The following is a 104986-nucleotide window of genomic DNA, read 5'->3' as shown; positions in this document are numbered from 1 at the left end:
CCCTTGAAAGGATGCTCTGCCCACGTATTTGAATCTGTCTTAATAGCAAGTAAACTTCCTCTGGCAAGGTGAGCTTCCTGGGCTGGTTGGACAGGCCTTTGTGAACCCATTCAGGATTCCCCACTCATACTCAAGGCAACTCCACTTTCTGTAAGGTCTATGCTGGCTGTGCTTCTGTTGACATCTAGAGCAGCAGTGACACAAACGGTGTGGCCTTTAAAGCCCATCCTACTCTCTGTGGCAGTTCCCACCTGAGTTCGATACCTGTGTGGTGTTCAGGCCTTGTCTGCAGGTGTCCCACCAAAAGCAACACAAGACCAGGCCTTTTCCATTAGTGCTTCTCTGAGCCACATATCCAAAGCAGGAAGATAATCCTTCTACATATATATTAAAGTCCTTGGAGTCTGAAGAAGACATGCCGTCAATCAATTCACCTGTGGATATGGAAGTGGCTCTGCAGTCCCGCTTAAACTCCAGGGTGTAGCACAGTGGGGCACTGGAAGTTCATTGTTTTAGCAACTGTAGGTGTTATTCTGTGATGCCACTATTAATTAGGGGAGGCTCCATAGCACAGGGCTTGCTATGGTTCGTCAGCAAGCTGGTTTCTACTTCCCGTTGCTTAATATGAGGCCTCTCCTTCAGTAGGAAAGTCCTGCATCCAGCCTGTTCAGCAAATAGCTCCCCCACCTTTGCAATCCCTCCAAAGTTCTACCCAAAACTTCATTCCAATCACAGAAGGAAAATAAAACACTGGACTTAGCAATGAATTGAGGATACCTGCCCTCCTCTTGCAGATGATTGATTTTGCTGACCAGGAAAGTATATGTACAGTATGTTCCACCTACTGTCATTATAAGAGAGAGCTGAGGTTGATTTGGGGGGGGGGGGGGGTTGGGTGGAAAGGAATATCTGTCTTATAGTATAGTGCAACTGTCCTTGAAAATTAACTTGAACCTTACTTGTTTGCCTCTTTCTCTTCTATTCATTTACCATTCCCTTGCTTTCTTTCCATTCATTCAGTTTTCTTCCTTCAGTTTTCTTCCCACATTTTCCCTTGCAGCATCTCCATCCTATTTCCTCCCTCTTTCTGGCTGTTTCTGCTAGAAAGAGTAAGTGTTGTGTGTATTTGTTTTCTATGTGTGAGAAAGAATGGGTGATATATGCAGATGGGAATATAGTAATTTAATAAAGGGAATGCCTTATTTTGCAGGTAATACACTTTGATCAGTGGGCTTGCATTCAATTAATAAAAACAATCAATTTATTTCTCCTTGCCCTGCCTATTATTAGGCTGTGGATTCTGCCACGTATAGTTACTTACCACATGAACATACAAGCCATTTATCGGAGCATACGAATATGCAGCATAAGTTTCATCTAAATATACTAAGATGTGTTTTAAAAAGGTGTCAGATTCCAAAGACAGTGTGTCACAACTATTGTGAAATGGATGTTCAGGCACTGCAGTGCTATAATGTGCTGAACTTTCAGATTTGATTGACCTTTCTTATCACCCTGGTAACTCAAATTCAAGAAGTTGCTCTAAATAATTGTTTATTTAATTGAAAATCTTAATAAATGATTTTGGAATTTTTAATACATTTATAATGATTTTACAATAATTTAACACGTTCTAATACATTTGTGGATTCCAAACTATAACTAGAGGGCAACATCACTTGCATTTAGGTTCAGAACATTAGCCACAGGAGAGACCGAAAGAGAACCAAGGACTCCTAGAACTAAGGAGAAATTTCCTAACAATGAGAAGAATTAACCAGTGGAATGACTTGCCTGCAGAAGTTGTAGGTGTTGGAGGGTTTTAAGAAGAGATTGGACAACCATTTGTCTGAAATGGTATAGGGTCCCCTGCTTGAGTAGGGGATTGAAGACCTCCAAGATTGCTGCTTCCACCTGCTATTCTAAGAGACAGTGAAGAATATAAATTTTAAGGGTTTTTAAATCCTAAATTTTGGGGAAATATTGAAAATTATTTTTAGATGAAATTCAAGAATCTTTAATTTAAAAAAAATTCTTACACATTTTTACATACATTTATTTTAAAAAAATTCTGAATATTTTAAATGTTTTACTATTTTTGAATTTTTGATTTAAATGTTAATTTTTTTGAATTATTTTTTACATTTTTGAACATTTTGAAAAGATTTTAATTTTTAAATGAACTAGTTGTGAAAAGAAACATAGTGTCTGCTGATGCTGTTGTGATTTGCAAAATCAGGACCTGAGCTTCAGATGTGCCAAATGTAAACTTCATGAATTTCTTGAAGTAAAACCTCCAACCACTCCAAGACTCAGCTTACAAAGCTGACCAACCAAAGCAAGACGACTTTACCCAAATTGAACATAAGAAGGAACAAACTACTACCAGAAAAAATGAACCTGTACATGAACCTTTACAGACAGACCGATGGCAACATGTCACTCATAGAGGGAAACAAAAACCTAGAGCAAATTCACTGCTGCCTAGTGTAGCTCAGTCCAGTAAAGCCCCACTGGAGCTGAGCAATCGATTTCATATCCTCCCCCTAGAAAAAAGCATGCAGACCCCTGGAGAAGGACCTCATCAGCTATTCTGTGATAAGCAGCCCAGACTTTCCCAAGAAAAAAAATGGTGAGTGTTGGTGATGAAGAGATTCACCTCTCAGGAGAACAGAATCCACAGACTGTAGACCGGACAATTAATCTAGGCAGGTATGTTGTCTCCTTGGAGCAAAAAATCAAGATGTTGCTGGGACCTTACTAAAATAATCAAGCCTACAGATTACTATCCCTTCTCTTTCATGTGGGAACAAATGACAATATCAAGAGACTATGAGCAGCTGGGCAAAAAAGTAAAGGAGTTAGGAACACAAGTGGTGTTTTCATCAATACTTCCAACCAAAGGTCAACATCCAACAAGGAAACAAAGGATTTTAGAAATAAACCTCTAGTTTAAGAGATGGTGCCACTAAGAGATCTTTGGATTCCTAGACCAGAGTCTGCATTACCTAGATGAAGGGCTTCTGGCAAGGGATGGGCTGCACTTCAAAAGAACCCAGAAAAATGTATTTGGACGATGACTGGCTCAGCTTATCCAAAGGGCTTTAAACTAAACCTGAAGGGGGGGGGACCAATCTCTAGGATTTTTAGTGCCTAATCCCAAGCTTAAACCCCAGGACAACCAACCAAATGAGGGAGAGAATGAAGAGGAAGGGGATAAGAAGCAAGAGATGTAGGTACCATACCCAGAGTGAGCCATAAAAAACTCATGCTTATACACTAACACTCAAGGTTTGGGGAAACATACAGGGTGAACTTAAAAGTACTCGTATATAAGGGCGGGTATTGATAGTTACCATTACTGAAACTTGATGGGATGAAACACATGACTTGAGTGTACTGCGGGAAGGATATAAACTGTTCAAAAGAAACAGACTTAACAAAACAGGAGGCGGAATTGCATTATATGTAAAAAATCATTACAACTTTACAGAATTATAAAACCAATATTATGAAAAATTACTTAGTTTTATTAGCAGGGAACATTTCAAGACTGCTAACAGATTTAAAAAGAACAACAAAAAAGCCACTTATAAAGCACATTGCCCTGTTTGGATCAATTCCAGTTTCACTTGAAAGCTCATTTATATTTTAGATTGCCAAATACATAAGGACTTAAGATAATTCCAGGTGATTTTTTAAAATAAATTATAGTGTACAATCAAAGCTTAGCATTCTTAACATAAGACAAAATGAAGAAATATGAAAAAACTTCTGCCTGTGAAAACTATGATCCCCAAGACTCCCCGTAGTGAAATGTTACTGTAACTGACTTCAATAGCATTTTCTTTTTGCATAAATAGAGAAATCAAACAGTATTTACTGATCATGTAAAGGCATGTCCTCTTTTACAGGAAGCCCAGCTCTGAGTCTCTTGAGATGCAGATGGCTGTCTCTTCCTTCGCTGATTCTTTCTCTGTAAATACAGATGTGTTGGGAATGGTATCACTCTATGACCATCTTCTCTACATTTGGGGAAGGAGATGCATCAGCAATAGTAGCCAAATAAATAAGATTTCTGTGCAATGTGTGCTGGTGCCTGTAGGAAGAAAAACAAAGCAGCAGCTGAATTTTCAGAACTGCTATTCTTGTTTCTCAACAGCTGTCAAAGACTTCTGAGGGCTTCTCATTAAAGCAAGCTCCATCCTGTATTCATAGGATTGCAGTTGATGCCTTACACTAAGCTGCTTATTTGTACATTGATTTCCCAATTCCAGGAAATGTAAGCCAGTCTAGGATTAATTACTAACCTCCATCTGAAATTAAATTCCAGTTTGATTATTCTCATCCAGTGGAATGGGACAACTTGCCACAGCCATCTTACTGTGGAACAACTAGACACAGGACAACTTAACAATTCAATTTAATTATTTAACAGTAACCTGTCCCTTTGAGCTTATCAACACTTTCATGCAAGAGTTTTCCATTGGCAGAAGCACACCTCAGGGGTGGCAGCAGATAATCTGGAGCACACAACATGGATACCACTCTTCCCCGGAAGGGTTAGGGTGGTCAACCTGCCACTAATGGATCCAGGCATGAAAAATGAGTGGGATTTAATCATGGGTCCTTCTGTCAGAATAAAAATCCTTACTGCAGACATTCTGTGGCTCTTCCTTTATTCTGATACTCCACAATGCAGCGGATCAGCTGATCGTTTTCTTCCAGCAGCTGAAAGTCACAAGAGGCACCGTTATATACAAATGCAGCTCCTGTAGAAAGTCAGCACACACACACACAGTTATAGAGAATGAAATATTTTTGGGAACGTTAAAAAGGCAGGATAGAATATTTCCCCTAAAGGAGAAATTGGGGGGGGGACGGGACTTGAGGGAGGAAAAAACCAGCCCTCTTCTCAAGCAGAACCGGCCAGCTTTTACAAATATAGAGTTGGTAATCCATTGAGAGACTGGGTCAGACAGAGGCTCCAGATAAACAGCACAATTAGGCAAGGGAAAGGTTGCCAAGATTAGCTCAGACACACCTAGGATTTGCATTTCCCCTTTGCCTCTAGAGCCAGCCATGACCCTTGCATGACCCCACTGGAATCCAGAAGGTATTAAAAAAAAAAACCCTCCAGTCTCAACCCCGTTTTGTCAGCTGTCCCGGAACTGCCGGTCTGGGTATGTGCTGGTCCCGCTCCTCACTTAACGGCTTTCTTAAGCAGCCTCCCTTTCACTCCCCGCTTGGACCTGGATTTTCCTTCACCGAGGTTTCCTAAACGCCCCCCGGGGCTCCCTCCAGCACGGCCTCCTCAGTCCGGGACCCTTCAATCCACCCCGTAGGTCGACTGCCGGGGCTGAAGCCGGAATCGCCACCGGCCCCTTCGCCGCCGAACAGTGGCCAGGCCGAGCCGCCGCCCCAGGCGGGACTCAGCCGCAGGAAGGAAGGGAGCGCGGCCCAGCCGGAGCCGCTGGCGGAGGGGAAGTCGCCGTTTCCTCCCACGCGGACTCCCCCCGCCGCTCACCCGTCGCAGCGTCTCTTGGTTAACCTCGGCTTTGCCGCGCAGGCGCTCGGGGACGAAGACCACCGACATGGCGCGACCGGAAAGTCCGCCTTCGCGCCGCAAGGCCTGCCGGGACTCCCCGCTACGCGACCATTGGCTGCTCTCTGCGGCCCCTGCTCCGGAGGCCCCTCCCCCACAGGCGCTAGAGACGAGCGATAATGTAGACGAGCTCACCCCGATTATCTGCTAGCTCCCGGGTAAATTGTTTCCCCACCCGCGCGGAGCGTTTGGGTGGCTTTACGTCATTCGAGTTGCCCGCGTCGGCTGGCGAGATGACGGACGGTCCGGAAACAGGTGTGAGCGCCCTCTGGCGCCCAGAACGGAGAGAGGCCTCGAGTGCGTCTTCTGGCGGCCCGCAACGCTCAGCCGAGGCGGCGGTTGAGGAGGGAGGCTGGGCCTCTGCAAAGCCCCGTGGAAAGATGGATGAGGGGAGACAGGACAGCAGGGCTGTTGGGGGCAACACGCGGACTCTTGAACCCACTTAGCGCTGACAGCCCTATGAAGCGGCCTATAAAGCGCCCTCGCTCTTCCTCATCCGAAAAGCCTCCAGTGGCCCCATCAGGAAGCTACTTCAGCTGGGACTGGATGATGGGGAATGGAAAGATTTAGCAGATGCCGGTAAAGAGAAACAACAAAGCAACCCAGAAAATCATATAATTGAAACTTATGATTTTACTTCGTTTATATTGCTTGCTGCAGATGAAAATGCAAGCATGTACATGCAAATGGCAATCACGGGGCCTTCGAATGCTGGCATGGTCTTAAATGCAAGATTGGTCGCAAAGTTTTAAGGGGCTTAAAATTCTTGAGACCAAAGGTCATCTAAACTTGACAAAAATTTGAAGTTGCGTTAACTTTGAACTGTTGCAGAAAATGACTTCTCAGAATACAGGAAAAGTTTATTTGGCAGCCAGGTTCAGAAAGCTAGCCCATGGCTAGCATTGCAAGTTCTGAACAACCTTCATTATCGAAGCACGCATTCTTATACATTCTCAAAAGCATTGCAATACGGAAATACTTAACACATTTCTTAGTGGTTACCTTGAGAAAACCTTATAAGGAGATGGGGTCTGTCTTCTCCTTTTGTTTATGGAGTACGTGTCATTAACGAACTTTAATTGAACCTTGGACTTTTGACATAGGCTTTTGACAGGGACATCTTGCTTCCTGTTCTTTTGCAAGCTGCAACTCTGCCTATGTGGCTTTAATATAGAAGTAAAGGGGCCACTATTTCCGTTCTCTCCTTAACATTTTGGATTTCCTGTTCATTTCTTGACAACGCTATTTGTATAGCCCCTATACGCTCCTCAATCTTTCCCATATTGTTTTTAACTTCACGCATTTCATTCTTTACTCCCTCCAGGCCTTTGGTGACGCTTTCACTCATCTTCAGTATTGCCTCCTGTAGAGAGTCCATTGTTACCTCCTGGCCTTGTGAAGTTGAGGCTGTCTTATCTCCCATCTGCCTGCCCTCAGGCGACTTTTCCCTCACCGGGGTAGATAAAGGAGTTTGCTTTTTGCTCCCTTTGGTTAAAGTTACTGTTCTTGTTGCCATTTAAGTTAATTCTGCTCTCCCCCTTTGAACTGTAAATCTAGTACCTTCTGGTTGCTGTTTGAGTAATTATACAGTACCCGAAGGACAAGCAAGGTAGTTAAACTAGAGCAGAGCTATACAGTATAGAATCAAATAGTTCTGTAATATTTGGGAGGCGTCCACTAGCTAGGGAGAAGTAGTTTCAGCGTGAAGAGTCAAGAGACGGGAGAGGCCAGAGCTTCTGAAAGTGTTTTAGAGCTCACCCATCAATCACTTCCTGTTGTCAGTATAGTGTCGCCCTTCTATTGTCTCTATCTGTAACTTGGCACCGCCTCATCAGAGTTTTAAAGTTGATTCAAACCCTCGCGACTCACAAGCCTTTTTCCCTTTTTTCCCGCGAAGAGGGCAGATCCAACCGACTGTCTTTCTCTTCTCCGTCTCGCCCACCGTTAATCCTCCAGATTTAGATATTCCAAAGACTCAGTCCTTCTCTATCCGCTCCGCCACTCGGCTCTCTTAGATCTTTCCTGTCCGTCTTTACTGGCCGCTTCAACTAAAAGCGCCCACACACGTATCCGTGCTCATAACAGTTAAGTTATTAATCTCTTCAAATTTAGGCTTTTAAGTCAAGGTCTTACGTTTACCGTCTTTCAATCCGCAACGTTCCCTGCAGCTGTCTTTCCCTTCCTTGTTGAGGGCTGGCAGTCATGTCTTCTGGTCGGCCATTAATCAGCCGACCTCTTTTGCACGCGATCTGAGGGAGCCTCTCGCTTCGTGGGGGGAGATCGCCTTTCTCTCTCCGCTGCTCCGATGCTTCCCCTCTCCTCGCCCCTCGAAGGGACCTTGCCTACTACGGCCACGCTCGTGCAAAGACCGGGCGAACCGAGCAGAGGATCTGTCGGCAGCTCGCTCCGGCGCGACGCCAAACCGGAAGTAAGAGTAGGAAAGAGGGGAGGAATCGGAAGAAGGGGGGAAGGTTAAAGGGGAGGAAGAGTAAGGAGAGAAGGGAAAGGAGAAGTGGAAAGAAGGAAGGAGAGAAGAAAGCGGGGTAGGAAGGAGGGAGGGAAGCAGGGAGGGAAGGAGGAAGGGAAGGAAGGAGAGAAGAAAGGAAGGAAGAAAGGGAAGAAAGGGCATCTAAGAGAAAAGAAAGAAGGAGGGAAGGAAGGAGGGAATGTATGAGAGAAGGAAGGGGGGAAGGAGAGAGGAAAGGGAGGGGGAAGGGAAGGAGAAAAGAAAGGAAGGAGAGAAGGAGGGAGGGAAGGAAGGGGAGTGGGAGAGAAGAAACGAGGGAAGGAAAGAGGGAGGGAAGGAAGAAGATGCCTAACTTTTGATGTCTATAACGATTATGTTATTATGGAAATGTCTCAAAACGTAGTCAAATATAAAGCAAAACAGTGGTGGATGTTGTATTGTCTTTTGCAATCTATTGGCTGTTGTATTTTTCTTTTACTAATAAAAAACAATTAAAAAAAAAGAAGTAAAGGGGCTCTAAGAGGCTGTCCAGCCTGACCCAGTAGGTTTCACCTTAATGTCCAAATCTCACTTTACGTCCTGCTTTAGAACGGTCACCAAAACAGTCAGTGAGCAGGACTATCTGGACATGTTCGTTTCTAGTTTCTTCTGCAACTCCAATTTATGCTGACTTTGTTCAGTGGGTCTCCAAAATGTTTTTTAAAGCCTCTCCTGTGATAATGGAATTAAGAGATGACAGTCTCCACCTAGAGTTTACTGCTGCAACTCAGTTAAATTGTTGGGCTTTATTTATGCATTTATCAAATTTATATGGACATGCACATGACACAAAGTGATTCTGGGTAGCATGCAATAAAATAAAAAATAAAAACATAAAACCAGTTAAAAACAAGCATTACCACCTTTTTGTTTTCCCATCTGCTGCCATTAACTGGAGTCTTGGCAACTCACAACAAACATACATTGTAAAAATAAAAATCATAAAATGTCAATTAAAAAAAAAACTTTATTTATTCAGTATAATCTCCAGCACTCCAGTTTTTTATCAGCTTTCAAAATCATTGCCTCAGTAAGATGGGAAGAGTAGAAGTCCAATAAATAACATTTGGGCCATTGGAGTATTTGCTGGAGATGGAGCCATCAGAAAAGGTTCCTGTGAATGTCAGCCTAATACCGAATCTCAGTATTAGGGAACCAGAAGCAGCTCCTCCGGAGGCACCCCTGGCTGGAGAGGGCAGCTCCAGAGGAGGAGCCTAGCGGTCCGGCTGCTTCCCACAGGATTTATTGGGCACCTCCTGTTAAAATCGTGACTCGTCAAAACCGCGGTCCACTAAAGTGCGCCCGATCGAAGCGCATACGTGACGTCATCAGCAGCGCGACAAATAAAATTAAAAATAAATTAAATTAAAATTAAATTAAAGCAAGCCGATTCACGTAAAGGTTAGGGTTAGGGTTAGGTTTAGGGTTACGTTAAGCGTTAGGGTTAGGTTAAGGGTTAGCGTTAGGTTAAGGGTTAGGTTTAGGGTTAGGTTTGGGGGGGTTAGGCTTAGATTTACGTGTTATTTTTAAATTTACCGCTCACAGCGTGCTGTTTTCGTCGCGCTGTGATGACATCACGTACGCGCTTTCGTCGAGCGCGCTTTAGTCTCCCGCCGTTTTATAGTGGAACCGTTAAAATTGGCCCCGAAGGATGAAGCGGGGGGCATCATCCCCAATTTCACCCTCTGCAAATGATTTTGATCACCATACTACAAAAAAGATGTTGAGACTTTGGAAAAAGTTCAGAGAAGAGCAGCTAAGATGATCAAAGGCCTGGAGACTAAAACATGAAGGATTTGGTTTTGGCTAGTCTAAAGGAAAAGAAGAATTAAGGACGACATGATAGCAATATTCCAGTATTTGAGGGGCTGCCACAAAGAGGAGGGGGTCAAATTATGCTCCAAAGAACCAGAAGACAGGACTTTACTCTGTCCCTCTACTCTCCCCAGGCTGCATCATGCCACGCCCCTTTCTTGGACCAGGACAAAACCACATATTCAAAAATGGTACTGTATGTTTTCTTTATATTTTTATAATGTTGGTAAACTATTCATAAAAAAAAATACATCATTGTGACTCATAATCCATGCACGCCGGGCAGCTGCTTTTCCGGTTTCTGGTGCTCCTGCGCATGCAAAGACCAGCTGAAGCCGGAAGAGCAACAGGCAATGGCTGGTGTGCTCAGAGAGATGGCTCTGCATCCCACTTCCGGCACACATGCCATAGGTTCTCCATCCCTGTTACAGGACATGAAGACCTGCCCTGTGAAGATAGGCTGAAGAAATTTGAGAGGTTCAGTTTGGAGAGAAAAAGACTGAAGAAGAGATGATCGTCCCATTCAAATCCATGAAAGGAAACTATAGAGAAGATGGCCGAGAATTATTTCCAATAGTCATAGAAGTTAGGACTGGAAATAATAGACCGAAGTGGCATCTACTTAAATTTCATTTCAATATAGGGAAAAGGTTCCTGATGATTAACAACACTGCAATGGTCTTCCGGTTGTGGTTGTGGTTGTCCTGCACTGGTGGTTCTTAAGGAGGGGCTAAACAGCAACATCTGGTTTTTTATTTCGTTTTCTGCACAATCCAGGGCTACAGGCGGCGGCAGCAGGAGCGGCGCCCGGCCGAGTGATCTGATCCGGCAGGGATCTTCCTCCCCTTCCGCGCCTCCTGAGCAGGGACGAGACACCGACCTCAGAGGCGGCTCACAGGTGTCCTCCAGGCTTCGTCTCTACGGGCCGCCCGCTGGCCTTCGGTCCCTCCGCCCCAGGGATCAGCGCACCCACCGTCCCTGTCCTAATAATGTTCCCCTTTATCCGTAGCCATTTCGTGTATTCAGAATCATGTTTATACGTATATGTGTTGCCTAATAAAGGGCTCTCCAACTTTGGCAACTTTAAGACTTGTGGACTTCAACTCCCAGAATTCCTCAGCCAGCAAAGCTCTGGACTCTAGAAGTTGAAGTCCACAAGACTTAAAGTTGCCAAGGTTGGAGACCACTCTTCCGGCGGCTCCGAGCGACGCAACGTCAGGAAACGACTGCTCTGTTCAGTCCCGTCCCCTCGAGCCGCTTCCGCCTACAGCCCCGCCCTTTCGCGCAAAGCCCCGTCCTCCGCAGAAGCCGCGACGCTGCGCCTGGGCGACTCATGCTTTTATTAAGTCTACGGGAAGCGCAGCCTTTCTCGCGCTCTTCAATCTCGTAGCGATTGGTCAATGTCTCCGGCAAAGGCGGCCCTCGCTTTGATTGGCAACCCGGCAAGCCAAAGAGAGAGCCAGATAGGCGTGCCCGGGAGGGGCCTCTTGGTGCGCGGTCTGTTGCCAGGGCGTCGGTTGTCCGGCAGCGGCCAATCGGGGCGCGGGATGGGCCGAGGGCGCCCGGAGCCCTTCCCCACAGAAGCACCGCCGCTGCGCCAGGTGGGTCTTCAAGTGGCTCGCGGGGCCCGGCCGGGTCGGAGGCGGTGGGGGGTTTCCCGGCCTCAGATGCCCAGGCGGCCCGAGCCGAGGAGGGAGGTCAGGCCGCAGCCACGGAGGGAAGGAGGGAGGCCCCCAGGGAAGGCCGCGTCTCTCCGAGGCTGAGCCGAGCTTCCCTTTCAGCCGGTCTCCTCCCGCCTGCAGAGCCGCCTCCGCGCGCCTGGACGGGACACGGAGGAGGCGCCGCCACGGAGGATTCCCCACTGACGAAGCCGCCGCCGCCCTCTCGGGAGTCGGAGCCGGGGACCTGGGGGGCTGAGCCCCCGCGCTGCCGGACGAGGCCCCGGTCAGGACAGGGAAGCGGCCATGGCGGCCGCCGTCGCCACCAAGACGGCCTGGAAGCTGCGTGAGTGGAGTCCCCGCTTCGCCCCATCTCGGCCTCCCCGGAAGATGGCTGGAAGGGAGCGGGAAGGGACGGGCAGGCAGGCCGGAGGGCTCGTCCCGGAGGTCGGAGTAGGGCGGTCAGCGGAGGCCACTGGCTGCGGCTGAGAGCGGCTCTTGCTTTGCCTGGAAGCCCCAGTTCCAGCTTCCCCCAGATTGGAGAAGCTCTTGATGCCGGAGCTGGGGGGCCCTTCTGACAGTCGAGAAAGGAGCCCCCTCCCAAGAAACGCCGCCCACTGGGGAGAGTCCACTAGCCGCAGCCCTGGAAAAAGCTAATGGCTTGCCCTGCTTTCCTTCCCCCCATAGAGGAGATCATGGCCCACAGCAGCAACGTCTCTTCCCTGGTTCTGGGCAAGAGTTCCGGCCGGCTCTTGGCCACAGGGGGCGATGACTGTCGAGTTAATATCTGGTCAGTTAACAAGCCCAACTGCATCATGGTAAGATTGGTGACCTTCTTTGTGATGATGGAAGAGATGATGCCTTTGTCCTCCCCCCCTCCATCCTATACTCTGTGTAGTCTATAAAGGAGAAAAGAAATGTACTTAGTAGACATACATAGATGGTGCTGTTGGAATATTATGCTGCCTAATTTTGGCCCAGTGGAATTCCCACAAATGCACACAAAGACTCTTCCTGGTACTGGTACTGCCATGCCATTCCTGAGACGCTTTTGACTGTTGGGGGGGCTGAGTGGTAGCCAGGTAGTCCTTGGAACAGGAAGTCCTGTGTCTTTTTTAAAGGGTGAGAGCATAGCATCCTCCCTGGTGGTCCCTTCCCCAACAGCCTGGGGGAGACCTTGACCTGAGTGATCCCTATGTCAAGGACTTCCCTGCCTTGGCCCATGTCCTGCAGAGATCTAAAGCCTGGGCAGAAGCCATGTATTTCTGCACCTGATCAGTCTCAGGTTCTCTTGGGAATCTTGGAATGTCACCTTCGGTGTGAGAGTTCTGTAGTGTAGTGGATCCAAGAGGGAGGTGCTGCCTTCTCTTGGCTGGAGCTTGAAGCCTCTCAACTACTGACCATCAGTTATTATTGTGTAGACTTTGTTTATTTTAGGAACGGATTTGCACACGATGATTCTGTGAAGCGCTCAGTGCATGAGTTGTGAAGTGAAGAAACAAACTTGACAAACCAAGGGCTACATTATTTGAGGGGAGAAAGTGACCCTACACAGGTTTTTGTCACTGCTTATTCTGCTGCCCCTTTTGGCTAACAATGTTAATGTTTTGTTTGTCTTGGCTGACTTACCATCTTTTCAACAATGGGCGTATTTTTCACACTATAAGATGCTCCGGACTATAAGATGCCCATTAGCTTTAGAGGAAGAAAACAAGAAAAAAAAATCTGCCTCTGCCTCCCAGCATCCATCCGGTATTCATTCACTAGCGTCCTTGCAACAAACAGCCTGCCTCATCCATGTCTGCTGCCTCTGCCGGGGAACACTGGAGACTTTGCTGCCAAGTAGCTGATTGACGGTTGGATCAAACTCCTGGAATACCGCCGATCAGATGTTCTGGGTAGCGGGGATCACTGCCGCCACCCGCTCTTTACCATGTTCACTGCTGATTGCCACCGCCAATTGCCGGTGATCGGCAGTGGCAGCAATAGTAGCTGATTGGTGATATTCTGGGAAGCCGAGACAACCGCTAATCAGCTGCTCGGTACCTATGGCTCAAGTGTTCCCCAGTGTTTGCCGCCACTGCAGCAACCCCCCTCTCCCCAGCGTAATATTCACTCTAAGACGCACAGACATTTCCACCCACTTTGGGAACTGGAGTGTGCCTCATAGTGTGAAAAATATGGTATATCGTAAAGAATTCTCGTGTAGATTACCATCCACGGCAATGTGTATTATCATCACGTTTTTCTACCAGTTTTCCTAATTGAAAATTCTTGGCCAAAATAATTATTAGCTGCTATTTGATTTGCACTAGATCCCCACAGCAGAATGGTTGAATCTGTAAGGTGAAAAGCTGGCAATCTCAACCCCCCACCCTTTTCCCAAAAGCCCTCAAGGAGTTCCAGCCCTTGCCCCAGGCCTCACTTGTTCAGTGGCATGGGAGCTCCTGCTTCCACCCACAATCTCCCCCCCCCCGCCCCCAAAATGCTGTGTGTGAAGGAAGTTGCTAACAACCTGTACTGCCTTTAATCACCAGAAAAGTTAAAATGGAGACAACAAACACATTACAATGCAACCTCCTGGCTATTAAAATGTGCTGGCCAGAGGATTCAGATGTTCTTTCCTTCTCCAGTGGGAGATGAGCCAATTTCATAAGAGGTAAACAAAGTTACATTTTACTAGGAAAAAAAGACACAAGGATTCCTCCCTTTTTATTTTAATACTTATTAAGAAAGAAGGTAACTTGCGGAGCTGCCCAATTTCACAGAAGTGTGTGTGTTTGTTTTCAAATTAGTCTTGACTCTTGGCAACTACAAAGTCCATGTAGTTTCCTAGGCAAGATTTCTGGCAGTAGCTTTGCAGTAGCTTTGCCTTCTTTCTAGTGCTAAGACAGTGATTGGTCCATGATATATCTAAAGCAAGACTAGAACTCACAGTCTCCTGGATTCTGGTTCAACACCTCTTTGCACTGATTTGGCTCTCTCATTCGTAGACACAAAACCTAGCAGAATTGAATTAAGTTCTTTATTGGCCAAGTGTAATTGGACACACAAGGAATTTGTCTGTGATGCAGATGCTCTCAGCATACATAAAAGAAAAGATACATTTGTCACAAATCATAAGGTTCAACACTTAATGAGAGTCACAGGGTACAAATAAGCAATCAGGAAACAATATCAATATAAATTGTAAGGATAAAAACAACAAAATTACAGTCCTGCAGTCATAAGTGGGAGGATGGGTGATAGGAACGATGAGAAGACTAAGAGTAATAGTAATGCAGCCTTAGTGAATAGTTTGACAGTGTTAAGGGATATTTGTTTAGCAGAGTGGTGGGATTTGGGGAAAAACTTCTTGTGTCTAGTTCTCTTGGTGTGCAGTGCTCTATAGTGTCGTTTTGAGGGTAGGAGTTGAAACAATTGATGTCCAGGATGCGATGGGTCTAGATATTTTCACAGGCCTCTTTTTGACTCATGCAGTATACAGGTCCTAAATGGAAGGCAGGTTAACAGTAATTGTTTTTTCTGCAGTTCTAATTATCCTCTGAAGTCTGTGTCTGCCTTGTTTGGTTGCAGAGCCAAACCAGACATTTATAGTGATGCAGATGACAGACTCAATCATTCCTCTGTAGAACTGAATCAGCAGATCCTTGGGCAATCTGAGCTTCCTGAGTTGGCGCAGAAAGAACAGTCTTTGTTGTGCTTTTTTGATGACATTTTTCGTGTTAGGTGTCCATTTTAGGTCTTCAGATATGATAGAACCTGGAAATGTGAAGGTCTCTACTGTTGATACTGTGTTGTCTAGTATTGTAAGAAGTGGTAGTGTGGCAGGGTTTCTCCTAAAGTCTACCACTATTTCTACAGTTTTGAATGTGTTCAGTTCCAGATTGTTCTGGTCGCACCATAAGGCTAGTTGTTCAACCTCCCATCTGTAGGTGGTTTCATCATTGTCTCGAATGAGACCAATCACTGTTGTGTCATCTGCAAACTTCAGTAGTTTTAACAGTTATATCGTTTGAGATGCACTCATTGATATAGAGAGAGAAGTGGAGAGAGCACCCAGGCCTAGGGGGCCTCCTGTGCTAATTGTGGAGGTATCTGCTGTGATTTTGCCTAACTTCACCTGCTGCTTCCTGTCTGTTAGGAAGCTTACGTTCCACTTACAAGTGTGTTCAGGTATGACCATTATTTGGTTTAAAACAGAAAAGGAAAAAATTCCCACAGACATATGTTACACTTCTGATAAACCACAAGATGGTGGTTTGTTTTACGGGCTGCTTCAACAGTCTTTTGGCAATTTGACCAAACACTTTGCTGGAAGAAGAGAGGGGCATCCACTAAGTTTTGCTGATTTAGCGTGCCTCTAAAGACAGCAGTCTCCAGCAGGATGTGAGTTGTGCTTTTCCATGGTCACACCCTAGCATTTTAGCCTTGTGGTTGGGCAAATTTCCTTAACCAGTCAGTAGGCAGCTCAACCTGCAGCACACTGAGTGTGATAAGGGAGTTTTCCCCAGTGTTTGGCCCAACTGACCCCCGATAGTGATGGGAAGGGAAGGCATGCACCACCCTAAGTTGCTTAAAGGAGAGGCTAGATAAAATGCCGTCTGCTTCTTGCTCGTAACAGCACTTGTTCCTTTAGGTGCTCTCAACAAACCTTGGCTTTTCCCAAGTTAACAATCCATCAGTGCAAACCGAGCAACGTGGTTCTTCTACACAAATGTTCGAAATTCATTTGGGTAGCAATGAATGCTGACAGAGTGTTTCTGGCTAATGGTATTTTGCAGTCCAGCGTTTACTTAAGGAAAATTATTATTTTTTTATTAAAAGTTTTTTTTTTTCAAAACAGACGCAAAAAATCCTCTTTCTTTACATACTGTAGAAAGTTGGTTACAAAAAAACTTTGTGTGTTTCTTTCACAATCACCCATGATTCATATTAATTCTAGAATTTTAAATTATTGACAGTTTTTAATTTTGACACTACAAAGGCTGTGATGACTATTACCCCAGCCACCATGGCTTCCTTAGCAAACCATTACTCTAAACACTGCAAATCCGGTTGATGTTTCATCCAAGGAAGTTATATTGCATCCCAAACAGAGGGACTCTGAAGTTGTTAAGCTGCAGCTTCTAGGCCTTCTCTACAGCTGGGAATCTGAACACAGTCAGTGCAGGGTGAGTCTGGATTGCTGACATTTCAGCTTCAGGTTGAACAAGGCTAGATTGGTGGGCTCCCAATCTCACTTTTACAGCACAAATCCCCAAGGCTTCTGGGCTGATCTGGAGGCCAGTGGAAAATCTCCCCAAAAGGCCCAGTAACTTTTGTCCTCTTAAGAGAAAAAATACATGGCTTCTCGAAGTTGACACTCTTTTCCGGAGCATCAATATCCAAGATCAAGAAATTAGGGTGACAAGGAAAAGACAACTGTAGGAATCATGTTGAGGGCAATCACAATTAAATCAGCCACCATTGTTAAAGTAGCATATTGTTTAGATATAAAGTCATATATAAATCTCTGTTTGTGAAAGTAACTGCTACTGTATTGTTCCGCATTACTCCTCAAATGGAGATGATCTAATTTCCAGACCAAACTTCACAACTCTGGTGATTGCACATTACCAGATAGTCATTCCCAAAGCTTTTCTTTTATTGAAAAATATTTACTGATTAATTTTAGCAACGAATACCCTAACTGTGTATTCCTTACACTGGATTTAAAAAGTCTACATACTGCTGTTAAAATGTCAGATTTTTGAGGTGTAAAATAATCAGAGCAACATGAATCATTTCAATTTTTTTCCACCTTTAGGATAACATAAGCTGTGCAATTCAATTGAAAATCAAACTGAAATCTTTTAGGGGGGGGAATAACAATTAAAAAACTGACAATAATGTGGTTGCATAAAGATGCACACCCTTAAACTAATACTTTGCTGAAGCAGCTTTTGATTTTATGACAGCATTCAGTTTTCTGGGGTACGAACCTATGAGCATGGCACACCTTCATTTGGGGATCTTTGCCTACTCTTCCTTACAAAAGCACCCCGAATCTGCAAAGGAGATGCCCTCCAAATTGTGAGGGCATGTCCCGCGCACAGCCCTCTTCAGATCATTCCACAGATTTTCAGTTGGATTCAGATCCAGGCTCTGGCTGGGCCATTCCAAAACCTTGTCTCCTCCTGGGAAGCCATTCTTTTGTTGATTTGGAGGGATGCTTTGGTTCATTGTTGTCCTGTTGAAAGATGGAATACCTCTGCATATTCTTCGGCGCTTTAGCAAATGATGAATAGACTTTCTACATCCACTCTATATGTCAGCACAGCGCCCAACCCCATATTTCCTTCTGGGTCAAAGAAATGGAACTACTTTCCATTGGTCGACCTTTGTCTCCTGGCTACCCCAGATGTCCCTGGAGCTGAACGTCCATAGATGCTCTTTTTAACAGGGCAGTCAGAGAGATTCTGCCTTTCCATGAAGATAATTCAGAAGCAGAAATAGCAGCTGGTCAAATAGGAAAAAAAACCAAAGTAATCTATTTTGCAGTCATCCTTTAAACTTTACCACACACAAAATCAGGAAGGTGCTTATTATTTACTGAGACTAGCAAATTGACATATTTGCATAATTTTGACCCGTCTTGCACCAAAAGACAAAAGGAAGCCTATCACAAAAAATCTTTATGTGCTGCTACTGCTCAGATCCTTATTTCATGAGCAACTTAATTGTGGCTAGCACCCCTCTCTTCTTCATTTGGCTGACTCTTGTTTCTTTCATCTTGATCAGAGCCTAACCGGTCACACAACGCCTGTGGAGAGCGTGAAGATTAATACAAACGAAGAGCTCATTGTGGCAGGATCTCAGTCAGGCTCCATTCGGATCTGGGACTTGGAAGCAGCCAAAAGTAGGTTTGAAAAACATTCTGGCACCTTCCCTCATCCCCCAGCTGGTCTCTAGAAAGGAAGCCAGAGAACTAAGTTTTGCCCTGAGGGTTTAGTCTCTTTCAGTTGAAAGCCTGTAATTGACCTTGGTCTGTTCTGGATAAGAACTGGGTCTCCCTGGATTCTCCCATGGGGGCCACAGAGAATGATAAGGAGTTTTGAGCCACAGAGTTCCTTTCTGGCCACACAGTAGCTTTGCCTTAAGAAATCCTAACAGGAAGAACAAAAACGCACATGGCCCTCAGGTTTTCCATTCCACGTAGATACTTATTGAAAAACTGATTGGTGGTCTTATTTAGAATTAAGTCTTAGTTAAAAGTGCTGTCATTAACATAACTGGTTCTCCTTCAAACAACAGAGAAAAGTTATACAGCACATAGATTGGGATCTCATTTGATAAATATGTATAGTACAGACACACAATTCAGCAATTATAGCATTTTAAATGCCTTGCCATGCACTTTTCAGAAAGCATGAAAATGCCTTGCTAGCATCAGTCCCTTAACGAGAGCCGGGCTTCATTAGAAAAACATGATTTTGTGGCCGCCTTAAAAGAGCAGGTGATATTTCAAAGAATGCAGAAAGGATTCTGGCCTGTGGGGTCGTTTCTTGGGACATTGGCTCTTTTCTGACTGTACGTTTCACCTATAAGCCATGGCTAAGTATAAAACTGTATATAAATGTGCAATCATACAGATATTGCAGCTATAACAAGAACTATTTGAAAAAGAATTAGAAAATGGAAAAAAATGATCTCATAAAACGTATTGATTAACACAAGAACCCAGAACTTCATTGTGTTTTGAAATAAAAAGATAACTCTGCTATGTTGGCCAATTGCATCCTAAAAGCAGCAGGCATCACCGGATCATCTACTCGCTCAGCCTGTGGAGGAAGCAGCCCTGGGGGGTGGGGGGTAGAAGCAAGCGCTGAAAAGGATGCTGTGGAGTCAGGAAGGTTTTTCCCACCAGCCTGGCTTCCCTCCAGTTTCTCTTCCACCCCCCTCCCCCAGTCTTTTTCTGGGCGCAGGCAAAGGCTGCCTAGGCAGAAGTTTTGCTCCTGTTGAGTGCAAAAGTTGGCATTGCTTACAAGCATCTGGAAAGTCAGTCACAGCCGCCAGCAGCTGAAGTGGCCTTGGTCTCCTTACGATTACCTCCACGCTGATGGGAGAGAGCAGACGCTGGAACCTTGCGGAGGAGAACGGCTTCTGCCACTGGCACAGTTTTCCCACCCCTGTAAAATCCTTTCAGTCCTTGACTGAGAAGTTGCAGCTGCATGTTTTTATCATTCATCTATTCTAAGAAGTAGAATGTGTTTGCCTGGCCTCCATTTTGCACACAATACGTGGTCTCCTGTGACGAGTTTATACAGGTTTCATATCCTTCTCTATTGGTTTCTTCTGCTATAGAAAAATGATCCTCATCTGACCTATTCACCTTTAAGAAGCCGCATTTAGACTCAACTTTATGATAAATGATTTCACAAAGAAAACTTAACTAAATAAAACACAAAATTATACCAGCCATGCTGTCGGGCATGCATTTTATCACTGGCAGAATAATGTTTTTTTAAATCATAATTCTTTCTCTGAATTTCTTCTTCAGTCCTCCGCACATTAATGGGCCATAAAGCAAATATTTGCAGCCTCGATTTCCATCCTTATGGAGGCTTTGTAGCTTCAGGCTCCATGGACACCAACATTAAGGTAAGGCCAATCCCTCTCCCTCCCTCTCATTCTCTCCCTCCCTCTGCCTTGTCTTGTGGAATGATGATGAATGTTGTGACGGGCAGAAGCAGATTAAATGAATTAATAGTCAGTGTAGTCGAATAGCTGCTTGGAGTTTTTGTTTTTTTGTTTTTGCCACTTCTGAATTCTGGTCCATGTCTTGGTCATCCTGTTGGAGTCTGCATTTCTTCATGAACTAAAGATGGGGAAGAGTTTTGCTGCTTTTCAAAAGCGCCCAGAGATCTGAAAGAGATGAACATTGTTCTGGGTAACCCTGAACAAAGATACTTTTCCTCCAACGTGGTGACAGCCAGATCTGTGCACCATTACAAAACTCAGGAGGAAGAGGAGGAGGAGAGGAATGCAGAAGAAGTTCCAAGAAAAACAGAGAGATACTTCTTACAATGCGCCAAATATCCCTTTCACATTTTACTAGCTCCGTGCTCTGAAACAATTGCTCAGTCCCAAGTCAGAAATAAGGACGTCTTAACGTTAAATCAAACTTGGATTGATTAGGACAATTAAATGTTTTCTTCTTTTAAAAAGAAACTCTTTTTTTTCGTTCATGCAGCTTTGGGATGTAAGAAAAAAAAGTTGCGTCTTCAGGTACAAGGTAAGAAGAAAAATGCCTCCTATTTCAGCTGAAACCCACTTGTGCAATGAGTAGCATTTACTGGGACAATTTGGAAAGCTTTATGAATCAGGAATGATCAATATACTTCTCATAAAGAGAAAACAAACTACATCCAGAGGCCAGGGGAGGGAGGGGGCAGAAGAGGCAAGAGAAGCCGTCCTTTCGCAGACATTGCCCTGGGATGTCCAGGGTATCTCGTGGGGTCTCCCCTCCTTCGCTCTCCTTTGCTGCCTTAGCTGACCATCACCACCACCACCTGGAATTTCTCTGGGTGTGTCATCCTAGGGGATGACTTTGGCCAAGACCTTCCTTCTCAGCCCAGCCTCCCTCATTGGCTGCCATTGTCTAAAGACGGGAGAAGCAGGTACTTTGAATGTTGCCTTGAAGGAAGGGCCGGATGCAAATCCCATTTCCCTCTGCAGGGCCACACAGGGGCCGTTCGCTGCCTCCGCTTCAGTCCGGATGGGAAATGGCTGGCCTCTTCCTCTGATGACCACACGGTGAAGGTAGGTGGGCCCTGCAGCTGCCTCCTCTCTCTCCCCTCCCTTTGATGGCAGCCTGGGTCATTGAGCAGCTCAGCTGATGGGTGTGAAATTTGCAAGCGCTCTGGCGAGAAAAACTCTTGTGGTTCTTTCCCTACCTAGTTGTGGGACCTGGCGGCTGGAAAGATCATGTTTGAGTTCACAGGACACATGGGACCAGTAAACGTCATTGAATTCCACCCCAATGAGTACCTTTTGGCCTCAGGGAGCTCCGACAGGTAAAGTCACCTCTGGCTGGGGCTGGAGATGTTGTTTTGAGGTGGGAGATTTGCCGAGGGCTTGTTAGAATATGTCACGAGGGCTCATGGTTGGCCTGCAGGCTTTGAATTTTTTTTTAAGAAGTTTTTTTTAATTTTAATTAAACAAAAACACAAAAAAAGAATCATCCTTCATTACATCTTGTAGAAAGCGTGTCGATTGGTTACAGATAACTTTCATGTATTTCTTCCACAGTCATTACTTATAGTTCATATTAGATTATACACTTTAAATCAAAAATCTTTGTATATCTTACTATCAATGTACCACCATTCTCATTTGACTACAATTATTTGAACGTGCTTTTACCTCAAATAATTCATACTTAAAGACACAACTACATAATGGCATTCAGTAGCTATTTCAAAAATCCTCCAATAACATTACACCTTTATGACATGTTCTAAGTAAAAGTCAATTAATAATGTTTCTAAACCTTTTTTCCTTTTTTTTTAACTCGCTGTTTAGAGTTTGTATCCAAGTTTCTTTTGCCAAAACCAGAGCATATATATATTATTAAATAATATCCATTGGATATTATTCAATGGATATTCTTGAATATTATTAATATTATTATTCATTGGATATTATTTAATCAAGGACATTTCCTTGTTGTTATTATAGTTGGCTAAAAATCATTTATTATTTATATCCAACCTCCTCTCGTCAGACCCAAAAACATTACACCTTTATGACAAGATCTGAATAAAAATTGGTTAATAAAATTTATAGGTCTTTTTCCCAGATCGCAATTTGCAACTTATATCCAAATTTCTTTTACTAGTTTGCCAGTACATGTATATATCATTAAGCTACATGTATATATCATTAAGCTACATGTATATATCATTAAGCTGTAGCCATTATAATTTAATTATTGTTATTATAATTAATTTTTGTTAACAAATAAACATTTAATAACAATCTAAAACAATCTAAAAATTACTAAATTCCTACTTATTGATCACCAAAATTAACTAATTTTTTATTATCAACTCTCATTGTCAACCTGTATCTTTCCAGTAACAAAGCAGTCTTATCTCTCTTGCCAATTGTGGTGTCAGTCTTCTTTTTATCTCCTTTATAAGGTTTTTATAGACTTCTCTCCGCACTTTGTTGCTTGAAGGATCTCTCAGGTAATCTTGTTGCCCTCCATCTGCTATTAAAATTAGCTTGTCTTTGGTTGTTAATCGTGCTTCTGAAAAAAATTCTGAAAAAATACCTCACCAGATGGACTTACTTTCTCTTTTCACTTCCTTCCGGAGTCGTCCCAACTTTGCCTGGGGCTGCCTATTTACCACCGGCTTGAAGAGCTTCCCTTGGGTCAATCAGGGACTATGCGGTGTCCCTGAGACCAGTCTTCCTGATCACCATCTCTGCGGGATGGTTTAGGTCGAAATGGACCATCCAGTGGCAAAAGTATCATGGGCGGTCTCGGAGTGATGAGACCATACATTGTATCATCGCGACGTTGGCTCCTTCAGGCTTCGAATTGTTGATGTTGTGCGTGGAAGATGTTCCTGCTTTTAGGGAACCCTTTTTACACCAGCCTGGAAGCTGGTGCTTCAGAAGAAAGTCAGGATTTGCCCCCTGAGGTCCCCGTAATGTTTTCCATAGTGTTGAAACCTCCATGAAGCTCCTGAGAGATGATGTACCTGCTCCTGGAGCTGGTCTCCTCTTTGTGCTCAAACCAAGCACTTCTGCATTTGCTGCCCTCCCTCGCTCTCTCCCGCGAAAATTTAGAATCCCTCAGGATTTTCTCAGCTCTCAGGATTCAATAACTCTGGCATAAACAGAGGCATTGATGTTACTTGCCTGTTAAGTTGTCTGTGTGTAAAATCTTTCCTGGTGGGTTGTGGTCCCCTAAAGCAGAGTTTCCTAACCTTTCCGGCTTTGCAGAACAGTGGGGTATGAGGGTTATGGTTCCTTGTGAGTGGAGGGCAAACGTGCACACACAGCTCCATTTCTTCAAACAGCGGGCACACAATGGAGTGCATGTGCTTGCACAAATGGAGCACCTGCCCAGAACATCTGTGCCCCAGTTCAGAACGGCCCAAGGCCTGGTAGTGGGCCACGGCCCGGGCATTGGGGACGCCTGCCCTAAAGGATTCAGCTGCCTGGCTACTTCTTGACTGAGACCCAACAAAGTGTCTTCTTCCTGCTGTAGAAGAGGTAGTGGTCCTTCCCCCCATTGGTCCCAATGCATGCCAAGCGATGGTTGTGAGAGCTGGCAGCAAAGCTTGTCTTCCCATGTTTTTTTAGCCTGCTGTGTTTCTCCAGGGTCTTGGGCAGAGGTTGTGTGCCCTAGAAGTCTCGTTTTCTGCCCTCTTTTGCCACTTACTGGCTTTCCTCCCGAGTTGTGTACCTTGGCTACAACTTCATTATTTTTGTTTCCTAGATTGGCCATTAAAACAGGATTAAATTATAGAAATGTACTTCTAAGTATTTAAGTCATTTTCTTTGGCTGATTCTACATTTTTCAAAGCATTTGTATCATGAAATCTTAGGCTTCGTTTCTTCGACAATAGCTGCTATCTTCTTTCTCTGACTCAAAACCAAAGGTTTCACTCCAGATACGTTTTCCTGATTTCCTAGCAGTATATTCGGACATACTATTTCATATTTCCTGATGGTCACATATACATAGATACATACATAGGGTAATGTTTTTTAAAAAGCCAGTGATCCTTATAATCTTCCTCAAAGATTCTTTCATTAGGAAATATTAGCCTGGATTAAAAAATGAAGCATACTCCTATGTTGATAGGAGAATGCAGAAGTTTACTAGGCAAGAGAGAAGGCGAAAGCTGTTTGAAACCCCCACCCAAAATGTTCATGCTCTTTCACAGTTCACACTGGAGCTTAGAGCCCGGCTGAGATCGTTCTTGCTCCTTTGGATGCCAGAAACCTGTTTAAGGGGAGATGGGTCAGCGTTCCTCACTTTAGGGATTTGAGCAAGTGGCCAGAAATATAAAAATGAGATGTAGAAGGAGCTGGAAGTCGGAGCTGGGCAGTTGGTTGTGACTAGAAGCAAAGAAGGTGGGATTAGAGGGAGCTTTCACTTGCATTATCTTGGCTTTTTTGTTTCCTTGTAGGACAGTCAGATTCTGGGACTTGGAGAAGTTCCAGACAGTGAGCTGCATTGAGGAAGAGGCCACACCCGTCAGGTAAGAGGCAACAGGTGTTTGTCAGCAGGAATGGCAGTGAGTTGTTAGTCCAGGGGTTTCTACCCATCCGGGGCTTCAGCTGGCCAATTTCAGGCTTTCCTTCGAATTTGGGGGCCGTGTCAGGTGGAATGGCACTCTTCTTGTTGCCTTTCTCTCTCCCCACCCCCCTTGCAGGTGCGTGCTTTTCAACCCCGATGGCTGCTGCTTATACGCTGGAAGCCAGGATGCCCTGCGGGTGTACGGCTGGGAGCCCGAGCGCTGCTTTGAGGTGGTCTTGGTGAATTGGGGCAAAGTGGCCGATTTGTCTATCTGTAACAATCAGTTGGTGAGTGAAGGAATGTCAGAGTCGGATTTCCTGGCTGATTCTGGCACCTGTTGTTGTGCTGCTCTCCAGGGCTTCAAGGGGGCCGGGGCAGGAATGGTGGGGCTCTCCCCCTCTCCCCACTTGTTGCTTGCCAGGCAGCTTTCCTCCCTTCTTGTGGCAAGCCTGGCAAACTCATAGCCCTAGCCCTACCCTCCAGGTAGCTTTGAGGAAGGGCAGCACACATGATGCAGCCCAGAATCTTTTTCTAGAAGGTGCTTGCAAACACCTAAAATTCTAAGAATGTGGATTCTTTCCATTAGATTGGCGTTTCTTTTACCCAAAGCACCGTCTCCTCCTATGTTGTGGACCTCAGCAGAATCACAAAATGTGGGTCTGGGCTCCATGGGCTGATCAGAGATGACAAACCCCTGAGTCCTCCGCCATCTCTGGGCGCCTCTCTACGGCGAATCTATGAAAGGCCAACCACCACCTGCAGCAAGCCCCAGAGGTGAGGGGGGCAGGCTTTTCAGGAGGGCGGGTGAGCAGTGGGTTCCTGGTTGGGGGAGGCTCAGTTTCCTGATCCCTGTCGCTGCCTCTCATCCCTCAGAATGAAACACAACTCAGAGAGCGAGAGGCGCAGTCCGAGCAGTGAGGATGACAAGGAAGAAAGGGAATCCACTGCAGAGATCCAGAACTTGGAGGATTACAAAGAGATATTCCAGCCAAAGAACGCCATCAGTGAGTTGGACTTCACATTATTGGATTGCTTTGACTTGGTGTTGGGGAAAATCTTTCTGGCATGTGCAGCCTCAGCTTCATGAAGAATGCCTGTTCCAGGAAACCGTAGCTGCTTTGCTAAGCTCTCCCCCACAGAAGCTTCCAAGGGGCATCTTGTGTCTCCAGGTTGCTACAAAAGAGCTGACCCAGCATTTTTTCAGGTGGCTGGAGAGATCACCCCATCTGAGTTCCCAGGTGGATCTTTAGCAAGGCTTTGACCTCCCCTGAATGCCCTGTTGTGGGGTATAACCAGGAATGGGTTGGAGCTTGTGTTGCTAAGGAGCCTTTCTGGCGACCTGAAGGTGGGAAGAGCTACTAGAGAGCACAGGGCCATCGCCTTGGAGTCCAGCTGCAGAAATCTAGAATAACGCTGTTTCTTTTGTAACCTTACAAAAAAGAACAAAAGTTTCAGTTGAAGTGGGGCTTTTATCTGTCTTTATAGTACGAACTCCCCCCAGCAAGAGCGAGCCCTTTCCTGCCCCTCCAGAAGACGGTGAGTTCCGAGCGTCCAGAGGGGCTTTGCTGATGCCTCTTTGGGTCTTTGTAAGCGGTCAAGGGGGGGGCTCTGGGTGGGGCCGTGGTTTAACCTGTGATATTCCTTGCAGTCAATGAAGAATAGGGGCAGCATTCGGAATAGTGGACAGTTTGGTCCTTGGCTCCCAAGATGGCCAAAGGGGAGTCAGCTCAGGGCAAAGGGGAGCAGAGGCTTCCCTTGGTAGCTCGGCCTTCAGAGGTGCCTGGGAGCAGCGGGGGTCTCAGGGAAGCCTACTACCCAGATGCTTCTGCCCAGGGGTGTGTGTGTGTGTTATCTGGCCTCCCCAGCTGCAGCCCTAAATGGCCACCTCTTCTCTGGGATTTTGCTCCAGGAGTCAGTTTTATCTCCCTTGGAAGCTACTCACCCCCAGGGACCATGGTTCTCTCTTGTGGGACTGAACTCCACAAGGCCCCTGTGCTCTGTGAGGAAATACCCAAGAATTGGGCCGAATGAAAAGGCCCCACCGGCTGTTATCAGGCAGTTTATGCACTTTCATCAGGCGACTTTTTATGCACCACCTTTGTAAGCGTCAGGACATCCCGAAGGTTTCTCCAGGGCTCTCATGCCCACCGCCTGCTCAGCAGCATTGCTTTGGTTGGGGTTTTTTTTGCCCTCTCCCAAGAGACCCTTCCCCCTCTCCCTCTCTCCAGAGACGGCACCTGCGAAAGAAGCCTCGCGGGCTGGTCAAGCAGCAGACGCCGCGTCCCCGTTGCCAGGCCAGGAGAGGGTAAGTGCCTTTCCACCAGCTTCTCCGGATCAGGGCTCCTCCGTCCACCTCCTGCATGTGGGGGAGAGCAAAGGAGGGGCTCCTTTCAGGCTTTGAGCTGGCCTGTCCCGAGTGGGATGAAAGGCGGGAGAGAAAGCGTGTGCCTGCAGCCCTCTTTGGCTAAGGGCCTGATTAGGCTCTCAAGCAACGAGGAGCATGAGGGCAGCATCTCTCCCTCCCTTCCCTTCCCCTTCTCCCCCCCCTTCTCTCTTTGTCCTGGAAGCATGTGTGACTGTCCTGTCCTTCCCTACCGCAGGCAGACCCTCTTCAGAGGCAGCCTGTAGCTACCTCAACCCCAATAACGCGGGTGGAGCCCTCGGTGATTCCAGCTGCCAGGAATGAGCCTATTGGGCTGAAGGCCTCGGACTTCCTGCCGGTATGTTTCTTGCTTGTCCAAAAAGGGAAGCAATAGTCGCTCAGCTGCTAAGTGAGGAAGCAGTTTTGATTTGACCAAAGGCCAAACAGTCTTTAGGATATAAACAGTAAACTATTAGCAGTAAAATAAGTGTAAAATATTAATATTTAGAAAGCAATGGGTGGAAACTAGAGATCCAACCTAAAAAAAAGGAATTTCCTGGTAGTGAGGATGATTAATCGGGAATAGTTTCCCCTCCAGAAGTTCTCTTCATCCCTGGAAGTTTTCAAGAAGAGATTGTACAACCGTTTGTTTGCCTGAAAAGGTGTAGGTTCTCCTGCCTGAGCAGAGGGTTGACCTAGAAGACCTCTAAGGTCCCTTCCAAACTCTGTTCTTGTGTTACTCTGTTGTTCTGAAAGTGGGTGAGGGATGGATAGAAAAGGAAGGAGGAGGAGGAAGAGGAAGAAGGAGGAGGAGGCAACTTTGTGATCCAGAACAGCCTCCGTTCATAGGGATGTCTTTTAAAACAGTGTATAGTTTCTTGGTAGTGTTTTTATTTATGTTGACCACCAGGAGGCAGCACATGACCAATTTGTCCTATTTGCAACACACACACAGACACACACACAAACACACACACCCCTCCCTTCCAGGTAACAGAACAGGAGGGGTTTTTTCCTGTGTCAGTTTGCACAGTCCTCCCTGATTGCTTTGTTCCACAGCTCCAAAGGCAACAGGGGAGCCCAGCTGGGATGCATCTTTCGGTCACGACTGTTGGGGTGGAAAGTCCTTTGCAGGCCTCCCCCGCCTTGTTGTATTCCCCTTTGGCCTCTGTCCTTGCAGGCCGTGAAGAACCAGGGCCTGATGGACATTGTGGATGAGGAGGCCGTGTCCCAGATCCGGAAGGGTCATGAGACCATGTGTGTGGTGCTGACCAGTCGCCATAAGAATTTGGACACTGTGAGAGCCGTGTGGAGCACGGGGGACATCAAGGTAAGTCCGGAGGATGGGTGTGAGGAAGGGGGGTTTGGGCTTTTCTGACCTAGCTCCTACGGAGGAAACAAATATTGCCTTTGGTCTGGGGGTCCATATGAATTTGGGAAACGGCTTGTGGGAGTGATTCAGCTGGGCCTTCCTGCCTCAGTCGCAGGCCCGGGTGAGTCCATTCTGCCAAAAAGAGCAGAATATTGTCCTGCAAGTGACTAACTTTCCTTTTCAACCAAAGAGTCTCATAGCTCAAGGTTGAACTGTGGGGTCCTTGGTGTTTTCTGAACTTGGTTGTTTTCTTGCAGATGTTTCATTACCAAATTAGGCAACAGCTAGAAGAGAGTGGGGTTTGTTCTCATTTTATATGTATTTATTTAAGCCAAGAGCAAATCCCATTCTCTCTCGGCGCTGATGTTACCTGGTTTGATAATGAAATCTTTCCAAGAAAACAGCCAAGCTCAGAGAGTAGCAAGGACCCCACAGCTTCACCATCTATTTGACTAAATAGATGCTGTTCATCTCTAGAAGCAAATCCATTAGAGGGCGAGGGATGCTGGGACTTGTAGTTCAACCTCTGGAGTCCAACCACTGCTCTCCCTTCCCACCTGCCCCCAACCTCCCAAGGCTCCTTGCCATAATCCTATTCTGCCACTGTGGTTTCTCCTCAGACTTCGGTGGACTCTGCGGTGGCCATCAATGACCTCTCGGTGGTGGTTGACCTTCTCAACATCGTGAACCAGAAGGCGTAAGTCTCTGCCTGCGTTTCCTCTGCAGGGAGAGTCTCGGTTGGGCTGCTTGGGTGCCGATGCCTGGATCGGAGCTCTTTTCATCCACCGCCTGCCAACCCTGGAGGTGCAGTGAGACATGTGATGGCTCCCTTGGCATATAATAGGCTCTGGATCCCACAGGCTCTTCTGGCAACCCCAAGATTCATCCTGTCTGGAGGGACACAGGGTCCCCTCAGTGGTGGGTTCTGGGCGGTATGGCCCAGTACGGCCGTGCCTGTAGTAGCCGGGAGAAGTAGCCACCGTATCGGTATGGTGGCTCGTTTGGCCCACCTGCCTGTCCGCCTTCCATGGCTGTTTAGTAACGCAACCAGCCCATTACACACGTGTGCATAGCGTGCGGGGCCTGCGTGACCTCTGCCAGCCAGCTGGATGTCGCAGGGCAGTGGCGCGTGCATGCGTGTGCAGCGCGCATGCCCATCTAGGACAGCCGGCCCCATGGACAGTATACTGGCTGCATTGGGGTCCGGAACCCCCACTGGGTCCCCTGGATGGTTCAGGGCACAGAATGTTATTCTGGAAGCCCCTGCAGGCCTTCATTCGTGGTGGGAAGGCCGTCTGCAGGCCGAACGGTTGGCGCAGCCAAGACTTTGCCTGAGGACTCTGGAAGGGACGGGTGCAGCATAATCTCTCTCCTTTTCCCAGGTCTCTGTGGAAACTGGACCTCTGCACGGTGGTCTTGCCACAAATAGAAAAGCTGCTGCAAAGCAAATATGAAAGGTAACTTTTTCTTCGGGCTTTGTAAAAGCTCCTCCTTACGGTTGCTAAAGTGTCAGGGCTGCCTCAGGCCAAGCCAGGCTCCCGGGGATGTGCCTTCACCCACCTCGCTTGCCTGAGGCAACGGTGGGAAGGCCGGCTGGCTGCTTGGGGGCCAAGGGGAGAGGCAGCCTTGAGCACAGTGAAGCCTTACATCATCCCTGTAAATAAAACGAGGTGGTTTCACTTCACCCTGAAAGGGTGGCCAGTCCCTCTCCCTGCAACAGGAGCAGCTGCCTAATCCTTTAATTGCCTCTTTTCTGCCCCACAACTTTCCTCTCCCCCAGATCAGGAGGCTTTGCCCTAGTCTCCCCCACAGGCCTTGGCAAATCTCCCCCCTTCAGACGCTCTCCATTTCCGTTGGGGAGGTCTTTGCTGCCCACCCGCGTGGCTACTTCGGCCTTTTGCCTCGTGCCAGATAATTCCCAGGGATGTTGAATTGGCTTTGTTTGGGTTTATTAGTTGGAGGCTGCAGTCTGCAAAGGAGGCTAATTAATGCCAGCGGTCACGGAAGGCCCTGATTGCTTACCAGTCCCTCTGAGGCGTGTTTAACTGGCCTTATTTTTTCCCCTGTAACCTTCGATTAAAGTTTTTGTTAAAAGCTTTCTGAAAATCTGCCAGATAATTTTTAAGGCAGTTTTTGCAGCTGCTCAGCCAGAACAAGGAGCCCTTTTTCCGGATTGATGCTGGATGCAAATGTGCAGGTTACTTCATAACTACAAAGTTTTGGCTGGGAAACTGTTAAGATCTTAGACCAAGCTAAGTCCAAAAACATGGGAAGTGTAGCATTCAGACCAACCAATCATCAGAGACAAACCAGACTTCCCTTCCTTCAACAGATGCAATTAAAAATGCTAAGAAGGAAACAAAATAGCAGTAGCACTCAGACTTACATCCCGCTTCACAGTGCTTTCCAGCCCTCTCTAAGCGGTTGGCAGAGTGAGCCTCTTGCCCCCAAAATTCTGGGTCCTCACTTTACCCACCTCGGAAGGCTGAGCCAACATTGAGCTGGTCAGGTTTGAACTTCTGGCAGTGAGCTGAATTAGCCTGCAATACTGCATTCTAATCCTCACACCACCACAGTTCAGTGAACAGCAGAAAGACCAGAATCTTCTCTAGCAGCCAACAGCCAGAGAAGCAAAGATTTATACCAATCTGCTAAGGGGAAAGCCACACACACTCCCATGCTGGCAGAGTACTGGCAAGCTATTGTATATAATCAGGGAGCAAACTCCCCACTCACTCACACTGATGTTACCTAGTTGGGTAGTGTAACATCTGCCTACAGACAACCCAGCTCAGGGAGCACCAAGGACTCCAGTTATCCCTATTTGTTAAAAACTTTCAAGGAAGCTCCATCTCGTTTGTTCTCTTGATGTCAAAAGCTCCGTGTCCTCTCTCTGGACAGCAGCGGGGTCTCCTGTTTGCAGTCCAGATGCTGAGCATGCAGTCCCTGGACAATCCTTGAGGGAAGAACTGGGCAATACTCTGGAGTCGCTGAAAGGAAACTTTCTTTTGAACCTTTCTTCTCCCCAATTCTCTCTCTTGTGCTAGTTACGTTCAGACCGGCTGTGCGTCCCTGAAGCTAATTCTGCAAAGGTTTCTGCCCCTGATTACGGACATCCTTGCTGCACCCCCATCGGTGGGCGTGGACATCTCCCGAGAAGAGAGGTAACGGACCTTCCTTTCTCTCCTACCAGGCTTGGGATGCTATGAACCTTCAGGAATCCTGCACCACATAGCGAATTCCACAGATTTAGGCTAGAAATGCACAGGCGTGTTCCGCTTTTACCTAATGGGGTCCAAAGCTGTTATACCTAGGTTGATTAGAGGCTTCTGATGGTGTCAAGTTCTTATTTGCTCCCTGCCCCCACCCGACCCCCAACTCAAAAAACCAGACACTCCCAGAGCTTCTTTCCCAAGACAGGCCTGGAGAGAGGAGGAGGTGAGTTTCTAAAGCCCCGGATTGTTTTGCCCCTGGAGACTCTAACTTATCTCCCAGGTTCAACGGAGGAGGTGTTTCTTCCTGACAGTCCTGGTGGGAAGTGGGTGCCTGTTCTCTTCACTCAGAAAAGAGGAATGTCCAGACAGTTGGATATGAAGTGCTATCAAGCTTGACCAGCCGTTCCAAATGGCTTAATTGCTCCCCTTTCGCCTTTGGGGAATCCTTGCTCCCTCGTTACCTGTTCAAGCACTATTGAGGGGGCAGAGCACCATGAAGGCTGCCTTCCTGTGGGCAGGCACTCCTCCTCACCTTCAGCCTTCTGTTTGCCAATTGACCGGAGGGTTTAGCCAGAGCAGGGCCTTTGGGGTGAGGGGGCGTTGGCTTCAGGACCTGTAAGATCAACTGACGTTGCTGCCCCCACACACACACAGAGACCCACACCCTTTTCCTGATGAAGGTGCCGTTGCTTCTTTCTTTCTCTGCTCTGAGGGGGCATCATACAAATAAGTAAAATAACATGGGAGGCCTCCCGAGTGGGGCAGCCCTTTTTTGCTAGCTGCTTTTCTTCTTGGCCCAGGCTCCAGAAGTGCCACATGTGCTACAAACAACTGAAAAGCATCGGCGCTTTCGTCAAGAACCGGTCCGGCCTCAGTGGCCGCCATGGCAGTGCCTTCCGGGAGCTGCACCTCCTGATGGCCGTCCTCGAGTGATCGCTGTGGCCAGGCTGCCCCTGCCTGCTGCTTTGCCCTCCAGCTCTGGAGATGCTGCCAGGGAACTGTCTTATCGCGGCCTTCCGGCAGGCAGCTCTTCTGCACCGCACCCAGCCCAGTGCCTTACAGGAGCCCTTTCAAAGCAGGTTTCCCTGCTATGGCACCACCAATCTTCCTGCACTTGTGCAGCTGCTGCCTTCGGGGAGGTTGCGGAGGACATGTGGCTCAAACTTCTCCTGGCTGAAAGGCTCCCATTGCCTCCCACCCTTTTCCCACCTGCCAGAAATGGTGGTCAACGCCTGACTCACGTCCAGCTCTCCAGCCATCTTGAATTGTGGAGGACCAGTATAGGGTCACTGGTATCCTCCATGACGCGGCTGTACCAGGGCCTTTCCGCTTGCCTTTCGACCTGCAGGGCCTGAGTCAGATTTTTCTGATAACAGAGTCGTGGCTGGTTCCTCTCCCTCTTCCCACCCCCCACCCCCGGGAGGAAAGTCTCTCGGGACTATGGAAGAGAAGACTTTCCCTACATTGCTGGAGCCAGCCGATCATACAATTGTAACTTATGATTTGATTAAATGTTTGTAACTGGAACTGTGTGTGAGGTACATTCTGCAATTCAGAATAAACCATCGTCCTTTATAACTCAGGCTGGCTAGAGGCTCTCGCTGAAACGGAGGGTTTAGCTCAAGGTCAAAGAGCAGTGCCATTTTTTTAGCTGCAGAGCTTGAAATCCCTCCATGGAAAAGCCTCACGTTGACCTTATTTTTGGTTTGTTTGCTGCAGGAAAAGTAAACATTTTAGAGGAAATTTAAATGGGACTCATTTATGAGAGTTTAATTTCCTTTAAAATGTGTGTGTGTGTGTATAGTCCTATCTAAATTGCCTCTAAAATGTTTATTTTTTCCTCCAGCAAAAATATAAACATTTGAAGCCCTGTGAAAATCTGATGAGATTTTATATATGTATATAATTACACACACACAAGCTATCTCAACCTGTATTTGTAGATTTAGTATTTATTTGTAAATATATTTTAAAAATCATGCTGAGGACCCCTTTCTGTCTTTCAAGAAGGGAGGAGGAGGAGGCGGCTACCAATTTGAACATCTCTAAGGAAATGTTGGAAAGTGCCCAGTATTTGCCTTTTGCTTTGTTCCTCTGGATTGTTTCATTGCTGCGCATTGGTTTGTTTTGCTGAATGTCTCAACACTGACTTGCCTCACTCTGGCCGTCCGTGCCAAAAAAGTGTAAATGATCTAAAATCACTTTTAATTTTATACATAAAATTAATGTAAGTCTCGATTTTGGTTTGTTACATTTTCAAAACTGAGGTGCAGCAGCTAAAAGTACCCCAGCCTGTCTTATCATGTGCAAGAGGATTTCGCGATACCAGTTTAGTCAAGAGTAATAAGATTACCATCTTTAGCTATCAGCTATTTATATATCTCGACCAAAATAATCCCCCGATGGATGGGGGCCTAAATTAAATTCATTGCTTTGTTCTTCCCCCCCCCCCCCCCCCCCCAAGTTTGAGGAGATGGCCTCGTGCTCTCCAGCTATTCATTGATGTAACCTTGGAGACATTCTTACTCTCAAGAAAATTTAGAATGTAAAAAATGAAGGCAAAGCTAATCTCTATTCTGTAGATTAAATGCAAACTATTTGTTAAACTTATTTGCCACCTATCTCGTTGTGGGGTTACTCTAGGTGGCTTACAACAATAAAAAGGAAGAAATGAAGAGAGTATAAATAGAAGTAAAATAAAACCCAACACAATTACATCAATTTGATAACCAAAACGATCAAAGGGTAGAGAGTAAATTTTTTTGGGGGGGGGTGGAATTTGCCATCAGCCCAGCAACCTGTCCAACACTTAACTCTATGAAGGATTTTTTAAAAGTCTGGAAAGAGAAATACAGGGAGTCTTCGAGTTACGAATGTAACGGAGTCTGCCCACTCCATTCGTAACTCAAGGATTTGTGGTAGTGAATCTCGTACCTTGAACATGATCACTCTCTCCTTTCAGCCACACATTTGCTAATCGAATGTGAGGCTCGTTAAGTGCACACAAGGAATTTCAGAGTGGGGAAGGCCGGGGGTGGGTGGGTAGGGGCTACCAATGGTACAGGTCACCTGCCTAAAACCACTCAAGGCCTCCCCACCCACTGAAATACCTCATGCTGGCCCAGATTGCTCCCCCCTCCCCCAACCTACCACGCCGGGTCACTTACCTTGTAAAGATTTAGAAAGCAATCTCCTTTCCAGCCTCACCTGCTCCGTTCGGCCCTCCACGAGCCTCCCCTGGACTTTTGCAGACAGAAATGGAGCTTCTGGATATCAGAAGCTCCATTTCAGCCAGCAACATGCAGGACAAATGTTGGAGAACTTCTGCGGTCGTAAGAGCGAACCACTGCCATGGTGCTGCAAGAATAGTAGTTTTGGGCCTTGTTTGGAAAAGCACTGATCGCGTAACTTCGAATGTTCGTTAAGGGAACCCTCGGGGATTAACTGTATTTTTAGGCCCTGCCAAGAGTTAATCCTGAGATGAAGGATAACTCAGAACTCCTCCGGCTCTGCCTGACTGCATTTCAATCATAGTTTTCATATTGCCCTTCGGTACCATGTAAGATTGAGATGACAGACATAGAATAATAAAATAAAATACTAGCAATAAGTTTCTGGATTTCCAAGAATTCTGACTGGGCGCAACATTTTTATTCAAATAAAAATGAAAGGGAACGGGTACATAAAAGCAAAGTTTGTGTTCACCGCCTCTGCTCTCTTTCAAAAGAAATGTGTTAAAACTCTGTCAATCAGGAAGGGATCCTCTCCTGAAGTCTGTATAGTTCCAAGCCCCCGGCTCCACTGCCAGCAGTGGACAGGGCTGGTCAGCCCAAAGCCCTGGGCATCTGTGCTGTAGTCCCAGTCCAGGTGCATTTTTAGAAAAGCCAGTGTGGTTCCCCAAAGTCCTCTTTGAAAAGAGCCTTTCCTGGCAACAACCAGCTTTCATAGAGGAACTGGCCTCGGTTTCCCTAAAACAAACAGAGAGAAATGAAACCTGGCAGAGGATCCCACTGAACAGACATTGAGGAACTGCTGCTTGCCAACACGCCAAGCGTTTTGCTGCAGGCACCCGCGCTAGGCAGCTCCTGCAGGCGGCACCCAAAACTTTCCCTGTGCAGAACTTCCGTAGAACGAACAGTCCCCCTCAATGATGTTCTCTTTAGACTTGGGAGTTCCATGCAGGCTTCTTTAATTATAATTATTCTTCATGGGCTATGCCCATGAAGGCCAATGGATGAAGCAGTTCTATTTGTTTTGTCTCCTCTGAGCAAATTCAAATCTGCACTTTATTTCTTATTCCTCTGGATATTTGAAAACTGCCAAGCACTACGTTCCAAAACCCACTAGAATTAAAGTCAGTTTGGTTCATTCAGTACAAATCGTCCCTTCAATATCACATCTGTTATTGCTGCACAGGAAGCATTTCAGACAACGAAGCTGTTTTTGCATCTGCAGCTGAGAGCCTCCAAGGGGCAAGAGAGGCTGTGATCAGGGGAGGGGGGAGCAGGCAGCACTTCCACGACCCAACAAAGGACAAATCTGAAGAAAGCCACTTGGTGAGCCAGGTGCAAAAGCATTTCAGCACAAGGGAGCAAAGCAGGACAAATTAGCCCATTTTTTACTTTTGTAAAAAGCAAAAATGCATTTGTTTGTATCTAGTCTATTTCAATCTGCAAAGGACATCAGTTTCCAGCCCCCTCCATTTATTTTTGCTGCCATTGTCTTCTGTAGCCTTTTCCTTTGTTGGGAAACAAGAAGAGGGACTGCAGAATTAGATCAGACTGAGAGGCAAGAAGCCAGGCACCACAAGGTGGCCGAGGGAACATGACCAGGAGAGGCTTCCAAGAGAATACTGCAAAAATTGCCCACACCTAATAGTTGGCCCTGTTCCAGTCTGGTTTTGGATTGTAAGCAGGCAGACAGAGCTCCAGCCTGCATTACGCAATTACTTCCAATCTTCAATTGGGTTGCAAGGGATGGGTTTCAAATTTTTTTAGAATCTCTTCTGTAGGTGTGGCCTGCTTTGTGGGAGTGGCTTTCCAGCCATGTGACTGGGTGGGCGTGGCCAACTTGTAAAATGTGAAATTCACTTAATGCTCTTGCTTAGCAACCAAAATGTTGGCTCATAAACTCTAGCATTGAAGTGTGCAAGTCTTAAAGCTGTCAAGTTACAAGATCCTCACATCCCTAACCCTTTAGAAAAAAAAAACTCATGGGTGTTCAAACTTGACAACTTTAAGATTTGTGGACTTCAATTCCCAGAATTCCTCCTCTCGCTTTTCATCTTGATGATGTGCGGATGGGTGGGGTTGGGGGTTGGGGAGGGAGCTGGAACCGGTTCTAAATGGCACTGTAGATTTGTGGAACCTCTTCTATAGAAGAGGTTGGAACTGGCAGGAACCCACCCCTGGTTACAAGGAATAAAAAACAACACTCAAGAGGAAGGTGAAATTTCACGCTTGTCCCCGGCTCAGTCTGATGTTAATTCTAGAGACTAGGAACAAGATACCCAAAGGCAGCCTCCATCCTGCTTTCCTCCTCGTTTTGGCCACAGCAGAACTTAACATCGAGTTAATCTGAGTAAGATCTTGTGATCCGGGCGTGTATCTAACTCACCTGGAGGCAAACGGATCATCTCTTAATTCCAGGCTGAAATCAAACGGAATGACTGAAGTTTGTCTCACAAAGCAGCAAATGGATGCCAAAACTGCTTTGATTAACCTATTGTGTGGGTGATTGTTAAAGTTCCCTGAAGTTCCTGGCTGACAACATAACCAGATGAACATTTGACCAGTTGACTCCTCTTCCTACTGAAGCTTGTGAAGAAGATGCACACATGACCCCACGGATGATATGTGGCAATGAATGTGACCCCAGGAGAGGCTTCCTTGCTGTCTGCTGTTCCGTTCCACCTGCCAGGGCCTTCGCTTTGTGTGTGGAACTACACAACATGGCTATGACCATCAACTCCTTTCAAGCATCCTCAAAACATTCCCCAAACCCAGCTCCCCTTTGGCTGAATCGGGCCCTCTGCTGCTCTTCCCTTTCTTGGGACAGATGGGGGGGCTCCAGCCGCTTCCAAACCTCCTGGACCCAATGCCCCCCGCCCCGGGCATACGCCCCTCATCTCTTGCCCCCTTCTGCCTTGAGCGTCTGATGTCTTCTAGGCTCAAACAACTCTGACAGGAGGGGGGGAACCTACAACCTCTGCCCCCCAAAAGCCTTGGGCTGTTCTGCCAAGGGGGTGTTGGGAAAGAGGCGGGGCGGCCCCCCATCCTCAACACAGTTGGGCAGTGTTGGGTGATTTGCATCCCAACTAGGCACACATGGATGCAAACAATAAAAAGAAGAAAATCCCTGTGCCCACCTGGTGTCCGGACTCTTGGCACCTTTGGTGGCATCTAGAGGACCCTGCTGGGCACTCCTGCCAGATGCCCAGGTGGCTTCAGAGAAGCAGACCGAGCTCCCTCCCCACGGCCCAGCCTGACTCTTGGGGGAGATTCCCTCTTTGGAGGAGCCCAAGCAGCTCTGCCAACGGAAGGACTCTTACCTGTACTCTGGGGCTTTGCCCGAAGGGAGCTCGATCGCCCCGTTCGAGGGGACGGCTGGGTTCGAATGCAGGGCTGGAGGGCGGCAGCGGGCTCCACCTGGAGACAAGCAGCCACAGGAAAACAGAGCTGTGGCTGTTACCAGGAAGGTTCCTTCAGAAGGTGTGACCAGGCAACCAAGATCCCCTCTCCTTCCCCCCAACACCGACCCACCCTCCATTGCCCACCAGATTCAGACTCCACTTGGTGAGAGATGCCCTCCCTCCATCCCTCCCTGGGTGGTGAATCATGGCTGGGACTGGGAGGGGCCACAAAGGGAGCCTCCAAGCCGGGAAGACACAGAAACCGCAGCCTGGATGAGACCCTGAGCCAACTGGGCTCCCCCAAACACGGCAGGCAGAGTGGGAGCTCTCTGGGCCAAGTGCTCCATGCTCCTTCCCTCTCTTCCTCGGGACAGATGCCCCCAGGGACATAGGAGAACACCTGAGTGACCTAGAACTGAGGAAGCTTTGGAGATTGGGAAAATGGCAGTGGGCAACTTTTCCAGGCCTTCTCCAGCTGGCTGCACAGAACCTTCTGGAGCCCTGAGCAAAGCTGGCCTTTTTTTTTTTTTTTTGGCTGTACCTTTGGGAAGTCTTAAGAGGAGCCTTTCAATTGTAAACGTTTTGCACTTCTGTTTCCAATCTTATTTTACAGTCTTTGTCCAAAAAAATGTGCTCCTAAAGTTCAACCTCTTTGCTCCTGGAAGTTTGGGTATTCAGGGCCAAAGAGAGATTCCTGTGGCCCAACTGGCCAAGGGACTGCTGTAAGGCCAGGCGAAAGTGCTCTCCATTCAGGGCTCTGTTTCGCCCCCCCCCCTCCCCAGGCCACTCTAGCCGAGAGCCATAAGATCCCCAACAGATGGGACTTGAGCTGTGGCCACCTTGAGGAGGATTCATCACCCAGCTGCACCTTTAGACTTAGCACGTTTCGCCATCTCTCTAGGAGGTGCATCACCCAAAACCTTCAAAACTGCCCTGGTCAGTCCTAGAGCTGAAGGGGAGGGGGGAGTCAGAAGCTCGCATCCCCACCTTGAATAGGGCTTCAAGTTTTGCAAGGGTCCAATGGCAGAAGCAGGCAGGCTGCAGTTTCCCTGGAGTGTCTCCCAGGGGAGGAGTGAGGTTGGGGCCCTCGTCCACCTGCCACCAGGACCCCAGGCGCACGGAGGCTGCCTCCGAAAACCCATCCTGGCTGTTACGTTTGCCCTGTGAGGGTCCTGGTGCAATGAGGACATGGCGACCCCTCACCATCCTGGGAAAGGCTAAAGGGGCAACCCAGGATGGCTGGACCCAAGCGCCCATCTGCGGGACCCCCAAGCTCCAGGAACTCTGAGGGCAATGGGGGGTTAGAGTTGGGGACAGCATCTTCCAAGGAAGGAATCTGCCATATGGGGGGGGGACGACCCAGCAGGCAGGAAATTCCAGTACCTCTAAGTGCTCTTGGCTGGTCCAGGAGCCCATTTCTGCCTTCCGAGTGCCAGGGCCCAGTTCCACGGAGCGAACTCTCTCAGCAAACTTGAGGGAGCAGAGTGTCTCACTCGTATTCTTCTCCACCGGAGAAACCTGTGGAAAGAGAGGAGGAATGGGCACCCACAGCCCAGAACCCCCAAGTGGCCCCTACAGAAGAGAAGGCTGCCTCTGTGCCCCCCCCCCCCAAAGTGCCCCCAAAGAGCCGGGCAGAGGAGATCTTGTGGCCAGGCAGCTGGCCTTCCTGCGGTCTTGGCTCAGTCTCCAGGCCAAGAGGGGCTGCTGGAGGGACTCCAATTCAGGAGCTGCTCGGGAAGCACCAGGTGAGAGAAGGAAACCAAACCCCAACAGAATCTGGAAGGGAATTGCCAACCCATGAAGATCACGTTAATTGCTAAAAGGCCTAAACTACAGTTGAGATTTGAAGTGGAAGAAGAACAAGTTAAAGAATGTGTGATAAAGTAGGCTGGGAATTTTGGATACAATTACAGGTGCATCTGTGGGGAGGCAGGAAGTTTAGAGGACTTGAATGGGCGTCGTCTTACAATTCAAGAGAAATGTAAAATGATGTCCTGTTGTTACTAGAAACGTAGAAAGTTGTGATCACAATTTGTGGTCTTCCTTCTTTGCTTCCCACAAGCAAAGTCAATGGGGAAACCAGCAGGGAAGCTGCAGAAACTGCTGGGAACCGTCTCCCTCGTCCTCCCAAGCCTCACTGCACTCACCCTGGGCCCACCTCAGGTGCTGCAGGCACCCCACCATTCACACACCAGCTAAAACCACCTCATTGCCCCCACTCCCCCCCCCCCATGATCCCACTGTGCGTCCCTGTCACCCACACCCCCTTGTCAAGCCTCACACCCTTCCCCTCTCCAACCAGGCAACGGCCTCCCTCCCCAGTCCTGCGACATAGCTGCTGCTGCTGTGCCTCTCTGCTCCCTGTGCACCCCTCCCTCCCTCCCTCCCTCACCTGCTGGCTGGCCTGGACCACACAATCTCCTGCCAGCTTCCTGACCAACTTTGGTTGTTGAAAGTCAGCAGGAAGTTGCAAAGAAATTCTAACATAAAAACCTGCCATTTTCACTTAGCAACAGCAATGAGGGATTGCTGTCACTAAGCGACATGGCCACATGACACCACACATTAAGACATCATTCAGCCACAGAAATCCCGATCCTCTTTCCCGGTTTAACCCAAGGACTCCCAGCATCGCCTTGAAGACAAGATGGGTGACCTCTAAATAGAAATAAATTGTAATTGCAGTGAGGCTACACTACGCAGGAAGATGGACAACTACAGAAATACTCACAAGAGAGGAATGGATTGTGAAGAGGGAAGAACTCTCTGAAACGGCCAGATCACTTGTCTGATTAGGGAAGGACACATTCACTCCTCCTCCCCCGTGGGGCTTGGCCTGGGTCTTCCCCACCCTCCAGTCTCCACCAAAGACCCTTCTGGGGCAACGTCTGGACAGAGTTCCAATCCCACTTTTGGGATCCATTAGAGCCACCGCCAGCTTGGATCTGTCGGTGTGGTAAACCACAACCAGCCCTGAGCATTTTCCAAACCTGTAACCAGGCACCCTCAGCCCCCCTCTGAGTTCCCTTTGGGCCCCCCTGAGCAAACCAGAGCGGGGCATCCAGTAGCCACTGCAAGAGCGTGCAAGAGAAGAGCTTGGTGTGGGACTCACCCATCCAGGAGCAAGATTTTATTCTCCACTAATTATCCTGGGGGTGGGAGGGGGTGGGCCTCCTTTAGTCGTTACTTTTAAAGCCCTACATGGTATCGGACCTGGGTACTTGAGAGACCGCCTCCTGCCAATTACCTCCCTACGACCAATTAGATCCCACAGATTAGGCCTCCTCCGGATTCCATCAGCTAGCCAGTATCAACTGTCGACCCCCCGGGGGAGGGCCTTCTCTGTGGCTGCTCCGGCCCTCTGGAACGATCTCCCCATGGAGATTTGGACCCTCACCACCCTTCAGGCTTTCCGCAAAGCCATTAAGACCTGGCTGTTTCGGCAGGCCTGGGACTGATGAGTTCCCAGCCCCACTCAAATTGTTGCGGCTGTTGAGGAGTTTTAATCTGTTTTTGTAATTGTTTTGTCTTGTTTGTTTTCGTTGTATTACCCCCTTCCCTATGAGTTTGTTAGTCACCCTGAGTCCCTCTGGGAATAGGGCGGCATACAAGTTTAATAAACCATAAATCATAAACTTTCTTCTGAGATATTTTTTGGAGACTTGGGAGTTACTGTGAGCTTTTACTTATTTATTATATTTATATGCTTCCCATCTCACTTTGGGAGCAACTTTTGGAATGCCGCTTTGGATAAATGAAGATCCAAGTTCAGAAAACCAGTTTTGGTGTTCCTGTAGTCCTGCCCCCCTTTTGTGCTTTGTGGCCCACACCCACCCAATGCACACAATGGAACACGGGCTCTGAACTCTGGGAGGGGGCTTCAGTTGCCTTTTTCAAAGGAGGGCTGGGTGATTGCCAAGAGCAGGGCAGGCAGGCACGGGGGCGGGGGGGAAACCACCCGATATAAAAGCAAAGGAGCCACATCAACCACTGATGTACAGGACTCCGACACATCGTCTGACATAACCATCAAAGCAGGCGCGTGGGATGCAAAATCAGGAGCCTGCATTTTGTGCCTAGGTCACCTGAAAAATGAAAAACCCAAGTCCCCCTTTCTCTAAAGAAGCTCACCTGGACCATCATGAGGGTCTTGCTTTCACCACTGAGGGAATCCTGGAGGAGATAGGTCAGCTTGGAGTTGCGAAACGGAACATGGGACTGGCGGGAACGCAGTGCATAGATCACATCTCCCAAAGCCGAAAGCGACTTGTTGATGTATTGAGCCTCACGCAACCTGCTCCCTTCTGCACCGGATCTTCCCACACGCTCAGATCCTGCCAGGTCTACTAAATTCAGCTTCCCTGCGGAGGAGAAGGCAGACACTGAAGCCGTTGCCCAAAGCTTCTTTCTTTTCACTATGGCCTCCATGGGAGACCAAGCTAGCAAAGGCTGGAAACCTGGCCGTACTCTTTTGGGCAGGGGAGGGGACAGACCAAGTGACAAGCAGGGAGGTGACGGCTGTGGCAAAGCCCTGGTTCATCCTTCTGCCCTCCCCCCCCTTCCATCTCCGTGGAATAGGCATCAGAGACGTGAACTGATCCTTTTGAAATGGACCTTTCAGAACAGGCTGGGTGGCCCCAGGACTTTGCTCTGGCTGCAGATGCCCACTAACTCACCAAATGGACCCACCGAAATCAATCTTAACAATATCACACAACAGCAACAGCACTTTACGGCCTTCTTTGAGCAGTTTACAGAGTCAGCCTGTTGCCTCCAAGAATCTGGGTCCTCGTTTTACCAACTTCAGAAGGACGGAAGGCTGAGTCAACCTTAAGCCAGCGAGAATAGAACTCCTGGCAGTGAGCAATGAGCTAACCTGCATTTTAACCACTGCACATCATGGCACACAAGATGGATCAATGTTCTTACTTGATAAACTCTCTCCACTGCCACCCAGACACACAAATTCAGTTGCATGTACATGGGAAACAATCTTAATTTGAACATCTAAAGAAGTAATGCAAGTTCTAGAATGCAATTATTCTATCCCTCTGCATTTTGGGGAATTTTGTAATGTGGTTCCTCAACTATCCCTCCCAAGCATACAACATGGAAATATTTTAAAAATGCCACCGGTTTCATGCGGAGCCATTTCTGAGGGCAAGCAAGCCATTGCCCTGTCAGCTCCAGGGTGCATGTGTGCGCTGGCCAGCTGATTTTGGGGCATTTTTCACCCTCCGGAGGCTTTCCTTAAGTTTCTGGAGGGCAAAAAAAACACCCAAGGCGCAAACCAGAAGTTCAGGAACTGACTTCTGGTTTGTCATTGGGCTGTTTTTCACCCTCTGGAGGCTTCAGTGAAGCCTCCGGAGGGAGAAAAATGACCCAACGGGCAACCCGGAAGTCCATTCCCAAACTTCCAGTTTGTGTGTTGGGACCTTTCCAGAGGCTTTCCAGGAGCCTGGAGAGGGCGAAAAACGAACTGACTGGGTCCACCAGAAGTCGGAAAACAGGGGGGTGGGGGAGGCCGTTTTCGCCCTCCCCAGGCTCCAAGAAAGCCGTGTGCATGCGTTCAGGGCGGGGGTGTGTGTCATGCACACATGTGCAGGGGGCACAGTGGGGCATTAAATTATGGGGTGGGCTCTTAAGTGCATGCGATAGCGCTCACGCACGTACTTTTGCCACCCAAGGCGAAAAAGGTTCGCCATGACTATTCCATTTCAGACCATTGGCTGCCCAGTCTCTCCTGAAAAACCTTCAGTGGCAAAGTTAGTTTTACCAAAAATGAAAGAGATGCAATTGTCCATTGCTCTGTGACTGCAAAAGGACAGGCACCCAGGAGTGTGAATGCCATCTGTTTTTCAGCATACAGCCGGCTACTGCAGGAGCCCCAACCAGGATCTGCCCATCCCCCGACCGTCCCCCGTCCGTCCCCCTGGCTAATGGTCTGATATTCATTCTGGAATCAGAGGAGGAATCCATACCAACCTGTAGTTTTTATTCCTGTGCTGCATTCAGTCCCCCGCACTGTGATCATGACGAGGGCATGAGATCTGGAGCTGTGTTCGTTCAGGTAGGTGCACTCCGTTGCTCGGTTGATGTGACCAAACTCAAAGACCTGGAGAAAAGTGGAGGAACTGCAATGGAATTCCCTGAGCCTGGAAACATTTGCAAAAGAAAGACCCTGGCAAAATCCTGCATAGCCATTTCTTCCCTCCATCAAGGGGTGTTAGTAAGAGGATCAGAGGCATGAAGGAGGCTGCTGTGGCTTGTCGGCTGCCAGCCCTTCCAGCAGCTGAATCAGAGGAGGAGGAGGAGGAGGCGTGGGCGTCAGGAGTCGGCATCAGGGCAACCTCAGAGCTCCAAGGAGGAAGAGGGAGTGGAGCTGGCAGAGGGAGCAAGAGGTGGAGCCTGGGCCGTCCATCAGCCCTCAAATGGAGAGTCAACAGCCCCCAGGTCTGGAGGTGGCTGATGAGGAAGAGGAGGAACAGCTGAGTCTAGTGCCTGACATGCGGATGCACAGAAGGCAGAGGAGAGGAGAGCAGTGGATATCTATGGACTGGTCCTTGGAATGGAAGAGCCACCACTACTAGTAAAGTCCCACCCTAGCTTTGGGGATAAAGGCAGGAGGCGGAGATGAATAGATGTGGCAGACAACTTTTCATTTCCCTGCCAGACAGACTTGTTAGCCTGTGTTGAGGGAGAAACATTTTGCTGGGGCTGCTGGCGCTCCTAATAAAGGAATCTTTTGAGTCCACTTCAGAGGGTCTGTCATATTTGGGGAGCTGGGTCAGAAGAGGCCCTGCCCTAACAGGTAGAGCTAAAGAGCATCTATGCAGTATCCAAGATTCTGTCACACCTTTTCCCTGCAACGGATCTGACTGACGGAATTAATGGTCTGAGAATTTCGTTTTCTTGGTTGGGAGCAGCTTTGGGAGGAAGAGAGAATAAGCTGGATCTGCCATGTTCAGCTTCGGATCCTCCTGCTCTCATCCCAGTCTGGTAGAAGGGCTGAGCTCCCTGGAGGTCTCTGCCTCTTTTTAGCTGTTCTTACCCGAGCTCCACTCCATGGGGGAGCCCCCCACTCAAGGGCTAAACACAGAATTGGCGGCTGTTAAAATCCCAAGCAAACTGGCTGAGGCATTCTGGAAGCGCCGGCAGCTCAGAGTGGGGAAACCTCATCTTCGGCCCTCTGACTTGCCCAAACTCCAGCTAACACTCCATCTCAGGAAGTGCTTCAGGAAGAGAACGGACGTCCCCTCACAGAGCACACCAGGAAGCCCCTCCTGCCCCGCTAACCTGGTTGATGTCTTCCACGCTGTGGACAGGGAACTCGGTCAAGCCTGGAACATAAAGCTGCCCGCTGCCATCTGGGCAGAGTCTGATCTCCAGCTTCTCCTGCGGCTCCTTTCCAAGCAGGTCTCTGAAAGGGAGACAGTCATGCAGGAGGCCTCCGTCCCAGGAGAAAGGGAAGAGGGGCCAAAGGGCCAAAGTGCAAAGACGGAAGCAACTTCCTGTCGTTAAGGTGCAAAAGGAAAGAGAAGAACCGGCCTCCTTTTTTAAAGTGTGCAGCCTCAAACCCCATTCAGCGCTTCGGGGAAGCTGCCATTTCGCTGGAAAACCCAGAATTAAGGCTCTCAGTTCAGGCCAAAAACTTTACTTTCTAACCCAAATAAAGTCAGACAAACCACAATCAAGTGTGGCTGCTCTGGCCTGAGGCAGCTTTGGGCACCGTTCCCTTCGTCCAGAGAGAGACAGACAGAGACAGAGAGAGAGACAGAGAGAGAGAGAGAGAGAGAGAGACAGACAGAGACAGAGAGAGAGAGAGAGAGAGAGAGAGAGGAGAGAGAGGAGAGAGAGAGAGAGAGAGAGAGAGGAGAGAGAGAGGAGAGAGAGAGAGAGAGAGAGAGCTAGGTGATTGTAGGTGGGTTGCTTTGGAAGATAACCAAGCGCAACTCCGAAGCGCCCTCACACCCTGCAAAAAGTGACTGTGGCTCCAACCAATGCAGGCAGGGGCTACCCTCCACCCACCGAAGCCCCTCTTCCCAGCCCTGTCCAAGAACCCTCCACCTGCTGGAGAGGCTGGTTCCCTGCCCTTACCTGAGCGCCTCATTATAGATTTCAGCCACGCTGACAGTGATGCTGTAATTCCAGTCGGGGGCTTTGGACTGCACCTCGGAGAAGAGAAGCTGCAGGGCCCGCTGGTTGATCCCGGGGTTTTCCGGGCTTCCCTGATGAGAAAGGCAGAGACGCCTCGTGTTGGTGTTAAAAGTGAAGGAATTCCAAGAGAGAAGAAAATGGAAGGGGCCATTCTAGAGATACCCCCAAGGGGCAGCCTGAGGGGGGCCCTGAAAAAAAAGGACCTTGGCATTCTTGTGGCCTGCCATCTCCATCCCTGCTCTCTTTTCCAAGTCCTAGAGGGGAAAGCACCCCAGAAAGAAACTCGTGACTCGCCCAAGGTCAAAGGTCTGGTGGAGGTCAAGCCCCCATCCTTTCATTTGTTAAAAAATATGTTTATTGAAGAAAAAAATAAAAGCAATTAAAAGTACAAACTGAGAAGAAAAAGACAAGAATCTTATATTTAATGCTCATCTCTAGTCACCAATGGTTCACCAATGAATTTGCTATTGTAAGATGAACAATGAAAAAAAACCATTGCAAGATATCCCAGAATCTCTGCCATAGCAACACACATTGTTCCATTCTTTGATTAGTAGGAAATATTGCCTTTCCCAAAACACAGAGCTCACACATTGCAAGAACCATTCCTTCCTGACATCTGGAATAATTCCAATTTCTTAATACAATTCTTTTTGCCACCACCCTTCCTGGAAATTGGTTTGAGTGCTTTTGAACTTGGAACAGTTCAAAAAAGGCCAAGTCAATTATTTTACAATTTCCATAAATGTGTGGTTAATCTTGGTTTAACAGATCTCAGGTTACTTTAGACAAGCTTCTCAAAATAATGGATAAAATTTACTGAAACCAAAGTAATGTAAATGCTTTGTGGAAATTATTCGTTTCATTCTTCCTCACATCCCGAGCAAGTGCTCCGTTACACTGAGGGTTTAAGACTCTCCTTCTTTGTGGTAGGAGTGAATGCGCTTGCCAGCTCAGGGATGCTAAGACAACCACAAAGGCTATGGCGCTGCTCGTTCTCCTCCGGCTGGTGTTCAAACTTAACTGCTGCCTCCGAGGTACCGTAGCTTTCCAGCCAGGACCTGAAGGGCTGACCTGGCCATCTGGCCCAGGATCAGAAAGTGGTGGAGAGCCCCTCCAATGGCTGTGCTGTGCTTGAATGATTGTGCTCTCCCAGTGACTGCATTGTGTGGTTTTTAACTGTTTTAACGTTTTGTATTGTGTATTGTTCTTTTATTTTGGGGGTCTTTGGTACTGCTTATGTTTTGATTGCAAGCCAAGTCATGAAAGTGAAATAAGCAGTGCCAGGCCCTGTCCAAGAATGATGTAACACAATCCAAAATTAAGTCTTTATTTACTCACACCAATAGACAGACTCTGGCCAGAATTAACCCTTATTACTCTCACCCCAACAGAGATACCCTGAGAGATTCCAGGGAGTGGCTGTCCTAAATTTCTTCCCCTAATTGCAGCCCCAGCTGCCTCTTGTCTAGTCTAGTCCTTGGAATGTGCTCCCTCCTTCCTGGGCATCTGCCACTTTATTCTAGTAGTCCTTCATAGGAGTCTATATAAAATGAATGAATGAATGAATGAATCAATCAATCAATCAATCAATCAATCGTTCTGCCCCATTGCCACTGGAATGGGGAAATATGTCTGGAAACTAACTACTAAGGTCTCCCAGGCCTTAAATGTACTTGTCATCAGAGCACTGATGGTGTTACCTAGTTTGGGCAATGAAACATCTGCAAGAATGCAATGGAGCTCAGCCCCAGGGACCTCTCATTCTTCTACTTCTCTCTCAACACTAAAACCACCGTTAGCTTTTCTGGGCATGATTGTCCCCTTAGTTTTACATACTTTTGTGATGTTGATTTTTGCCTTCATCAATGTTATCATTTGTTTCCTAACAAGATTGACTGTAGATAAGCAACACGCCTAGAAGGCTCACTGGTGGGTTCATGGTGGACATTTGGGGTTTCAGTGGCGCCCTGGACACAGAGCCCCCGGCCATCAGATTGACAAGCCAGCAAACTCTGGGCTAGACCACTTGGCAATTACATGGATACAGAGTGATTGGAAGCCTGCACTCAAGTAGAGCTGTTCAATGGCTTGGAAGGAGGGACAAGTGGATGACACAATACAAGAAGACAAATTTCTCTACTCTCCATTTTTCATTCATGACTTGGGTGAAGTCAAGGAGAGCCAATTTACTGAATTTGCAGGCAACACTGGATGGGACAGCTAACCTTCTAGAAGACAGAAAACCAATTGAAGTCTCTCTTGATACACTAGAGAAAATGGGACTGAACTATAAGACACAACAATGCAAAATCCTTCGCTTACGGTCCCAAAAATTAAATGGAGAGGTACAGAAGGGGGATACGTGGCTTAACAGTTTAGAAACTGAGGATGGGTCAACGGGGTATTGTGACTGCAAAAAATTTTTTTTTTTGCAAAATATGCAATTTTAGCTTGCATCAACAGAAAAGGATTTTCCAAATTGTATGCAGTAAAGTTCCATCTTATGCAGCACTGGTGTAATTCCATCAATGGTAACATCTCCAATTCTGGATACATTTTTAAAAATAGGATTCAGTTGAACTAGAATGAGTTCAGAATGCGTTTTTCCTGGCTCTCTGAAACCGGCCCGGCTGGTCTGCAGCAGGCCTGGCAGAAGATCAAGGTGTTGTGGTTCTCCGGCAGCCTGCGGAGCTGGCAGCAGAGTCGGACAGTGAGGAAGTTGGGGAGGAACATGGGCAGTCCTGGAGTCTGGGGAAGGCTCGGACGTGGGCTCTGTGTCGGAGGCAGAGAGAGGGCCAGGGCCATCTGGGAGTTATGTTCTACCACCAGAGCCTCCAGAGTCAGACATGAGTGAGGCAGAGGAACAGGATCCCCTTGTTCCCAGTGCGCGCATGCGCAGAGCTGCCAGGAGACAAAACAGTTAAGACCAAAGGGATGACTCAGGAGTAAGGCTTGGAGGTGATTGGCCCCTCCCATAGGACATAAAGGGGGAGCAAAGGCACATCAGGCTTTGCAGGAAGCAACTTGGTTCATGCTGGTCAGTTTACCTTCTGAAACTCCGTTTGGACTCTTTGTTCTGTGTAGCCTTGCAAGCTAATTGCCCATTAAGTCTTTGGCAGCGTTTTCAAAGAAGATAAAGGTGGGTGCTTATCAGCCTTATCCCGAAGGACTTTTGGCAACCTACTGTAGGACTCTTTACTACTATTTGGGACTCATTAGCAGTTGTGAATGAATATAATTCACAGCCTTTGAAATAAAAAGAGGGTTTTTGGAACTAATTGTGTGCTTTTTTACTATATCAGGAAGTCTAAGTCAGAACACAAGGAAAGGAAAGCGGCTCACCTCCATGGTGTACGTCTTGCCAGCCCCAGTTTGTCCATAGGCAAAAATACAAACGTTGTAACCGTCAATGCACGATGTGATCAGCGCCTGAACGTCTCGGAACACCTTTGGGGAACAAGACAGAAAGGTTCAGAAATGCTCCGGAGATCCATTCGCATGAACTGTCCTTTTAACTCAGAGCTTCTTGATGCAGACAAAAGAGATATGCAGCAGTGTTTCTCAACCTTGGTCACCTGAAGATGTGTGGACTTCAACTCCCAGAATCCCCAGCCAGCAGAGCTGGCTGGGGAATTCTGGGACTTGAAGTCCACGCATCTTCAGGTGGGCCAAGGTTGAGAAGCATTGTATTACAGGAATGGTCTGTCAGAAAACAGGAGCACAGAAACCCCAGTTATTTGTATTTACTAGATTTCTTTATTTCTTTTATAAATGACTCAAGGTGGCAAAGATACCTAATACTCCTTCCTTCTCCCATTTTCCCCTCAACAAGAACCCCGTCAGCTGGGTTGAGCTGAAGGAGAATAACTTGCCCAAAATCACTGACCTGGCTTTTCTGCCCAAGGCCAGAATTGACCATCTCTTCATTTCTAGTCTTAGTGCTTTAACCACTAGACCAACTGGCTCTTACAGTTAAGGAACCCCCCACCCCTTCCTGATTCTCTAAGACAGAAGATCCTCACTTACGTCTTCTTGTGTTGCTTCTGGACGGAAAACTTTGTCCAGTTCAAAAGATACCAGCTTCCCTTTGTGCATCAGATGTAGGATGGCATCATCTTCAGGGTCAAAGGTCACTGCACCCACAGCTTCTGGCCCTTCACCATCCTCTGCTTGTATTGGCCTAACACGGCCAAACACACGGATGTTGCCTTTAACAGGAAATGAGACTGTTTAACAGTAACAGAGACAATCCAACACTGTCCCCAAATTAGGCTGCTGCAGTGAACAAAACCGAAAGTTCACAGAACTATAAAATTGGAAGGGGCCTTGGAGGTGTTCTAGTCCAACCCGCTTGCCCATGGCAGGATATCTTGTACCATTCTGGACAAATGACTGTCCAGCCAATTTTTGAAAACCTCCAGTGGTGGAGCACTCAGAAACTTCTGAGGCAAGCCATTCCACTGATTAATTGTTCTCATTGTCAGGAAATTTCTCCCTATTCCTAGGTTGGATCTCTCTTTAATAATCTTTCGCCCATTAGTTCTAGTTCTGCCTTGTGGTGCTTTGGAGAATAAGTTGACTCCCTCTTCTTGTGACAGCCTCTCAGATATTGGAAGATATCTGCTATCATGTCACCTCTTGTCCTTTACTTCAGTGGTCTCCAACTGTGGCAACTCCAGAGGGAGTTGAAGTCCACAGGTCTTAAAAGTTGCCAAGGTTGGAAAACCACTGCTTTACTTCATTAAACCAGCCATACCCAGAGTCCTCGGTTGTTCATCCTATGGTTTAGCCCCCTCATCTTTGTGGTTCCTCTTTGGGACTCTTTCTAGTGTCTAACATATTTTGGTATCGTGGTGACCAGAACTGGATGTAGTATCCCATGTATGGTCTTATTGGCACTGTATAAAGTGGTACCATCACTTCATATGATCTTGAAACTATCCCTTTGTGGATGTAACCTAGGGCTGCATTAGACCTTTGGACAGTAGCAGCACACTGATGGCTCATACTTAACTGGTTGTCTACTAGGATACCAAGATCTCTCTCCTAATAGCTACTGTTGATCAGGTGCCACCTTTTCTGCTGTATACCTGTGCATTTGCCTTTTCTTGCCTGTGAAGGAGGTTACTTTTCTTGTAATTGAACTGCATTTTGTTGGGATAGGGCCCAATGCGCAAATCTACCAAGGTTCTGAATCCTGAGCGTATCATCTAAAGCAGGGGTGTCAAACTCGGGGCCTACAGGCCGGATGCATCATGCGCTGGCCACGCCCACACCTGGTTTAGCAAAGGGGGAAAGTTTGTGATACGTCATGTGACGACACGAGTTTGACACCCCTGCTTCTAAAGTGTTATCTCTTCATCCCCAACTTGATGTTGTATACAAATCTGATGTATTCCCCTTCTGTCCCGTCATCTAGATTATTATGAAGATGTTGAAGAATACTGGCCTAAGACAGAACCTTGAGGTACCCTACTGAATACTTCCCTCCATGTTCCATTGAGGACTACATGTTGAGTATGGTTGGTCAGCCAGCTATGAATCCATTTGGTAGTGATGGAATCTATCCCACATTTTTCTCTTACTAAAAAGTAGGTTTTGTCAAATGTCTAGGTAAACTTTGTCGCAGCATTTTTCTTCTCCACTAATTTAGTTTATCGAACATAAGTTTTCTCTGGCCTGATCTGTTTTTGATAAACCCATGATGGCTTTTATGTCTTTTTCATTGGCGAAGAGACACAAAGTGATCCTTGATTATTTTTCCCAAGATCTTCCCAATGTTGATGTCAAGCTGATTGGTCTCTAGTTTCCTCTGTCCACTTTCCCCCCTTTTATAGATTGGAACACCTCAGCCCTTTTCCCATCCTCTGTTAGGTCCCCGATGCTCTAGAATCTTTGAAAAATTATGTTCAATGGTTCCGAGATCATGTCTGCCAGTTTCTTCAAAACCCTGGGATGTCCTGCATCAAGTCCTGGTGATCTGAACTCATCTAGGGTGGACAATCCCTAAGATGCTTTTCTAAGCACCTTTCTTGGCTTTTGTTTGAAAACGTTTCGCTTCACATCCAAGCAGCTTCTGCAGTTCTAACCCAGATGTTCTCTCCTTGGATGAGAAGCGAAACATTTTCAAGGGGGAAAAAAGAAAGTCCAGTTGTCTTTGGAAAGCACCTTTGGCACCACCATTACCTGGATGGTTGAGAACCTCCATAGACACCTAGAGTGGACAGGTGTTGCCTTACCATTTTCTTGCCCATTTTGACTTGCACTCCTATTCTGTCTCCCACAGAAGAGTTCTGGGCTTTTAGTAGGATAGACTATTTTTGTTTCTTTTGCATAAAGAGAAATGAAAAGGATAAATCAAGTAGTTCTGCTTTCTCCCTGCTACAAGGTCAAAGGTTCACTGTAAACTTCCTCCAATTCTGGACTCAAAACAGAATGAAACTAGTGGAAAAGAGGTTTCCTGGCTCCCATTCTCAACCCAAGAGATCTGCCTGAGGAATTCCCAGGAGGATCTTTCTTAATGGCTGCTTCCCTCAGTCAAGTGAGAGGCTTCTCAACTCTGGAAATCCCTCAGGCAGCCCCTTCACCAGGTGCAAGTCAAGTCCTTGGGGCCCAAAATGTGCCTGCACTATGTCAGTCAAGCCCGCCACCCCACTTCAGAAACTTTGGCCAACAACTCAAGACCCATCACCAACACCCCTCCTGGGCCCCCTTCGCACCCAACGCATGCAAGGGAGGAGGAGGAGCAGCAGCAAACCTTTCAATCGCACCAGCTCGTTGTGACATTTCTTCCGGAGTTGCAGCTCCTTTCGGTATTTTCTCAGCAGCTCCAGGTTGGTGCTGCTCACTTCTTCAATGGCTTGCCCAATCTTGGGAGAAAGAGAAGCTGCATCAGCAGGGGCTTCTTTGTGGCCCAGCCTTTCCCAGGCCCCTTTGGCTTTCTAGGAAGATGAGCTGCTCTCGCCAAGGTGTGAAAGTGGAGGAGGAGGAGGAGGAGGAGGAGGAGGAGGAGGAGGAGGAGGAGGAGGAGGAGGAGGAGGGAGGGCGAGCTCACCTCAGCCCTGGCGCTCTGCATAGCCTCTTGTAGCAGGACAGGGAACTCTTTGACCTGGCGCTTCAAGCTGTTGTAGTCACTAGTGAGAGTACGAAGTGCCGGCTGGAGCGTGAGCAGATTGGCCCGCACACCTGCAAAAGGAAGGATTTCAAAGCTGGCCCGGGAAAACGCTCCCTTTCACTGGCCGTCTCCCTTCTTCATTGACGCCCCAGTCAGGCAACTTGGGAGGCACTGAAGGAGCCTCTCAGCCGCCGCTTGGAAAGCCCATCAGAGCCGGCAAAGGACGGGCCTCCAGGTCCAAGCTACGCACCTGCCAGATTTTCATGAACTGCTTTCATTTCTAGTTGTGCTTGAGCAAAAGCTTCCTCGATGGCTCGGTTCTTGTCCTCCTCCATGTTCTGCATCTCCTCCAGCATCTGCTCCCGGGACTGTTCCAGCTCGGATTCGTACATCGTCACCTGGAGGAAGATGGGCCCTTGAAGTTCTCCCCTTGAGCAGGACTTGGGGAGCCCCTTTTGCCACTTAGGGGAAGGGAGGAGCGGCATCTCCAGGTAGGGCTTTTATTGGGCGATTGCTCTGCCTCACCAGGCTGTAGGGAGGGAGGGCAGAGGAGGCAACCCCTCCTGGGTTCTCCCTCCACTTTCTTCTCCTCTCGGCCAATGAAGATCGCCTGATCATCTCTGTGGAGGAGCAACGCAATGAACTAAGCAGTGATATTTCATCTGCAGCATTAGATGGCTGCCGCCCAGGGATAAAATGGTCCCTGCAGGAAGTCCACAACTTACGATGCAAATTGGCACTAATGTTCTTTAGTAAGTGTGATACCACATGACTTAACCATGCAGTCCTGGTCGATTGTTCCTGGGAAGCTGAGAAGAAGGTACAAGTCACAGACCAGCAGATGGATAAGTGGCTGCAGCCAGGTAGGGGAGGGAGCGAGGGGGTTTGCAGTGAGAGTCCTGGAGGATGTGCAAGAGGTTGGTGAAAATCAAGGGGGGGGAGCGTGGAAGTGTGCAAAGGGTTGGTGTGGCACAAGTGCAGTGGAAATGCAGAGGAGTGGAAAGGAAGCACAGGTGGGGAGTGACTTGTGACTGCTGGCTTCCCCACTAACATTTTGGGGAAACCAGCAGGGAAGATTGCAAATGGCAACCACGTGATCACAGAGTGCTGCAAACAGTTATAATTTTGAGCTGGTTGCAAAGTACCCAATTCACGATGTGGCAGCCAGGGGATGGTGGGAATTCTGAGGACTGGTCATCACCACCATTCGTTCAACACAACTTTGAACAGACACTGAAGGAATATTTGTAGGTCAAGGACCGTCTGCACTTTGGGGCACACCAGATTTAGGCTTGAGAACGGAAAGACCCAGGGGGGGTGGGGGGGCTGAGTCCAGTTGCAGCAACAAAGGGGAAATGGAGCCACACCATTTGGAACCCAGAGTGGGGGACCTTCCCTGAGGCCAAAGAGAAAGAAGCACCACGGGTGACATCCATCCTCCGAGGAAGAGTCCCCCTGGAAGTCCTGGCCTCCTTCTTCCCCTCTGCCTCCAACCTTCTTTCTGCTCCTGGTGTTCAGGAGGGCTCACCTGAGCCCTGAGCTGAGCCGCCGCCTTCTGGGAGCTCTGTAGCTGCTGTTCCATCTCCTTCAGCACCTGCCTCTGCATCCCAACCTGGTCCTGCAGGTACTGGTTCCGCGACTGGGCTTCGCTGAGGGCCTGCTTGGTCTTGGAGGATTCAACTTCCATCGTTTTGATGACATACTAAAGGAAGCGGAAGAGCCCAGACTGAGTCCTCCCCAGAGCTGGGAAGAGGGGCAGAACTGGCCACGGACCGTGCAGTCTGCCGTCCCCTGGGCGCTGCATAAGGCCACCCTCACCTTGACCTGATGAGGCTGGGCCTTGAGGCCAGCTATCACTTCCTGGCTGTCCCGCAGTCTCCGGCTCAGCCGCTCCTCCTCCTCGGCCCTCTCTGCCAAGGAGTCCTTCAGCCGCAGCTCTACTTCCGCCAGGCGGTTGGTCTTCTGCTCCACCTCCAGGTCCAACTCCGAAAGGCGTCCCTTCAAGTCTTCTGCTTCCTGCTTCACTTGGGCCAGCTTCTCCTGCAACTTTACGTTCTCCTGCGGGAGGAAGGGGAAAGGTCCCTAAGGAACAGGCCCACTCACAGGGGGGCCAACGGGAGGAGCAGAGCCTCACCTGGCTGTGTGTACAGTTGGTGCACCTGGCCGAATGCTTCCTCAGCTCCTGCAGCTGGGCCTCACACAGCTTTAACTCCTGCTTTAAGTGCATGTTTTCTGCCAGCAAGAGGTCTCTGTGCTTCTCCAGGTCCGTCCCACCCTGAAGAGGAAGGAAAAGGACAGAGGTCAGGTTTTCTCTTTCAATGCTTTCAATAAAAGCAAATATTTGTAGCTCAGGGCTGACATGAGGGATCCTTGGTGCTCTTGCAGACGTTTCATTATCCAAACTAGGTGACTTCATCAGCGCTAGTGATGACGTCTCAGAGAACAAGGAGCCCTCACTCTTTCGATGGCCAGGCTACCTCCTGGAGAAAAGGCCAGGCAGTAAGGGAAGAGGTCCTTTACAAAATATTGAAAATAGGGGGAAGAGCCGACATCACAGTGAAACGGTCGGGCGATCCTGGGGCTCCAGGATCGCTACCAATATCCAGGTCGCTGGACAGTCCATCCAGACCTAAACTGTCCTGTAGAGACGGTGACAGGAAAGGGCTCATCCTGTTGATCCCAGAGACATTGCAAAGTCTCTGGTGATCCAGGGAAAGCCTCTTTTACTGGCAACCGTGAGGCAACCATTAATGGCTGCTGAAACTGTTGACAGCTCCGGAAGGCAAGGGCTGGAGAAAAGTGTGTCGGCTTGGTGAGAATTTTTTTTTCTTTTTTTATTTGAGAAAACACCTAAAAGAGGAAAATATAATTAAAAGTGAAGACTGAAGAGAATAAGCGGCAAATTCATGCTAATGTGAAACTGAGAGGGTTTTTTTTTTTCCTTTTTATTATTGGAATTTAACTGGACCTTTATAAATGTAGTTGATTTTTTAAAACCGGACTTTTTTCTTTTTCTTTTTGGATATATTGACTAATTTCATTTTATGGACTAAGACTTTTTTTCTTCCATTCTTCTTTAATGTTTTATTGTATCTTTTCTCTTTTGAATTTTTTTTCTTAAAGAAAAATATTGGAAATAGGAAGAACATATTTCATCTCATCAGGGGTTCCAAGTCCAAGACATAGTACCATCCCTTATCTAACTGAATTTAATTATAAATACTGGGCATGGATGAAGATTTAGACCAGTCCAGAGTCCTTCTGCTTATTTGAATGCAGCATTCATTTCTAATGCATTTACGGGGGGCAAAACATTCAATCTGAAACTATAGAAAGCTGCATTAAATGATTCCTATCACCTAAACGCACAACTTCTCTTTGTGTGCACGCAGATAGCGCAAATCATGGCAGGGGGAGGCCAGCACAGCCTGCTAAACAGAGAGGAGGACCAGGGGACAAGAGAGCCATTCTGAGACAATCTTTGGAAGACATCAGGAGGACTCAGCAAAGGCCTGCGGAGGGAGGAGGAAAGGCTCCGATGAGTCACAGTCAAACCGAAGATGGACTCGCTATAAACAAGCCCAGCAAATTAGGTGGAGCACTGTAGCGTCAGACTGCACAACGCAACACCTGTTGGTATCATCCTTTGGGCAGAGAGCCTACCCAAATGAAGGCAGCAATGTAAACAAACCCCAATTGATCTAGCAATGAGAAGTATGTGTGTGTGTGTGGGGGGGGTTAATTATTGTTTTTCCTTCAGAGCAACACCCTCATAATTTGTACAAATGAACTGTTGCATTGTATACCACATTGCTTTTATTATCAGGTATTAACATACATGCGGCAGGGAGAGACTTTGGTTTCCTGTACTTATTTTCTCAAGCTCAGAGAAGGCAGACCAGTGTCCTCCAGGCGAAGGACTTGCCCACAGGAGGCTCAAAGCAAAGCTGGCACTGACCTCTCCCCTCCTGGCAACTCCTCCGCTCCAGCCGTGCCCTTCTTTTTAAAATAACAATAAAACCCTGACAAAAAATGTTTTCTCTGACCAGCACCAGTTCGTAGCTTCCTCCAACTGGCCCACAATTCCCATCCCTCCCAGCCAACAAAGTCCTGTCAGTTGTAGATGATAGAATCGTAGTCCAAAGACTCAAGAAGGGAAAGCCCCTGTCAAGAAGGGCTTGTGAAGGATCTGGGGGCCAGTAAGGCACGGGGGGAAGAGGGCTTATCTGCCATGGAGCAATGCCAACGGCAGGCCTGAGCAGAGCTCTCCCTCGGAAGACCAGCGCAGGAACAGAAGGCTGGCACTGATGCAGAACGTCTGCCTAAATCTGAGTAGGATGTGGCTGTTTCAAACCAGACTTTGTGAGTTTCAGAATAACGCAAGGATAGCAATTCAGTGTGCTGCACTTCCCATAAGACACATCGCTCTTTGGAAGCTTTGGCACACAGATGCAATGGTCAGTTGGCTAACGACAATTGTTGGGGTTGTCAAACTATTGCCAAAGTCCAACCCTGCAGCGAGTTTCAGAAAACTACTGGACACTTGACCATCTGGAACTCCTTCCCTAATTTAAGGCTGCATCGTGCCCATAAGTGGATTTAATTGATGCTGCAAGACCTTGGCAGTCCTGCCTGGAACCAAGCAAGAGGCTCCCCAACTCACCAGTGTAGAATGAAGCCTATTCATCTCATGAGCCGGCTTTGGGAGTCTGTCCTTCAGGTCTTCTGTCTGCCAAAACAAAGAGGGACTGAAATACAGCATTCATTTATTACACAAGGAGCGTGAAGTGGTAAGTTAAATTCCACCGTCAACTTCTGCTTTACAAGTTGCTCAGTTGTTTGAAGTTTGGTTCTGGTCTCTACTCCAGTTCTCTACTTCTGCACTTCATAGTCAACACAGCTCAGTTTTTAGTTTCTAAATTTTTCATTCCGACTGGCGTATCCCAAACATCAGATTCATGAACTGAATTCTGTCAGCCAGCCTCTTGGAAAAGTCATCTTAAGCTTCAGCTGCCAGTTCCTTGGTGAGCCAAGAGGAAACACGGATGGAAGCATGGAAATGCCCGTCTTGCACCCCCAGCCTGCCCTATGAGGTCAGCCGTGAGAGCAACTCTTCCAGTGTTTATTACAAGAACAGGAAGCACAAGACACAACTGGGTTTCACCAGAAACTGAGTAAGGGGAATCTTTCCACCTCTTTCCATCTACAGCAGAGTCATAAGATCCTGCGCAATAAGGAACAAGCCAAGCCCACAAATACTATTAAAGTGCTGAGAAAGTTTCATGCAAACAGTCAGGCCCAGAGCAGGAGATGACAGAACTTCTTCACCTGGCCTGGGAAAGGCAGGGCGGGAAGCCGAAAGGAGGCAGGGAAGGCAGACTCACACCTTCTGGCCTTTTCTAAGATCATTTCCGGCAACCAAGCCCAGCTGCAGAACCAAAGGGCCATTTCTCTTCAAGCCATGGCTGGAAATGAACTAACTCAAGTCCCCTTTTCTGGGCCGGAAAGCGGAAGGATTCAACGTATGTCCAGAGGTTCCTATCTGCTGCAGATTAACCAAAAGGGACCCAATTATGTGCTGATTAAGCATTTAGGCTGGCAAGCTGGAATTGTTTTGGAGAATGGGGGAGGGAGGGAGAGAGAGGGAGGGAGGGAGAAGGAAAGAGAGGGAGACACAGAGACTGACTTAGCACTCCCTGAATCAGGAAGGCACAGGTAGAACCATGGAGTAGAGGTTCCAGGGTGTTTTAAAAGCTCTATGCAAATTTTCACTACACATTTTGGGTGTGACTTTCTTTTAGTGTCTGTCGTCCCCCCCCCCCCCATTTCTTAGTTGCATTTATTTATTTATGCACACTGTTTTCAGTGTGGTTTTAGATAGTATGCCAGGGCACATAGACACATTGGCCCATGTTAAAGTGAAACGAGCTCAACGTATTACACAAGTGCAGGTGTTTTGCCTTTGGACACGGTGATTAAGCGTATTGTACAAACACAGCCTTTGGGCCTTGGCATTCGACAACCCTCAAGAGTGACGTTGAGCCACAGAGAAGGCGAAGAGGGCGCAGGAGATAGTAGGATGATGCTAGGACGGGGGCAGAAGGGTGGGAGGCAGACTCCTCTGGTCCTCTCCAGCCACAGGGGATGCATATGGGGCAGAGTGGGGAGAAAGGAGGGCTGGTCAGGGATGCCAGCAAAGGGCACCAAAGTCCTCTGGATTTTCCTCTGAAAGAGAAGTACCTTGTTCTGCAGCTGAGCAGCCTGGGGGCTGGGGCCACTCTCTCGCACAGCCAGTTTCTCCTGCAGCAGCCGTAACTGTTGCTGCAGCTGCAGCTTCTCCTCCTGCAGTTGAGCGCGGGGACTCCACCAGCTTCTGCACCACCGGGAGACGATGGGGGCCGCCCGGGAAGCTGCTCCGCTTCCCCCCAAGACTCTTCCTCCTGCCACAAAAGAGGGAATTGAGCAGAGCAGCAGCCAGCCTGGTCAGCAGCCTCAGAGCCAGCAATGAAATCAGGAAGGGCAGCAGGCAGAAAGTGGCCTTCAGTGCTGCAAGGGCCCCAGCAGAAGGTCAAGCAACGACAGCCCCCCCCCCCCCCCAGGACAAGAGGGATTTGCTTGCTGCTGCCTGGAACAAATGGAGGGAACTGAAAATAAGATTACATTTACGTATTTGTTTTGAGATGCTGTCAGTGGCCAATTCCAGCTTTTCTGACATTTTACATTCTCAAAATCAAACTGGGCTTTTCACCTCCCTTCCACCCCAGGAGCTTTCAGAGGAGGCAGTTTCCACCTGGCAGGAGCAGATGGTGATGGGCAGGGAGTCCTGGCCCATACCTTCCAGGAGGAGACGGACTTTCCGTGGGAAGAAGCCAGAAGGAACCTTTGGCCAAAAGGTTTCCCATCAAAGACAGTCAAGTGGTACTTTTGGAGAACGTTCCCTTCCCTGAAATTCCTTTCTTGTCTTCATCAGATCAATCCGTTTTTTTTTTTTAATTAAATCTCGAATTCAAAGTAGAACTTTGAATCTTATCCTCGGCCATAATTTAGCAATTCTGGATCAACATTCCTGTTTGTCTTTCACCTCACAATCAACGTAGCTACTCCAATTTGTAAACACGAGTGTGTGGAGAGAAACGTGAATAGTTCAATCTGTTATCAAACCACAATTCATTTGAACAAGGACACGGGACCTCTGATTAATCAAGAGTACAAAAATACAACTTTCCAAACGCTAGCACCGTAATCTGAGAGGGACGTAAATAATGCAGAAGACCGAGAAAGGCAGCGTCAGAAAGGCTTCCTCAAACTCCCCAACGGAATCCCTGCAGGGGGATGCACACAACAAGCACACAAGTGGAGGTAAGCCTTTGCATCTGCCCTCCTAGCCCCAGCACTGTCCCCAAAAGTGTGTTGTGTGTGAGATAGAGATAGAGAGAGAGAGAAACACTAAAGCCAGAATTCTGGACTTAAGGCACAAAAGGCCCTAGAGTATCTTAGTGGGAATTTGAGATAAATGAGAACAGCCCACAAATATGAAAACCTCTCTGACCAACAGCCAAATGGGGAGCAAACCAGAAATCTTCTCCCAGGAGAGGGTCCCAAGAGCTAAAACCAGTTGGCAGAGCAGGAAAGGCCACGATTCCTCCTTGCAACCCCAGGATTTAGCCTGGCCGTGCAGCCCAACCCTTTTTCTGTGGCTCACAATCAGTTTCAGGGACTCCCTTGAAATGAGGGGGGGGGTGTCACCGTTTTCCTCAGCCTCTCAAACTGCAGGAAAGGGGGCTTAAAGGGACCCTTCAAACAGCTCCAACCTCTCCCTGGCTCTCTGAAGCGCCAGAGGCAGGATAAGGCCCCTGCCCCCGCGCTCTCTGCACTGCAAAAGGACTGGGCCCCTGGGCCTTGCAGGAGGACTGGGAGGGTGCGGGGAGGAACAGGGTCTCTTTCTGCAGGAAGATGCTGTGGTGACTTTGAGCACCAAAGGGGCCTCTTGGCAAGACTTCCCTCTAAAGGTCCCAACCCGTCAAAATGCCCCATCCGTCCGTTCCCTCCCCCCCCCCGCCTTCTGTGCAGCCAGCAGGAAAGACAACTGGAACGACCTTAACATTTTGCTGTGCAGAAGGGTGGAAGGGACGCTGCCTCTTCCAACAAAGTCCTCCCTTGCAAGTTGGGAGCGAAGAGCCCAGGAAAAGGTTCTGGGAAGTCATGATGGTCTGTCAAGCTTCCCACTGCAAGCCAGGTCAGTCCAGAGGAGGAGGAGGAGGAGGAGGGCGGGGTGCCTGGGAGTAGCCATCATTTTTGTCACTCTCCCCCAAATGCATTTGTTTAAGGTAGGTTTGAAATGTTAATGTATTTTAGATATTTACAATTATAGAATCAACATTACTTTATGCTAAACACAATTCAATTTACCTTTAGCCTTCAACTGAGGCTAACAACCACCGTCTTCCAAAGTCTACAGCTTGTGATACAATCACAGCCATATAAGCAGAAAACTGATAAGCAGCAAATTCATGTGGTCATTCATTGCTTCCCTACTACACGCTCCATGCAGCCGATGGACAGCAGAGCCCCAGCCCTCTTCCTGGCTCCCAACGCAGCTGCAGCATCCAAAGAGAACTAGAAACCTCCTGAGCAGTTCACCAGATCAGGGATGGTGGAACTCCTTCTGCTATCCAAGCAACGTGTAGACCCAAATGGCATTCTGGATTCTACTCTTCCAATTCCTGGTCTAAAATAGCAATCAATGGCTCGCTGCTGACTAAAACTAACTCTTCAGAAGCAAGTCTCACTGCCGCGTTAAGAATGCAGAGAATGTAAATCCTGTCCTTCCCCATTCCTCACCAATTACTTGTGCACCTTGCTTCCAATTATCCATGTCCTCCTTATAAATGTCACACCCAGATTGATTTTACTAGAAGGAAAAGAGCAGGGTGCTCACAACCGCACAGTGTGGCACATGTCAAGCAGCAGGTGTCACCTGCTTGCTGAAAATCCAACTCCCACCCCCTCAGGCTTCCCTCCCCCCCCCACCCTATTGTTGAGAAGAACCATCCGCGTATTTCCCACAAACCTTAATGCTGGGGAGGCTTTCAATTTCTCCTCTGCACTTCACTGCCTGGGGCAGCTGACCGGGGGGGGGAGAGGGGGGCCAAAATGAGCCCTCTGACAGCAGAACGGCAGGCGCATCTGCCACAGGCCCACAGCAAGCCCCCTGCACAGCAAGCCACGGAACTGCACAGAATCCCACATGTGAGGTTTGCATCACAGGGAGCTTTAAAGTGCTGGAGGAAGACTGGCAGCCACCCTGGTTTTTGCTGCACGAGGACACCCCCCCCCCCCCCCATGAATACTCAGATGAGGCAGAGGCTTCCAGCCTGGCCTTCCTCCTTTAAACCTCCTCCACCTGCCTCCTGGCAACCTCTCCAGCCAAGGAAAAATCACGCCAGGCCCAGCTGATTGGAGCGGCTACGGCACTCACAGATCTCCGTTCCTGTTGCCAGAAGAACCGGGCTCTCTACGTCTCCCCGGCCCTCTGCTCACTGGCGCTGCTTCCTGCAGTGCTTCCCCATCCTTTCCAGAGCCTCCCATTCCCAGCCTGCTTTCAGAAGACGTCTCTGCACATCGAGGGCTTCCTTCAGTGGCTCACCTGGCTGCGAAGCCCCAGAGTGGGGGAAGAGAGGCTTGTTGCAGCCTGCAAACCAGAACCAACTCGGGGCTGCCGCCTCCTCCCCCGATAGGCCTCAACAAGCTCAAGCCGGCTCCGAAGAGCAGAGCAAGAAGCAACCTGCAGACCTCCCTACCTGGCTTCTCCCTGAGAAAAAAGCAAGTGAGCAGGAAGACCCCATCGATGCTGCCCTGACAGCCGAGACAGAGGAAACCAGGGCTGGGAGCAGCAGGGATCCTGCCAGAGGTGTGGGCAGGAATGTGGGGGGAAGGACCCTCTGGCTGGCATCTCTAGTTAGGAGCCAGAATGGTTGGCACTGCTTCCCAGGGAACCCAGGGGAGGAGGATGGTGGGAAGCCAAGATGATGCCTGCCTGCGGAGGATCCCCCTGCCACCCATCCAAAGGCTGCTTGCCTGCCTTCCGGCTGCCCTTCCAGCCCATCTTTTTGGGCTCCACAGACTCCGGCGGGAGCTTAAGAAAACCATACTACACAACTGAACGCAGCCCTTTCTTCTAGGTTGCCTACTTCGGGTAACAACATGTTTGCAAGGAGAAAAGCAAACCCAATTTATGTCCTTTTATTTACCAAACTCAGCAGGGCATGGCTGGCAAAGGCGGCTCTCCTCCAGCAGGGATCTCAAGAATCTCCCCGGGGCCACCCAGTTGTGCCAAGGCAGCTGGAAGGCCACATTCAGGGAGGGTAATGGAGACTAACACCTGGAGCTACAGGAGATCAGGAGACCTGCAGAATCTGGTGAAAAACAGTCAAGACGGCCACCATAAAGCCGTGTCACATGGACAAAAAACAAGCATTGGTCACACATCCACCAATCCAGTGGACAACCCACACCCGGTTTGCTCTAGATCTGTGATGGTGAACCTACAGCACACTGTGCCAGAGGGGGCACGCAGCACCCTCCTCTCTGTGGGCACACGCACCATGGCCAGGTGCTCTTCTGGTTTTCCGGTGCGCACACGCACAGCTGGTCTTTGTGGGCGCCAGAAAATGGCTGGAAAAAGCCCCCAAAAAACCAAAGAACAGGCCATTTTTCAGGCCATTTTCTGGGTGTTTTTCAGGCCATTTTCAGGCCATTTGTGGCTTGGAAACTGCCCCCAAACCACCCAAAACAGGCACGCGTTGGCCAGCTGGTCTACGGGTTTCCAGTGCATGCAAAGACCAGCTGGCTGGCACACATGCATGCGCCAGAAACCCAAGGCCAGATGGTCTTTGGGTTTCCAGCACTGCGGCACATGCACTTGCACGCACATGCATGGATGTTCCAGTTTGGGCACTCGGTGCCCAAAAGGTTCACCATCACCGCTGTAGGTGGGACAGTGGGAGACGGGAGAGCAAAGGAGGTTTTCAATACATTCTGGGAAAGCAGAAAACAAGCAAGAAGAAGCAAGAAACCGGAGGGCTGGGAAATCATTGGATCTCAGCAACGTCCTCCTTTGAAGGATGTTTCCAACGCATGAAACTCAGGGCAACAAGGTATTCCCCGCATCCAGAACCTCTCTGCGCCCAAAGCGAGCCCAGTCCTGAGTGGCTCCAAAGGACTCCAACAGACAAATTAGTCTTAGCCCTCTGGAGATGCTACAAAGGAGGGTTCCGTTTCTCCCCCCGGAGCCTCCAGCAGCGTGAAAGGTTGGGAAGGTCCGTTAGTCACACCTCAGTACCTGTATTCTCCATCTTCCTCTTCTCTCCCGCTTTCCGCTCTGGGACGCTGCAGCTACCGGTCCACGGTTTACTGTGGCCGCCAAGGGTGGCGCTCAGTCTTCGTCCGTCAGCTGATTTTGTGCACCTTTGTGGAGCTGCTGGCAAAAGAGAAATCCTCAGCTGAAGGTGGAACCTCTTCTGACTCACCCTTTTGTCACAGCCAAGAGAACACTTTGGAAATGAAGCGCTTTTTCCCCTTGGAGCCTTAAGCCAGTCAGGAAGAAGTAGTTCCTGATTCCGGAGAGCAATTCAAGCGCTTCAATTCACAGACTTTGCAATGGCTCCCAAGTCTCTTCCCAGCCAGCTGCTCAACACGCAGGCCTTGGGAGTTCTGGGCAGAGGGCTTCCCTTGGCTGCAGGCACCCTGGAGGAGTCTGCCAGGCCCAAGTTTAAGAACAGAATGCTTGAAATACGCCCACCCACACCAGGCTTTCTGAAAACCCCTGCAGCAGCCCCCCTGGCATCCCAGCCAGGAGGAAGGAGAGATCTGAGAGAAGGGCACATCCAGCCTGTCACCACTGGCCATTCCCTCTGCCAACGCCAAGGAGTAGCACCAAGAGGCATTCGCTGTCCAGCTGGTTATTTAAGGCCATTTGCTAATATCTACGGATGTCCAACAGCTCTGACAAACCAAGGCAGACTTTATAGCAATAGGAAACTGTAGATCCCAGGAGAGGGGAGGTGGGGGGAGGCGAAGGCCAGTTCAGCTGCACCGCAGGCTTTCTTTGTGGAAGGAAGTCATTCTGGGCTACAGTATAAAGCATCCAATGCGGTAAATACTCATACACCAAGAAAATCCATCCAATATTCACCTATCGAGAGGTCCTCGGCCACATCTCACACAGCCTTCTCCCTTCTTAGAGGCTCTGCCCTGTTAAGCAACCGACCTCAGGACCTCCCCAGATGCCCTCACAAGGCTCAAAGTTGTGCAGCCCCTGAAGTCATTTGGTTCTTTGGCAAAATTCATGGAGCCTTTACCCTTTTTCCTGGCTGCTGGTGGGCCCAGCTGGCTGATGGAGGGAGCCTCTCTAGCTGACAAGAGCAGCTCAGGTGGCCCCAAGTGCCTGGCATCCATAAAATGGGCTGCTCGGTGATCCCAGGACCAGCTTCAGCAGGACCCAATTCCTGAAAGACCCTGAGACCTGACGGACACACACACACACACAATGCCTGTTTGGACAGGTTCACTTTTCTGAAAGTGCTTTTTAAAGAACAAGGCTAGGTGGAGTTCAATGAAGTTCATTTTTTTTTTCCAGCTTAAATAGCTCCTTGTTAATTAGTGGAAAATACCATCACCTCAATTCAGGGTTTTTTTCCCCTCCCAATCAGTTCCAAGAGATGTTTGTCAATTTGGGATCCCTTCAACTGCATCTTGAGGAGCCAATTCTTGCAGGTGCAAGAGATTAAGTAAAGCCGCAAGAACTGGGGCTCGTACAGCGCTTCCCGGGATGTAAGAAAGGGCCAGCCTGACCCAGGAGGAGGTCAGCAGGGCCTTCTAGCAGGGCCAGGAAAAGCTGAGCAGGAAGGGGCTTTCCGGAAGTGGAAAGACAGAGGCCAAACCACCAGGACAAGTGTGCAGTGCTTGGGGGACGCCCAGAAAGGAAGAGCCGGGGGGCCTGGTGCAAGGAGGATCGTAGAGGGCAAAAAGATCCAGGGGAACAGTTCCGAACTGCAGAATTCTTTTAAATCTGCTTGAAGCAGAGAAGCAGCTGAAATGAGGAGGAGCAAAGAGGCCTTTGAGGCAGAGAAACTGAAGGCACCGGCCTTTCCTGGGGGGACACAAGCAGTTAGGTGGCCTGCAGTGACTTCCTGGGAGACATAAAGCAGGCAGAGGCAACTCTGGGGCATCTTGAGAGGCCACAACACACAAACCATTCACCAGTCCTGAGGGTTTCCACCTGAGCCTTTGCAAAGGATTCCAGAGTGGGATTTTCATTGATCTATTTATTTCCATTTCTACAGCCTCCCAACTCATAGCAAAATGGGTCACCTGTTCCTACAATTGGCCTCATTCCAGAGGATGAGAAGACAGACAATGCAACACCAGTTTTTCCAGAGGGGCCAGGGGAAAAGCTTGGCAATCTTTGCACAAGTAGCGTGCCAATACCTTCTTCCTCGGGCTGAGAGAAAGGGACTGGCACCCAGCCAACTTCCCGGCCTAAGAGAGGGACAGAACTCTGCTTTTCCCACTGCTAGCCTTAAATGTCAGGCGTAAACAAACAAAATGTTCAAACCTGAGTATTCCTCCAACCTTGCATTGAACTAATGAAACAGCTACTTTAAAGCAGGTTCCTGCAGGGTATTGTGAATACCGGACTGCAACTGTGTTCTGGAAAGCTTTCATCCACTGCCTCTCGCTCACAGAATGTCAACTGGCCAGATCCCCACCCACCCTCCCAAAAAATGACAAGGCCGAGGCTGCATTTCTGGAACGCTCCCTAAGCATCACTGGGAGCAAAGGTCAGATTTCCAGGCCAGACAGGAAATGCCACCAGGTGAGCTAATTGATGCTTTATTATAAGGCTACATTAGCAGAATCTTGCCAGCCTTAAATGTGAGATGTGGATGTAAAAGTACAATTCTCCCACCGTCCCCTTTGCAGCCGCAGAACTTAGGGAGCCTCCCTCTGGAGCCTCTTGCCTGCCCATTGTCCAGCTGCAGGCTCAGCTGCCTCTTATCTTCCCCTTCTTCCATGGCCCAGCTTCTCAAGGTCTTTCTCACCGCGCCTTACAGAAAATGAACAAGCAACCACAGAACTGCAATTTCAGAAGAGACTCTTCAAGTCATGCACAAGCAAAGCCTAGTTTAAAATAAACAACACTCAGTTACTCTGATTAAATCTCATCAAAGATAAATGCTCTCTAACCCAGCGTAACCATATACATTACCATATTAATATTTAAAAGTGGCTTACAGGCTCTTCCGCTTTGGGATTTCCCACAGTCCTGAATCCCTAACCCTTCAGCCTAAAATAGTCAGAGAGAGATGACAAGACAAAATCTGGCAACAGACTGAACCTGAGAGGGGGAAAAAGGACTTTAAAAGTCAACACCACACCTGAGCAGCAAAGTGTGTGATTGATGGGTAAGGAGAATGAAAGATGTATCTGTGGGGACTCATTTAACATTCAATGCAAGACTCCAGTCTGTTCATGATGGCAATACAATGAATAAAGATGGCATTTAGTACAAATGATATTACTGAGCAATTCCCAGCACCAACAGTTCTACCCAAAATTGGTCCCCTGCAAAAGACACAGAGCTGGAGCCCTCCTTGCCTCAGGAGGTGGGCTGTTCTAAAGGAGGGGAGCCCCTGAGGGGTCCTGGAAATAAAGGGTGGCTTTCAACAGGAGCAGACAGAGCCCACCTAGGAAAGTTGACCTGCTGGATCCCACCCAAGGCTTCTGGCACCTTGTTGTGTATTCAGAATATGTCACTAGACAATACAGCCCCCCCCCCAACACAAATACATCTCAATACAGCCCTGGGTGGTGGCCGATCTGTGCCAGCCTGACACATGCACGTTTGACTGCCTGGCTGACAGAAGACCCAGCTGTGGGTCCAGCCAGTTATCCCAGCACGGCTTTCCTCAAAGTGAGCCCCCAAATGCTTTGATTGAAACTGATCCAGGGCTTCAGAGTTGTAGTAAACAATTCACAACCGTTTCCTATTGACAAATCTCATTCTGTAAAAGCAGAGGCCTCCGTGAGCTGTAGCCCTCTTCATCCCAGCTCTGTTACCATTCCACAAACTCTGCCCATGAGGATTAGAGATGCTGCCAGGCTTCGTGGCTGCTGCAGAGGCTCAGGGCCCTCAGCTGCAGTTCTCTTTCCATGGCTGGTGGGATCGGCTGAGGAGCGCAGAAACTCTGGCTCAAAGGGAAAGGGAGGGAAACCCAACTCAAATGGATTCAGGCTGGCTTCCCTAGAAAGCAGGTGAAGTGCCCTGGGAAGACAGCGGGGGAAGGCGGTTTTCCCTGCTGCTACCCCACAATGAGTCTGGTGGTTTTTAAAAAGAACTGCAGCAAATGAACAGGAACCTTGACACGGGGAACACTTGGTGACAGCTTAAAAATAGACTCCAGCAACTGCAGCCTGTAACAACAGCCCTCTCTGTTGCCCAAAAGCCCCTGGCCCTCCGGCCCCTCCTCCTACTCCTTAAAGAGCCTGGGGAAGAAGTGAGGACCACCAAGGGCCAAACCCAAATGGGACAGAGGGAAGGTAACAGCCAGAACACCTGCTAGGAGCTGTGCCAGGAAACCCTGGGCCAGAGCCTCTGGTGTAAGGTCATCAGAGGAGGGGTCTGGCAGAGGGGAGGGTCCTTTCAGAACTTGGGAAGTTCCTGGAGAAAGTGGTTGGACTCTGGAGGAGAAAAGCTGCCTGAAGAGGGCAAGAGTTAGACCTTGAAAGGGAGGGAGGGAGGGAAAGGAAGGAGTTGCGGATGGATGGATGGATGGATGGATGGATGGAAGGAAGGAAAATGGGAAAAGGGAGAGGAAGGAAGGAGTCCGTTAACAGAGGACTGAAGAGCTACTAGAAGATAAAATCCGGAGTCTCAATATACAGGCAATCTACCTGGGCACACAGGTTCTTTACAGGCTAAAAACAAACCTGGCATTCCTCAGATAGTGGGGGAGGGAAGGGTTTGAGAGCCGCTCTCCTGGAAGAGAGCTGAATTGTCAGGCAGCCTGATCCACCCACCCACCTATACAAAGCCGAGACTCACAGGAGACACTGACTTTGGCATTGTCTGAAGTGATTGTTGATCCTTTGCCAAAAACTATTTCTGCTATTACTTGGATTCTGTGCTTTCGGGTATAAAATGTTTGTAACAAATAGATGCATAATTAGGAATAAAAATATGTTTTTTTCCTCAGGGTAGCACAACTACTTTCATCCAGTCTCATTCTCTAAATGCCAACTTGATTTGTGCTACCTGGCAAATACATCCTGGTAACCAAATGTCTGTATTTTGAACTGGGAGGAGCTCCTAAACGTCCAGCTCTTCAAGGCAACCCCCAGGTACCCCCTGCCATGAGGTATGTTTGACCACAAAAGCCTCTTTCATCACCGAGTGGCCTCTTGTTTTCCTCCCCCTGCCAAATTCTGCCCTGCCAGAGTCTCAGCAGCTACCAGGGCCCTTTGCGCCTCCTCTCCACAGTGCCTGCCCAGAGGCCATGGCAGTGTCTGTGGAAGACCGGAGAGCTTATTCACATTTACTGGCAGTCTCAGCAAAAGCAGCTGCCTAAGTAAATGAAGAGATTTTTGCTGCATATATTTTATCAGCAAAGAAAGCCTGAATGTTCCAAATAATACTCTAATGGACTCCAAGAACCTGGTCGGAAAAAACATTTTCCTTATTCTCCACTGGGCAGAAGCCAAGAATTCTGCAAGAGAATGAAGACCATTAGCAGCAACCAAAGAGAAATCAGCCTGGCAGCTGTGCAAGATTTCTGCCATCTGAAAGCAGCATAACCATCAATGGAGTGGGGCGAATCACATGTCTTTGGTTCCTGACTCAGACAAATGGGGCCCAAGACTGGCAAAGGTCTGGCCAGATCCCCTACAACAGGGGTCTCCAGCCTTGGCAACTTTAAGAGGTGTGGACTTCAACTCCCAGAATTCCTCAACCAGCAAGAATTCTGGGAGTTGAAGTCCAAAGTTTTAAAGTTGCGGAGGTTGGAGACCTCTGCCCTACAAGGCCAGGCCATTGAGCAAGGTCAGTGAACTCAAGAGACAAAGAAGAGCCAACCTCCTGCATTCAAGAGCCAACGTGGCCTTGACACTGGAATATGTACACACACACAGCAATGGCCACAAGATTGTTTCATTTGTTGTTCTACTCTTGCAAATTTTTACGTGCTCGTCTTGTCTCCCAGCACAGCTGAACAAACTTGGAGAACAGCTGCAAGGGATGTGAAGGTCTTCTAATCCAACCCTCTCATCAAACAGGAAACCCTCTACCTTTTCAGACAAATGGGTGTCCAGTGATGGAGCACCCACAACTTCCAAAGGCAAGCAATTCCACTGGTTAATGGTTCTCACTGTCAGGAAAGTTCTAGGTTGGTTCTAGATTGGTTTTCTTCTTGATTAGTTTCCATCTATTGCTTCTTGTTCTGCCTTCTGGTAAATAAGCTGACCCCTCTTCCTTGTGGCAGCCCCTCAAATATTGGAACATTGCTATCATGTCCCCCCTAGTCCTTCTTTCTATTAAACTAGACATACCCAATTCCTGCAATTGTTCTTCATTATGTTTTAGCCTCCAGTCCCTTAATCATCTTTCTTGCTCTTCTCTGCACTCTTTTTAGAGTCTCAACATCTTTTTTACATCGTGGCGAACAAAACTAGATACCATATTCCAAGTGTGGCCTTACCAAGGCATTATAAAGTGGTGTTGAGACATCACGTGTTCCTGTGCCTGGAATGGTCTAGGCCAGGGTCTCCTGTTTGAGCAGGGGGTTGGACTAGAAGACCTCCAAGGTCCTTTCCAGCTGTGTTATTCAACCGCAGATCAGAGATCTACAAGGATGTGAGTCCCACCAAGGAATGGGAAGGCAGTCCTTCGCTCACTGAGGATCCCACCACCGCCAGAGAAGGGGCTTGCTTTCCCCTCCCAGCCTTTCCTTCTAGCCAAAAGGCTCCAAAGTTCTCTCTTCGCCCTTCGGGGCCAATTCTCTCACCGGAGAACAACGAGGGACCCTCCAGCTTTCCTTATTGGGCCCAACGGTAATTCGGGCCCTGAAAGGGGAATGACGGCGCGACTGGCTGCACCCGCTGCCGCGGAGAGGAAAGAAACGGTCCCTGCAGGTCCACCAGGCTCCCCGGCCCCTCTCAGCCGCCCAGCCGCCGCAACCACCCGGACAACCGCCAGAGGGCGGCTAAGACGCCGAAAGCGGCGACGGGGGAACCGGCCCAGACCCGCCACGACCCGCCCGGCTCCCTCCCTCCCTCCCGTCCCCCGTGGAGACGCAGGCGGGGCGGCCCTGGTTCCTCACCGCCCCGCCTGCACCCGCAGCCTCCCCCGCCTCGCTCCTCGCTCGGGCAGCCGGAGAGACGCCGAGGCTGCCCACCCAGCGCCGGCCCGGCCTGCCGGGAAGCCGCGCGCGAGGGCCGAGCGGCCGCCGCTCCCCTGCAGCCCATCCCGGCCACTCACCGGCAGCAGCGGAGGGCCAGCAGCTGCCAAGGACGCGCCGCGCCACGTGCCTCCCCGCGACGCCCCCGCCGAGGCCCTGACAGCCGCCCCGGAAAGCTGCGGCCTCCGGCTCGGACGCCACAACACGCTCTGCCCGGGCCAAGAGGCTGCGCGGCCGCCCGGCTGGCCCGAAACCGCCGCTCATGCCGGGCGGCCCGCCTGGAACGCCAGCAATGCCGCCGGGGCCGGTTGCAGAGCGGGGGCGGGGCGCAGCAGGAGGCGGCGGCGGTGTCCCCCAGGCCGCTCCTCCCGGGACGGGGCTCCTCCGGAGGGGCGGCAAGGGAAGCCCCTCACTCCGGCTGGCCGAGGCCGCGAGGGGCGGCGCGGCGGGGCGGCTCCAGGGACGGAGCAACGCCGCCAGTCCGGCTCACCTGGCCGCGCCCGCCTGCCACCCTCCCGCACCGCCAGGCCAGGCGGAGAGCCTGCCCGAGAGGCTCCTGGGGCCGCCTGGGCTTCTCTCCGAGGGGGAGTAGCCGGAGTCACGCGCCACCCCCCCGCCCCAACCCGTGGCCGTGGCCGAACTGCGCCTCCGTCCCGAGTGGGCTGGGAAGGAGGCGGTCGGGGTCTTCGGGAAGGCCGCGGCGTCCCCCCCCCCCCCTCGGCTGCCTTTGACGCTGGAGCCCGGGAAGGCCTGGCCGTCCCTTCGGGGACCCCCCTGCCATCTGCACAAACCTCCTTTGCAGGGCAAGGCTCGTGCCCCACCGCCGATGCAGCCCCCGCCTCCCGAACAGCTCGTCCCCCGCTTGAGACCCCGAATCCGGGGCAGGGATCGGGCGTCCTGGTGCCTGGAGCATGTGCAGAGTGAAACTGAACATCAGGCAGCACCAAAGCCTGTGAATAACTCGGTCATGATTCAGTCTGTGACCTGGTTCAGACCACACCCTGAACCCCAAAGGACTCCTCCGCTTGGATATCGTTGACTGGGCAACCAGTCCATTTGAGTGTGCGAAGGACACACACACACACCTAACAAACATGGAGCAGCTACAGAAACAGGGGTCCTGTCCTTCTGAGCACAAGGGCTGGGGGGGAGTGCTATAGCTCACAAAAAGGAGTTAGGTGGAAAAGGTGTTTGTCCAACTCTGATTGGCCCTCGGGAGCTCCAGGCTGCCCCCAGCTGGTCTTCCCAAAATCTTCTGCCTCCTACCTTTCCTTCTAGGTGGTCCCCTTCCCAAACACTCAAGAGGAGGATGAAGACCTTTTGTCCAGCCCCACCTGAAGCCCATCACTCTGGCTAGATCCTGCCCTACCTGTCATTCTTGGCGCAGTTTGGGTTGCTCAGAATATGGCCAGAAGGGCTCTGGAAGGTTCTTTGAAGTTCTAAAGAACATGCCTTAAATAAGGAGGTCAGAGGGCTCCATCTTTCCAGCTGGTAGAGAAATGAGCCACACCAGGCATCATTCATGTCGTTGCTCTCAAGAACATTCCTTGCTAACTAGGAGCTTCCTTTGTTGTTTAAGGTATTCAAAGTATGTGCAGGAGAAAAGCAATGCCAAATATTTGACTGGGTTTTGTGGGTTGGAGCCTTAGATGTGACACTTCTGGTTTATCAACTGGCCGGTGAAGTAATTCCTTAGCTGCTGCTGGCCATCAAAGAGAGTTTCACAGTCACATTTGACAACAAAGCAAGCCCTTTCCTGGTTCCCATGAAGCACAGATCCGAAACTGACAAGCTTCACACCTATATGCTCAGTCACAGGAAATCATGACAATGTTGAAAGTCTCCTGGCCAAGCACTTTGTGTGACTGCAGGCTCCAGACTTGCCAAGTGTGAATCCAGCTACTGAGTAGACTACAGAATAAGAGAGTTAGAAGTGACCTTGGAAGTCTAGTCCACCCCGCTGCTCAAGCAGGAGCCCCTATATGATTCCAGACAAATGGCTGTCTAATCTCTTAAAAACCTCAAATGACAAATTCAGGAGGCCAGTCTGATTAAATTATATCACTAATAGGAAATTAGTCTCCTTTATTCTGGTTGGATCACTCCTTGTAAATTTCTGTCCATTACTCCTTGTCCTGCTCTCGGGTGCTTTGGAGAATAGGCTGACCCCTCTTCTTTGTGGCAGCACCTCAAATATTGCCAAAACTATGGTGTTACCCCTAGTCTTTTTCACTAGACTAGACGTACCCAATTCTTGCAACTGTTCTTTGTATGTCTTCGTCTGTTTTAGCCTCCAGCTCAATGCTATTGAGCCAGGTTTCATCTAATCTGTACCTATACATTTGGTGTTTCTGGCCTCAGTGTAAAACGTTACTTTTCTCACCATTGAATTTCATTTTGCTGGATAGGGCTCAGTGTTCAAGTCTGTCATGATCCATCTGGATGTTGAGCCTATCAGAGGTGGTATTCAGCAGCAAGTTCTGACCAGTTCTGGGGAACCGGTAGTAGAAATTTTGAGTAGTTCAGAGAACCAGCAAATACCACCTCTGACTGGCTCCACCCCCATTCTATTCTCCGCCTCCCAAGTCTTAGCTGATCGGGAAGAAATGAGGATTTTGCAGTATCCTTCCCCTGCCATGCCCGCCAAGCCACATCCACCAAGACATGTCATGCTCACCAAGCCACGCCCACAGAACTGGTAGTTAAAAAATGAATCCCACCACTGGAGCCTGTCTTCTGGGGCTTTGGCTATTCCTGCCAGTTTACCCTCATCTGCTAATTTGATAAGTTTCCCTCCTATTTCCTCATCTAATTGTTACGAAATTGAAGACTCCGGGCCTAAGACAGAACTTTGTGGTATCCCACTACTTACTTCCCTCCATGTAGGTGTAGTTCCATTAATGACTTACACATTGAGTGTGGTTTGTCAATCAGTGACAAATCCATCTGGTAGTGATGCTGTTTATTCCATATTTTTCTAGCTTGCCAACAAGTAGGTTGTGGTCTACTTTGTCAAATCCCTTACTGAAATCCAAGTACACTACAGCCACCACATTTCACTGGCCCACTACTTTAGTCGCTTTGTCAAAGAATTCAATAAATTTGTTTGGCATAATGTTGTTTGACAAGGGTTTGTAGTACTCTTAAGTGTGGTCCTAGTAGCACATTATAACAAGTGGGAAAAGTGCAGTGTGTGTGTGTGTGTGTGTGTGTGTGTGTGTGTAAATTAGTTGCAATCATATTGCAATTTTGCTGTAAAGGAACTGCTGAATGATCTTCGTAGGGGGGGAAGTGAGGGAGCTCAGGTGGATCTTTATCCTTCCCTTTCAGGGCAGGTGCATTAGGAAAGGAAGGTGCAACTTGGTCAGGTAATGGAGAAGAACAATCAGTACAGAAGCTGTGCCCAGTTGAAGTGAAATAGTTCTCTCACTTTTATCTTTCATTTCCCACTTCTGTCTTTTAATGTTACGTGCTAGTAGAAATCAGAGAATTTTCACATTCAGTTATTTCAGTCTTTTACTCTTACGATGTGATGAAACCTAGTAAAGAGGTGGATTCCCAGGAGGGAGGGATGCATTTCCGAGGAATAAGAGTAACTCAGTATGACTGTTACATGTGACGGAAAGAGGTTGAAGTCAGTCCCTCCCTAATTTTGGTCTATGGGTATGAATGAATAATTCAGCTTGGAAGAATCACTATATATCATTCTTGGTTTTGGACCTGAAATATTCCCATCTAGCAATAGTAGAAGGTCTCCTCTACCAGCTAGAATCAATTGCTCTGTCTTCTCTCTGCATTCCAGGATTCCCTGCTGCCTCTGTTATTATGTTGCTGCTGCCTCTTGCCATAATCTGAGAAATTCCTTTGCTGGTCTGGCTGCCCTACTCAGCTGGGGATCCACAAAAGTCCCACCGATTCTATATGTCCCAGTCAATGTTGAGCTTGCTACAAAGACACATTGATTGTATTCATCCCAATGACAGCTGGCCATGCCCCCTCAGACCCTGAGAACATCACTTATTGAAATCCCTGTAAGAACTTGTATCATGTTTCTATATTTTTGTTTCTGAAGAAGGTGGTGGTTTTAAAGTTCAGGAAAGCCAGTTTAATAATGTCATGCTTGAAGACTCCAAGTTCAAGGTCTTAATTTTTCCAGCCCAGAAACACAGCTTCTGAGTGTTTGGCTTATTTTCTGTGGAAAATAGAGCATGGAAAACCCAAGTCACAGTTTGCTATTAGGATTGTGAAGAAGGTTGAGGAAAGCTAAGTAAATTCTGCCTCTTCATTCCTTTCATTCTTGGCCTCGGAAGACAGACGCGCTTTTCTCCATCAACTGGGAGCGTCTGTGTCCCAGTGTCTCAGGCAGGTCTCTTTCCCTGCCAATCTGCAGGGCTGCCCACCCACTCAGGTTGCCCAGGCTAGAAGAAGGAGAGGCAAGGAGGAGCTCCTCCATAACGCAGAACCCAGAGCACTTGCCCCAAAGGATACCTTGGAGGAAACTCTGCTGAAGCAGCAGTTACTGTCCCAGCCTGACTCAAATCCAAGAGGCATAAGTGGCTGGATCCTTCATCTCAGAGCAGCCATCTCTGGATCCAGGGCAAGCCTCAAAGCCCTCAGAATGTGGGGGATGAGCCACAGCCGGTGCTACTCGGCTCATTCAAGGACATCCAGATCAGAGTCGCAATAGGATTTACACCTGCATAGCTGAAGCCTTTTATGCAGTAAATCCCATGGCCATCCGGGCAGTTCCTCTACCCCAGCAGAACCATTATGCTATCTTGCAGGGCCACCTCCTTCCAGTCAACATGTTTGTGGACACGTCCCTGCTTGTATTTTCTTGGAAATAAGGCAGAAGTGCTTTGCCTTTGCCTTCCGGCATGAGGGGTTGGGTTTTTTGATCTTTGTTTGGCTTCGTAGCCTAACTCTAATCTCAGGGTTTTATCCTATCCAGCCAACAGGCCTGAGGCTGCTGACTTTTTCCAGATCAGCAAAGGAGGCCAACCTTGTGTTGCCATCTAGCTGGGCATCTTGTGTAGGCAAAAAGGCAGTGGGTATTAAAGGAAGAGGTTTGCTGAGTAAACACAGCATAGACTAACAGGGTCAGAAGGGGCTCTTTCTCCATGCAGCTGTGAGGAGGTCATTTCCCCCTGGTGGGCATCGCCTATCTCCACAGACCTTCCGCCACAGTGGCATCACTCAGAAATGGTACTTGCCATTCTTTTATGTACCAGCTGATGAATGGTGCCAAGATGGCTTTTTTTCCCATTGTGTCAACATCCACAAATTTACAAACAAGCTCCAGCTGGGGCCAATTTTTGCATTTTCCTGTTGTGAGCTATTGGGACTCTGGTGGTGCTTTCAGCCGTTCAAGAGCCAAGGTGGCAAGGAGGGCTGTAGCCAACTTAAAGCTACTCTGAGGGGCCTCGGATGCAGACATTTGAAGCTACGACTTCCCAGGTTCACATTTGCAAATAGCTGCAGGTATCATCAGGGTTTATCCAAGGAGGAGATATGAGGAATAATTATTCTGCTTAGAAGCACTTTTGAGACAGAGGCCTCTCATTACTGCCATAACCAAAATACATCTAGAGCAGTGGTTCCCAACTTTCTTGGCACCAGGGACTGGTTTCGTGAAAGACAATTTTTTATGGACCTTGGGAGGAGGATATAGTTTCAGTTTCACTCACTTTGCCCACCGCTCACCTCCAGCTGTGCAGCCTGGGGGTTGGGGGCTCCTGATTCAGTGCCTGGGACTAGGCTAGGCTAGTCTGGGCTGGGCTGGGCTGGCTGGGCCTGGGCTGGGCTGGGCTGTGGCTGGGCTGCCCAGACATGCCATCCCCCTCTGGGACCCAGTGGTGGGGAACATTTCCTTTGCTGAAAGATGCACCATGTGCAAGAACTTTTCTGTTCCCCTTTGGATTACTTTAAGGTTTATTTTCATTATTGCTTTAAGTTCTATTTTAATGGGTTTGGATGGTTAATTTTGATGTACCTCATTGCTAATTGGACTGTTCCAAATTAGTGCCTGTGAATTCACTACACATCCATGGAGTAAAAAGGTGGATTAAAAGCATTCTTATACAAGTAATTTAATGACTGATTCCTGAATAAAACATAGTTGCCTGGGGCTTCTGTCTGTGAGAATGAGAAAATGTGTGTTGCAATGCAAAACCCACGACTGACGTGTTTGTGTCTGGTAGTGTCACCTTTCTGACCTTCATTGCAGAGACCCTACACAAGACTCACACCCCTCCCCCTCCCTCTTCAAAAGCTTTCTGCTCATCCCAATCTGTTTGCCCATCTGTCCATCCTGCTAAACATAGAGATAGAACAATAGGGTTGGAAGGGACCCTGCTCAAGCAGGAGACCCTACCCCATTCTGGACAATGGCTGGCCCGGCAGGCCCTGCCTGAGGAAGGACTGCATTCCTGGTCCTTCTTTGTCCCCTAAAGGTCTCTACCGCAGGTGAGGAAGTCAGACAATTCAGTGAAAAGAAAAGTACCTTCCTTGCCAAGTGTTTGCTTGGAACCTGCTGACTAGATCCCTTTGATCCTTTGGCCCCTCTTGACTCAGACTGACTGGTTTGACTGACCTGACTGGCTGTGATGCGGATTCCCTGTCCTAACTGAGTTTTGCCTTCCTTGCCACATCATCACCTCCCCCAAATCTTAAGTGCTGACAGGTGGGGGAGAACGAGACTAGAAACAAAGGCCCAGGCATCTTCACACAAAAAGAAAATGCAAACCAGCTTACCAAAAACAGATCTGCAAATGACAGGTTAGGAATGCAAATTAAAATAAGCAAAAATAAGGTAAGAGAACACCTGTTAGCTCTAGACCAATTCAAACCACTGGGTCCTGACAGATTACTTCCCAGAGTTCTGAAGGAACTGGCAGGTGTGATCTCAGAATCTTTGAATCACGTCTTTCAAAGTTCTTGGAGCACCAGGAAACTACCTGAGGACTGGAAAAAAGCTGATGTGGTTCCCATCTTGAAACAAAGGAAGGGGAGAAATCAGATCCAGGAAATTACAGACCAATCAGCCTGACATCAATACTTGGGAAGATCTTGGAAAAGATAATCAGTCAACAAATTTGCAAACACCTTGAAGCAAACAAAGTTATAACCAGTAGCCAACATGAATTCATCCAAAACACATTATGCCAAAGAAATCTTATTTTATTCTTTAACAAAGTGATTCAATTAGTGGTTCAATGAAATGCTGTGGACATAGTATACTTAGATTTTAGTAAAGCAGTGGTTCCCAAACTTAGCAACTTTAAGACTTGTGGACTTCAATTCAGCTCTGCTGGCTGGAGAATTCTGGGAGTTGAAGTCCACAAGTCTTAAAGTTGCCAAGTTTGGGAACCACTGTAGTAAAGCATTTGATAAAGGGACCACAACCTACTACTTGGCAAGCTAGAAAACCGCATCACCACCAGATGGGTTTGTAATTGACTAACAAATCAAACTCAACAAATAGTTCTTAATGATACTATATCTACATGGAGGGACATAAACAGTCGGATACCACAAGGTTCATCTTAGGCACAAGATAGTAGCTTCATAAATGATCTAGATGAGGGATATAAGGGGAACTCATCAAATCTGCAGATGACACTAAGCTGGCAGGAATCGCCAACATCCCAAAAGACAAGCTCAAGATCCAAAAGGTTCTTGGCAGGCTTGAACACAGAGCCCTATCAAAATAAAATTCAACATAGAGAAAAGTGAATTTCTGTATTACAGGCAAGAAAGACCGACTGTATGGGTGCAGGCTAAGTAAAGTTTGGTTCAATGCCAGTAACTGTGTGAGAAGAATCTTGGAGTCCTAGTGGACAATTGCTTAAATATGAGCCAACATGTGCAGCAGCGCCAAAAAAGCAGCAATCTGCCTTAATAGAGGGATAGAGTCAAGATCACATGAAGTTCTACTACCTCTTACAAGCCTTAATAAGACCACACTTGGAATACTCATCCAGTTCTGGTCACCACAATATTTAAAAAAAGATGTTGAAAGTCTGGGAAGAGTGTAGAGAAGAGCAACAAGAATGATTGGGGCCTGGCAGCTAAAACCTATGAAGAATGGTCACAGGATAGGGTTATGACTAGTCTAATAAAAAGAAGGACTGGGGAGACATGATAGCAATGGTCAAATATTTGAGGGGCTCCTACAAAGACAAGCAGGGGTGTCAAACTATTTTTCAAAGCGCCAAAAGGCAGGACAAGAAACAATGGATGGAAATTAAACCAGGAGAGAAGCAACCTTGAACTAAGGAGAAAATTCCTAATGGTGAGAACAATTAAACAGTGGAACGGCTTGACTCCAGAAGTTGTGGCAGGTTAGAGGGGGTGGGGTGGGGGTGGGGGGTGCTGAAGCTCTATCCTGCCCATGATCTGTTGGCTCTCCACTGTTTTACTCTCTCGTTCATCGCTGTCGCTTGAAGGGCTGGGCTGACAGATGTTTTGAAGAACTTAATGTCCCTTAAAGTTTAAGGCATCCAACTTCATCCAGATGCAGGTTTAGCAACCAGCTTTAAAATAAAAGTTCTTTATTTTTCCAGATTCAGCCATCTGGTTTCTGCTTTGGGTTTTCCTACACGGCTTCCTCCAGGAGCCGTATGGTTATATTTATTTCAGGTACAAAAGGTCCCTGGTTCGAAATTGGGCAGAAACCAATTTATTTTCCTGAAACGTTTACTTCTTCCAAAATCAGCTTCCCAAATCTGTTTAAGAGGAGCTGGTCCTGGGAATTCCCCCCCCCTTTTTTTTAAATAAAATTTTATTTATTAAACAAACAACACACACACACACACACACACAAAAACCCATCATCACATACAGCATGTTGTTTGGTTACAAGTGTTTTTGCATCCATATTCTCGAATAGCATTTACCATCACAGATTTTTCATCTAGTATAACTAAATACCTCATTTTCATTGTACAATATATGTTCAATTATAATTAGTATTATTATTATTTTCCAATAAACCTAATTCCCTTACATTCTTGATTGTCTATTTGATAACAGTATACCTTTATATAATCACAAATCCCAATATAAAAAAAAATTACAAACCATTTATATTTGTATGTCATTATTTTCAATTATGCATAATTCCACCAATCAACTATCGGGTATACTTATGTTCATTATTATCCTTGTACATCATACATTCAAACAGAAATATTATTCCTTCATTTTTCAACAAAGTATTCTAAATAGTCACTACATATATATACCAATTTTTAATTATTCCCTTATTAAAATTATTTATCAACAGCAAGTTATCTTTGTAATATATTCTTAGGGTTATACATTATATCACAGATCCTCTATCAAGTATACATAAAATCATTGTTATATTTATCCATTTTAAAACAAAAAGTTCTATTCAATTCATATATATATGTTTTTCATTGTATCGTTGTTAATCTATTTCACAGCATAATTGTGTTATCATTTAACTCCTTCAGTTAAAACATGAGTAAAACATTTTTCATTTCCAAGTTTTTTCCCCCCAACCACTGATAAAACAAATCCCATATCTTATAAAATTGCTCATCTTCTTTTTCTCTAATTTCAAATGTCAATTTACTCATTTCAGCACAATCCATTATTTTTCGAATAACTTCTTCCTGTTTTGGTATTGTTTCATTTTTCCAGTTTTTTGCAAATATGATTCTGGCTGCTGTTAACACGTTTACAATCAAATATTTTAAGTCTTTGTTATATTCCCAATAAAAAGACCTCTGGTTTAAAGTCTATGTGTTTGTGTATCATTTTCTCCAACCGCGCGGGTCCTGGGTGCTCTGTCCTCACTGCACTCCGAGGGCGCCAGGAAGGGACCCCGGCCACGCTGCGCTCTCTCCCGCCCAGCCCGGCTCGGCGAGCAGAGAGCGGAGGGGTGGCCCACCACGCGCTCCCTGCCCTAAAGAGCCGCTGCCGGCTTTAGGAGTGGTGCCAAGCCGAGCCGCCCTGGGAGAAGCGGCAATGAACCGGTGCTGCGCTCTTGGCCTCTGAATGGGGCACGTCAGGGCTCTCCGTGGGGAAACCCACAGCCACAGGCGGGGAGGTTTCAGCAGCCAGAGATTGAATGAAGAAATCTGGAGGTGCTGATAAAGTAAAGAATTTGGGGCTTGAGATTCTTTCAAATCAATCTTTCTACAGCTGCAATCCTGCATTTCATCTCCATGTCAGTCAGCAAATGCTCCAAAGAGTCACTGAAGGGAAAACAGGTCAACATTATGAACCTTTTCCTTCTACTCTGTGGGAGCTGGTGGTGGAAAGGATTTGATAGCCTCTCATCCCTCTTTTGCATGGCCTGCATCTACTACTGTGTGTAGATGTCCTTATCAATGCTGTTTTCTAGACTCTTTTCTAACAGTTTTTTTTTTGCATTTTTGTGCTGTGCAAATACATTAAAAGGCCACACAACAGAAGGTGTTTTGAACAAATATATTTACTGTACATTTGGAACCTGCATAAAGCCAACATTGCTTAATAGAGATTTCACTTGCTCTAATTTCTCTTGGATTTTTGCTGAAATTCTTCTAAAGATGCAGTTAAATAGCTCGTTGTGTAAAGTTTTTTTTCCCCTTCGTTCAGTCGCGTCCCAATTCTCATGGACTATCTGGACAAGTCCATGCAGTTTTCTTGGCAAGGTTTTTCAGGAGTTGTTTACCATTACCTAAGGGAGACTAGAACTCAGAGTCCCCTGGTTTCTAGCCTGATGCCTCAGCCATGACGCCAAACTTGTTCTCTAAATAAAGTGTAAAAAAGCATAGGGGGTCTCCCTCTCAGCTGACTTAATAGCACAACATTAGAGCTTATTTTGAATGGCTGCCCAATCCGTGCAAATGCAACTAGCAAGGACTTGCACAGATAGGGAGGCTCATCTGGTTCTTCTACTTAGGTTCCCCTTTTTCTAAGACTTCCACCAAGAGAACCTCTTCATCCCCAGCAGGGGTGGGACTCATGGAAACCCGAACAGGATGATTGGGACTCCTGGAGGTCTTCGTCTCTGTTCCACAGTTGTTGGGCTTGGGGGAACCAGCTGGTGAATCATGGCTAGCTGCTGACTTGGGGACAACTGGTGTGGAAGTGGCAGCCTGAAAGAGAAGTCAATCAGATTGGGAATCATATAAGGGGCCTTGATAGGGAAACGGTGCTTGCCTTAAAACTGGGAGAAGCAACATCTTAATCCAGTGGTTCCCAAACTTGGCAACTTTAAGACTTGTGGACTTCAACTCCCAGAATTCTGCTGGCTGGAGAATTCTGGGAGTTGAAGTCCACAAGTCTTAAAGTTGCCAAGTTTGGGAACCACTGTCTTAGTCCAATCTTCTAGATATACAGTAGATCACCCACTTGGTCCCCTGCTCAGCTGACTTTTGAGTTTGGGTTACTTTAATTAAAATGAGATTGACACGGGAACAGGAATGCTCCAGAGCAAAATGTCCATTGAGCAGCAGAAGTATTCCTAGAAGATAAAGTTAACCTCAGCCAGCCCCACAAAAGATTTGCTCCCCAAAACAATTGAGAGGAACAAATGTGGTGGAATCTACCTTAATGGCTGCTGGGGGTAAAGTGAAGAATCATCAGCATCAATGGTTCTTTGGAACTGGCCATGCTCAGCCATTTTGTGAAAAGCACCTGATGTGCACTCCCAATATATGTACCCACCAGCTCCAAATGATGGGAACTTCCTTCTCATCTCACGAAACTCCCCATTCAAGGTTCAGCTAGGATTTCCTCCAGAGTGCCGTGAGCCATTTTACCCATCTTGGTGTCTCCCAGGGGTTTACTGTACAAGCTGCAATTTTCATGACATGCTTGAGCCACGGTTTATAAATGTTTGGCTTGCTGAGCCACAACCATGATTTAAAAGTTGTAGCAGTTAGATCCCTTAATGCAGGGGTCTCCAACCTTGGGAACTTTAAGACTTGTGGACTTCAACCCCCAGAGTTCCTCACCAGCTTTGCTGGCTGAGGAACTCTGAGGGTTGAAGTCCACAAGTCTTTGGAGACCCCTGCCTTAGTGGACCAAGCCAAAGGTGAAGAAGGCTACATGGCTCCAGCCCAGCCCACCCCGGCCTTCCCAGGTAGATTCCCATAATGCTCTCCTCTCGCCAGGCGGCTCAGAGGGGTTCAAGCACACCTGGATTGCCTTCAGCTCCTTCAGTTTCCAGCGGAGGTGAGCCAGTCTGCCTTTGCCCCCCATTCTGCCTGCAGCCACCAGGGCGGCTTGGAAGAGTTTGGGGGTCCCAACCCTGGGAGGGATGATGAGGACCTTCTCTTCTTTGGGCCTGGTGTTGTTCCTCAGCATTCGCCTAGAAGAGAGCAAAAGCACAGAATTGGAAATCGGCCAGATCTGTAAGAATAAGCTGCATGTGTGAATGCAACAGAATGACTGAATATCATGGCCCTTCTCCGATCTTCCTTCAGAGGCTCTTCTTCTAAAAGTCGTGTTTCTGCTTCTTTAAAAGAGTTTTCTTTTAAAGTGGCAAATGGGGGGCTCGGTGTGAGTCCTCAGAATCACTTTAGATAGTGAGATGTGTGGCACATTTAATTAATTCTTTAATTAATGAAAAGCATTGTGCAGTGTCTGCAGTGAGAAAAAAATAGGAAGATTGCAAACAGAAGAAACATCTTGTTTCCCACTTAAAATTCTCAGGCCAGAGAGCCATACAGTCAAACCTCCTATGAAAGCTGTGGTTGTCCACAGAATTGTGCCAATCGAGAGCAGCCTTGTCATTTCCATAGAATTGGGGAAATCATCCAAGATATCAAAACATGGATAATTGAAGAAAGTAATTTAAGCACCATCTGAAGTGAATCGTAGCCTCTCACAGTGCTGTCAAACTCTTAAATATGACTCATTCACTACCATTCATATATTGAATCCCTTCCCTGCCATAGTCTGTTAGTCCTTTCTCTGACCAAGAGAGAACCCCCTCCCCAAATTTGTCTTGTTTCATGGCAGGCAGGGGGAACAGAATAAAACCCGAAGGGCTGGATGCCCGTTATCTGAACTGTGTTAGGCAGAGCCATGTATTCTTGGGCAAGGAAGTTATTGCGGGGGGGGGGGGGATAAGGGGTCCTCATGGCAGATTTCTGGGGAAAAACTCAACCCAACCTCTGGAGGAGAGGGGAAGAGAGGAGGGGAAGGCTGGAGGGAAGGGAAAGGTTGAGGAGGGGAGAGGAGACCAGACCACACAAAGCCAGACCAGATTAGGCCCGGCAAGAGAGGGCATATTTCACCACCAACTGATCCTCACCATCACACATCAGCTAGCAAGAGCCTCTCGGAATTGGGCTGCCATAGAAGGGAGAGAAAACTGATTAATCAATTAAAGTAACCCTTTGATCGTCCTGCATCTCACCTAGCTTTCTTCCGCAGCAGCTTTTGGGACTCTGGATAGTGCACCAGAATTTCATTCAAATCCTTCTTATCCAGAATGAAAAGGTTAGTAAATCCATGTGCCACAACATTAGCGGTACGACGATTTCCACCTCCCACAGCTAGTAAACTAATAGAAAAAGCAAAAATACAAACTCAGCAGCCGATTTCTCATCTCCTATTCCACAGAAAGGAACTTCATTCTACCTGCCTCCCCCATATCTTCCAAGACTATCATTCAGTAACAACTAAACAAATGTAAGATTCAGTAATCCCATAGTACGAAACCATTGTGCCAGGCCATAATGCCCATGGCAGCCTCAAGATAACCTGAGCAGGAGGTGGGAAAAGACCATCTTAGATTTGTGTGGAGAAATGGGACTCAGAAGCTTAACCCAGATCTTAAGAGTCTTTGCTGCCGGAGGTGTTCTCAGCCAGGGCTAACCCTTTGCCTCTTGGAAGTCACTCAGGTAGCAAGCTAATAAAGGCTATTTCACCTATTTCATTTCCCTCCGTTTCTCCCTATTTATTCTAGTTACCAAGACTGGTTACCTCCCGGCAAGATTGTTTGAGAGTCGCAGCTTCATTCAAGTATTTATTTTATTAGGTTTATCACCTGCCTTTCTCTACTTGTATAAATGCAGCTTGTAAGTTTAAAAAGCAAACATTAAAATGAACTATTAAAGGTTAAGGGAAAGGACGTGTCTTTGTATTTTTTTGATACTGGAGATATGGGATTAAGTGCACTTTCCTGGGGAGAGCACCTCTTGCACCCCAGGAGGTGAGCCTGTCTACAGAAGGGCTCCTCTGGGAATGGATAGACGCTTCCTCCCACAGCTGATCAAGCTGCTACAATCTCTCATTTTGCCTGGAAAGCCATGGGGAGCATCATCATCATCACGGGTTCCTGGTTATTGCCCCTGTCAAGGGTTGCTCGAGATGAGACCCCTAAAGAACAGTCTGGGGACTTAGATGCTGGGATTGGAAGGGGAGAGTCGGAGGATGGCTGCCCCCTTGCCCACGCTGGACCTGCCACCTCACAGGCTTGTTGCTGTGAAATGCCATTGGGGAAGAAGCTCCACTGGGCCTCAGAGAAAAGGCGGAAGAGAAATGCAGCAGAGGAGAGAAAAGGAACGACCTTATTTCTCCAAACACAGAGCCGGCTTTCAGGGTCACAAGAATAGTTTTCCCATCCGGTCCCCCAAGTACTTGGACTTGTCCAACCTGAATGATGTACATCTCCCGGCCGATCTCTCCCTAAGGAAAGATGAAGGGAAAAAAGAGAAGAATAATTGGGACAACTTTTTCTTTTGAAAATTTTGCACAAATTATTATTATTGTTCATCACAGTCAGCCAGATGTTCAGACTGGATTTGGCATTTTTAACCCCCTAGCAAGTCCTTCCCGAAGACCTGGGATAGACAGATGTGGACGTTTGATGGTGTTACGGATACCGTCGCAGGATGTAAGCCCTTCCGTGTAAAGCTGCCTTTTGCAATTGATGGAAAGTTTGTCAATCCTAATGTTGTTCAAGTGGTGCTCCAGTTGTTTTGGGATTGCGCCCAAGGCACCTATGACTATAGGTGCTACCTTTGCTTTCCTTTGCCACCATCTCGTGATTCAAGGTGACTTTGAGCAGAGTTGCCTTGAAATTACAACTTGTACATCCAAGAAAGTTGCGCTTGCAAAGTGGAACTGCAGTATTGCTGTGGGTTGGGGTAGAGGTTTTAATAAGGGAGGTGTTATCGGAGCAACTTAAGGCTTAAAAAGGCTTAAAGAGACAGGGCAGTCTTAAAGGGAAAGGGCTGAGCTCCCATCCTTCCCAATGGAGGCCCTGGAGAGGTTACCCTATCTATGCCCAGAGGAAAATGTCTGGGTTGAATATTGCCTGACACCAAGACTCCCACTTAGACAGGAAAGGCACTAATTTGCCATCTCTTCATTCTTGTGAATTTAGGGTCAGCAACTAAATATCAAATAATGACCAGCCTATCAGGAAAATGAATAAATGCCCCATATGTGTATATTTGCAGATAATCCTTTATCTGATGTATTTTGTCCTATTTTCATTTGTGACTTCTGATTTTCAGAGGAAAAGGAAGAAATGAATGAGCTCTGCTACTTCTGTTTTGCCATTATTTTAGTTACTGGCTCGAATGCTGCTTTCCTTGACATCTAATAACTAGGAATTGTCTAATGGCTGTGATGATGGCCAACTAGTTTTGGCTACTACAACCCAGCATCTAGTTCCACTGACATTCCCACATTTAAAAGCAAACACCCCGGGAAGAAGGCGGGGCTTAGCAGTGAGAAGATGGAGTTTCAGGCTACTCCTGAAATTCCTCTATACCGAAGGATTTTTGGACGGGTTCTTTGAACTCTAGCTGTCCCGGAGACGACAGTGAAGGTGAGGAGAGACCCAGGACCTCAGAGACACCCGCAAGTCTCTGGGGGGTGGGGTATTAACTCCTCGTGCCAATTCCTTTCTGGATTAGCTGCGTGCTAACTGAAACTGCAGGTTGCCCCTAAGAATGGTAGAAGTGATGTCATCTGGTAAGCTGATTTTATTATCCAAGAGAGACTGTTCGCGTTAAAAACTTAAGCTAACTGAAACCAAAGAATAGGAAAATTTAGCGGCGAATTGGCTTTTTTTAATGGATTTATGGCTGGTGGTTACTTTACTTCTTAAATGCTTCAAGAAACTCCTCGACATCCTCCCCCCTCTGACTCTCCCTAAGTGGATCGTAAAATTTATTTTCTACTAATTAGCCCGTCACGATTCGACATTTTTATTACTTTATTACTTGGCTCTGTTTACAATCAGATAAGATTGCACAGCCTGCAAGAGACTAAGAAAAGTGCTTCGAAGTCTGTGGAAAAAAAAAAAGAGCTTGCAATTTTTAACTGCGACACATCATGGCGTCTCAAAATACCTCTAAGATTTCATTTCAGATTCTTTTTTCCGCATGTAGAGGGCTTTTTGACTCTTATCAAAGGCTGGAAAGAAAATTGGATCATCTGATTTTAAAATATGAAGTAAAAACTGAGATCGTTGAATGTTTAAATGTTCCTGAAATACAAATGGAAAATGTGAGAAATGGTGTCTGGTCTATCTCAGAGGAAGAAAGGAGGGGGGGAGCTATAAAGAAGACTCATTTAAAGAGACAGAGTGCAGGAGGAATGGAAAATCCACCCTTGAGAATTAAAGTTAATTTGGAAAATTTTACAAGCCCAGGACAACATTATTATTTCATCACTGACATTCAGAGTCCAAAGGTGCGAAAATATCTTTGTTTGGATTTGCTTATGAAAACATTTGGTAAATTTATCCAATGCGTGGCAATTGGTTTGAGAAGATTTTGCTATTGGAGAGACACTGGCTGACAGATGGAAGAACGTAATTTAAAATTAGCTAAATCTGATTACCTTAATGTGTAATAGATATAGCTGAATAATGACTGATATGGATAGTAATATATATAATTTGGAACTGGCTGATAGATTGAAGAATACAATTGAAAACTAGCTAAACCTAATTGCTTTTTTTTGTAACAGATATAGTTGAATAATAATTGATATTGATAGTAATGTATATAATGTGGAGTTGATATGATAACTAACAATTGGATATGAGAAAACATCTTTAGATTATACATAAAGAGTATTAACTACAATAATTATCACTATTAAAAAAACTAAATAAAATACATACAATCAAATGTTAATCAATACTGGGAAAATGTTATGATATATGATATAATTAAATATTATGGATGTCCAGCTAAAATAGGACATGAGGATTTGATGATAATAGAGGATTCTACAAATAAGTAAATGATGTTATGGACTAATTCTTTAGCATAGCTAAGGATGAAGGATGTTTAAATAACCATAGGTAATTAAAACTGGAGGTATAATGATGTTGATATGGTAAATATTCGAGTTAAGATATTTGAATTAATATGAGTTAATGGAAGAGAAGCACCAAAGCATGTTGTAACCAGTTGATATACTTCTTTTTTTTTTTTCATAATAGACACCTGTGTTTTGTTTTGTGTTCCTGCCTTGTCTCTTGTCGTTTTTGTCTTTTTTTGTATTATTTTTATTTTTTATTTTTTAATTTAGTTTTTATTTTTTATTTGCCCTTTTTTTTTAATTTTTTCTTTTCCCACCGGTGTGGGCAGGTATTGTTCAAGATTATTACTTTTATTAATATTTCTAAATAATAATTACAGTTAAATGAAAATGGATATATAATAATGCTTGAGTTAATATGAGTTATGTTGGTTGACTGTGGAGGAGATGTACCAAAACTTATCTGTAATTGATTGATACATTTTCTACAGATGTAAAGAAAGAGGCTGTACCTGTTTTAAATTAAAATTAAAAAACATTTAATAAAAAAAAAAAAAAGCAAACACCCCGGAGAACCCTCTTTGTGTCGCCTTCAGTGGCATTATCCCAGAAAAGCCAAACGTGGGGAGCCTGGGATGAAGGGCATCCTCCCCGTGCCTGGAACCTCCCTTACCAGCCTGACTGAGTTGTGCTGCAGGATTGCTCCCTGGTTACCTTTTTGCACACGTAGTCGTTAGGTAAGTACACCACGGATCGCAGCCTCTTCAGCATGTCAAAAATCATTTGCCGATCACAGCCCTGCCCCAAAGGAAGGAAAGAAGGCTTGGACTCTGCTCTTTTGGCCAGCTGAGAAGGAGGAGCCTTGAGTCAGCTGGCAGTACCTGGAAGAGCGGCACTTTGCTCACAATGCTGTAGTTCACGTCGATGGCGATGTCCAGCTTCATCTTTTCGGGCAGCTGAAAGAGCAGCTCGGATTCGTCTGCAAGTGAGGGAGGAGAGAACCGCTTGTCTTCTGGCCTCGGGGTCCAATGGAAGAGAAGGAGCCCTGAGCCTAAAGCCTTCATGTGCCAATAACAAAGACGAAGGCCGGGCTGTTTGTCTCAGTGGCACAATTTAGAAAATGGACTAGAATTTTGCATTGTTGGAGCTTCTGTGCCATTATCGAGGGTGGCATCCCATTACAGGAATCCTGCTACGGATTTCAAAAATCACTGCAGCGAAAACACCCCCCTCCCCCCAGCTGGAAAAGATGATCGACCACTTTTCTAAGCCAGGAAGCTTCCTCAGGATCCTGTGTCACCTGAGGATAAGAAGACATCTTCAAACAGTGGTTCTAACCATACAGAGGAAGAACTGTCTCCAGAACAGGAAAGGGAATGTGTTTTTTAAAAACCAGGGCAGGGGAGTGACTAAAACATACGACGAACGGTTACAGGAACCGGGCAGGGCTAGTCTAGGGAAGAGAAGGACCAGGGGAGATATGAGAGCAGTCTTCCAATATTTGAGGGACTGCCACAGAGAGGAGGGGGTTAAGCTATTCTCCAAAGCACCCAAAGGCCAGACAAGGAAAAATGAACAAGGAGAGATTCAACCTGGAAATAAGAAGGAATTTTACAACAGTGAGAAAAATCAACCAATGGAACAGAAGTTGCCTTCAGAAGTTGTCGGAGCTTCATCATTGGAGGCTTTCAAGAAGAGACTGGACTGCCATCTGTCAGAAATTGTGCAGGGTACCCCTGCTTGGGGGTTGGACTAAATGACCTACAAGGTCCCTTCCAACTCTGCTAATCTGGTTCTCAGGACAAGAACCACTCCTGGACCCCAGGCAGGGATTTCCTGCCTTAGTTGACAATCAGAGCAGCTGGGAAGCCCGTTGGGCAAGACTGGGGAGGAAGGAGAAGACTGCTTTCCCCTCCAGTTCCTGCTCTCAGGGTTTGCTTAAATGCACAGATTTGAGGTTCAAATGCATTTCATGCTATATCTAATCTGCCGCACAGAGTGTTTTCCAGGAAGGATCAAAAAGGCAAGATGGCAGCAACATTACGATGCAAAGAAAAAATGGACAGGACTTACGGTTGCCATGACAGCCACTATCTTGACTTTATATCTCCACTTGTAACCACCAATAATCATAATTACACAACAGAGAAAGACAAAAGAAATCATTTTGACCCTGAAAGTAAGGTACTTACCCAGCATGCCTTGGGAATGCCAAGTATATTCATACCAAGTTTTGATTCTGTTCTGAACCGAACGGGGAATTCTGTACAAAGCCATATATTTTATGGTATTATCCATGCAGCTCCGATAGTACGATTGTCCTGCTGTGGCAGCACCAACAACATCCCTCATCTGTATAGGATTGAAAGAAAAGTGTAAATGGAAGGACATTGTTCCATGTTGCCAACAGTCATGACTCATCTGATGGAATCAAATCCCAAAGGCCTTCAGGGCTGAGATGGAACCATTAGACACACCTGAAAAGCTAAACCTGACAGGCTGAGAATCTGGCTTCTTTTTCTTAGGCTGGGGCACAATATCTGAAGGGCCACTCTTCGTTTAATGATAGTTCAAAGTTATAATGGTCTCAAAAAAGTGATTTATGACCAACACTTAAGACTGTTTCATTCCCCCCCCCCCCCCACAGCAGGTGATCGCAATTGAGGTGCCTGGCAATCACCCTACATTTACGACTGAGGGTCCTGCAGATATGTGATTGCAATTTGCAACCATTTTTGCCAATTTCTGGCCAAAAAAAAAAACCCAATGGAAAAACCTGGATTTGCTCAGTAATTATGCTGATTTGCTTAATATCTGCCATACAAATTGTAAAAAAATCAGGTCCAACTCAACTTATGCCGCCTATGGCTTACAATGAAAATTGGCACTTCCATAGAAACAGTGGTGTGCAGCAAATGAGAAAAGAAGGCAGCAATTTTTGTAACCCAGAGAAGGTGTGAAGTGAGAGCTCACCTGGCCGATCATCACTGAGAAAGCAAAGACACCTGTGAAGTAATTGAGAAGCTGAAAAACGATCTCAAAGATGTTGTGGGGGTCCGGCAGCCCCCCGATGGTGATGAGCGTCTTGACAGCCCAGTAATAACAACGGATGTAACTGTCAAAGACGAAGCACAAGAGATACGCAAAGGTTGCACACGTCTTCCTCCTTGCCCCTTCTCCAGAGACGGCTGCCCGGCTGCCCAAGATGCCTACCTGTTTCCTCTGCCGTCGTAGACCCAGGCAGTGGAGCCAATCCCCTGGAAGGAGGAGGCCCAGTAGTACAAGCAGGAGTTCAGGTGCAGGCTGAAGAGCAGGTAGGCCGTAATCCTTACGACTCTGCCAAAATAATAGCCCTGCTAAGGAGGGGCTGCTAAAGTCCCTGCAGGACCTGAGATTGCCCATGCTCTGCTCCTCTGCTGCTGCTTCCCCATCCCCCCTCTCCCCTCCCCCTGCCCAAGAGGGCACTGGTTGCCCCAGAGAGAATGCAAGAAGCAGGAACCTCAGAAGGTGCCCTTGGGAATCAGGTATGGCTGGAGGGGAGCATCTGCAGAGCCAGGTGCAGCCCGGCTCTTCTCAGCCAGCCAGGAGAGTGAGGTTGCCAGCAAAGGGCAGGCAAAGGGCCAAGATGCCCCACCACCACCACCCCAACTATGCACTCAAAGCTGTGCCTGGCTGCTATGTAAATTGTGCCACACACCCACACACACCCACACACACCCCACAGGCACTGCTTCGATTGCACGTCACAGCTTCCATTTTGACTTTCTGCACTTTGCTCTGCAGACAAATGGGGGGGAGAGTGTGTTTTGAGTCTGGAAGTTGCTCCTGAGAGTTCAGTGCCTTTTCCCTCTTCCTGGGCTTAGGGGGGTCCACCTCCCCTCCCCCTGGTCAGAATGGCAGATCATGACCCTTTCCTTCCAGAGTTACTGTGCGTGCAGTCGCATGATGTTATTGGGGGCGGGGGAGGGTGGTAATGCTCAGAAAGGGATGCAAGAAAACCAGCGACCTCCTTCTCTCGTTTCCCTTTGCACAGTCCTTCCAGTCAGTGCATCCCACCCCACAGCAAGGCCTCCAAGGCAGAGGCCAGGTAGGCTCAGGTACGTGTATAAATATTCAGGCTTTAAAACTGCTCTGGAGTTTATACTCAGGCAGGTCACAGACTGTGCAATCATTTATGCTTCAGCCTATCCATCTCCCAGCAGCTCCTCCAGCCTCCAGGTCAGCCGAGCGTCCCAAGCTATTTCTAGAGGTGGCCCTGCGCAAACTGCCTCATTTATTCTGTCCGAGAAGTCCTGCTTTGAGTTCAGTTCACCTCAGTACACCATGATATTAGTAAGAATGCTGGCCTTTACAGTAGAAACCTCTGCTCTTGGGCTGCCATGTGGCTTGCAACATTGGAAATAAAGCAGACATACAGTTTGAATCCACCATTGTGTGGATTTCGTTGTTGTTGCCATTTCCTTTGGAAAGAGAAGGGCCTGCAGAAGCTGCTGAACTGCACCCTGCCCAGAAGGACAGAATCTCACCTGTAAACATAGGCCTTGCTCAAAATAGCTTCCAGGCGGTTGTTAAACTCAAAGAAGGCCAGGTACTGTGAAAAAGAAATAAAGGTCCCGGTGAGCTCCGGAGGAGATTCTGCCCACAGTTCACCAAGGAAAGGAAAAACCTTCCCCAAGGAAGCAATGGGCGAAGCCTTCGGGGGCAGCATGGCGAGGGACCGATCCCTTGGGAGCTGCTGCTCTGGGTTGATCTCCAGGGTTAAGCCCGCTCCTCCTTTTCCAGCCCTTCCCTAAAGATGCTAATCAGGATGGAGAAGGACTCACCTTTAGGCAGCGAGGCAAGCGCAGGAGAGGATGCACGCCAACCTTGAAGTAGAAGAAATCCAGGGGGAGAAGGCAGAGGGCATCCATCTGAAAGAGAAAGGAGGCCGGAAGCACGGGGCTCTCTGGAATCATCCCACGGACAGAGGCATTCCACCCGGGGGATTCATTTGCAAAGGTTAAACAAAATTGCAAACAAAAATGTATATAGCTGAGGAAATATGCATAATAACATAAATTTTTTTGATCAAAGTTTTTTAAAAATGATCAAGTGCAGTTTTACAAACAAATCAGAAACTGATTTTGAAAAAGATACACTCAGTATCATTCAAAAGGTATCAGGGACCTGATATTCCCAAATTATATATGTATAGTATATACACTTTTACTGCATATACTGTAATGAGAATTCCATTGGTAAACTTTCTATGCCGTTGTTACAAGAGCCACCCAAGCAGATGATATCACTGCTATGACAAAGAATTCAGCGTTCGGAATATTATTTAAAGATCATATGACAGAGAACGCTGTTTCACTCTGGTGGTCATTTTAATTAGGAGTAAATTAAACAAAACACTACACACCTTAAAACGATGGGACTTCAGGTAATTCTTCCTCATGGCTCTCTTATCAGTCTAGAAGAAGAAAGAAAATGCAAAAGAGTTCCACCCGAAACTCGGAAGGGAAACTGAGGCACAGCCAGCAGAATCTCTGTGTCTTGGCATGGAATTTATCTACCTGGCAGTATCAAAGTCTGCTGCTCTCCTGAAGCGTCTTAAGTCTGCAGATTGTTTACACTTGGGGAGGTTACCTCCCCTTTACAGATAGATAGATACCTTATTTTATAAACCTAAAATAAATATCCTGGCTGCATCTTGGGAAAGGCTTAGCGGTCATTGAGATTTTTACAGCCCGGATCTGTTTATTTATGGATGAAGGGCATAAGGGTTCGGGTATCAAGCTCTCAAATCGAGAGTCAGAAGTCAGAAGCCATGGCTTGGCTTGCCGTCTGCCACTTACAATAATATCTCCTTGATGGACAAACTGCAGGCGGACCTGAAAGACGGCGATGTCCAGGAAGTAGATGAAATCACAGAAGTAGTCAATAGCCATCCAGTAATAGACATTCTCAGGTGATTGATATGGGAAAGCCCAGCGGACCGGAATCAGCCAGCAGTTCCAGTTCCACGCCAGGACCACAAGTAAGAGCCACAACACGTACATCAGATCTAGAAGAGGAGGGAAGCCCAGGAGATACTCAGGACCCTCATGCAGCATCCCTCAAATTCCCCTTTCAAACTCCTCAGTGGGAGAGCCACCCTTGCACTCTGCTTGCCCAAGGAGCAAGAGGGAAGAACAACTTTCGGATCAGAGATCAGACAACAGTTGTCACACAGTGCGCCACACAGCCTGTGAAGCAAGTGGGCTAAGAGGTGGAACTAGTCCCCTCAAAGTCAGTTCAGCGTGAATGGGCTGGCAGCTTCAGAAAATGATACAGATGGAGATGATCATCTTGGCCTCCCCATCAAATATGGAACCCAAGATAGAATCAGAAGATTGGAAGGAACCTCAGAGGTCTTCTACTCCAAGCCTCTGCTCAAGGCAGGAGACTTTATGCCATCTCAATCTAACAGTTGTCTCGTCTCTTCTTGAAAACCTCCAGTGATGGAATACCCACAACTGTGGGAGGCAAGCCATTCCATTGGTTAATTGTTCTCACTGTCAGAAAAATTCTCCTTACTTCTAGGTTGGATCTCTTTAACAAGCTTCCATTCAATATTTCTTGTCCTGCCCTCTGATGCTTTAGAGAATAAGTCAACCCACTCCTATCTGTGACTGCCCCTTAAGAATGAAGACAGTTACCATACCTCCCACCAATCCCTCTCTTTGATAGGCTAGAGATCCTAGTTCCCCCAACCGTGAGTATATGATTTGACCTCCAAATCCCTTATCACTGTGTTGGTCTCCTCGGCAACCACTTTCTAGCGTTTCAGGATCATTTTTCTATCACTGGGACCAGATACATTTTATGCAGTATCACAGTATCCCTAGTTATACTGCACTCACTAGTACAAGCGGTACAATTACTTCTCGGCTGGCTTGACGTTTCCCTTTTGCACTGCAAAAGAACTGCCTTGGTTTTTTTGGCAGCTGCAACACATTTCTGGCTCATACTTCAAAGGTGATCTACTGGGACTCCTAAATCTCTCTCATAGTTACTACTTTTGAGCTAGGTATTGCCTATGCATTTGGTATACCCTGCCTAAGTGCAGGACTGACTTTTCTCACTAATGAATTGCATTTTTTGGGATAGGGTCCAGTGTTGAAGTCTGTCAAGATCCTTCTGAATCTTGACTCTATTATTTAAAATGTTAGCTATTCCCAGCTTACACTTGATATCACTTGCAAATTTGATGAGTTCTCCTTCCACCCCCTCATCTAGATAATTTATGAAGACGTTGAAGAGGACTGGGCCCAAGACAAAATCTTGGAGTACCCTTGCATGCTTTCTTCCATGTAGATGCAGTTCCATTAAGAACTACACAAGTGCATTTTTATTTATTTGTTCACTTTCTATGGCCACCCATCTCAGTCAATAATTTTGGGTGGCTTACAATTCAATTAGTTAGCCAACTGTGAATCCATCTGGTGGTGATACTCTCTATCCCAAATTTGTCTATCTTTGGTCTATTTTGTCAAACACCATACTGAGATGTGGAGCTCTCAAGAGAAGCCCTCAACAATCTCTACCATTTGCTTCCAACTTCCTTCAGGGAAGTGTGTTTGGAGCTTAAGAATGGTTAATGGAGCTTACGGATGGTTGTCCACAGTCAGTTTGCAGTTTAATTTATTTAACCTACATTGTAAGAATACCATTGTGGTGGGTTATGAGTATCTCCAATTTTGGGACTATATTTGCAATAAATAAAAATATCACTTGTGAAAGACCCGAAGTGCCTTGCTGTATTTTAAAGGTCCATACAAATTATTTGGCATTTCATAGGATAAGAATTAGCTTGAGTAGACCATCAAGATTCCTGGGGATTTCCAACAGGTCTGCATTCTTCACAGGCACGAAAGGCCCTGAATTTCCCAATTAAACTGATGTATTGCTCATGCCTATGCACAGGAATCTCCTCAGCTAGTGATTTGGTACTAGAAACGGGTTGATGGGATTCAAGGAGAGTTGGTCTTAGTCTATTTGTGGCTATGTAGAGATTCTAGACTGATTCCTCTTTTGACTCTGCCCCCACGTTCTGCACTCTTTCTCCCACCATTCCCTTCACAAAGTCCCTCCTGCTCATTCTCCCCTTCTCTCTCGGAGTTCAGTTGCCTTTTCAGTCCAAAGCCCTCCCTGCTACTTACTGGAGGAAGGGTCAATACTGCTGGGGAACTGGACTTTCCTCATGTGGCAGAGGAAGGGGTGATACTTAAACCTGCAGCAAAGAATTTCGTGGAAACGCCCCTCTCCATCTTCCTCGGCTTTTTTGTCTTTCTCCTCTGAGATTTTCTCTTTGGAAGGAGCTGAGAGAATAAATCAAATTAGTGAAATTGAAACAAAATGTTTTGCCCATTATTTGGAGCCAAATCAATGGTGGGTTTCCATTTTTTTTACTACTGGTTCACTCGTACGCGCGTGTGCTCATGTGCGTGCACGAAGCCTCCCGCCACCACCACTACTGGTTCACCTGATCCGGGCCAAACCGGGAACAACCCACCTCTGAGCCAAATGGAGAGAAAGTTCAGAAACACCCCCTCTAGTAAGAATGGACAATTCATATTGCACAGCTTGCACCTGGCCCTAAATCCTAATTGGCAGCCCCCCCTCCCCCCAATCAACCAGGATTTCTTTTTTCCGGTTAGGGCTGGAATATCTTGTGCCTAAGAGTCCAGGGGGGGTGGAATCTCAAGAATGCTGGAGCTCTTCTGAAACCCGTTTGCTTCATTAGTAAAATAATCTTATCTCTCCTTAAAAACAACAACAACAGAAGGAAGGTTCCGAGGCAGAAGGTGTGGGAGGGCAGGAGACACTGGGCTCACGCACCCCATATCCCAGCATAAAATAAGGGCCTAGTATGCCAACATGCCAACATGCTGCGTTCCCCCTGTGAGCTGAACGTCCCCCCTGCAAACCTCAGGTGGGAGGCCGAGGCTCTCTCGCGGGGCCCTTGGGACACCAGAGTCCCCGCCCTTGCCTCCCGGACTCACTCACAGGCTGCAGGGGTCTCATCCTCGGAGGAGGCGTCGGGGTCCGTCAGCTTCTCTTTGACTTTCTCAGTTCGGGTCCTTGAAGAGCCGCACCCACTCCTGCAGCCGATCGTTTGATGATGGCGCTACTCTGGCTGGCGCTGAGCTGCCCCGTCTGGTGAGCTGTGGAGCAACCGGAAGGGAATCGCGGGGTCCTGGCCTTCGCGAGGGACTCTGAAGGCCTTCAGCTCCCCAGTCCTCTGCTCTCGAGATTTATTCAATGGCTCAGGAAAGCAGCTGGTCCCTCTTTGACCCACACGTGCTCTGGACAGGTTAAAAGGCTGCTAGAAAAGTAACCAAAATAAGGTTTTGGTTGCCTGCATTGTGAGACCTTTCCCGGGATTGGCTGGTAGAAGAAATGGGGCAAGGAGGTGAGTTCTCTGGCAAGACACTGTGCCCTCTCACACCTGGGGGGGCTGGCAGAGGGGGATAAGCAATTTTACAGATGACCTTGCCTTTGGATCGGCTTCTGAGCCTGCTCTGCAAGGCTGGGAGGTTCTACCCAGTTAAAGCTATATCTGATATCTCTCTCTCTCTCTCTCTCTCTCTCTCTCTCTCTCTCTCTCTCTGTTTTACCTGGTGCACTGCCGTCTTTTGAGGCACACCATGTCATTCATCAGCTCCCCCTCAAAGCTGCCCCATAGATGCCTTTGACTGAGGACCAGTGAGAGAAGGCGCCACTTACCAAGGCAAGAGGTGAGAAAAATAAAAATGGGCCAGACTACACCCAGTCTCCCCACCCTCTGGTCATCCCTGGATGGACCCCCAAATATTGACCTCTGACACCTGTCAGTTTTGCTCAGGTTGAGCTTTCTGCAACACTTTATGTAAGGAAGGAAAGGCTGAGTAGTAGTTATGCCTTGTGCAGATTGCCTCCACCTGAGAGACGGGGCCAGTTAGGGGCCCCACAAAAACACAGATTTACCCTGGCTAGTCCATGCAATTGTCTGCAAGCTGGGTTCTCCCTCATGTGAACTATCTAGGCCAGTGGTTCCCAAACTTGGCAACTTTAAGACTTGTGGACTTCAACTCCCAGAATTCTCCAGCCAGCAGAGCTGCAGGAACCACTGATCTAGGCCAATATATTGTTGGCCATTTTGCACCCAGGAGGGATTCCATGCAATGTACCAAGAGGTTGACTCTCTACAGCAGCCTTTAGTTTTCTGTGTCCATCATGGCATAGCAACATCCCTGTCTATGATGGAGGGTTTGAGGCCTTCAAGGAGATAATTTTCTGAAATTTCTGCATATTTTTCCCATAGGCATGTAGAGTACAAAAGTATGGTTTGTGCCCTACCAGAGTGTACCATGGTATTCTAGACTTTCTTGTTTCCAAAACATTATTTTTCTCCATAATTAAATAGACTTCAGTTTTTCTGTATCCTCTGTCAGGCCACTACTGGGCAACTGCAGCATCCCTAGCTATGCCATCCTTACAAGGGCAGTGTGGGATGCTGTCCTGGCAAACCGTCTCACCCAACTACCAGCCCAATCCTGGGTGGGTAAATGATGGGCCATTCACGCGGTCACAGATCCTGGGAGAAGTCCGCGATGTGCTTCAGGAGGATACTTTGGGATGATGATACCTGCTGGGTTCTTCCTGTGGACTGGACTGGTCTGGCCAGGCATTGACTGGGGACAGTCTCAGCTCCTCCACATTTACTTCTTGGGAAGAGGATTTCCTCCTAAGGTGGGGAAAGAATTTGGAAAAACAAAGCACAGCACAGTAATTGCTATACAGTTTCTGAGTACTCAAAGGAATAAGATTAAGATACTGCCCAATAAATGATCCTTTGATAGACCAACTGGAGAAAGAGACTCTTCATTACTCTTTCAAACTGCTCTTCCTATCCATTCATTGCATTAACCAACTAGCATTGACATTTAATGAAGTAATAAAAAAATAGATCAACAAGGCAACTCATGCAGAAAGAAGAAAGGAAACTTTGAAGGATGTACCATAGCTGATTTTAGAGACTAGTTGCAGGACCAAAAATCTGAGTCGGTCGCCCGGACCAGAGGTTGATTCTTGCAAGCATTCAGACTCCTGCTGGAGCCCATCCTCAGGGAGCTTCTCTCTCTCTCTAGGAGAAGATGATGGCTGGTAGTACAGTAAGTCTTTGATTGTTGTTTCTTTGTGCTGCTAGGCCTTCGACTGCTAAGTCCTTGGTCAGTTAGGGATAAATCAGCTCGTTGATAGTCCACAGGAGGGCTGATTTACCACCAGCTTACCAAGGATTTAGGAACCGAGGGTGCACAGCAGTGGTGGGATTCAAAACGTTTTACTACCAGTTCTGTAGGTGTGGCATGGCTTGGTGGGTGTGGCTTGGTAGGAGTGGCAGGGGAAGGTTACTGCAAAGTCCCCGTTTCCTCCCGATGAGCTGGGACTCGAGAGGCAGAGAATAGATTGGGGCGGGGACAGTCAGAGGCGGTATTTGCCGGTTCTCCAAACTACTCAAAATTTCCGCTACTGGTTCTCCAGAACTGGTCAGAACCTGCTGAATGCCACCTCTGGTGCACAGTACAAGGAAACCACAATCAACAATTTGATAAGCGTCCATCAATATCCCAATCAACAACTAAAAGCCACACACAACCAGGCACCACCTAAATGCCACAAATAGAACAGCCCAGTGCACACATCCTGGATATCAAGAGGTTCCCTGTGGATGGGCTCCAGCAGGCATCCAAAAGTTCTGGCCCTGCTGACCAACTCAGATTATCCAGGGACACGTATATTTGCCTTCAGTCACTAGAGACTAGTGGACAAATCCAGGGCTGTGAATAGGAAGGGGAACTAAGAGTAATTTTGCAAAAGGCATCGAAGTACAATTATTATCTTTGCCAGGACAGACAGAATGGTTGTGTGGCAGCTCCATGGCTAAGAAGCACAAGGCAAAAGGACTGCTTATACCAAGGGAAAGGCAGGAAAAAGAAGCAGGGTAATGAAACCAGTCTGGGTACAAGGAGAATCACTCTGTGATGACTGAGGACAAGCAACTTGTTCTATGAGACAGAGGAGATTTCTATCTGTAAAGGCTGAGCCTGCCTGCCAAGGTCAGAAGGCTTGGAGGCCTGTAGGCTAGGGAGAGAGGAAGTGAAATGAAATATGTTCAGAAAAGAGGTATTAGCTGACCATGACCATAAGTTGGAAGAAGCAAAGAGTCTAAACCTCTAGATGTGTCTCTGGTGCCTTTGCAATGCAGTGGGCAATCAGGTTGAGTATAAGACTGCATTCTGGTGTGTAGTCATGTCTGAAACTTTTCTACTAGTCTCATCTACAACAGAATTAAGGGTTAATTATTTGGAGACTCCTGTTTGCTAAGTCCCAATTGGAAGCCTGACGTTATCTAGCTTTACTATGGCAAGGATCCAGGTAGTTTTGCCTAGTTCTAAGGAAATGGTCCTAGAATTTGCTGAATTAGTTCCAGAAACTCCTGACAGGAAGACATATATAATCTAGTAAGGATCTGGTGGGATGGTAGAGGTAGGTAGTTACAGAAGTGTAATTCAGGCCGAGGTCCAGGTTCTCACAGAATACCAAACTCTGTGTAGACACAGGCTTCATACCTCTTGGGAGCCTTTGGCGTAGGTGGCACAGCGAGGGTGTGCAAGCTCTTTGGGGCAGATGGTCGAGCTTGGGAGGCCGGTATTGGCAGCCTGGAAGAGCCAGAATCCACCTTTGGAAACTTCACCGTGGGGTATTTGCCTGTTGGTTGTCCTTGGGCAGGAAAGAAAAGTGAGTTACTGACAATATGGGTTCTTGACCTCAAGCAAATTCCAAAATGCTCAGAAACATGGCTGTAGGTCACAATAAAAAATCTATGGCAGCTTCCTCTGCTTTGCTCAGTTATCCCCTTGTTTCTAGATTGTTTTGTGAAGAAAATTCAAGTCATCTTTTGAAGGCCTCAGAATTTTTATAAAATGTCTGTATAACTCAACATCTAAGGTGGCCAGAAAATGGAAAGAGTTGTGTTAAGAAGTGAAATCAGAAGCTGCTATTATTTTCAGAAGCAAGATATCCCATACGCCATTAGAAGATGCTTCTCTAGAATCTTTTGCCATATATTTACGATTCAGTATTGGTTAACTTATTATTGTTGTTGCTTTTGTCATCCTAGTATCACAAATTCTTATTGAAGTTCTTTCTTAGTTGTCTCAGCCACAATTTTTAGAACTTTTGACCACACTTTGCAAACCCCCATGGTGGCCTGAAAATGTTTTATTTCCAGAGAATGCTAAAGTGACTATTAAATGCAAATTATTAATATAAATAATATTAATGCAATATCAGGGGGTTTCAATTCAATTGTACAAAATGTTTTATTTTTATAGTTATGTACACTGAAGGTGTCATTTAATTTCATTGTTCAAGGTGCTATAAAGTAAACTAAAAACTAAATAACATCTGAATCTTCACATAGATTTAATCTAGGGTTGGAGTGCCTTTCTGAAATTGATCCGTTGGTTTATTTTATTTATTCTTGACATTATTGTAAACAGCTTTCTCACCAGCCTTTCCTTAACTTCTGTCTCAAAGCTACAAACCTTCTGGCTGACAAGGCCCATTGCCCATTCTCAATTTTCAGGAGACCCAAGGGATGGATTCATTCCTGTCCTGCTTTTAATGAATGCCTGCCCCCCAAATTGTGCACATTTCTTCTACATTTTGGAGGCAAAGTACACTGCTCCCTCTGGAAATAACGCCCTATTTGGAACTGAACCCTAAAGATGCAGACACCCCAAAGTGCAGGAAGGTCAGCCAGGAAAGCCGCAAGCACTAAAACTTTGGCAGGTGCTACGTTACCCCCGATGGCCAAGCAGGAAGCTTCTTCCTTCCGAAAACCGGGGTTGCTCAGGCCAGCCTTCGCTTTCCTAGGGACGAGGACAGGGATGTGGGAGGGAGGAGCAGAGCTGTGGTAGCTGGGGACATTGGGCAACTCTTCCACGACGGCTGAGCAGGAAAGGGAGGCATGCAGATGACAGCGCAGCTTCTTGGGCACCAGGCGAACCAGCTCGACAGCGCGGGTTGGCCTGGACATGGCGGCACTAGGGAGCCAGGTGCTTCAGGGCGAGGCTGTGGGGCTGGGAACTGCAAGAAGAAACACACAACCGCCCAGTGAGGAGGGGCGGCACTCCACCCTCAGTGGGGCCCTTCCCTGGCCAAGAGGGGAAGGCGGCCTCCCCTGGGAGCCAAAGAAGGCCCAGCCGGTGGGAACCCAAGAGAATGGTGCCTGGAGCCCCACACCTATTTCTGGTCTGAGGCACCGAGGAGCCCAAATTCAGCACCAAGACAGCCGTTTTCAGAACAGTCTCTGCCGTTAATACTAGCACATGACTCTTTACATGCATCCTTAACTTCCCTCCCAACCACCACCAACCCGCAGGGCAAAATAAAACAAGAAGAAAGGCAGAGGCTGAACTTTGGCCAGTGGAATTTCTGAGGGTGTCACTGGTTTATGACACCCCCTGCAGTCCTCCGAGACCAAATCGTGGGGTTGGGGGATATGAATGGGTTGAAAACATCGCCATGGAAGAGCCTTCATTTTGGTAAGCAAATCTGAAGTATCTGGAGTACCATTCATTTTTATAGTTGTTTAACCCTGGTTTCTAGGCCTCTCCATAAGCTGTGATCAAGAAAGTCAGATGGCAGCTGCTTTGGGGTGATCAGTCTGCCCCCTGGCTTATTATGTGCCAATTGCATTGGCAGAGGGAATGGCTTTTTGAACCAGCCCTGCGGCTTCTGTGCACCAAATGCTGCCCCTTGCCCTCCCTGGGAGAGAACCCAGTGGCCCCCTGCAGCAATTGTGGGTCTGCGGGGCTGCCCTGTACAGAGAGCAGGCAGACCGTCCTGGGTGAGAGGCACAGAACCTGCAAGTGCCACCCCCTCCTTTTCTCTGAAACAAACAACAAACAACATTATTCTAGAGAACATCAACATGGAAAAGCATCCCATCTCCCCAACATAGCAGGGGGTGCTGATTGTTTAACATATGCTATAAAGATTTGGAATAAACTTTTATTCCATGAATTATTTACATAATCGATGATTACTATGCTGTCAATTCGCCCATCAATCACCAAATATGTGCATCCACTACTGGATCTCTACACAGCTTTAGTAAACAATAGTAGAATTCTTAACAACATTTAATTGGCTAAATTCTCACATTACACTAAACCAGTATGTGGTTTGTCTAGCTCAGTGGTAGTTCAACCTGGTCCCTACCGCCACTAGTTGGCGGTTCCAGGCTTTCATGGTGGGCGATAGGAGTTTGCTGTAACTCTGCTTTATAAATTTATAAAAGTTACTTCCCTACTTTATAAATCACCATTACTGTGGAACCGTGGGGCGGTTAGAAATTTTAATACTACCAGAGATACAAAAGTTGGGCGACGTAGGGTATAAAAAGGTTGACTACCCCCTGGTCTAGCTTAACCTTAGCATCTTTTGCAACTTGTCTCTCTT

At 47.5% G+C, this 104986-nt stretch overlaps 5 protein-coding genes across 14 annotated transcripts; 1 reads left to right on the top strand and 4 right to left on the bottom strand.

Annotated features, from left to right (window-relative positions):
* Nucleotides 1–3495: 3495 nt before the first annotated feature.
* SS18L2 (SS18 like 2) lies at nt 3496–5723 on the bottom strand. Its single transcript, XM_032231286.1, has 3 exons — nt 5528–5723; nt 4655–4731; nt 3496–4099 (listed from the first exon to the last, which is right to left on the bottom strand). Exons 1-3 carry the CDS (start codon nt 5594–5596, stop codon nt 4006–4008), a joined length of 240 nt encoding a protein of 79 aa, XP_032087177.1. The 5' UTR covers nt 5597–5723; the 3' UTR covers nt 3496–4005.
* A 5658-nt stretch (nt 5724–11381) lies between these two features.
* Nucleotides 11382–34074, top strand: KATNB1 (katanin regulatory subunit B1). 6 transcript variants are annotated; one of them, XM_032230677.1, is made up of 20 exons: nt 11382–11527; nt 11729–11930; nt 12272–12402; nt 18368–18485; nt 20127–20227; nt 20820–20861; nt 21305–21388; nt 21527–21642; nt 24778–24849; nt 25024–25174; nt 25474–25661; nt 25761–25891; nt 26373–26423; nt 27116–27192; nt 27488–27607; nt 28430–28579; nt 29242–29318; nt 30004–30078; nt 31669–31785; nt 32637–34074. In XM_032230677.1, the coding sequence occupies exons 2-20, from the start codon at nt 11891–11893 to the stop codon at nt 32767–32769; spliced, it is 1974 nt and encodes a 657-aa protein (XP_032086568.1). In that variant the 5' UTR covers nt 11382–11527; nt 11729–11890; the 3' UTR covers nt 32770–34074. The 6 variants fall into 6 exon arrangements, with proteins under 6 accessions (XP_032086568.1, XP_032086567.1, XP_032086571.1 ...); XM_032230676.1 differs by having other exon boundaries at nt 11708–11930; XM_032230680.1 differs by lacking the exon at nt 11382–11527 and adding an exon at nt 11532–11623.
* Nucleotides 34075–35465: 1391 nt separating this feature from the next.
* Nucleotides 35466–58518, bottom strand: LOC116517618 (kinesin-like protein KIFC3). Of its 3 annotated transcripts, XM_032230674.1 has the most exons (17): nt 58405–58518; nt 55876–56016; nt 55560–55799; nt 55270–55443; nt 53992–54139; nt 53682–53812; nt 53385–53496; nt 50654–50835; nt 49970–50074; nt 46565–46695; nt 45764–45887; nt 44453–44582; nt 42599–42828; nt 39851–39985; nt 38387–38519; nt 37453–37485; nt 35466–35804 (listed from the first exon to the last, which is right to left on the bottom strand). In XM_032230674.1, exons 1-16 carry the CDS (start codon nt 58501–58503, stop codon nt 37475–37477), a joined length of 2226 nt encoding a protein of 741 aa, XP_032086565.1. In that variant the 5' UTR covers nt 58504–58518; the 3' UTR covers nt 35466–35804; nt 37453–37474. The 3 variants fall into 3 exon arrangements, with proteins under 3 accessions (XP_032086565.1, XP_032086564.1, XP_032086566.1); XM_032230673.1 differs by lacking the exon at nt 37453–37485; XM_032230675.1 differs by lacking the exon at nt 37453–37485 and having other exon boundaries at nt 38387–38483.
* A 1145-nt stretch (nt 58519–59663) lies between these two features.
* Nucleotides 59664–72781, bottom strand: LOC116517621. Of its 3 annotated transcripts, none has more exons than XM_032230682.1 (3): nt 72274–72677; nt 65083–65220; nt 59664–60181 (listed from the first exon to the last, which is right to left on the bottom strand). In XM_032230682.1, the coding sequence occupies exons 1-3, from the start codon at nt 72455–72457 to the stop codon at nt 59679–59681; spliced, it is 825 nt and encodes a 274-aa protein (XP_032086573.1). In that variant the 5' UTR covers nt 72458–72677; the 3' UTR covers nt 59664–59678. The 3 variants fall into 3 exon arrangements, 2 of the variants coding, with proteins under 2 accessions (XP_032086573.1, XP_032086574.1); XM_032230683.1 differs by having other exon boundaries at nt 65083–65217; XR_004256479.1 differs by lacking the exon at nt 72274–72677 and adding an exon at nt 72684–72781 and having other exon boundaries at nt 60001–60181; nt 65083–65217.
* Nucleotides 72782–82598: 9817 nt separating this feature from the next.
* CNGB1 (cyclic nucleotide gated channel subunit beta 1) lies at nt 82599–103559 on the bottom strand. Its single transcript, XM_032230230.1, is given in 20 exon segments — nt 82599–83307; nt 84353–84524; nt 85578–85724; nt 86733–86851; nt 90164–90247; nt 90331–90428; nt 91642–91801; nt 92423–92564; nt 92663–92785; nt 93976–94040; nt 94273–94359; nt 94854–94904; nt 95290–95498; nt 97636–97794; nt 98483–98552; nt 98554–98632; nt 98925–98933; nt 100104–100202; nt 102088–102238; nt 103325–103559. Coding segments are annotated over 20 exon segments (2463 nt in total). The 3' UTR covers nt 82599–83103.
* Between the last annotated feature and the right edge of the window lie 1427 nt (nt 103560–104986).

This window comes from Thamnophis elegans, chromosome 14 (genome assembly GCF_009769535.1).
Source record: "Thamnophis elegans isolate rThaEle1 chromosome 14, rThaEle1.pri, whole genome shotgun sequence".
Classification (NCBI taxonomy): Eukaryota; Metazoa; Chordata; class Lepidosauria; order Squamata; family Colubridae; genus Thamnophis; species Thamnophis elegans.
This window is presented reverse-complemented; position numbering and strand designations above follow the sequence as displayed.

Excerpts from the sequence above, each read along its gene's own strand:
- SS18L2 (XM_032231286.1), bottom strand. The coding sequence starts at position 5,596 with ATGTCGGTGGTCTTCGTCCCCGAGCGCCTGCGCGGCAAAGCCGAGGTT. Across the intron at positions 4,732-5,527 it reads ACCAAGAGACGCTGCGACGG|CTGCTGGAAGAAAACGATCA; the intron begins GTGAGCGGCGGG and ends TGTGACTTTCAG. Across the intron at positions 4,100-4,654 it reads AGAGCCACAGAATGTCTGCA|GCACCAGCACACATTGCACA; the intron begins GTAAGGATTTTT and ends TTCTTCCTACAG.
- KATNB1 (XM_032230677.1), top strand. The coding sequence starts at position 11,891 with ATGGCGGCCGCCGTCGCCACCAAGACGGCCTGGAAGCTGC. Across the intron at positions 25,175-25,473 it reads CTATCTGTAACAATCAGTTG|ATTGGCGTTTCTTTTACCCA; the intron begins GTGAGTGAAGGA and ends TCTTTCCATTAG. Across the intron at positions 30,079-31,668 it reads CTGCAAAGCAAATATGAAAG|TTACGTTCAGACCGGCTGTG; the intron begins GTAACTTTTTCT and ends CTCTTGTGCTAG.
- LOC116517618 (XM_032230673.1), bottom strand. The coding sequence starts at position 58,503 with ATGCTGTATTTCAGTCCCTCTTTGTTTTGGCAGACAGAAGACCTGAAG. Across the intron at positions 55,444-55,559 it reads CCCAGCCTCATCAGGTCAAG|TATGTCATCAAAACGATGGA; the intron begins GTGAGGGTGGCC and ends CGCTTCCTTTAG. Across the intron at positions 53,497-53,681 it reads TGCAGAGCGCCAGGGCTGAG|ATTGGGCAAGCCATTGAAGA; the intron begins GTGAGCTCGCCC and ends CTTTCTCCCAAG.
- LOC116517621 (XM_032230682.1), bottom strand. The coding sequence starts at position 72,457 with ATGAGCGGCGGTTTCGGGCCAGCCGGGCGGCCGCGCAGCCTCTTGGCC. Across the intron at positions 65,221-72,273 it reads CTGGCCCTCCGCTGCTGCCG|CAGCTCCACAAAGGTGCACA; the intron begins GTGAGTGGCCGG and ends CTCTTTTGCCAG. Across the intron at positions 60,182-65,082 it reads GAGGAAGATGGAGAATACAG|GAGGAAGAGTCTTGGGGGGA; the intron begins GTACTGAGGTGT and ends CTTTTGTGGCAG.